Raw genomic sequence first — 144,179 nt, 5'->3', positions numbered from 1 at the left:
AGGAGGCGGTTAAGCCCTTGTCATGAATCTTGAGGGGAGCATTGAATTTTTTTCTAAAAGTCTCCCCCTCAGTGTTACTTGAGGGTTTGAGGATTCAAACCTATGACCAAGCTCTAATACCACCTATTAGAGTGGGGTTTCCATTGCACCAAAAGACCAATCTGTCAATACCCAATACAACCACTCAACTTATAGTACTTAGGAGCAGTTAAACCCTTGTCATGAATCCTGAGGGGAGTGTTGAATAAATTTCCAACAAAGCTAACATTAATTCATGGAGGAGACACAAATGTGATGAGAGCTAAGAAAAAAAGTATAAGAGGAAAGTTTGATAACATGAGAATAAATGAAGGTGAGAATATAGCACAATGTGTTGGTCAAATTAAAGAAGTGGTGTATGTTATTAGGAGTTTGGAGGTGAAATATCTGAGGAGACAGTGATCAACAAGATATTGAGAACTTTACTTCTTATTTATACTATTAGAGTGTCTACTATACAAGAATTGAGATGCACACTTGGTAATGATCTCACATTAGATACTCTAGTTGGTAGACTCATATCTTTTGAGTTGGCTAATTTTGATATTTTTTCCCTTACTAATGTTGAAGGTGACTTCAAAGCAAGATTGACTCTTGATGGTTCTAGAAAAGAGAAGAGAAAAAACATGTGAATATTGACAATGAATAAGATGAAGAACTTGCTAAAATTGAGGTGTTAATAGTCAAGAGGCTACCTATAGGAAGAGGTAAATACAAAGGTAAACTTCCTATTATCTATTTCACATGCAATAAAGTTGGTCACATTATTGCAAAATGTCTTGATAGATAAGATAAGGATGAGAGGAAGGACAATAAGTACTGAGATAGGAGAGATATTAGAGATGGAAGAGGTAATAGAGACTACAAAGGAAAAGGTGAGAAATCTTGTTACACTACTATAGAAAGTTTTGGTAGTGGTGTTGATGAAAATGATCAAGAAGTTCAACAAGGTTTACTTTAGTGGCAAATATTTGCTAAATGGCTAATCTCACTCATCGGGGACCCTAAATTTGGCAATTTTTTTGACACTTTTTGGGTGGTGACATCATCCACAATTTACAAAAATTGGGTCGCATGCTCAAACCAATCACCGATAATGATACATAATCATTTTTATTTTGATGATGACTTCACCAATGGAATCTAATCTTTCCACATGATAAATTAAATGTTTTTGCCCACAATTTCTAAGGCATGTCTTAATTGATGGTCACATTCACCAATCTATGGTAAAACTTTAAGTCAGGTTATAGGTAAAGTATATATATTTGACAAGTGTCTCTATTCTAGAGACTTTCTTAGGAAATTTTTATCCTTCTAATCTTTGGCCCAAAATAGATTATACTATGGACAAGTGTTGTTATTTTGGAAACTTTCTCTGAAACTTTTTGTATTTTAACTTTTTAGCTTGAAATGAGATTTAGACCATTGATTTAGGATCATCTAATGATCATTAAATAGGGTTATTGTATCTTGGATTATACAAATTTATGGTTTCTATATATTTTTACTTTTGGTCGCGATTTTCTAAAATAATTAAAGATCCACCATAATTTTACAAAATTATCATACAATAGGAAAAAAAAAATCACCAATAAAATTAAAAAAATTCCTATTTTGAAAAAATAAAATTACCAATTCAAATTTTTTTTTTGCCCCTAAAATAATGTCAGATTAGCCATGATTTTATACATTTTTCCAAAGGGGGGTTTCTTAAAGTTATCCTTGAGAAGTTGTGTATGTTGCTATGAAAGATGATTCTGACAAAGATGAAAAATATGTGAAAAGACTATAATTTTACATACGAGCAAAAATGATAGAAGGATAATTGATAGTGGATGTTTACATCATATGACTAGTGATTCAAGTTTGGAAGGTTGATTCAATACAATGGTAATAGTGTTAAGTTTGGAAATGATGTACCATGTTGTAGATAAAGGTAAAAATAGGTTTTGAAGAGACCTGAAACCCTTTAACAAAAGAAAAAGATCAACATTAAGAGCCAACTGGGTTTTGCAAGGACCTAAAACCTAGAGTAAAGCCAAAAACACAAAAAAATAGGTTTTACAAGGAGCTAAAATTGCAAGTTTAAACCAAACAAACCTAGGTTTTACAAGGAACTGGAACCTAAAGTTTTTTTTAAAAAAGGCTGGAAAAAATAAAAAGTATAACCAACAACACCACTCAGACCAACAACCCACACACCAACAACCACAACCAACACTTACACCAGTTCCTTGATGCTCTTCTCCACCTCCTCACCAGCTTTAGCAGTAGCTTGGATAATATCAATCATGGTAGAAATAAGAATCTCAAGAGCATCAACAATCATTTTTCTCATACTCTGCCTCATTCTCTTGCTAAGCCCTCCTGGACTCCTCACCACAATAGTGTTTGGAGACACAATCTCCTCGTTACTTTTCTTACCTAGACTAGTTGCTATAGTACACAAACTGGAAGTGACCCGCTCCATTCTCTACCCATTTTCCTTGATAAGTTGTTAGAGTTCCATCTTGTAATCCTTTAGTTTGTTAGGGATGTTGCTAAAAAGTTTCTCCAGGTGGGCTCTCATGACACATTCATGGTCCAGCTCTTTTTGAATGACTCCAACCTTTTTCTTGAGCACCATGATTTCATTGTAAAGTAATGAATCTTCTTGTAGAGAAGCCTCTGCTTTAAGTTTAGCAGTATGAAGAAAGGAGAGTTTTGCATGGTTAGTCTCATCCCTAGTATCTTCTTCAGCTCTAATCATAATGTCAATGGTAGTGTTATTGACTTGGATGTTAGTGTTAGCATCTTGCTTCTCTTTAAACTGTTCTTCCTTCTCCTTACTCAGGCTTTGCTCTTACATAACAAGGACATTACCCTCATTGTTATTTTTTGTGTCAATGTCCATTTTCTCCTTGCTAGATTTAGTATTAGGAGGAGAAGAAAGAACTTTATCTTTCCCCTCATCATCCTTTAAAGCTTTAGACCTAGCATTTGATTTAGTTTTTCTATTTTTACTTTCTTCCACCGGGTACTTACCAGTAGATATGCCCTTACTTCTAGAGTAGCCTTCCAGGTTTGAGCTAAGGTCTCCCATTTCAGTGTTATTGTCATCCTTGATAGAATTACTAGAATCTGTCACTTCCTCAACATTCTTCTTTATAATCTCCCACTAATGACCCTTTTTAGTGCTCTTACTATCACTACTACCTTCCTCACTTTTAACCTTTTTCTTTGAGGGTTCATTACCAAACACTTTCTTTTTTTTCTCCAAAGTCAAAGAGAGTTTAACAACTTTACTTTTACAATGCTTTTCAATAGGAAGGATTAAGCCGTCATGAAGCATAGGACGAGAATCCTTCTTCCTATGTGCTTGGAGGCTTTATTTCAAAGAGTACTTAAGGTAGAGTGACAAATAAATTCTATCTTTATACCTAAAATTATTAAGGAACACAAAATAGAACTTGTGGACTCTCTTAGCTCTACCATCAAGGATAAAATACTCACAAATACACGAAAGAACATCCCTCCATATTACCTTAATCTATCTTAGATCATAAAAATCACCATTCTTCTCTAGGCTTTTCTCCCCCTCATTGGTTTTAGGGAATTTTTTGAAGGTTGCATTCGAGATACTAGTTTCCTTGTTGAATTTGAGACCATCCATTAGAAGACCCATAATCTCAATGATGAACTCCTCCGACAACCTCACAGTAACCCATTGCAATGTTACCTTGTCCTCAATCTAGTTTTTGAAGGACTCTATAATGTGTGGCTTATACCCTTGAAGTTTCTCAATATAAGCCATGACTTTCCCTTTTTTTAGTATTTCCCAAACATTTGAATTTTCCCTCCATTCTTTGCAATTGTTTGGCTCTTTCTTTCTTGGTTCCCCTCCCATCTTGTCTTCAGCTCTGCCCCTGCAACTAAACTAAAAAATGATCACCAAAAAATAGAGTAAGTTGTTAATGATTTCCAAGGAACCTTTAACCTTTCATGTGTACCAAGTACAATCCATAATTATGCAAAAGTACCACCCATGGATACTTTAAAAATCCACCACAAACCCATCACTTCCCTTACTAAATTCCTCAATCTTGTGAGATCTTTCCTTCATTAGCATGTGTCATATCATAATTAACAGTTGTTGTTAGCTTGATTTCCTTACTTAGGTCATCTTGCCAACTCAACCTAGTTTCCTTATAGACCACTTGATTAGCAATCTAGTCAACAACTTTGTTACCCTCCTAATAAATATGAGAAATAAAGACATTATCAAAGTTATTCATAAGGTCTTTTATTTCCAATATACTTCCATCTATACTTTAGGTAATCAGACTCTTGTTGTTCAACATGTTAATGATGTTAAGAGAGTCTCCTTCTAACAAAAGATTTTGAAAACCAGATTCCACTGCCATCCTTATAGTGAAAAGAGCAGTTGTAGCCTCAACTTTATGACTAGTAGACTTCCCTATAGGGATAGCGACAACATCCATAATCATACTATAATGGTTTCTCAATACACCTCCACATCTAGCTTTTCCTGAGTTCCCTTTAGTACAGCCATCAAAATTACATTTAATCCAGCCCACAAGTGGAGATCTCCACTTGACATTCTATCTCTGATCCTTTTGTTTTATTCTAGTACCTTTTTCATTCATAGGATTACTTGTTGAATCTCGTCAGATATTTTCCTTTGAGCTTTGAAATTATCTTTTATAGCTTTGATTATATTATGGCCTAAAACCCAATTAGGAGTCTCCTTATTTCTAAAAATTCTATTATTCCTCTCCTTCTAGATTCCCCACTAGAGACAAGGTAGAGAAATATTCCAAAGAAAGCCACTATCATCATTCTTGGTAGGACAAGTCCAACCCTAAAAACATAGATCAATGTCATTATGTTGAACCCAATCTAAATTCCATTATTTGAGAAGGTAGCTCTGGACATTCTGGCTAAAACAACAATTTAAAAAAAAGGTGGTTCCTATCTTCAAAGTCCTTCTTACAGAGACAACATCTATTCACCAAGTAAACTCCTCTCTTTTGCAAGTTATCTAGAGTTCAGATTTTGTTTTGGAGCAAAGTCCAAAAAAAGACATTAATTTTTGGAGTAAGCCCTTTAATCCATACTTTAGTCCATAGAGGAGAATTTCCTCTATCCTCCAATTTGAACATGGAAGAGACCTTGAGCATCTTCTTGGTTTAATCCCCTAGACCAAAGTATCTTCTTTTTTAGGGTAGAGGCTAACAACATTTAGGGCCAACTAGATGATGGAAAAATATTGATTAATATCATCAATATTGACCCATTTACTCTGAGCCTAGTAATTCTCCATAAACCTATTTGCACCTATCCACAAAGGTTCTATCATCAAAATCCTCAATCAGAGGATGACAAAGAAACCATCCATCATCCCAAAACCTAATCTTGCTCCCATTACCTACTATCCATTTGTAGCCTTTATTTAAAATAGGTTTAGTTCCATGTACCACATTCTAGATTGCAGAAGAAGAAGGAACAATAGGATAGGAAAGAAAATTAGAAAAGGAAGGAGCTGCATAAAGGTACTTATGTTTCTAGATAGAGCTCCATTCCTTGTTATCATGGTAGACTCTCCAACCCTATTTAGCTAATAAATCTTATTCATACTTCTAGTAGATCTTATGCCCAAACTCCCTTCCAATTTAGGTTTACAAATCTTATCCCATGAAATCAAAGCCATTCTCTTCTTTTCCTCTGTACCAAACCAAAGGACTTTTGCTTTTAATTTTGTCAATCACATCAGCAAAATTTCTTGGGATCCTAAAAAGGCTGAATGTATATGTAGGAATACTCTAAAGATAGGATTTGAGGAGAGTCACTTTATCGGCTTGACTTAGTAAATTACCTTTCCACCTAGCTAGTTTCTTGTTGAATTCTTAATAAGATCCTCCTAAAAACCCTATGGAGGATTCAATCCCAAAGGTAATCCAAGATAGGTACACAAAAATTTATCCTATAGAGCATCCAAGAATGTTAGCAATCTTACCCTGTCTAGTAGCTGGAGTGTTAATAAAATTAAGGAACTCTTGTTCCAATTAATCAACTAACCAGTTGTAGAGGAGTAAAGGTTAAAAGTTTTTTAAAGATTTATTGCCTCTCTAACCTTAGATTTTCCAAGGAAAGTGGTGGCATCCACAAATTGTTTGTGAGAATAGATAAGAGGATGAGACGAGGGTCTGAAACCTTGAATTTCCCCTTTAGAAACCATCTTCCCAATATATCTCCCCAAACAGTCAGCCATCATAGTAAAAATAATTGAAGATAAGAGGTGACCCTTTCTTAGCCCCCTAGAGGGCTTAAGAAATTTAGTAGAGCTCCCATTGACTAGCACAACAACTAAAGTAGTAGAAACCATCTGCATAATAAGCTTAATCACATTAACACTAAAGCCAAAATACATAAGGATCTTTTGGAGAAAGTACCATTCAACTCTATCATATGCTTTGGCTATATCTACTTTCATAATAAAACCCTGATTGTTAGAGAGAGATAAGGAATGGATATTTTCATGCATAGAAATAATGGAATTAAGAATTTGTCTACCAAGAATTAAACCATTTTGTTTGGTTAGAAATAAAATCTAGAAGAATGTTCAACAATCTCAAAGTGAGGACTTTAGAGATGATTTTATAAATTGAGTTGCAAATATTGATAGGTCTAAATTGGTCTAGAGAATCAGCTCCAATCTTCTTTAGAATCAAACATAGGAAGGTATAGTTAATTTCCTTCAACAAACATCTGGCTCCAAAGAACTCTTTTATAGCATCACAACCATCTTCTTTCTAAAAGAAAAGGATAGGGAAACCATCCATTCCTAGGGATTCGTCTCCTTCAAGTGAACAAACAACTTTGTAGATTTCCTCTCCCTTAAGGATAGCACACAACATTTTATTCTGCTCCTCAGAGACCAAGGAAGGAATAACATCTAGTAACTCGAAGTATTCAGATTTGTCAATATCAAGGTCTAAGGACAACAAAGTCAACAAAAAGGAAACCAATTCATCAAAAATTTCTTGTTCATTAGTATTTTGAAGTCTTCCTTTAGTAAGACAGGTAATACAATTTTTGGCTTTGTGTTTCAGAGTGGACAGATAATTTTTTTCATAAATTCCTATCTCCTTCTTTGAGCCAAATAAATCTAGACCTCTATCTCCAATAGGTCTCTTCTTTAGATATTATGTCATGATACTCCACCAATTTGTCATTTTCATCCATCACCAATTCCATTAAGTATCCCTCCTATTGGATTCTATCTTGGACAATTTTAAGTTCATCCTTAATAGAAGATTTACTCTCAAAGATATTCCCAAAATTCCTTTTATTCCATTCTCTATCTTTATTTTTAACATGCCTACATTTTGAAGCCACATGGTATAGGGTCATACCTTCAATGTTTATATTCTGCCATTCCACAAGTCGATCCTCAAACTAAGAATGCTACATCCACACTTTATTAAATCTGAATAGAGAATTTTTCCTAGTTTGACTAGCCTCACCATCAATAAAAGAGGAAAATGGTTAGAAGCTATCTTCTGGATAGCCTTTAGCTTACACACAAAATCTTTAGTCTAATATGGAGATATTAAGACTCTATCCAACTAAGCTTGGATACTTTTATTTCCCACTCTTTTGTTACTCTAGGTAAACTCAATCCCATGAAGATCTAAGTTCATTAATCCCTCCTTGTTATGTGAAATGTAAATGATCAATTATTTTGAATGATAAAATTAGATGTAAAAATTCATTTTGGGTTGATGACCTAAAATATAACTTGTTAAGTGTGGCACAGTCAATTAGTTCTGGCTACAAGGGCTTAAACACCTTATGTGTTCTATAAGTTGAGTGGTTATATTGAGCATTGATAGATCAATGTTTTGGTGCAATGACAACCCCACTCTAACAAGTGGTATCAGAGCCAAGTTATAGGTTCAAATCCTTAGACCCTCGAGTAATGTTGAGGGGGAGATTGTTGGAAATTTTTTCAGCACTCCCCTCGAGATTCATGAAAAGGGCTCAACTGCCTTATGTGTACTATAAGTTGGGTGGTTGTATTGGGAATTGATAGATCAATCTTTTGGTGCAATGGAAACTCCACTCTAACAAACACTTGAGGTCAAATTACGATGACAATTTGTGATGGGAGTGTAATTTGTCATGTGATTATTTATTTTTTTACAAGTATCCCCAACATCATTTCAAAAATTAACATTGGTGTCATAATTGTGATTCTCACATGATTATTAAAAAAAGAAAAAGAAAACATGACATAAGTCATTCCCCATTTGATCAACTGGGATATTGGAGAGTTGTGAAGAGAGTTGAAAGAGTGCATGTGGAGATAAGCTAAGATGCCAATGGATCGATGTTGAGATTTCTATACCTGTGCCCTTGAAGGTCTTGTTATGCCTATGTTGTGCCCTTTCTCTACCATTACCTTGTCATGCTTGTGCCCTTGCCATGCTGCATTAGGTATTTTTGTGGTCCTTTTCATGCCCTGCCATTTATTTCATTTTATTCTTAATGTTTTCATTCCATGTAGTTGATTCATCCTTGTTCAACATGCAATAATAGGTTTTGAGTGGTGTCTGTAATTTAAGCTCTCAATTTTAGCAATGAGTTTCATATCTTCATTTGTACACAATGTCTTTCTATTTTCTTTCTACTCACATGCCCATTTAAACTCATATGATCATATGAATATATTGTATGATAAGGTTGATGGTAAGGTTTATAATGTAATAAGATTCTCCATATATTTATGTATAAAAATAATCTACATCATGGCTAAGATTGGAAAGATGTAGGGTTTTGGATATTGTTTGGCTCTTCAAATTGAGATGGCTTAATTAGCTTTATGGCTATAACTTGGGCAAATATGAGAGTAGGGCTAAAAGAAGTGGGTCTTCTAAAATCATGTCATGTGAAGATAGGAATGCATAGCGTTATCACATCATTTCAATATAAAATAAACATGATCTCAACAAAAATAGGAATACCAAGCTATAATAAGGCCAAGGGATCCTTCCTCTCTATATTTCATTTTTTTGTGTGCCATTAAAATAAATAAATCTACTTCTAGTATGAATAATCAATTTATATTCTTCATGCAAATTTAAACATTTGTTAGAAAACCATTATGTCTATATTTTCTAGTACCAATGTGTGGACTAATGATTTTTTAACTTAGAATGTATATAATAATAAAATATTAATTAAATGTAATCGTCTTAGTCAAGTTTGCACTATGGTAGGTAGTGACTTGGTCAATCTTGTGTAGGTGTATTCTAATTCTATATCAAAATGGGAAATTGATTATAATATTTTAATTTGATTTTCACTTGTTATCATTCAAATAGTTATATTATTTTAAAATTTGAGATGATGTAAAGTTTTTTTTTTACATTATTTATATACATATGCATGATATATGTATACATGTTAAAGAAAGGAAAACATAATTTTGTACATTTCAGAACTCCCATAGGGTGACAAAAGGACACATTTTTGAAATGTCTGGAGGGAGTGAGGAAGGGAGAGATATTTTTTAATCAACCATTGTAAAAGTAGTCTCAAACATTAAAAAACATGTTCTAACAATATCCATATGTATCAAACATATAACTATAACTTTAAGCTCTCAATTTTAGTGGTGAATTTCTTTCTACTCATATGCCCATTTCAATTCATACAATCACTTGAATATAGTTTATGATAAGGTTGATGATAAGGCTTGTAGTGTAATAAAATTCTTCATATATTTATGTATAAAAAGTAACACAGGCAACCTAAGTTATAACCAATGTAAGCTCTTGACTTCATTACAAATAATCATGGAAAAATCTCAAAGTATTCTCTCATTCTTTGCGTGTCCATTGCTATAACAATTTATACATGGCCATCTATATATAATTTCTCTTTACTATAAAATTTTGACATGTGGCCATAACATTTTAAATTCTGATTTTCTATTTCTAACCATCACTTGATGATCATAAACTCATTACTATCTACATGCCTAATTGACATCTTCTTACCTTGAGCAATCCAATAGCATGAACTACAATATGAAAGGGTGCAACTAAAGAATCATAAGGGTGTGACTAAAAGTGAAAGTATCTGACTCAAGTTACAATAAGTTGCAACCAAAGAAACAATTGGCTGGAGCCCAAGATGCAATGGGGCATAAAAAATGAAAGATGACAACATAAAAAAATGATTCAAATCATTAAAACAAAGAAAAATAATGAATCACACATCTGATTTTGCAACAAAGTAAGATGAAGAAATTTGGTGGAATATGCAACAAAAAAAATCAAATATTTTCAATGTGCTTTTCTTTTATTTTAAAAAAGAAAACAAGAAATGGTAGGAAAAAAATTGAGTCTAAATCCAAACTAGCAAGGAGCACTTTTGAGGTAGGAGGGTCTAACTGGAATTCTGCCATCTTCCTTCCAAGCTTACTTAAAAGACCTTCCTCATCCAAAGCCCCTATGCTATATAGTTGTTCCATTTCCAATATTCTTCCTTTGAAACCCAAAGAGAATTGCATGGATGATGGTAAGCAGAGTGTTGAAAAAATACAAGGGTAATTCAACACCATTTTCCTTGAGAGAAGCTTGGGATTTATCGACATTGAGGTTCTTTCACCCTAGATAAGTTATAAACTTAGCTAAAACCTTATTAACGCATCCCACATGTGCCTCCATCTTTGTGAAAACCTTGGAAGAATCACCAAGATTTGTTTAATGTAATTGAAATTTAATTCTTTACCCATTGAATAATTTCATTAAACATCAAGGAAACCATAGTGGTTGCTAGGAAGAGAAGATAAGTGCACTTCAATTATAGTCTATTTTTAAAGGTTAGTAGATTTATTTTTTTGAATTTTTTTTTTGTTGTTTCCATATGTAATTCAAAACATATCTTCCCTTAGCTGACATCTCATGATGTAGAAGGTAGTGTGTGGCATTCGGCCAAATTTTGGTTGCAGTCACGATAAGGGTTATGATTTTCTTACACAAATATACATAAGGCCTATCATATTGGGAATGACTAGTTGTCCACTTAATTATGGCTCCACCTACCTTCAAAAAGCACATAGCACACTATCTCATGAAAATTTGGTTTGCCTGTGATTTGTAATAAATCAACATGACATTTTCCAAGCCGCAAGAAGTTGTTTTAGACTATGAATATGAATTTTCTATATTCACTTTTGGTCTATGCCATTTCCATGTCTTCCATTATGATGAAGTCAACACAATACTTCACCACAACTTACAAATTAGTTTTCAATCACTAGAGGCCTAATTGTCAATTAGGCCTAGTCTATTTTCATTTTGAGTTTGCCAATAGAATATCCAATTGGAACTCTTCAAGTGGGTTCATATGATATGTTTGGGTTGGGAGAAACCCTAGGAGTTATTGACAATCTTTGGTGGTCTTTACATAGTTGTGGCTTTCAAGCCCTCAGTAGCCCTTAACAACACATACATTCTATAATTCAAGCATTTGACAAATCATTATCACAAAGAGTTGGAAGAAATACATTGGCCCACTGCCCCTTTCCATTAGAGTCCCAAAAGTTTGAAGTAACTTCCAAGTTTTTTTTTGAAATAGTTCTAAGAAATTTAGAAGGTTTACATGTTTTCATATAAAACTTAACAAAAAAAATTAAAATGAAAATAAATTGATGCATACAATCTTTCAAGCATTTTTTACTTTGAGAAATTATGTTTATAAATGGATTATGATGAAATTAAATATTAAAAATGTTGTATTGCATGAAAATCTCATAAAAGAGAGCAAACATACAAACTAAGTGTATTCAAACATGAACATGAAAACCATATAAATGGCATTAATATGCATGAAGATATGATGAAGTAAAATAAGTTACAAACTTAAACTACTCAACAAGTATATGCAAACCTCAAATGATAAATTTTGAAGATATTTGTGAGGGAGGAATGTGGTAGATCATTAGTCAAACAATATAACAATGTATATGAAGAGGCATCTAGGAATGAAAGAAAATGCCTAACTATAATAGACTTTTTATTACGAAAATCAAGGGCCAAGACTAAATGGTGAATGGAAAATAAGGGTTGATTCAAGGGTAAGACATGGATTGAAGGTTTCTCTTTGCAACATGTCGAAGGACTAAATGTTCTCACATAATTGTGAATAAACATCAGGTAGATGATGAAAATTATAAGAAAGGGACACAAGCATAAGAGATAAAGTAGCTATTTGTGATAAGTCTAGAAGAGGTGGGTTAATTTGAAATTTGAAAATGTCCTCACATGTGTGAGCCAAATTTTAATTAGAGAGAATGGTTGATGAAGGATTAATTAGTGGATATGATTTAGAAAATGGTAGAGCGTTTAGGCTCTAGGTTAATTAATCAATATTAATAAAACTCTAGGGAAATGTGATAAGATATGTTCAATTACCAATAATAGTTTTTAAAAAAAGATTATAGATGACTGCTAGGAAACTCATTGAAATTATTGAGCATCTATTTTGGTTCTTGAATCTCCATGGATAGTCACATAGGAAGTAGATTAAAGTTGAGTTTTCACTCTAATCCTATGAGTGTCTAGAACTAAAAGCAATGCTTGATGAAATAGATTCAGAAATATTAGAATAGCAATGATTATATCTACCACCATCCAAATGTGTATGGAAAAAGTAATGAATAATGTAATGAGATAGACATAGATAGAAATGGACAAATAAAATATCTAAAACTAAATATAGACATTGGATTCTAATATTGATTATCCAAGAAGGTGGAGAGCTAAATGTGAAACCTCATAGAAATTCAAATACAACTCAATAGAAGAGACTAAAATATGGAAATATAAAGAGGATATGTCACAATCACTAATATTACATGAAAACATAAAAAGAAAAAGTAGTAATGAAGCTTAAAATGAATAATAATAGCAGCTCACTATGAAACTATCTAATGAAAAGAGAATATCATAGAATATGTGAGAAGAAGTTGTCATTGCTCAAGAAAACATCTCCCAAAAACTCTAGCAAATGTAGATGTAGAAAAAGCTTTAAATAAAAATCTTCCCAATTTCAAAATTATTTGCAATAAATAGAATAAAATGTAATGAATTCTCATTAAAAAAGATCAAATTTATTATGATATATTCAAATTTCTATAAAAACTTTTTTGTAGTGGACAAATCTTATTAATAATGTAAAATACCAAAGTAAAAATAAGACTCTATTGCATGAGAGAGATTGTTAAAGAGATTGGTCAACTTCAAATAAAAACCCTTTATCACTCAATCTGATATTCTTAGTAAGGGGGTTTCTACAATATTGCTGTAAATGTGATAGAAGTTAGAGAAATAATGTTATAGAACAAAAGGAGATCATAATGAAATTATCTTGACTATATTGTTCCACTTTGTAATTGTCATTTATCTAAATATCTAAGTTATAAAACATCATAAAATATAATCGCAACAAACATTCGGTACTAGTGTTGGTTTTGGTGTTGATGATGATGATGATTATGACGAGGATGAAATTGAGGCCATCCATGTTTATACCTCTACTTGAGAATGAAAACATGGCTCTTTACTAAGGATCCTACTCAACTCTTCTCTCTATTGTGTTATTTTTGGTGAATTTGAAGGTTATGAATGGTTTATCCAAGATAACAATGTCACATATGCTAAGGTTTTATCATATATGTCATTATAGTCTATAAAAGGTAAAACATGTACCATTATGATTGTTTATACTAACAACTTATATCTTTTGTTGTACATTGATAGGTGACTTTTTGTTACCACCATCAAATTTTCTCCCTCACTCGTACCAAGAATTATGTGCCACTATGAAACATATTGGAAACGTCAAGAAGAAGTGTTTTCATAAAAAGTGTCTACCAAGCCTAGCTGAGAACATAGTGTAAGTCGAAAAAACTTAGTTTAAGCCAAGTAGAATTTAGTAAGTGTCAAGCAACGAGGAAATAATAGTGGTGACCAAGATGAGAAGATGTAGTTGATGCCAAGCAACCTAGTGTTGGCCAAGCATCAAAAGACAATTATTCCTGAGTGAATAGTATAGATGTCAAGTGAGAACACAAATTGTTAAATCAAAGATTTGATGAATCTAAGCCAACTAATTTGATTTTTGAATTGTGTGAAGCATGTGGACGATTTCTATGATGAGCTAGTGACATAGAATTCAAGATAAAATGTTTTGAGGTGAATTCAAAGAGGATTGTAGAATAATTTTATAGAGGGACTAAAATAGAAAAGTGAGTAGATTCATTAAATCTTATCTAATTCTATAAGGGATGATTGTGGTTAAATAGAAAAAGACCTAAATTCTCTATTTATAGAGATAGTAGGACAAAAGAAAAGGTTGTCATGTGAGAGAACCTAAGAAAGACAAGAAGTCTAGGGTGTTGCTTCATATGGTGACTGAATACAAAAGTCTACAATTGGCATACAAAGAAAGAAGGCTTAAGAGGTTTACTACTTGAAGGGTGAACAATTTTCAGAGATGAAGAGTATGAATGCCAAGAAGAATGGAGGATTGAACCAGTGATATTTAATCTAAAAGTGAGTTGTGTTTTATTATCAAATCAATTCTTGTTGCTACTTTCTAATCATTGTATTAGTTTGGATAAATCCATTGGATTAAGGTTGACCTAATAATCATTTGTAAATCCTTTAACAAGGTGACATTCTAATGCAATTTTCTAAAGTCTTCTAACAAGGCTCACTCCTAATAGGGTGATTGAAATCCTTTAACTAGGTCACACTTAATAGTGTGTATTGTAACCTTTAATAGGGTTAGCCTTTAATAGGGCATCACTTCAGAAGAGTGAAATTGGGTAGTATGTTACTTTTGGTTTTTCTAAATTGAATTTCCATGTAAACTTCTTGTGTCAAATTGTGTGAATGAGTTTGTTGTATTTCATGTTTACATTTTTGCAAAGTTATTTTGACCTATGACAGTGACTTACTAAGTTAAGGTATTGGATGTTCTTGTTGTCACTTAGGTTTGCACGCTTGTCCAAAGCCTATACATGAGGACAACCTAGTGAAACATGGAAACAACCTCCAAGTTGTGGGACTTGAACTATGAGGTTGAGTCTTCGGAGAAGGCCGACTTCCTCTTACTATAAAGATGCACCTAACTACTCTTGGAGAGGAATATGGAGAAGGAGAGCATGAAAGAAAATCTACCTAATCTAATCTAAAGAGGTGATGCACCAAAATAGAGTGTTAAGATCAATCTCTGCCCATATATGCACTTTTGAACCAGAATGAAACTAAGGATATACACATTCAAACTTGTTTTAATCTAATAATCACATGAAAATTAGAAAACTAGAATGAATGACACAAGGAAAGAGAAGATTCACTTATATATAATTCACAAGCCAGAAGAGATACAGTCATGCAAATTACAGACTTCCACAAAACAATGGCGAAGGCAAAGAGTTCTTGCACTTTCATACCAATGGCTGAAGGAGATAAGGTAGAAATCATACAGTTTAGAGGCATAAGGGATTTTACACTAAAATTGTAGAGCAACAACAGAGAAAAGTCAGAGAAGGATTGACCTTTTCAAAATTTACAAAAATTGCCTTTATAGTTCAAGCATAACTGAGATGTCCTCCAACTATAGTTACTTCGCAACTACTTGCCATTAAGTCCTACAGGGAACAATCATGGGAAAACCTAATCTGGATGTGGATCTAGACACAATGATTTCTAATCCTCGTTGGAATAGGGTCTTGAGAAGACAAAAATGGCACCATAATTATGCTTTGACCAAGTAGATGGATCAACTTGGGGGGCAGTGGAGTGTTCTTCCTTGTCTTGCATTCACTTCTGGTGATTGGAATTGATCATGAAGATTAGATTCATGCAAAAACCCTTGATTTTCCCTGTTTCTGCCTCATGAATCAGCAAGGTCAACAAATTAACCTATCTCAGCATTGGGATGAGCCACGTGGACCAACAGTCTTTTATCTTTTTGCCACCCCGCAAAGTCTCCCCAAGTTGACCATGTTTTTTATTACTAACCACGCCACCTTGCAAACCCTGACCGTGATGGTCACAATAATTGGTGGCCGCATCTAACCGTTACTGCCTCAACTGGACCCACAAAACTCTGAGGTTACGTGGCAAATCTTCGCTATGTTGCTATAGCTAAAGCTCGAGAATTTTTTCATAACGACATAGCGAGAAACATCGATCTTCCACTATTTGACGGCCCTAAAGATACACCCAATCTGTCAGTGTGTTGACCAATAGAAACCTGGCCCTTTTCCAACTTGTCCAATAAGTTCTTGCTTTTGCGGCTTGCCAAGGAAAATAGGACCCACAATCCATGTGTCTCTAGGTCCCTAACTCACTATACATATCCTTCAAGAAACTTCCCATAGTGAGATAGCGAAAGCCATTGATCTAAGGTCAATCCAAGGGTGGAGAAACTGCATCAGGAACTCTGAAGATTGGTGGGTCCCATGTTCGCTATGTTGCTATGAGTAATCAACTTGCAACTTTCCATAATGAGATAGCGAGGACTATTGATTTTGTATTGATCTGATGGTCAAAATCCCTCCTGTGCATTGTCACCCTTCCACATTGCATGAGGTCCCACCAACACTCATTTCATGGTGACTCGCCATGTCGCTAATGGTGAGATGCTTGAGTTTTTTGATAGCGAGATAGCGAGTGCTGGGGGCTTTATCAAAACTCGGCGCCAGAGAAATGAAAACACTATCACTGCCAAACTGGGCCCGTCAATCTACATGGCAAACACTCGCTATGTTGCTCTAGCTAAAGGTCGAGCATTTTCTCATAGTGACATGGCAAGGGTCATAGATCTTGAGAAGATCCAACAGCAAGAGAGTTGTGGGTCAACAGAAATGTTAAAGTGCAATCACTTAGGAAATAAAGAAATAACCTAAAGTTTTGATCGTTGATTTTTTGATATTTCCAGGGCATTAAATAATATTAAACTGGAAGTGGTCATTGCATAGGTTAGGCATACAAATTTGAATTTTTGGTAGGAGACAAAAAATGGCAACAGATACTTTTGAACATGTGCATTCTTGTCACATATGCTAAACCAGTGCTAACATAGAGAGGCACCTAGCAATGCCACTATAACCGGTACGCAAGGTGTGCCCTTTCACAAAGTGGGGACTAGATTTCATTGGTCTAGTAAACCCACCATCATCAATTGGACATGCATTCATTCTTACAGTTACAAATTATTGCACACGATGGACAGAGGCAGAGACTTTCAAAAATTGCACTGTTAAGGTGGTGACTAACTTTTTGGATTACTAGATTCGAAATGCCATTTGCTCTTATATGCGAAAATGGATCTACATTTGCATCTGCATTCTTGACCCAATGGGCATTTGGAAACAAAGTCATTATCAAATTTTCCTCAAATTACTACCCACAAGGAAATGGGGTAGCGGAGTCTACAAACAAGCACTTAATCATTGTGATAAAATGATTGTTGAAGGAGAACCCTAGGGATTGGCATACACAATTGAAATATGCCTTATGGACTGATTAGGTCAGAGTTAAAAAAGCCTTGGGGACTTCTCCATATCTACTTGTTTATGAGCAAGAACTAGTATTCTCGCTCAATCTTAAGATTCCAGTCTTAAAATTCATGAGTGGGTGTGCTGATGACACTGACAGAGTACAAATTCGATTGATGAATCTTTTGAAAATGGATGAGAAATGAACAACTACATTAGAGCACATGGCTAAACATCAAGCTGTTGTTAAGAGATGGTTCGACAAGAGGGCCATGATAAAATCCTTTAGGATTTTTGACCTTGTTCTACTGTGGGATAAGGTGAAAGAAAAGTTGGGCAGCCATACCAAGTTTCAATGCTTGTGGATAGGCCCGTATTAGATTGTAGAAATTCTTAGCAAAAACACTTTTAGGTTCCTTACAGGGGGAATTTCTACCTTTTCCCGTAAATGGGAAATTTTTGAAACATTATTTCGAAGCCTAAATGAAGAATTTAAAAAAAAAAAAAAAAAAAAAGTTAGATTTTATTTCTACATCTAGATTAGATTTTCATTTATGCAAGTGTGTTTATTTCTGCAAGAGTGTTTTCTTTCACTCATGTATTTCTTTTTAGTTATGTGTTTCATTTTCAAAGTTGTGTCAGTCCTTGGGGGTAAGGTGTACTTGGGATTTTTGTCAAGATTTTACTAACTACTCTTTGGTCCCAATTTCAAGAAGAGGTATTTCTTTGTCAAAACATTTGGATGATTGTGTGTCTTATACCAATCGAGCAATAGATGTTTCTTGTGGAAATTAGAGATTTTTAGTCAGGAAATCAAGACTCTAGATTAACAAGTTCTCAACACTTTGAAAATTTTAAGATTTGATCATTTTTGGTGTTGTTGAATTCAAGTCAAAGGTGACAAGAGATGATCCAAACATCAATTGGTTCAAACAAGAAGGGTCTCCTCGAAAGATTGCTAAGATCATTGATTGGCGTGAGAGTTTTTAAAAGAGTTCTAAAAGAGGAACGCAAGGGATGTTCATAAGAGATCGAATCCAAGAAATGACACCAATGTCCCAACTACATAGTCTAAGTGTAGTCAGGATATAGAAGATAAAAGAAAAAGTATGGTGTTAAGACTGAAGGATTCCAAAGATCTAAAAATGGCAAAAGATATGTTCTTAAAACATAATATCTTATATTCAAAGTATTTCTTCATCAAAGGTAGCATTCTGAATGACACGAAACATTTTTTATTAAAAAGCCAGAAGATTAAAAGAATGTGACATCCTGCCAAGAGCCCTTGGACTAATTCTCTCATCTGGTCAAGCAATTGATTGATAAAAGTCTTTGTGGAGATTCTGAATGAATGAGCCAAGAGGAGTGGAAGATCGTTTTCAAGTTATTAGAAAAATTTGATAAACTACATCCTAAGGCATCAAAGGGAATGAATACACATTGCACACACTGAGCTTAGAAATTTTGGGCCCTAATATTTTGACTATGAAGTCATTCAAAACAAGCTCGAGATGTTCAAAGCTTGCTTGTCTTTTAATGCATGTTGGAGGAATGTTTGCTGATGAAGAAATGTCTTACACATTTCTTCCTTTTTTGGGGGCTATTTGTTGTGGTGTCCACAACACACGCCCCATTCCTAGTTAGGAATGGGGACCCCCTACCCATTTTCAACTCTCAAACTCACAGTTCGAGAGCCGGTTGAAGAAATTTCATTATGGTTAGAGTGTTCGAGTTGAAAATTAAAGAAAAACAAAAAAAACTAGAAATTTAAAATTAGAAAAAAAAACATAATAATAATAATAATAAAAGAGGAGCGCATATTGCGTGCGCACGGATGAAGAGTGTGGCATGCACCAGCATGCACACTGAGGCACACTGCGCCCTTCACTCGGTGTGCAGGGCTTATAAAAGCCCCCACCTACCTCCTCTCATTTCATAACTTTTTTTTTTCCAACAGTCTGTCAACCAAAAGGTAAGCATGCCTGAGATTTTTTTTTGCGCTGTGCACATGGCCACGTGCCTGTAAAATTTGCACCATGCAGTTGTGACTATTGCGCCATGTGCCTATGGTGCCATGTTCCCAAACAAAAAAGTGCCCATGCACCTTAAACATGTGCCACAAACATGTGTGTTGCGCGCAAAATTTTGTTGCACGCCTCCACCCATCTTCGTGGCCCACCTTCCCTCTGCCGCATCACCGCTCCAAAGCCCCCCACACACCACCAAATGTTCACACCCCTTGTGTATCACACGCTACATGCCCAAGTCCCAAGACCACCATTTCAAACCCTTTTGTCCCCTGCCAATGACGTCGCACGCCCATCCATGCCCTACTCGCAACCTATCGCTCCAAAGCCACTTCCCCACAACGCCTGCACGCCACTTGCATCCACCCTAATCCATGACTGTGGTGCACTTTTTGCACCCTCCATATATATATATTTTTTTAAAATAAAAAATAAATAAAATTTAAAAATAAAAATAAAAAATATTGAAAAATACACAAAGGGCACATTTTTCTTTTCTTTTCTTTATGCTTATTTTAATTTAAGAGTTATATGTTTAAACTTTGGACTAATAAATGTTTATCTCGTTGTGTACATGTGATTAAATGGCATCCACATCTGGGGTTGCACCCAAACCAGTAGTGTTCAAATTCCAAGGTGTACCATCCAAATCAAGATTTCATGATGATTATGTAGAGATCTAAGATACTGATCTAGAACACACTAATTTAGAGGAATTCCTAAAAACTTGTAATAAGCCAATCAAGAGATCAGATCTGGTATCATCCTTGATACATTCTGGGTTGGTGAATGTAGAGTCACATCCCATATCAGTGCAGTCAACAAAACTAATCATGACTCTGGTGCAACATTTTGTTCTTGAAGAAAGATTGGTGAAAAGTGCGATAGGAGTAGTTCTTGATCTTTAACTTGACAATATTGAGAGGTTCTTCCATCTCCCGAGAGTGGATTAGTTCATTAGGATCTCCTATGAATCAACAGAGAGATGGTACAGAAAACATGCAAAGCAGGCGACGGTTATCATCCAATCATTCTATCTCATTGAGAGGCCTCCTCAAGGAAGGATAACAGGGAAAGTGGATATGACTCAGGGATATATGAAGGAAGATATTGGTTACTCCATCATCCTTTTGAGAAGAGTCATGGGTTTATCTGCAGCAAGCCACCTCAATACCTTCATGATCAACTTTATTGAGACCATCAAAACATCAAAGATACCATTGGACTAGGACACCACACTAAGTGAAAACTTGTGTGAGTAGTTGAGGATGGTAAAGGATAAGAAGAAGTTTTATATGATGTTTTACATAGTATACTTTCTTGCAAAAAAGGGTGATGGATTACTCCGGTTTGTATAGAAGAGGCAATATGCAGGATCCCAATGCCTGGCTTTACATAGTCTACCCTCAGCTAGTGAAGAAGAAACTATCTGCTCAAAGCAAGGAATATAGAATCATGAATGATGTATTCATTTTTGCAATCATTCGATTCATTGAAGGAGATTATGGAAAGAGGCTATCTGATGAAGAAAAAGCATAAATGACAACTCTCGAGGCCTATTTGATTCAATTTAAGACATTTACATATCTACGGGTAGGTGGTGCCACTATCAACCCCAAGAAGCTCCCCAGATATCTGAGTGACAAGTTAGTGTTACTAGAAATTTCCCAGCAAATTGAATCAGCATATGAAAGGGTGAAGAGACAAAGAAGACCTTATTGGACATGGTCTCTTGTCATTGGACCATACCATGTAAAATGGAATCAAGACATTCTAACTTTCAAATGGGAATGGGAGAATTATCCCCTTGAGGAGTATAATTCTGCTAGGATACATTTTGATAATGTTGGGAAGGTGGAGAGTATGGCAGGTAAGGAGTTTCATCATGAAGATGCTATTGAAGATCATTGGATGAATGCCACAAATGACTATGATATCCGCATATAGAATTATTGTAGGATGATATTGTATTTGGCAGAGAAGATCCTCAATCTAAAAATCCTAGAAGAAATAAGGCAACAAGATTATAACGAGCTATTAGACCCCCTATTCAACTTGGAAAAAATCAGAGAAAGACCCATTATGAATGCAAAAGTTGACAGGAAGGAGGGCGATGATATCAATCATCAGGCAAGACACATGGTTAGGATGACCAAGGAATGGATCAAGCAACCCTTTTCACTTGATCCCATACCTGACACTGTAGTCTTCCATGCTCAAGCCCATCGTGAGAAAGGTAGAGGAAGAAAAGTTACAGTTCCTACTTTTGCACTCCAATCTCCCATCAGGCTAGAGATAGTATACCAACTTGACCGCCTGATTGGATACTATCATCCTCTAGAGAGGACAGGAAAGAACAAAAGGAAGAGGACTTCCCTGCAAAGAATTCAAGTAGAACAAGGTGAAGTGCAAGCACCTCCCCATCAGCAACGAGAAGAAGTATAAGGATCTGGGGATATCAAACCTTCTCAAGTCCAGGATAATCCTCCACTACCTCCCTTTGTGTCTACCCAATTAGAAGAGGAAGAGTTTTACCAGGTTTCTATACCTCTGATGCAAGAAGAACATGCTTCCCCTTTTGCCTCTATAAAACAAAAAAAGATTAAGATCTGAATGAAGAAAAGGCAAAGGGTGACTAATAGAATCGTGCATTTTCCTTCTGTTCTTGAAACCATCCCAGAACAAGAAGAAAATGAAGAAGAGGAGATAGATGAAGAAGAAGAAGTGCCCATACAAAGAAGAACTCGGCTAGGTAGAGCCATGGAGGAAGAAAGGAGAAGGAGTACCTTGAGCATATCACCATCCACTTAGGCAATACCCTTGCAATTATCTTCTTCGAAAGATGAAGTGCAACAGTGGGTGGATGAGCAAAGTGAAGAAGGGGATGATGTATTTAAAATGTCCAATTTTGAATTTATGCCTGTGGGAACAATGTTAATTGATGGCAAGATTAGATGTACTCCTACTAGTCAATCTCATTAAGAAGGCTAGACATAGGTACCACCAGGCACACAAGGTCTTGATCCTGCTCACCCATCTTGACCACAAGCTATGGTGGTAGATAAAGGTTTGGTTACTCCCCCACTTCCAGGATTAGAGGAACAAGTTCAGAAGGAACCATCACAAGAGGAGCAACTAGAACAAAGGGCAATTGATGAAGTGTCAAAGGAGGGCCAAATAGCCAAATATTCTCAATCACTTCCCCAGGATACCGAGGCACAAGCTGCCAGATCCACAAAGATTGAGCAAACAGAAGGAGAGCCCTCATAGACAGAAACAACTCTGAGGATGAGTGATAAGGGGAAGAAAGTTGTAGAACATACTCCCTCATCTTTAATAAGAAGAGCTTTGGCTGAACACACTCCAAGATGGCAACAAAAAGAAGTCATAAGAAGCTCCAAACCCAGATTCCAAGCCTTGGAGGAAGACATTTATGAGATTATGGAAATTTTGAATAAACTTGAGTCCCCGACACATGAGGCAATACCATTGGCATTTGTTACAACTACATGGAATAGCTTGGAGTTGTTTGCATAGGTTGGTGTTCCTCCTAGAGATACATAGGTAGAAAGTGTTAGTCCCAATGATTATCAATTGAAAAAAATCATGTTGGGAAAACCCACACGGGATGCATCTTGATTAATGGTGACCATGGGAATTAAGGAAATCATGAAGAACATGGGGGAAGATGAGATGGAAATCCAAGCACTTTGAAGGTAGGTTGAGATCCTAAAGGGATATTTGGTCGAAGTCATTGGTCCTCCTTATCCTAAGTGCCCTGAGGAAACCTTGAATACTATTCTCAGAGAAGGGGGAGTAGTTCATATGGATCTATTTTTGAGAGCCTGTCAGCAATGGCAGGAGAGTTTTGAGGAAAAGAGGAGTCATGATCATCATAGAAAACCTAAAGATGTTGCATGCTACACAAGAAAATGTAAATAAAATGGTGGTGATTTTGAAGTAGGACTTTAGCATTATTGATGAAGTACAAGCTTGGAGCAAAGATTTAAGGACTCTACAAGCTATAAAGGGACAAAGGTACCCAGTTTTGATTGATGTATATACGGGTGATGAATTAGATATGATTGATGATTGGATAGAAAAGATAACAGATAGCAATAAAATAATGGAAACATTACATGATGAAATTCATTGGCTTAATGACCAAGCCTGAGAGCAAATTTTGGAAGCAGAGAGGCACTATAGTGATGCCTGCTTGGATATTTTTGAAGATGAGGAACGTGAGAGATTGCTACTTGTAGAGACAGTAGTGGAGAACTTCAAGAAGATTTTTGTGGAAGTTGATGATGAGGAGGAAATTTGATAGGCCTTCAAAACTGAGGAAGCATTGTTAGAGTTGGATACCAAACTTGGAGATTTTGTTGATACCCGAATTGAGGTAGACAATTATAGATGAAAATTTAAGGATAAATATGAGGCTTTGGATTTTTTGGATGCGGCCAAAATCATTGGGATTATAGAGAAATTAAAGGGCAAACATCCAAACATACCTTTGGGATGAAGTTGAACAAAACCCAGATGCCAGAATTTCAGTTTTGACACTTAGTGAAATTTTGAGATTTTGACCCAGTCGAGGTCCACAACTATGCAGATCCATAGCTCCATAGCTTTGTAGGTTTTTAGCTCTACAATTTAGAGGTGCGTCGATAGTTGACTACCAGTTCTAAAAATAGCATTTTCTATGCATCAAGAGTGCATCTTGATGGCAAGTTAACTCCGACACACGCCTAGTGAAGGGCCAATTTCCATTTTTTATGCTTCTAGGCACTTCCATTTTGGCTGATGGCTTCCTCCTACTTTCTCTTTCATGCTTTCTCTATTTTTGACATGTAAAGGACTCATGCATCCAATCAATGAATAAAATATGGATGGAGTTCCTCTAAGCACCAGTTAGATTATCAATTTGTATATATTTAGTTTGTTTAAATATTTTAAAAGCATTTTATTGCATCGAGATATCTCTCACTCTTAACACAAATTGAGGAGATGATTTCTTATAAATACCGCATTGTAAAATGTAAGAAGGGTCACCATTATTATGCAATAAAATTATGCTTTTGGTGCTAGCATTCAGAGTGTAGTTATTCTTGCCTGAATGTGTCATTGTTTTGTGGATTTTATTCATGAGATTGTGATTGAGCCAAAAGTTTATTGCATTGTTTCTGGTTGTACGATCTTTTAGTTTTGGTGTTTTCTATAGATATATGAATTTCGTTGATGTAAGGAGCTTGAGAAGAGATCACCTGATTGTGTCTACATAGCTTTTTGTCTTGCATGAGCGCACTTTTCGTGGCCTTGCGATTTGATGAAGAGTGAAAGATCATTCGATTTGTTAAAAATTCTCACCGACGACTGCATCATTGGATTCTAGGAAGCGCTGCTCCTATTTTTATTGGTTTCTTGTCAATTTCTTTGAAGGTTTAACTGGCAGTGTGTTGTGTCCTATAGCTTATGTTTATTTAGGAATTTCAATTTCAAAGTCATTTGATTTCATATTATTTGCTTTGCTAACCCCCTATTAGAGTTGGACCTCATACTAGCTACATTGTTAGAATTGCATACATTGAAAAAAAAAAAAAAAAAAAAATTGTTCTTTTGGTGTGATATTTTAAGACAACGAATAGATTTTACTTCAATTCCAAAATAAAAGAGTTTTTAGAACCAGCAAAGGCCTCCTCATGAACACTCACATTTATCTTCTACTGAGCAAATTTTGGTACATTGCAGGATAAATACTGAACCTTGGAGTGGATCCTTAAAAGATTTGCTTTTCAAGAGAGGAATTACACTATGGATTCCTGTCGTTGACCTTGTGCAAAATGAACACCCAACAATTACCAAGAGGATAATAAATAGGGTTATGGGTTTCCCAACCCTAGATCAGCCTAAGACCCTAAGAAGTGATTCAAAAGAGGCCATTGAAAGGAATACAGGGGCTAAGTGGAATAAGACGGGTATGACAATTGATACTGTAATAGATCCTCTTCTAGATTTTGTAGTGAGAGTCATCTCACACAAGTTCTACCAATCCGGCAGATTAAATAGTATACCATGTATTGTTGTGGATGTAGCCTACAAGCTTGTAAAGAAAGATCATACATATGATCTAGTAGAGTTGATGTTGCAGCAGATAAATGAGAACCTAGGAGCAATAAGAAGGTCAAAAGGTGCTCAATGCAAGTTTGGTTCAGTTCTTGTTTGCATATTTTTCTATGTCATGGAAGAGTTTCCTTCAATTGGAAAGGTGAACTAGAATCCAAACAAAACTACAATAACTCAAATCAATGAGTACATTGAACAGATGGGTGACAATTTTGAAGCCCAAATGACAAGTTATTTTGAGGATTTTAAGAAATCCATGAAACAAAGAGTGAGAATGCCAGTTTCCCTAGTGGAAAAACATATCAATGACATATGCTTCCTGGTAGACATTGACTACACTTACATTTAAGTAGTAGTTCCATGGGTGAGATGGCTAAGGCCATTAGGTTATGAACTTGATGTGGATGAAGCCTCAGCAACAATCACAACATTTCTTGCAAAATAGATTGATAAAAAGGCACCTCACTTTGGAACATATGATGTTGTGCATTCCAAGGTAGATATGGAACTAAAAAAAACCTCCACCTTAAAGAAGAAGGATAAACTAGTGAAGAAAATAAAGAAGAACTTTGGTGCAGATATTGAAGAGGCAACAAGTGCTAAAGAGGAAGAAGAAGAAGAACAAGGGCAAGGCCCAATGGAGTTAACCCAAGGCTTAGGTGAAGATAAGGAGGAAGGTTCCGAGGAAGAAGAAATTGAGAAAGCACCATCACAAGCCAAGTCTAAGAAAAGAAAGGCTAAAACTCAGCCTCCAACCCAACCAAAGAGAAAAAGAAGCCTATAGAAACAACTCAAGCCAAGCTAGCACTAGTAACAAGAGCTACCAGAAGGGCCTCTATTCAAAAGGCCAAGGAGCAAGCAAAAGAGAAGAAGGCCACTAAATAGATTGGTGAAGTACAAAAGAAAAGAAGAAAGTATGTTGTACAACCAGATTCTGATGACGAGGAGAGAATAGAATTAGAGGATATCAGCCAATTTAGAGTGGTAAGCCATCCTCCCAAATTTTCCATAGATTAAATTTGTGAAAATAGAATGTAGATTTGACTGATTTGAAAAGCCTTGAATTTAACAAGTTAAGTAGAGAAGAACAAAACAAAATAGAGGAATTTGTATATGCCATGATGGCTGAATTTAAGAACACACCTCTAGAGCTAGACAATACCATGCCTAGGGAGTTATATGAGATAGTTGAAAACAAATGGCATTATTGTCTCAAAATGGAGAAGGAGATTAGAGAATCTACCTTAGCACAAGTGATGCTTGACTTGACAAGAGGTCAAATAAGTAAGGCTAATAAGAAACATGGTGGAAAATTTGTACCTAAATATGGAGCCTTCAACATCCTACAAAATAAGATTGAGGATGTAGTAAATAAATCCACAAAATTGTGGAAGTCAATATATAAATTGACTAATGATAAAGATGAAGAAGAGGGATAGGATAAGGATGTAAATAAGGCTAAAGCTAGTGAGAAGGAAAAGGAAGCCAAAGCAGTGGAGGGGGAAAAGAAAACAAAAGAGAAGGCAAAAGAGGATACAACAACAAAAGGAGAAGAAGAGAAGAAAGAGGAAGAGGATAAGGAAAAAGGAGAGGAGGAAACACAAAAGGGATATGTAATGGCAATAGATAAGTAGTAATAGCAAGAGGAACAGAGTGTGCAAGACACAATTGCCACCTCCTAGCCCTCCTCATGTAACCATCACACCTGCAAACACTATAACAATCAAGGATGTTACTGACAAATCATGTTAGAACACCAATCCCCTAACTATAGAGGATCTCTCCAAGATCCAGGTTATGCACAAATCCTATATTGGTTAGTGTAGATGAGCTACAAAAGGTAGTAGCTGACCCCATCAAGAGACAAGGTGAATCCACAAGAACCACCTTCTATCTCTACAACTACTAGCACTAAAATCCTAATTCTCCCACCACCAATTGCAATAGTAATAGTTGAAACCATTTAGATGCCAAGTACAAAAGATGGAAAGGACACAACAACAGAGAAAACAAGATAGATTGCTACATCTGATCCTATAGTATAGTCAACAGGTACATCTTAGTTTGTTATTATTGATCAAGGGAAGTTTGATGAGGAAAAGGAGGACAAATCAAAAGATGAGGAGTAGGCCACCATTCAAACATTGATAGAATTAGCAAAAAAAAGCACTCCTACAAAAACTCTTCAGAAGCTGAGCATTAAGATGATACCTTTGCAAATCTTCACACTAGGCTCAAGTTCTACAAAGGTTACCAGGGTACTTCAGTATGGAGACCCTGAATTAGATGAATAGATAGTCATACCTTCCTATGACTCTAAGACTATTAGTATTGAATAGATTACAGAGATGTAGAATGCATTGGATAGAAGAAAGAAGCAAGAAATACTCAGAATGGAGTATATGCACAAGCAAGTACTACTTGAGATAAAGGACATCTTTATGGATGCCTTCATCTTGCAGTCACTAGATGAGTCAAAGCCTATACTGGAATAATTATCAGATATAGTTGACCAGGTGACAAGTGAAGACCAGGACACAAATTTCAAACTTATGAAGTGGTCTAAAAGGAAATTTTAGGGAAAGGTAAATGAGAAAATACCAAGTGAAATAGCACTTGCATAGGTAGAATTGGCCAAGAAAATTGAAAAGATCAAAACTGTACTTGAGAACATTTTCTTACTATACAAAAAGTTGTGTGATTTTTCCAATTTCACACAAGAGATAGGCCAGAGGATATTGAGCCTGGAGAGAAATCTTAAGATTTCTAGCATGTAATTACCAAGAGATCCAACTCAAAGTGAGAAGCATTTTGCTCAATCGCTTCACACTCAAAAGGAGTTAGCTACACTTACAAGTAAAGAGGTCAATATTAAGGCCAAATTAATGCAGATTCAATCCTCCATAATTCCACATTTGGAGGTCCTCCATAAAGAGCAAGCCTATGCAGAGAATGTTCTCAAGAAAGATCTCAATCTTTCTACACTTTGATGGGCTTGTGAATCTTGTTGCAGAGACTACCATTCAGCATAAATCACTTGAAATTGCTTTGGTAAATTAGGATGCAACTTTAAAAATGATAATGGAGGTAAAAAATACATTTTTGGCTAAATATGGTATTACTTCTTAGAACCCTTTGACATAAGTGTCAAAAAGGGGGAGAAATAACAATAAGGTATATATATATATAATGTTTTGGGGGAGAAATAATAAGGAAGATATAACTAAGGGGGAGAATACTAAGCATTTTGATTACATTCTTTCATTCATTCTTTTGAAGAATAAAGAGGGAAAGATTGTAGATAGCCAAAATTTAGAACAACTCAACACATAGGTATAGATTACAAAAACAAGGAAAAGGAAAAGAATATCAGGTACATTTAGTAGATAATTTTGGTTACAAGAGTAGACAAGGAACAATCAACTTAGGGGGAGTTATAAGGTATTTTTAACAAATGTTGAAATTTTGTACATATGCAAAGAAAAATGATTAATGTACTCATAAGGTCAGATCAATAATGTTTAGTTAAGTGTTTTTGACACTCATGTCAAAGGGGGAGATTGTTGGTCTTAGAATGGTTTTGACATTTGAGTGTCAACATACTTAACCACTTTCTACATAAAAGTTGAGTACACTACATATGCCAAGCTATAGTATGTGCTCAGCCAAAATTCCAATAGGTGCCGAGTGACTTCAAGTGCCAAACATTATATAGGTGTCGAGTGATATATAGGTACTGAGTCACAGTTGATGTCGAGCAAGTCATAATGCTTCATGTGCCGAGTGAGCCTGAACTATGCATGTGCTGAGCAAGATAGAATGTAATAGGTATTGAGCAAAATCAAGATCAAACATGTGCTGAGTAACACAAAATCAGAATACAAGTTTGTGCCTTTACAAACTTAGATGCAAAACCATTTTTGGATGATTCATGAAGAGATTAGAAGATAAGATCGAATCTTTTGTTTTACTACTTGAGGTAAAGGATATCTTTATGGATGCCTTCAGCTTGCAGTCACCAGATGAGTTAAAGCCTATACTGGAACAATTATCTAGTTGACTAGGTGACAAGTGAAGACCAAGACACAAATGTCAAACTTATGGAGTGGTTTGAATGGAAATTTTAGGGAAAGGTAAATGAGAAAATACCAAGTGAAATAACACTTGCATAGGTAGAATTGGCCAAGAAAATTGAAAAGGTCAAAACTATACTTGAGAACATTTTCTCACTGTACAAAAAGCTGTGTGATTTTTCTAATTTCACACAAGGGATAGGCCAGAGGATATTGAGCCTGGAGAGAAATCTTAAGATTTCTAGCATGCAATTACCAAGAAATCCAACTCAAAGTGAGAAGCATTTTTCTCAATTGCTTCACACTCAAAAGGAGTTAGCTACACTTACAAGTGAAGAGGCCAATATTAAGGCCAAATTAATGTAGACTCAATCCTCCTTAATTCCACATTTGGAAGTCCTCCATAAAGATCAAGCCTATGCAGAGAATGTTCTCAAGAAATATCCCAATCTTTCTACACTTGATGGGCTTGTACATCTTGCTGCAGAGATTGCCATTCAACATAAGTGACTTGAAATTGCTTTGGAAAATTGGGATGTAGCTTTGAAAATGATAATGGAGGTAAACAATACATTTTTGGCTAAATATGGTATTACTTCTTAGAACCCTTTGACATAAGTGTAAAAAAGGGGGAGAAATAACAATAAGGGAGATAAGATATATATATATATATATATATATATATATATATATATATATATATATATATATATATATATATATATATATATATATATATATATATATATATATATATATATATAATGTTTTGGGGGAGAAATATTAAGGAAGATATAACTAAGGGGGAGAATACTAAGCATTTTGATTACATTCTTTCATTCATTCTTTTGAAGAATAAAGGGGGAAAGATTGTAGATAGCCAAAAGACATAACAACTCAACACACAGGTATAGATTACAAAAATAGGGCAAAGGAAAAGAATATCAGGTACATTCAACGCAAAATTTTGATTACAAGAATAGATAAGGCACAATCAACTCAGGGGGAGTTATAAGGTATTTTGAAATTTTTTTAAAAATTTGTACATATGCAAAGTAGAATGATTAATGTACTCATAAGGTCAGATCAATAATGTTTAGTTAAGTATTTTTGACACTCTTGTCAAAGGGGGAGATTGTTGGTCTCAGAATGGTTTTGACATTTGAGTGTCAATACATTTAACCACTTCCTACATAGAAGTTGAGTACACTACACATGCCAAGCTACAGTAGGTGTCGAGCTAGAATTCCAACAGGTGTCAAGTGACTTTAGGTGCTAAACATTATATAGGTGCCGAGTGATATATAGGTGTCGAGTCATAGTTGATGTCGAGCAAATCAGAATGTTTCATGTGTCGAGTGAGCCAAAACTATGCATGTGTCGAGCAAGACAAAATGTAATAGGTGCCATGCAAACTAGGATCAAACATGTGCCCAGCACTAGTAATCTAGTATGTGCTAAGTAACACAAAATCAACATACAAGTTTGTGCCTTTACAAACTTAGATGAAAATCCATTTTTGGATGATTCACGAAGGGATTAGAAGATAAGATTGAATCTTTTTTTTTACCTATGTTATCAGCATGTAGCCAATCAGAAAATTGGAGACAACATGCAACCAATAGGTTAAATCTAAGGATTTGAGTGGGAAATTTGAGCTCATGATTTCATTGCAAACCCTAAGTCTACGAAGTATTTATAAGAAGGCTTGGACCCCATAATTTTAAGTTGCCAAGTAATAGCAAAAAAAAAGAGAAAAGGAAGTTGTTAAGCATATAGCAAAAATTGCAGAGCAGGGCAAGCAATAGGGGTATCAAAGACTTAGTGAATTGAATAGCAATTACTTATCTAGTTGATCAGAACAGAAGAAGAGTGACGATCAGATATCAGATCAAGTAAGGGTCACATTAGAATGAGCAGATCAAGTGCCTAAAATCAGCAATTGAAAGATTGTAAGCAATCAGGTCAAAAGATTTCTAATACTTTGTAGCAATTGTATTAGATAGTGGTAAATCCTATGTTGATAGGTTAGCTTAACAATTATTTTGTAGATCCTTTGAAGAGGTGACTAAATCCTTTAACAACACCGTGACACTTCATATAAAGTGTTTTAAATCCTTTAACTAGGTCACTATTGACACAATGTAAAGCCTTTAACATGGTAGACCATCAGAAGTGGTCAAATAATTATTGTTGTAGTAATTTTGTGGGTGTCATTCCCACCCTATTTTTACCTTCTTATTCCTAGAGGGTTTCTGGGTTACCAAATTCTAGTGTCATGTGTTGATGCATGTGTTTACTTTATGTTTATTTAATATGTTTACATGCATGCAGTTTACTTTTAGTTATTTGTTTTAAAGGATTTGAAAAGGTTAAAGTGTGGTACTTCACCCCCCCTCTCAAAAGTACTCTTCCCATTTGAATATTCCAACACTAATTCCTTATGATGGGTATTTTGAAAATTTTAAAATAACATAATAGAATAGTTAGAAGGAATAGAGTAAAAAAAACCACAATTTTTTTTGGATGATGTCCAACAAGTTTGTTCACCCTACAAATGTTTGGAACAAAAAATCCATGCACACTGTGATGTGTGCAATATACCTATCAACCCAAGAAATGTGACCTTCTATTGCCACAAAATGTATACTATAGACTAGCAAATATATAATTCAAATAAAATAGCTACTGTCATGAATCTAATATTTTAAGAATTAAAATCAGGGTGTTAAGAATTTCTTATCCTCCTACTAGGATTAGAAGTTATATTGTTTTATCAATGGAAACACCATTCCATGCCCACTATTGAGTACTCTTCTTTGTAAGTACATTTTGACTCAAATAAAAAATTGATTCCTTCTTCTTCAAGTATCTCAACCATTCTTTAGGGTGCCAGAAAGACTGTACAAACCCCCAAAACAAAAATGGTTTGGATAATATCTAACAAATAATTTTATACATGTACAAGTCTACTTATGTATGAACATACAAGGCTTAGTGTGTGATGTTTAAGCTGTCAGACTGACCAATGACATATTTAGGTCTTTCATTGTTCCTTATTTTGGTCTATTTGGATGATATGTTTATGTTTGGAATAATATGGGATGAACATTTATAACATTTTGAGGAAAGAGCCCTAAACATTGCAATAACAAAAACTCAAGTAATAGGGAAACATTCTTATTTAGTGTCGAAAACATTCAATATAGTTGTAATGAAGGGAATTCTAAGGGTCATATATTTTAATTGATTTTTCCTATTGAGTCAAAATTTGATGAGGAGATATATCATGATTTCCAAAACACAAAATATCAAGTATGACTCACCAATTTGAAAAAAGATCATATAAATATTCACCATAAAATGGAAGCATTGATTTTTTAAAACTTCTTTAACTTAGACTTTTGATTGCAAGAATTATCATAATGTTGTATTGCTAATTTCTTTATTTTTTTCTAGAAAACCAATAGATGGTGAGAAAGTTTGTATTGTTGGATTTTTTTACGAACTTAATCCTCTAGGATCACCTAAAAACTCAAAATGATAGTTTCTATAGGAGGGCATCAAGAATTTTTTTTGTTTGATTATTAGCCCAATGGATAAAATTCAAGACATCAAGGCTTCCTTCTTCACCAATTATTTTGTGCATGATATAGGTTGTAGGATTATTTGTAAATATCTTGCTCTTTTTTGGCTCTTGATCAATATCTCCCTCTTTGACAACAATGCCAAAGACATATCATCTTAACATCTTAAACATGAAAATATAGACTTTTTTAGTTTCTTCAATTTCTCCCTCTATCACCTTGCTTGTGACTGTTTGAAGTTTTAGCTCTACGATTACTTTAGGTAGCTCCTAAAGTAAGATCCTCTACATCAATGTGTAACATGAATATCAGCTTGTTTGATGTAGGACACTCCTCTTAATACTTAGATAGCCTTTGATAGGGATATCACCCCCAACTTACCTCTTAGATACTCATGAGAATCCTTAGGTAATGGTTTTGTGAAGATATCAACAATTTGCTCCTTTGTGTTGACATATTCCATCTTCACCTCTTTATCTTGAACTAACTCTCTCAAGTAATGATACTTGATTGTGATGTGCTTAGTCTTTGTGTGCATCACTGGATTCTTTGATATATTGATAGCACTTGTATTATCACAATAAAGGATCTTTGGCTCTATGATTTCTTCCTTCATTCCTTTGAGTAGTTGTTTGATCCATAAAATGTTATGCAATTTATAGTAGCAGCAACATATTCAGCTTCGATAGTAGATTGTGAAGTATAACTTTGTTTCTTACTAGTCTATGTAACTAGTCTGTTGCCTAAGAAAAATGATCCTCCACTGGTGCTCTTTCTATCATCAATGTTTTTAGCCCAATCTATATTAGCGTAGGCTCTCAATTCAAACTTTTCATTCTTCTTGTAGTACAGACCAAATTCTTCTATTCTTTTTAGATATCTCATTTTTCTCTTCACAACCATTAAATGATTTTCCTCGAAATTAGTAGAGAATCTTGCAACTATCCCTACAGATAATGCAATATTAGGTCTACTATGTACTATATATTGCAATTTTCCAATCATAGACCTATACATGGTTTGGTTCACCTCACCAGAATCATCATTCTTTGATAACTTGTGTCTAGTCACCGTAAATGTACTTACTAGTTTGGAATCCTCTAATCCAAAAGTTTTTAATATCTCCTTGACATACTTTGACTGAGTGATGTATATACCATGCTTCATCTGATATATTTGCAAACCCACAAAAAATCAGATTTCTCCAAACATAGGCAATTCAAATTCTTGATTCATCCAATTTGCAAAATCCTTACATAAAGCATCTTGACCTCTAAATATGATATCATCAACAAATATTTCAGATAACAAAATACATTTTCCTTTCTTTATCTTTATGTGTAGATTGGTGTTATCATCAGTCCTTTCAAATCCACTCTTCACAACATAATTATGAAGTCTCTCATACCATGCTCTAGGTGTTTGTTTCAAACCATATATAACTTTGTGAAGTCTACATACCATGTTCTTATTATTATCATCAACAAAACCTTCTAGCTATTCTATTTAAACCTCTTCCTCTAATATGCCATTCAAAAAATGTAGACTTAACATCCATCTAATAAACTTTGAAACCTTTGCATGCAACATAAGCAAGTAGAGTTCTTACTCCTTCCAATCTAGCAATAGGGGAAAATATCTCTCCATAGTCCATTCCTTCTTCTTGTGCATATCCCTTGCAAACTAATCTTGCTTTGTTTCTTGTAACTTCACTATTCTCATTTAGCTTGTTTCTGAATACCCACTTAGTAGCAATCACATTCTTGTCTTTTGGTCTACAAAATAGATTCCATGTTTTGTTCTTCTCTATTTGTTCAATTTCTTCTTCCAAAGCTTTGTACTAGCCAGCATCTTCTAGTGCATCTCTTACTGATTTGGGTTCCTTTATGCTTAGAAAACATGATTCACTTCTTAATATTTGTCTTGTTATTGGCCTAACATCTTTATCTCCAATGCTTTGAGTAGTAGGATGATGTCTTTTGACATATTTGGAAAATCTTGGCTTAGCTCTTCTTTCTTCATTTTGTCTTTCAACTTTAGAATCACTATGTATATCTTTGTCAGGTATCTCAACATCTCTATCATGTGCACTAATCTTAGGATAAAAATTTGCATCCACTTCATTCTATAACTCAACATCTAAATGTAGCTCAGTTCCTAAATGCAACTTGGCATTCACAGGATCTGACTCAGTAGTCACTAAAACTTGTTGGTTTAAAACTTGATTTGTAGCACCTTCTTCAGCAAGCATCCTTCATAAAAGTATACAAATGATTTGTATTGTTCTAGCTTTTTCATAGATTTAGCCTCATCTACTTCTATATATTCATCAAAATTCACATTTGCACTTTCCACAATTTTTTTATTGGTTAGCATTCAAACACTTATAAGCTTTATTTCTTATGGAGTATCCTAGCAATATATCTTCTTCACTTTTTTGCATCAAGTTTTCCATTCCTAACATCTTTAAGAATGTAACACTTACTTCCAAATATCTTAAAGTATTTTGCATTGGGTGGATATCCATACCATAGTTCAAAAGGTGTTAAATGAGTACCTTTCTTGATTTGCACATGGTTCAAAGTATAGAAAACTGTACTTACAACTTCTCTTAGTATTTCAGAGCAACATTCTTTTCCATCATGAGTGTTCTAGCATAGTCTATTATAGATATATTTCTCCTTTCAACTATTCCATTGTGTGGAGGGGTCCTAGGGTAGATGTTTGTCTTTTGGTTCCTCTATCATTACAAAACATCTCAAATTCACTTGATGTAGATTCTCCTCCTTTGTCAAATATCAAACATTTTAGACTTTACGTATTTCTTTCTCAACTCTTGCCAAGTACCGCATAAACATTTGAAAAGCATCAAATTTCTATTTCAAAAACATAACTACCATCATCCTAGAATAATCATCAATAAAGAGTATTATGTACTTATCTCCCTTGTAACTTTGTACTTCAATCAGTCCACACAAGTTAGTATGAACAATCTCCAATATTCCTTTAGAGGTATAAGTTTTACTCTTAAAACTTGTCTTTGTCTTTTTGCCTAGCTGACATTGTTTGTATACTACATTATTAGGCTTCTTTAACATAGGAAAACCTCTAACTTTCTTCATGTTATTGATACTAACTAAGTTATCAAAATTAACATGACATAACCTTTTGTGCCAAAGCCATACATCACCAAGTTTTATAACAAGACAAGTAACATCCTCTATATCAAGATAAAATAGATTGCTTTTAGTTTGATCATCTTTTCCAATTAGTTCCCCATTTATGTCATATATCTTACCAATATTGTTTTCAAATTCAACCTTGCATCCCAAATTGTTCAATTGTGACACACTCAACAAATTATACTTTAGTCCTTCAACATAATAAGCATTGTCACATGAAATCTTATCTATGAGTTTGATAGAACCTTTTCCTTTTATCAAACATGGTGCATCATTATTAAATCTTACACTACTTCTATCATAAAAATTTAAGGTTATGTACTTACTTTTATCTCTAGTCATATGATGTGAGCATCCACTATTAATGATCCATCTATCATTTTTATTCATACAAGTCACAAGTGCAGTTGCCTCATCTTCATCAAATTCATCCTTCATTGCAACATACACCACTTTGTCATCATAATTCATCAGAATCATCCCTTGTTTCCTCTTCAATAATTAGCATCATCTTTTTTCTTTATCTTTGTAATCTTTGTTTTTATCTTCTCTTTTGATCTTGTACTTATCACCACCTTTGTAGTTCTTCTTTTGTGTACATCTTGCAACAATATGACCAACCTCATTGCAATTGAAACAAATGATGGGTAACTTACCTTTGAAATTTCTTTTACCTTTGTGGAATCATTTTGCTAGTAGTGCTTCCAGTTGTTCAACATCTTCCTCATTTGTATCACTATCACTAGATACATATTTTATCTTTCTCTTCTTCTTCTACTTCACTTTATCAAAGTCTTTCAATAACAACTTAGCTTTGAAAGTAGATTCAAGACTCTTAGATTTGTAATTATCAAAGTTAGATAGCTCAAAAGCAGTGAGTCTACCTACCAAACCTTCAAGGCTTAGATTATTTCCTAGACTACATCTCAGTTCTTGAATTGTAGAAATTGTAATAGCATAAATAAGCAGTAATGTTCTTAAGACTTTGCTTAACACAATATCATCATATATCTAACTAGTAGCTCCTTTTATTACACTCACAACTTCTTTTATTCTAGCAAAATATTGAGCAATATTTTCACCTTCTTCCATTCTCATATCATCAAACTTACCTCTAAGACTCTTAGATTTGGCTCCTTGAACATTTTTGTCTCCTCCATAGATGGTGGTTAGAGCATCCCACATTTTCTTTACACTATCAAGACCTTTGATATCATCAAATTTTCCATAGTTTAGGGTAGAGGCAATCTTCAACATTGCTTGATTGTGTTCTTTCTTCTTTTTCATATATTAAGCAGTTAGAAATCCAACTAGATCAACATGTTCCACAAAAATAGTAGATTGTGCATAATCTCCAAGTCCTCCAAGGTGTAGCTTCATCAAACTTTTCCATGCAAGAAAGTTATCTCTATTGAGCTTGGGTACTTCTCTTTTAGACATCTCGATCTTTGTGCTTCTAGTACGTTAAAGCTAGACCTCTCAAGCACCTGGCTCTGATACCAATTGTTGGAATAATTTAGAATAACTAACGTGGGGGTGTGAATCAATTATGCAAGGTCCAGATGTATAAATAAAAATTTTCATAGCTTAGTGAACCCATTCATATCCATGCATGCATCCATAAGATTATACAATCGCTAAAACTTGTAGGGTACTATCAAATCAACTCAGAGAAATGTAGCACATGAAACATAATAGATTCATCAACACACTTAGCAAAATGATTTATGTGAAAACCCAATTTGGAGAAAACTACCAGTAACATGCTACTCCTTTTCACTCTTCTAAAGTGGTGCCTTGTGAAAGGCCAACCCTATTAAAGGTTATAATAGACATTGTTAAATGTGACCCAGTTAAGGGATTTCAATCACCCTATTAGAAGTGAGCCTTGTTAGAGGACTTTAGGCCATTCACTTGAAATTTCACCCTATTAAAGTATTTACAAATAATTGTTAAGTCAACTTTACTCCAAAGGATTTACCCTAGATTGATACAATTGTTAGAGTAACAATAGAGCTTTGAACTGATACAACTTACAACTTCTCTTATAGATTACAAATCTCTATTTAGTCCTCAATTTTTCTTTGCCTTCATACTTTGGAGCTCTGATAGCTTGTTCACCCTTCAAGCATTCACCTCCTTAAGCCTTCTTGCTTAACATATCAATGCAGACTCTTCTCATAGGTCACTTGATGAAGCAAAACCCTTATGTCCTCTTCCTTAGGTTCTCCTGCATGACCAACATTGCTTCATGACCAAACATTCCTATAAATAGAAAATTAGGATATTTTCTCACTCATTTTCCATCGTCCAAATTAGGGTTTGGATGGATTAGGTAAGATACAATATATCTACCCCATATCTTGTATCTCTTCTAGAAAATTCTCGTAGAATCCATTTGAATTTTCCTAAAAATAGTTTACCTCAAATTTTGTGCCACTAGTTCATCATCCTTATCTTCCACCCAGTTCACAAAATTCAAAAAAACAAACTTGTCAGATTAGATTCAGTGAATCTTTGATCTTTAAAATAATCCAACAACTCAACCTTATCAACCTTCTAATGCTCAGCACATACTGCATTGCTCGACATCCATTATGAATTCACTTGGTATCAACTAAAGTTTTTTGATGCTTGGCATCAACTAAACTTTTCTTGGCATCAATTGTGTTGCTCAACATCTACTAGAATTTTCTTTCACTTGTCTCCAACTAAATTTTTTCTTGGGTTGCACTATCTTTGCTCGACACCTACTATCCACTCAGTCAAGCTTGGTAGACAAACTTTATGTAACTTGTTCTTCTAAACTTTCTTAGTGTAGCCAACATTTGTACCCTTAAGTAGATTATTAATACATCATGTTATCACTGTCTTAATTGATCCTTGTACTTCATTACATAATTATAACTCAACCTTTCCTCTAGGTACTTTTGTTACATCTTATTGATCAAATCCTCTTCATCAATCAACTAAGTGATAGTACTTGAATCTTATAAGCAATTGTCTTACCAACAAATAGCAGGTTTGACATCAATGACAAAATAATGATTGAAACACATAGTCTTCTTCAAAAATCTCCCTCTTTCAATGATTTCTTTAAATTAGATCTCAACAATATCATCTTCCTTCTCTTTTCTTTTTTCCAAAAAAATTGTGCTCAGTTGAGACTTGGTCTCAACTGTCCTTGCACTTATTACTTGTATAGTAGGAATGGAAAAAATTGTAGATGTGGTAGGACTCACTACAAAAGTAGATACTACACTCATTAAAATATCAGTAGAAGAAATATCTTGATGTAGCTAAAACTAAAGTAGAGGGAAGAGCTTACTTCTTAGTAGATGAAGTTCTTGGCACTTGTATCAGTGCAGTACTGAGCTGGACCAGAGCAAGGATTGATTAAGTGCTTGTGTTTTTAGTGCTAGTCAATCTTGTTGAAGCATTCTCTGGGCTTGGTGTTTTCAATATTTTGCTTGGAGAATGAGGAAGTGAGGCTATGACCACTGGAGAAATCTTTACTAGGTTAGTCTCCTCAACATCTTGCACATCTTCCTTAGTAGCTTCCTACCCCTGTTCCTCTTCATCATCTATATTATCAAATTGAGTCACATCTTCATTATCAATTTATTAATCTTTCTCCTCCTTCTCCTCATCATCATCCTTATCACTTACACTAACTACAAAATCACTTAGTTTATAAAGAAGATAAATATTCTTCCATGTGTTTGTAGCATTCTTCACAACATGCATAATGTCCTTTAATAGTATAAGACAAGTATTGGATCTTAAAGTTAACTTTTCTTCATTTTTCATTAAAGATTCTTTCACCTCCTTGTCATCCAAATTTGGCATGAGCTGCCTCAGGGTATGCTCATATGTCTCTTGCAGTTTGCATGGCATGCTCCCATCTTAGTTTAATCTTTTCCATCAAAGCATTAGGAATCTGCTAAGCTAGCTACTCAGGTGAGTCCACTTACCCATCTTAGATATTAATATATTTTCTATTTTCTTTTGCTCCTCTATAGTCCTAGTCTCATATTTTAATGCCTTGAAATTTGTAATGCCTGATCCTGATTCTAATTCTTTTATTATTTCTTCAAATGTGGGTGGGGACCTCTTGAAGATTATATCTCCCCCTTTTTTATCTTCTTTTCTCTTGGATGCTCTCCTTGTGAACATGTAGATGATTTTGTAGGCTTGGTAATGATTACCTTACCTTTCTTCTTTAGTGGCTCTTCTTCTTGTGATGTGAATATCAGGATTTTAACTGTGTAATTTTGAGTCAAACTCTATGACCCATGTTTCATGAGTAGTGATTCAACATGAATCCATCTCTCATGAGAATAAATGGAACAGTTAGCACTCATTGGATCTAGGTGATGCTCACAGGGGTGAAGTACCGGGACTTCCCAAGAGGTCACCCATCCCAGTACTACTCCAGCCTGAGTGCGCTTAAGTACAGAGTTTCCTCCATAGTTAAACCCAAAGCTTGGCTCTTCTTCTTCTAACTTTTCTTCATCTTTTGCTTCTTCATCCTCTTTTTTTCTTTTAGTTAACAGAAGAGTGGAATTGGTTTTTACTTTAGCAATCCTCTTCTTGCCCTTGTTAACTATATGAGGAAGTTTTATTTCTAGTTCAATTCTAGCCTTTGCCTTAGTATAGGTGCCAAAATAAGTAGCCTTAGGATCAACCGGCTCATTTATTAATGCCTCAATAATGTCTTTTGTTTCATCAATGTTCACCTCATATCCTAGAGGTTTTACCCATGCAATTCTTGGCCTAACTACCTGAATGTACACTTTATCACTATCAATCATGAAACAAACATCATCTTTGTAATATTCAACTAACTTTCTTGAAATCTAGAATCTTTTATTCATCTCAAAGTAGTTTTTCATAATTCTTGCATAATTCTCTTCCATTTTAGCAATATATTCATTAATCTAATATAAAATTGGTACAACTTTTCTCTAAACTACTATACCTTTTGATGGGAATAATTTCTAAAGATAGAAAAATAAACAAGTCAATAGAAAACTAAACTTATATGGATTGTTCTTGGAAGTTCTGATGCTCTCCATGTTTTTATTGAATTGATTTAGAAGTAACCCAACAAGGTCAAGTGATAGGTTGTTCTTGACCACCTTATAAGCTAAATCAACTGCTTTGCAAGATACATTGTTCAACCTGCTCGAACTATAGATTTTGTGTGCTATGACATGAATGTAAAACTTCAATTCCATGTTAGTGACATAGCTTATCTCCATTCCCCTTCCATCCCACTCGACTAGGGTTTTCTTCTCTAGTTCAACCTGACCTAGGGTTCTAGTTGTTTGTGCCTTTACCAACATGGGAAGACCAGTGATCTTGTGGATCATCTTCTTGGTTCTCAAAACTAGTTGATCCAACCATAGCTAACCACTATGCACATGACTAAGGATAAATCTTATCCATTTCACTTGGAAATACCATAGCATATGAGGAATGTGAATTAAACCTTTTGCCTTGAGATGTTGATGCTCAGGTTTCAACAGACCATCAATGCATAACTCCTTCAAACATGCATCCATCTATAATGGTCTGATATCTTAAATAGCACATTGAAATGCAAATAGATATCATTAATCAACAATACCTTGGGAGGGATTTGAGACTATGCTCCACATGGATCTAGGGTTTTTATAATGGCAGGAGTCAACTTGAAATCTAATGCCTTCCATTCCACACATTGAACCAACATATCTAAACCCTTCTTTGACTTGTTGTTGGTGGATGCCATTTTTTCTTGGTAGGGTTTGAGAGAATTCAAAAACTTTTATTAATAATTTTCTCAAATTGCTTGAATGCTTGGAAGATTTCTCTACACAAATAGCTTTGGAAAATTTTTGGTGAGAAATGACTTTGATTTCACTCTTTTATCAAATTTCTCCTTTTGATCACCATAAATGCCTGGTATGATTGTTAGCTCAAATGAAAGACTATCATCCACTTCACTTGCATTGAATGCTTAGTAGTCTTCCATGACTCAATAACCATACAAAATAGTTACTCCCAACCTTGCCTGGTAGAATGTATAACCCAACCTCACTTGGTAGGATAGTAACTTGGTAGTGACTGCCATCTCTTACTCAGTGATCTTTTTGCATCTTGAATGTTGACATGGATCTTTCATTCTATCAACTGGAACTGATATTAAATGTCTTCTTTAGTATCCTAGTTCTAGTTCTCCTTTGAAAAATCAAGTGGAAATGGTGGAGTTGCCCAATTCTTGAGTGACTTGATCATCATTGCTCGGACTTGTTATTTTAAAAGATTTTGGAACCCATTTTTGTCTCATCTACTTCCTGATGTTATCAGATTTTTCCTTCTTTTTATCTTTGATTTTTCTAGTGTTCATACAGTTCTTGGAAAGATGACCAAGTTCTGTACAAATGAAACATCTTTTGGTATTATCTCTTTTCCTCAAGTGATGTTTCTCACAATTCATTCCAATGTGTCCAAATTATCCATGGTAATGACATCTATACCAAGTGTTATAATCCCAACCAAATATAGCTTTTACAATCTTTTCTATTGGATTCAATATCTTGGTTTTGCATTCTGATGACTTGTGTCCATGATTATTACATTTGTGATATTTGCCTTCAAATTTTGGTTTTTCTATGTATTCATTTGCTCTATGAAAATGCTGATTACAATTGTAGCATTTTCCATTGAATTATGCTTTCCCATTGCTCCAACATTTGGTTGATGTATTATCTTAACACAGTGACTGTAATTAAGTATTTTATTTTTTGAGCTCTTTTCTTGGATGATTCACCTTCTTTTGTCTATCTAATTCTTGCTTTTCCTTTCTATCTATAATGGATTGCCTCATTCAACTAACTCATTTCTACTTGAGATTTCATCATCCTTTCATTGGTTTGTCTTTCAATGTTTAGATCATTCTATGATCTTTCATTCTCTAACCTTAGATTCATGATTTCTTCATTTGCATTGATGAGTTGATCAATGAAGTCTACTTTCTAAAGGGATAGGTGTTGAATTTCATTGTTCTTCCTTTCTATCTCTTCTTCTATCTTGTTTTTCTCTTCTACGACTTCACACAATCTTACTAACTAAATTTCTTGCTCTCTCTTCTTAATTTTCTTACTTCTTCTTGAAGAGTATTATTCTTTTCTAATAGTTCTTTGATTGCTTCATCAGCTTCAACTGAATTTCTTGAATGGATGTCTTCAATTCTTTCTTCAATGTAGAGTTCATCATTCATCTAGACTGCAAGATCTTTTCTTCTTCTCAAGGATTGAGAGAGTTGCTCTTTTGCTTTCTTGAGTTGTCCAATAGCCAATTCCAAATCTAGCTTCTCATTGTCAATAGCCTTGTCAATTCTAAATACCTCCATTGCCTTTGATCTTTGCTCAAGTTGTTAAACTTTTCTCTAAGAACCAAAAAGCTCTAATAGCAATTATTGGAAATATTATGAAAGGCTGAGCTATTGAGAGGGGAGGGGTTAATTACTTATAAAATTTAATCCTTAATAAGAAATTAGTCCATCATGTGAATTCTAATCTAATTGCATGCACGAGAAACTAAAAAGAATAAAGCATTCATAACACCTTTGACACACAATTTGGTGACCTAGAAACCTTCCACATAGAAAGTAAAACTAGGGTGGGGATGATAGCCACAAGGTTTAGTACAACAGTATAAATTTATCCTGTTAAGACTTGCAATGATCACTTCTAATGATCTACCCTATTAGGATCAATACAGACTGCTAGGTCCACTTTGAAAAAAGATTTACAAACATACAATGAAGTATGCACTTGGTAAAGAGATTTACACAAGACTGGTAGGTCTACCTTATTAAATGATTTAACTGATCCACCTGTTAGGATGAAGTAGTGGCTAATCTCTGATCTACAACTTGGATTTTTGAATGAGATTCTTCTAAGTGTACAAATCACCTTGTTGTGATAGATAAATATTTGTTGCTCATTATACTATTGTAGCCTTTGTAATTTGCTCTTCTACTTTTCTCTTCTTATTTTATACTTGTATTCTTATTTCTTTGGATGTGATACAATACATTACATATATACCAATCTAATTACAATATACAAAGTTGACGACAATGCAAGTTTACACAAATATTATAAAGTCAGCCAAAGTGTAGAAACTCAAGTTCTGAAGACTGACTTGGTAAAGTTCTAATACTTGACATCCACTATCAATGCCTGGTATCATCATGCTCATGGTAGATGTAGAAGCTCAGTCCATATTGATCACTTCCAAGTAATCTTGAACTCAGTCTACACTGGTGACTCAGTAAACACTATGAAACTTGGCATATAAACTGAATCATTTGATTCTCACTACATAGCTCAGTCAATGCTATTGCTACAAGCTTGGTATAATTGAGTCACTTGGTTAATGTTGAGTAGCTTGGTTAACACTAGACTCACATCACCTCAAATATGAACTTGGTAAGCACTACACAACTTGATTTATATTGGTAAACTTGGCATACACTAAAATGCTCGATTTACACTACTAATCATCACCATAGTTGTAACTGCTCAGCACAAATTGGAATCTTTCAAAAGGACTCGGTAGCAACTGTAGAACTGGGTAGCAACTAAAATGCTTGGTTAGCACTATTAGCTATAAAATATGCTTGGAAAATACTTACAATCTGAATAAGTGTATGTCACTAATAACAAACATGACTAGAATGTCAACACTTTAAATGTCTTTGGTTCAATTTTCCTTGGCTATTCAAATATTACAAAGCTTGAACTATAGCATAAAATTCTTGATCACAAATAGAATATTTTCTTTTTGCATCATTCAACTTCTAACTAAAATAAGCAACAGGTATATCTTCTTGGCTTGTAACAACTCCTATTACAGTACCACTAACATCACAATCTACTTGAAACACCTTGTTAAAATTAGGAAGTGTTAAAATAGTTGCTCATTAACTTTTTATTCAACAAATTAAAACTCTAATCTGCTCCTACATCCACTTAAATTCTTTACTATCCCCTCTTATTGTTTCAGTGAAGAGTCCACAAATACTACTAAAACATTTTATGAACTTTCTGCAAAAACTAGCCAGTCCATGAAAATATCTTACCTTTGTTGCACTCCTTGGAGTAGGCCATTCAAGAATAGCCTTTAGTTTTTCTGGGTCCATTTTTAGACTTTTCGCTGAGATGAAAAATCCCAAGTACACCAACTCCTTTACAAAACTATACTTCTTTAGATTTATCAACAACTTTTCTTCCCTTAACTTATCAGAAACCTTGTGAATATGGATCAAATGCTCCTCTAACATCTTAATAAAGATCAAAATATCATCTAGGTAAACAATAAAAAAGTTACCCAAAAACTCCTTCAATACCTCAATCTTGGTGCATTGGTTAGCCCAAAAGACATGACTAACCAATTGCATAGTCCTCGTTTGGTCTTGAAAGTAGTCTTCCATTCATCACCTTCTCTAATATGAATATGGTGGTACCAACTCTTCAAATCTATCTTCATGAAATACTCAACCCCACTCAAATAGTCCATAATATCATCCATCCTTGGTAATGAAAATCTATACTTGATTGTGATCTTGTTGATAGCATGAGAATCTATGCACATCCTCCACTCTCCATTCTTCTTTGGTGCTAGTATGTTTGGTATAGCACATGGACTTAGACTCTCTCAAATCAACCCCTTCTGTAATAACTCATGAACTTGTATATTTAACTCTTCATTTTCTACTATTGTCATTTTATGCACTTCCTTGTTTGGCAAACTAGCTCGTAGAACCAAATCCATCTGGTGATTGATCTTCCAACATCAAGGGCAACCCATTAGGTACATTATCTGATATAATATCAAAAAACTCTCCCAACATATCTACAACTTTTGTAGGCACCTCCTCTACTTCTTCTTTAATATCTTTTGGAATTATAGAAAAACACATATGCTCATGCTTTATACCTTTTATTTCTCTTTTCCATCAAAAAAGCATATTTTGGCAACACTACATACCTTTTCTTCTTTCTCCTTCAATAGCTTCAACTTATGCTTCACTCCATCCTTAGTCAGAGTGTAGGTATTTAGTTTCCCATTGTGTATAGCATGCTTGTCAAACTTCCATAGCCTACCCAGTAACATATGACATATATCCATAGGTATGATATCACAAAGTACCTTATCCTCATAGCTTCTAATCTTTAACTTCACTGAGCACTACTCATTGACCATGACCTTGTGGTCATCTTGCACCCAAGAAATATGATATGGACATGGGTGTTTCTGTCTCTTAAGATTCAACTCTGTGACCATCATTTTAGACCCCAAATTTTTCATACTTCCACCATGAATGATCACATCATAACAATTATCTTCACATCTACAACTTGTGTGAAACAAGCTCCTTCTTTGATTAGGTTCATTCTCACCACTCAGCATGACTCTTCTATTAACTAGTACTTCTCCTCTTTTAGCATCTTCATCAATGTGTACAACTTTGGCCTAGCCTTTTGTTCTTCAATCTATCTTTCCTTGGCACTAGGTACATTCAAATTCTCTTCCACATCCTTGTCCTCTGCCTCTTCGTCTCTAATCTCTATTGTTATGATCATAGAGATGATTAAAATTGTTTCCCCTCTAGTTTTGATTGCTACTTCTAGCCTCATCCTTATTCTTCTAGTCATCATCACGGCTTCCATAAGATCATCTGCCAGATCTTCCATCACAATCTCTTCTGCTATTCTTGTTGTCAAACTTCTTGTTCAGTTTCTCGTCAACTCTTAGGGTAAACTAGTTCATTTAAACTAGACTTAGCTCATCCTAAATACTTGGCCTTAACCATCAAGATAATGGGCCACTTTCTTCTTATCAAATTCTACATGGTCAATTCTGATGAAAACTTGGTAGAACTCCTCAGTATATATTCTTGAATAAATTTTCCTACTTACTTCAACCCTTGCATTTTCTTCAACAAATCAAGCTCATAATCCATGAGAATGAATTATCACTTTAGTTTAGCTAATCATCTAATCCCATTTGGGGATTTTGTCCTTTCCCTTTCTATTTTTCTCCAAATGAACCTTCAGACACTAGATCTTTGCATGTCCCTTCAGTTTTGCCTTCGCAAACTTGACCCTATCAGGATCCTCAATATCTTCATACTCAAAATACTCCTCCAATTCATTGATCCAATCAATTAGCTCCTCTGGGTTAAGTTTTTCCAAAAATGTGAGAACTTCAAGCTTAGGTATTTTTTCAATCTTGGAGATGGCACTAAAAAGCCTCTCTTCCTGTGGGTTTAGTACTACCTTTGGTTTGACATTTTCTTCTACTTTGTCCTCATCCTCGCTTTCATCTCTTATGAGAAGATCTATTCCTCTACACATTTGTTCTTTGAATGCTTGCATTTGTCTTTGGAGGGCTCTAAAACCCTTAGGTGTAACACCTACAACTCTTCTGCCATGCTCTCTTCATGGAAGAACTTTCACGCTTTCGTTAAAACCAGAGTGCAAATTGCCTCACAACTGGTGATCTATCTACATGGTTAGCCCAAACCATGGTCCTAGTGTGAATTGTTTCACATCCAGTAATCTATCCACACACTCAAGAATTTTAGTGCCGATACCACTTGATGAAGGGTGCTCCCCTTAATACAATAAATACATAACAAAAATAAAGAAACAACAAAAAATGCAAGAACAAAATATGAACTTCTTATTTGTGCCACAAATGCAGAATTATAAAATTCATAGATACAATATGTGTCCACATGGGCACCTTTGTTACAGTAATTTGCAACTAAGCTGTGAACTACTAACTAGAGTTGTTCTAGACAATGTTTAGGCCTTTCTTAAATAGGTAATTCTATGTTGTCCGGGAAGGTTCTAGACATTGAAACTTAATACCTAGGGCCAATAGACCCTAACAATACATATAGAGTCAACCAAATATATCTTTAACAATTATTTTAGATTTTTCGGGTAGCCCAACTTTGAAAGGTCATAACTCACAAACCATTGCTCTGATTGGCTATTATAACCACTTTTCGGAAATGCTAGCTCATGATCTACAAGAATGAAATGGTGAAAGAACCCCTCCATCAAGTTTTTGGACCTCATTCAGGCACTCAAAGGCCTCCAATGGTGAGCTTAAAGATTTTTTTGTAAATTTTTCACTGATAATCTGCAATAACTTCTCTGATACTTAAGTTGGAGTAATGAGATTTTTATGATAAGCTTATAACTCTAAAATGATCCTCCTTGTAGAAAATTAAAACATTCCAAGCTCATATGACAAACTTACTAAAAATAACAATTTCTCATAAATAGTAACCACCTTGTCTACTAGTCCCTATTATAATAGAAAAGATTGAAAAGAAAATATTTTTAGGTGATGCAAGATTGCTCTTACATCCAGGATGCTCCTACATCTAAAGTGGAAGATGAAGTAGGTGATGATGATGGCAAAGATGAATAAGGAGATGATGATGATCGTGATGGTGATGGTGATGGTGATGGCAATGGTGATGGTGATGGTGAAGATTTTCATGATGATGGTGATGGTATTGATGATGGTTGTGGTGATGATGGTGATAATGATGATGATAATTATGATGATAATAAAAATGATGATGATGATGATGATGTTGGTGGTGGTGGTGGTAATGATGATGGTGGTGATGGTGATGGTGATGGTGATGGTGACGGTGACAATGATGGTGACAGTGATGGTGATGGTGATGGTGATGGTGATGGTGATGATGATGATGATGGTTATGACAATGATGTGATGGTCATAGTGAAAATCATTATGTTGACAATGGTAATTGTGACGATTTGGATGATGATGATGATAATGATTATGTTTATGATGATGAGATGGATGAAGAAGATGATCAATGACATGGTCAATAGAAATGTATTAGGTGCAAATATTTGTTACAATGCTAAATTCTTAGTGTTAATTACTTATAATATATTTTTTGTATAGGTTAAAAATTAAAAAGTATACAATGATTATGATGTATGCATATTGTTCATGTTATGTTCTATGCAATTTTTAGCATAAGTATCATGTAATTTTTAACTAACTTAAGACAAATGATTTACATGTGCATGAAACTATACCCATTTGACGAGGATTGTACTCAGTGACATGGATTGAGAGGTATAAGTTTATTACATGCTTTCTTTATCTTTACCTTCAACATTAACTTTAGGCCAACTTCATCAATATTAGCCTCATTTTATAGAAAAATATTTCTCTCCTTCAACTATATCTCTCATTTGATGGGCTACAGGTACCACCAAATAGGAATCTATTAGATTTTTCTTCCTCGAGTGAGGGAAATGCGATTATAGAAGAGGCTAATGAGATATGTATTAGGTCTACAAAAGAGTGACAAACTAGAGGTCAAAAGATTAGAATAAAATTCATTAAATGCATGCAATTTTTCCTTGCTCAAAGGGGGCCATGTTTTTATGATGATGAGATAAAGGGTTACATCAAGTTTCCCTTAACATACACACATCTTCAAAAAGAATGGGTAACCAAGGAATTACCTCCAGTTAACATTGATTTTGGTATTAACGAGAGGATATATCACATAGCTCCATCATTATTACATGGTTTTGGCCTATTTTCCATGGATGGCATAAAGGCCAGTTATAAAAAATTTGTTGAAATGATGGAGTATGTAGGACCTTGTTACAATTACAATAATCGGATGGAGATAGTTCAATAAAAAAAAAGTATGGGTAGGTATGCACTGCCAACAAATTATCTATAATGGAAAGAAAATGATCGAAGTAAAAGATATGTTATATACATTGATGGAAGGCCAAAAGAAACAGGGAACATTGTAGGTTTTATAAATAGTACACATCTTAGGTCAACTAATAAGTGACCCAATTACATTTTTGAGGTGAATGAGGGAAATCATGTTTTTTTATGTGCTATAAAATTAATTTTTGTAGGGGAAGAGCTACTAATAGATTACAATTTGAATCACATAGATACCAAGAAAGTTACTATCATGAGACTTGTAAGTATTATATATATATAATAGTTAAACTAATTACTTCCGATTAATAAATCCAATATACAATATAACATTATATTGATAAGTTTTTTTGCTAAGTTAGTTATTCCTTTTATTATGTTGATATTTATATATATATTCTTTGTCACAAGGCAACATGGTTGATCCATCAGATGATAGAGGCAGGGATGTTTCTCCCATCCTTCTTTAGCATAGGTAAATCTTTTGTATAAATATTTGCGTAATTGTAATTTTAAAAAATGTCATATTATTATGTTATTTTTGTTAAGGTTTTGGACTTTTTTTGATTGTTTTACTAATGTTTTTGCCACAATTTGATGCTTAGGAAAAGGGAAAAGAACCAATTACACAAGAGAAATTAGTTGTTGATATGGTGGCCATAGTATTAATCACTGATGACATTGCATATACCAGTGACCTTGTAAGCATGTGTAAAAAGAGCCTCAAAAACATCAATCTACAAATTATTGTGCTTTTGATGGATCCAAATCCAACCAAAGAGAAGGAGGTGACACGAAATGGATTATGTCAGAGAGAACTTTGTCTGGAAGGAAGCAACAATGAATCTTTAGCTAGGAGAATAGTTCAATAGAGCTTTATGTTTTATACTAATTTATGGATCATGAACCAAAATATATATGTGATGTTACAATATTTTTTGAGACCTCACTAAGTTGTTTCACCTAATGAGGGTACTAGTGTAGCTCCTACAAGTATGTGATTTCAGTTATTAACTATCAGAAGGGACATCATTGAAATCACCAATGCTTCTCTATTGTAGTCCATTAATAGTCAAAACTACGCCATTATTTTCTTCTTGATTATTATTGATAGTTTTATATTATTATTGTCATGTTTTTGCAATCTATATTTTAAAAATATAATACATTGTATATATGATTATTTTTTAGGTCCTGATAAAATGCATACACCTCCTTCAATGAGGTCAGTCAGCACATCGAGATTGATGATTGCAAGATTGGCAAAAGGAAGCATGCAAACATCCATACTCGCTACAACTAGAGTTGGTAAACCCTTATTTAGCTATTTTTTGTTATGTGTTAAATATGTTTTGATTTGTGATTTCTTGTTCATTTGATCATAGTATGGCATTGATTAACTTTGTGTAGTGATAGGTACACCTTTTAATGATGATAGTACTAGTGATAATTTACCAGCCTTTCTTGGAGCAGCCTATGTTACTTCTACTAGATTGTTGGAGGCATCATTGTTGATGACTAAGAAAGATATGATTCCCTTAAAATTTCCTAAGCTCTCGAGTACTTTAAAATTGTAATTATTAAGAGTTTGATTATAGTTTACTTATTCATAACTCATTTTTGACTAATGATGCCATGATGATTTTGCAAGAAATGATGTTTTTCATGAAACTTTTTATGATTTAATATTGAATATATTCATGCCCACATTACGTAAAAGGTACCTAATTGCATATAATTGGTTGCTACATTTTTTAGTTCATCCATTTTTTGTAATATATTTAAGGTACATAGCTTGAACTAATTTTTTATCTAGCAATTTTTTTATTATTAAAAGGTGGAATGAGCAAGGCCTTGAATTAAAAGATCAACTCATAAAATCTCTAGAGGATCTCTTTGGTCAAAATATTTTGAAAAGAGTTTGAATTCTTTAAAAAGCTTACAAACATCTATAGACTGTGAGAGATCAATATAGAAGGGCTTTAAAAGTCAACCCAAAGTACGAGCATCCTCCTATGGTTCCAAAGCTAGAGTAGGATGAAATCATTGAAGATGCAAAAGAGATAAGACTTATAAAGGAATTAAACCACCACTTGAGAAAAATAGGTATGTGGTAGTATTAATGTTATTATGCAAAAATTAGTGATCTTTATTTTTATATAATCTAACATATTTCTAAAATATTTCAGAGTTTACATATAGGCTACAAGACACATCAAAGGCTACACAATCTAGGAAAGATAAGGTTTGTCAACACCATCTTAGCTCGAGTGGATATATGAAAATTCACTCATGACTTGTACGTAGTAGTAAATGAAATTATGTATCAAATTTTTTATATAAAATTATAAATAAGAAATACATTCAATATTGATGATATTATACAAAAGAAATCAAGCATTAAATTTAATATAGCACCCACAAAAGAGGACAAAAAAATTGGCTTCAAGAAAGGCTATAAAGTAGTGGTTGTCGACAACCGTACAAATTCTAGTGTCTAAAAAGATGTAGAAGATTCTAGTGCATTGGTTCACATGAATGTATATAGGTATCATGTATTATAAGTTGACATGTATGCTTTTATTCCCTCAAGTCTTCAATTTTCTTGTCTTCTCCCTGATCTCCTTTCAATTTGACATCTGTGAATGTTGGCTATCTATGTCAAATGATATTAGGGTTGAGTTGGATTCCATCTCTAGATAGGGAACATGTTGGATTGATGTTGTTGATTTCTACTCTAGTTCTGAGTTTAATTATTGTTGTCTTATCTCATTCGATATATTTTCACTTACTACTGAGTCAGATGTGTGCACTCCATATCTACATGTCTACCTAGATTGAGCATAGCCTTAAATCAATTTAAAAATAGGGATGCTTACTTCCAATGCTTGTTGAATTGGATCATTTTTTCCCATTGATGTTTTTCTCCTCCATAATTAACTTGGAACTGAGAATAATTATAGAAGTCAATTGACGATCTTCTCCTTCTTATTCCAATTGGATAGAATGTTATTAAGGCTACTCTAATTATAGTAATCTATAAAGGATAATATTGTAATATAAAAATATGTGGTTGATCGCCCCTGAAAAGAGTTCAAATCCCATCTTATATCTTGCAAGGATGTGAAGAGATGCACCCCTCCCAAGCATAGATTGGTTGGTTATAAGTGGGTGTTACACACAATATTTAAATAAGGATAAGTTATCAAGTATTTTAAAGATAAAAATCCTCACATCATCTACCCTTACCAATGTCATTTTTCAAAAATCAACTCCTTAAACATCAAGCACTCAAACTTTGATTAGTTCATCAATTGTTGATCATATTGCAAGGTCCAACTTTTGGTCTCAATCATAGTTTTTTATCACTCTCTCATCGTAAGACATATTCTCCTTCCTTATGTCCACACCCATAGGTTGTTAAAACACATTATTTTCCATCGTTAATGCCCATTAATAACTACCATCACTATCAGCATGTAGACAATAAAATGTAACGTTTCCTCTCTCCCAAGCAACCTGCATTATATCTTTTCATTTATCTAGTCCTTGGATCAACCCTCGACCCTTCAATCCTTGACTCTCTTTAGGCCTAAGGATGCTACTTGTGACATACCCTTGAACTAATATATGATACTAAACCCCCAATAGCATCCTTAACTTTGTCAAACTTATAATAGTTAACTAAATATATGAAACACTCACCTATCAAACTAAAACATGTATTCCCCCACTCTTATATCAATAGGGACACTTACTCCCCCATATATTGACAATATCCTTACCTTGGATCACAAAAAAATAGGATTCTTATGAAAAAAATTTACAAACAAGTGCTATCATTGAAGTTTTGACAACTATTAATTGATATATTGATGACACTTGTCATCGATGACATAGCAACATTGTCAGAATCTCATAGGATTTTGATGATGTTTTGTCAATATTTTGATGGGCCTATCATAGATGGCATGAAAATCTTGTCGATAACCACTCCTAATCATTAAAGTTTTGACATTTGGCAGTTATGGTCTATCACCTCTTGATAGAAATTAGGTTCATTTTTTTCAGGGTTGTCTGTCAATTAACAAACAACCATGGATTACATTGAAAGTTTGATAAAATTATAGCAATAAAAAATTTTGACCATTGGTAGTCAAAGAATTGACCAGCCCTCATCAAAAAATTGATGCAATTTTACTAGAGCCTAGCCCTTGTTTTTATCTTTGCATTGACCCCATTCTAATCATAACATCATCCTTAGTCGACCCACTTTCTAGCATAAAGGTCTAAAATTAATTAAGATCTAATTCCCCAAGTTACCATCTCTCTTTACCAACTACACCCCTAAACTACCAATTGCACCCTTCTAGGCCACAACTTCACCATAGGCATAGTTGGCACTATTTAGGTGCACTTGGTGTTCTTTGAGTGTACTTGGTTGCCAAAACATTGCATTTTATCCTTAAGATTATTTGTCTAGACCCTAGACTTTCCCTTAGATGCTTGCATAGGTTCTCATTCTGATCATTTTCTTAACCTCATTTTTCACTAAGGATCCTTGCATTTTTCATACCCACCTCATATACCCCTCATTTTGATCCCCTTTTAGACTTCATTTTGGACCTAGAACCCTTTTGAAATTTGTCAAAAATTGGAACAAAGTATGAGTCTTAGAGTATCTTCGTATGTAGATGGATAAAGGATCTTGACCTTGGTCTTTTTGTCATCTTTTTAATCTATTTTTTGGTAAAAATCTATCTATGTCTTGATGGATTTGACCTAGTCCTTTTTATCAACTTGATCTTTTTTATTTTATTTGTGTCTCTTTTGGTCAAGATCCAATGTCCATCTTCATAAGGTTAAACTCTTAGATTTTTATTTTCCAAATATTTTCTCCTTAGTCCAAACCTTGCATATTATTATCATGACCTTGGCACATCTTTAGTCTCCCTAAACATCATTTTGATTAAACTCTAGTTTGAAATCCAAACCCTAGTATTTTTCCAAGTATCAAAATCCTCCTAAGTCCAACAAATATTTCCAATAATCAATGTAACACCTCGCCAAGGGATCCAAAAGAACTAACCTAAAATTTTACTAAGTTTGCCAAACAATTTTTTTTTTAAACATGAAAGATAAACCATTCATATCAAACACATAGTAGCGGAAGTAATAACATACAATCAACTATAAGCATACATAACAGGTTACATTCCTTAAGGATCCCTAGATGTTGAGTCACATTTAATCTAATTAATACTAAGTCTAACAACTACCACATCCAAATGAAAGAATAGATAGAAAGTCCAATGTCCATATTATACATTTGGTTTGAATGCCTCTTGGCAATTAATTTCAAAATGCTCAATCATCCACTATACATGTCACAGGGTATGAAAGGCTAAAAGAATATACATATGTAAAAATAAAGATACATCATCCTCATTGAATCCATGATGCAAGTGCAATAAAGTAAATAAAACCAAATTTCATACATGATACATCATCATAGAAGAGATAAACATCCATCATAAAAGATAGCCATAAATCATAAGCACAACACATAATTATCTAAATGTACGATTCCTCCCAACCATAAATAGCATCATTAGACCATCATGGGCCCTAGCCATCCCTTCATGCATAACATCCCAAGTCACCGAAGAGATCATCGATATTATCATAGCAAGAATGTCACTCCTAAAACATACTACAACATATGCATAAAGAAATCTAACATGGGAGAATAAAGCATAAGATGATCCTACAAAGTAGATAACATCATCTATCACATGCTAATAATCAATATAAAGAAACATGTCAGTAACTAACATCCAGCATCAGTACACCACCAGAGGTACACACAAACTCTATAGAGGAGACTCAAGCTACATTCTAGGGAGTGTCATCACATGGCTTCTTGAGTTACCTTGGAATAGTCTCTCATTAGACCCCGAACCCTCAAGAGTTGAGTTACCCTAGACTGGTTACTCTGAATCTCGGACCCTCAACGTGGCACATGTGGAACTAGAAAACATATCTCTAACTTATCTTTTTAACGTGTTTCCCCAAAATTATTAATTACTAGATTATCACTTATTTTATAACTTGCAATAGGTTACCCTGGTGCTGACCACTTTGGGCCCTAGACCCCTACTGCAAGCCACTCCCAAAGACATGTACTTAGACAACCTCTTTTAAGAACACAGTTGCGTCCCATACCACATCATTCACAATAATCAAATTTGGTTCCTTAATAGGCAACTTGAAAATAAGCTGGTACTTCCATCCAAGTACACATAAATGCTCCACAAAGTAAATCTCAGAAATATCATTTTCAATATCAATCACAGGACATATCATGACATCTAGCCACATAAACAGTATAAAAGATGTCTCACAACACCTCTGTTGTACGCTTATGAAACCATAAATCAAGAATCATGTAAATCACCTTAGTCATGAACAAACGATTGGAAAGCATCAAAAGATAATCCACACTATCCACAATAGTTCTTTACGAACAACTGAAAGGTATTACATGATAATTCTCAATACCTACCGATTCTCGACAAGTAATTAGTAAATATGTCAAAATAATACTAATGAAAAACTCCAACATGCAGTTAGCATAGAGAAGCAAGGTACAAACACATGTTTTGGTTTGCTGATGAAATCACATGATTCAGTTATACATAAGGTTTTTAGATTTTATTTCAAGTATATTTCAAGTGTATTTCTCCATTTAATCTCCAAGTCAACCCATTTATCTTTTCGAATAAAACATAGAATTATCCCTCCATTATTTTAAACAATTGTCTAAAATAGTCAAAAGATAATTATTTACTTATTTAAATCATTAAACTAATTCCCATTGACTTTTAATAAAATCATTGCATTATTTTACTAAAATCAATGTTACTAATAATTAAATGAAACTCCCTTAATTCCAAGAGCATCTCCAATTATTCAAATCTCTAGAATAATATTTATCTTCTTTTAAATAATTAATTTGAAAATTCCTTAAAACACTCCAAGGCAATCATTTATTTAAAATAATCTTCATTATTTTTTAAGTAAAATCAATCTCATTAATAATTCAATTATTTAATTCTACTAAACACTTATTAATATCTCTTTTCTTTTAATTTGCTCTCATTTAAAAATCCATTTACTAAAATTGACTAATAATTAATTAGACTCCTACTATTAACTAATCTTAATTAAATTAAATTAAATTAGATTAGTTAATTCAGTCATATAAAATTAATGCATAATAATAAGATTCTATTTTAATTCGAACCCATACCCGAATCAATTTCCAAATCTTTACTCTACTAAGCAAAGATTGCAATAATATTTTTAATTCTCATAATTGGATGAAACAATATGCATGCCTAAATTACAAAATTGAAGATTCATTCATAGAGAATTATTCAGACACACATAATAGACATGATGAAGATAGGAAGAGAAAGAGAAAGCGTAATAGAGTATGCGAAATAATCACAAGTGCCTACCTGGACAATGATGCTAAATCACCATTCCTCAAAAAATTGTAGAGAAGCTCCTCCTCTTAGAACCTTCCCCTTTTCGCAAATTCCTTTCTTCTCCAACATTCACAATTCCTCCAAGAACCGAAACTCCCTTGAAGTGATTAGGAGTGCTTGTAGAAGCATAAGAGGATGTAGAAGCATACTAGGAGAGCCTCTATATAAAGGCCTCTAAGATGCATCTAGAATATTTCTAGAAAGGACTAGGAGATAAGCATGACAACTAAGCACATAACTTCCATGATAAGAAGATAAACATGATGAGGTGTCTAGAATGTTGTAGATGCCATGTGCTCAAATAATGTGCTAACTCCTAGGTGTAGACAACATGTGCATAATTAGAGTGCAAACTCCTATGTTGTCAACATGACAACTCACGAGAGTTTGCATACTCCTATAAATATTAAAATAATGCACATTAATTTATTTAATTAAATTTCTTTATTTAATATTCACTTAACTCCTTTTAAAATTAATTTATTATTTTTAAATCTCATGCACTTATCATGCAATCATGACATTTTTAATAAATTAATTTATTTTTCCACTTTAAAATATATTTTTGAAACTTAATTAATAAAATATTTAACTTAAATAATAATATTATTCAACATTTATTTTAAAATGAACACTAAACATATTATTATTAACTTAAATAAATATAATCACGTTCCAACTTTAAACTTATAACTTTTATCTTCAAATTTAATTTTTTTTATTTAATTAATTTCCCAATTAATCAAATAAAAATAAATATTAAAATATCATATTAATTTTCCATTTAATTACATCATTAATTAAATCTTTTAATTAGACTTAATTAATAGAAAATACACCAAGAAAGAGTTCGACAACAATAGCAAAATGCAAACTAGGGCAAGCACTACAATCAACTTGTCCAAGTCCTTAATTATTTATCAAATCCAATACTTTATATAACCCTACTTCTATATCTTGTATGTCCTAAATGTCATTATCAACCCTAACTACCCCCCTTTGAACAATATAATCTTAGTTGTATACATCAACCCTTAATCTCATTTTCTCAATCCAAGGTCCAAGGTCCAAAATAATCTACATTTTGCATACCTTAGGATAATTATCGCCACTAGGTATGCCTTCTAATGAGGATATTGCTGAAACTCTCGATTTCATAAAAATGTTGAAGAAAAAAATTTTAAAAATTAATTTAGAAGAAATTAAAATTTTGGATGAGGCAAATATGGAATCTGAGGAGATGATGAAGAGGCTATCAAATTTCAAAGCGCAAGCTTGTTGTTATGAAGTAAGCTCCAATGAATATTTAGTTATAAGAAAAGTTTAATAAAGATTTGTATTTTATAATCTTTTATGTTGTGAAGTAAAATATGTAATATTGGCAAAAATACTTTATTGACGCAATTGTTTTAAAGAGTTGTAAGAAACTTTAACTACTAAATTCTTGTTATACAAGAATTTTTGGCAACTGATGCACAACTTGGTCAAGGACAATGCGGTGAGGCCGGTAGTAGCAGAGCTCTGGCTGCCACTGGTAAAATAATCTTTTAGTTGACAAGTTAGAAGGAATTTTTTATTTCAAACATTCAAAACTTCTTAACTCTTACTTTTATTATTTCATAATGTCTTTGCTAACAATGTATTGTTCAAGTCATCTAGTGCAGGAGACTCCTAAGAGGTTGACGGACACCCGTACAAAATTGCCGACTGTAATGTCAGCAATAAGGGGACGTCTAGCTGGTAAATCCTTGTTTTGCTACATTTGGTTTTGTGTTATTTATGAGTTGATAATATGTACTTTAATCTTGGGTGCATCACATAGTGTATTGTTTTTTTTGTGGTAGGAGATGCACCGTCTGGTACTCCGCCAAATGCGGATCATAGTATGCATGTATTGGTGATAATTCACCATCATTTCTTGGAGCTACCCATATTTCTAGCACAGGAGCTATGCAGACATCGTTGTTGATTGACGATGATGAATCATGCCTTTGAAATGTCCTAAGATTCTAGGTACTTTAAATAATATTGTTTTATATTGTAATAAGGATTTTCTTGCAAGACATAAACATGATAGCAAGTGGTTTGGTAGGATCATCTGAATTATCAATGACCTTTTATCTATACCAGTAATTCTCTAGTTTAGTAATTCAGTACATTACAATTTCATGCTTTCAGTAGAAGATACTAACCAATTTTTCTATAGAGAACCAAAAGTGGGAGTCTTCTTTCATATTCAATGTTCAATTTTCAATGATTTCCCACATCATTGCTATTGCCTATTAGAGTTTTAGAGTGCTCACTTTCAGCTTCACTATCTATTTTAGCAATATTTATTTTCCATAATATCCCAGGTATGATCAGTGACAACATCAATTAAGAATGACAAAAAATGAAGGTCATGGCAAGTTATATGTATTATGCACTATATAATTTTTCAAGGTATACTGATTAATATAGTCATAGTACATTTTTTAGTTTTAGAACATCAGCAACAGAACCTTGGTAGAGTTTGACTGGTTTTAGACATTTTAAAATTTTTTCCAAACTTCTTTTTTGGTCAATTTTGGTCAAGTTGATCCTCCAACCCTGAAATAGATCACTAAAAAGATGAAATGTATCTCATTTTATGTATTTTTTATTCACTATAAAAATAATTCTTCGCATGATTCATTTTAATGGTTCTTACTATTAATTATCCCATGACATTTTTTGCAGGAAATGATACATTTTATAGGAGGCTTTATGACCTCACGCTGCGAAGATTCGGGCGCACCATATGTAAAAGGTGGAACATCATAACTGAACTAATTTTATCCCACTGTTTTTTTCATATCATTAATTGGTGCAACATTTTTCCTTTCATTCGGGTCTTTTCTTATACTAGCTATATCTAACAATTTTGTGTTTTTTCTTAAAAGGTGGAACTACCAAGATCAAAAATTAAAAGATGAGCTCATCAAAGATATAGAGCATGAGTTTGGTAGTAATATTTTTTATCATGAGAAATTGTTACAAAAAGCTTCCAGACATCTTAAGGTTGTGAGGGACACATATAGAAAGAGCCTCATCCTAAACCCGAAGTACAAGCGTCCTCCCTTTGTTTCAGTGAGGGACTGGAATGAGTTCATTTTGGATGCAAAGGAGAAAGGGGAATTTCCAAAAGAAAGTACACTAGCAAATCCAGAAGAAAGTACACCAGCAAATCCAAAAAGGTATGCAATAGTATTATTAACTACTAGTACATTAATGAGAAAATTTAGGGTTCAACTTCAGTATCAACAAGTTCAACTAGCTCAATTTAATCTATCTATTGATGAAGGTATGTAATTCATATGCTGACACAATTGCTTATAAATCTCAATCTCAATCTGGGCATAAATCCTACACAAGATATAACTGACACAACTACTTATAAATCCTAAATTCATATGCTGACACAATTGCTTATAAATCTCAATCTCAATGTTGACACAACTGTATATATCTCAATCTGGGCATAAATCCTACATAACATATAAATAGTGTGCTTATAACTTCACATATAGCTATATTATGTCTTGAAAATATAGTAATGCTCAACTACATGTACCATAGTTGTATGTGTTAGCAGTATAGGTGATAAATGATATTCAGTAATTGTAATGACAAGTACAATTTTTTTGAAAAACTTTGCAAGAATTTTAGTAATGGTCAGTCTCCTAAAAGTAATAAGCATCACGTTCAATGCCAGAAACACAAGTTAATGACAACAATCACATTCCTATCTTTGAGGACTGACAACAACCCTTGTAGATTTAAATTTATTGGTGTTGTGGAGAGATGATCTAGCCTACACTAGGTAAGACAAACTATTTGAGACTTCATTTGGATGACATCATGTATGTTACCTATAGACCATGGCTAGGCATAGAGCCATAAGATGATGTCTTCTCCTAGCTAGGATTCATGTTGGCATCTTAGCCACTGAATGGTCATTCTTCATTGAAGATAGAGAGATTTCCGCTAACCCATGTCTAGAGACAGTTCAACTATCAATACAGTATATCACAGGAGTACTGTAGTTACACCTGCTTCACCAAGGAGGTAAAGAAAGGTTGTTCTCCTAGATTGGACCCAATTAGATGTACGAAAGATGTTAGTGGCCTTACCATTTATAGGTGGGACTACTTTCTAGATGTAGTGAATGATGGTGTCACTCCCTAGAACATAGAGCATTTGGCCACACATTCATTTCCTCATATAACTGATCCTATAGGGGTAGTTAGTCAGGCACCACACCTTGATGTTCAGCAACCACAAGAACATCCTTTGAGGGAGGAGAGACCATTATAATGGCCACTAGTAGTTCTTGTTACAATTCCTTCTCATACCATTAGATTGGATCTTAGATCGAGCAACAATGATTAGGCACATAGGCCTACTCATGTGAGAACTCACAGAGAGATGAGCACCATGGGTGTAGTAGGAGGTGATGCCAGGAGACATTGGGTAGAGGAGCCACCATAGTAGAATGTGGGTGGAGGAGGGGATGATGACATGCCAAATTAGCCTCCACAGGTTTCACCCATAGGAGATGTATTAGCACAGACTCAAGATTCTCTATGACATGTGAGGGAGAGATTGAGGACTTCTCAAAGGTAGGTGGGAAAGTTACAAGTATAAGTTATAGTTAGAGATGCATGACTAGCTAGAAGAGGGGAACTGTGAGATAGTAGATCTATGTTCTGAGATCATAGAGCTAAAGAGATAGATAGAGTTAGAACGATATGAGACTTGTCATCATACCTCTCGGGTTGCTCATGTCAATGATATATATATGACACTGGATGTAAATTGTCAATGATATATAACTTCACATATAGCTATATTATGTCTTTAAAATATAGTAATGCTCAACTATATGTACCATAGTTGTATGTGTTAGCAGTATAGGTGATAAATGATATTCAGTAATTGTAATATATAATGATATATAATAATTGTAATATAATATAGTAATCATACCTGAGACCTGTAGTTAGAGCAAGATGAGACCTATCATTATACCTCTTGGGCTGCTCATTATTATGTACTATATGAAAATGTAGTACCTTTAGCTCAACATGTCTCAAGGTTCTTTGATTATGCTTGAGCTTTTGATGGTGTAGTGCCTCCTGCACGAGTAGATGTTACTCTTCCTCCTCCTCCTGGTGATGAGGGGGAAGGTTGTAGTTAGGTCCATGCTATCTTTTGTTCCTTTTTGTATCTTTATATTGATCATGAGATTCATTGTATATTTGATGTATCATTTTGAGACTTGAGATATTGATAGTGCTCTGATTAGCATTTAGTTTTGATCTTTTGATTGTATCACCCCTCCGACATGTCAATGATATATATATATGACACTGGATGTGAATTGTCCACTCTTAGAAAGCATTAGAATTATTGATTGTAGTTTTCCCAGTAAGATAATGGTGAGCTTTTGTTTACCTAAATGTCTCTATTTGGAAACTGACACTCAACTTTTGGAACATTTTGCAAAAGTGAAATCGATCAGGAAAATTATGTGCTCTGATGATGAAGATTTTGCTAATGTCAAAGTTCTACAATGCTTTCCTTATTTGGAGGAGTTGTGCGTGCATTTTCCATTATTGGTTGTGTCCCCTACAAGTGTAAGCATTTATGTTATTTTAATCTGCATGAAAGCATTTGTTTGCAAGCATTTAAAGTTATGATTTTTTTTTTTGGAAAACTCTAACCCAAATTTCATTCTTATAAATAATGCTGATAATTTCTGCTATTTCTTTCCACTCTATGAAATTTACTGTTTCTTTAACTCTTATACCTTATTTATAAGATCAAAATTATGTGGCATTATTAAAGTGAATGGTTTAAACATGATCACATACTAATTTTCTTAATTTCTACAGTAAAAGTGTTAAAGTTGACTTTTTATTTTTTTCTATCCTTAATTCTTCTTTTACTGTGTGACTTTTAAGAATAGTTGAAGCTTATCTAAACAGTTTTCTATCCAAGTGTCAGCTTTGAAATCATTTGTTGTGGATGTAGACTATATGAAACATCCTCCAAACTATGATGTAACATTTTTGATCTTCTCAAACATTCTGAATGGTGCTCCACTGCTAGAAGCAATCAAAATAAATATAGATTAAGACAAGTCTTAAGTCATGAGTCTTCTGCTGGAACAATGCTAGATAGTTCTTGTTAGTTGCTAGTTATCTTAGCAAATTAGTGGGGATTTTGTTTCACTTACAACCACCATTTATAAAATCAGTTCCATGCAGTGTGGAGGCTAAAGAAGCACTTGATGCACAAAGGTGATGTCCTTTAAATTGAAAACAAAAAAATACTTACTTCTCAGCTACGGGTAAAAAGGAATGCTACTAAAACAATTTGAAATCTAACATTTGCCCTCAAGTTTATACCTGTTGTAGCCTTGGGGATAAAAACACTTTGAGTGTGGAACATAGGGATAAAAATTTAATCTATAAAATCTACTAGTTGTTTCAACTTTTAGCTTATTGTTTACTTTGTGTGACAATGGATAATATAGACTGTCAAAATTGATGTGTAATTTTATGGAGAGGCATGTCAGAATATGGATAAATACTTAGCATGAACTCCATGGATAAATAACATGATTACACATGTCAATTAAAGGTATGATGCTATAATTTCTTCCCTTTTTTCATATTTTTGGTGGAACATGCTACTTTATGCTAAAACCTTCATACTATATAATAATCCACTATTTAGTATTGATCTTTATATCTATATCATCTAACATATTTCAAACTTTTCATAGGTTGTAGGACACATCAAAGGCAACAAAGGTGAGGCTAGAAAAGGTTGGGCAACACAGACTTGGCTCTAGGGGATATTCAAAAATCAAAACACGTGTTGTAAGTAGCAATAAATGAATTGCAAAGAAAAATGATTTATAAAATGCAAATAATTTTGTTAATTAATAAAAAAATGCAAGGCGCTGATTTTAATCTGGAGGCCACAGAAGAACACAAAAAAATTACCTTCAAGCAAGGCTATGCAGCGGTGGCTGAATGCCTATGACAAACTTCCATTGCCCCAACTGAATAGTCTCCTACATCATGTGCACGAGTAAATATGCCAACATATATATTAGAAATTGAATACTTGAGCAACAATTTATTTGATAATAATGTACATGACATTGCAATGCAGCTTGTTAATCGTGACATAGATCATACGCAGCATCATGAAGCCCCTGATGTGCATTGTACTATCGATGGATGTGCTCATTTGTTATTTAAAACTAATTATGTAATTATTAATACAATTTAACATCTTTAATTGAACTTGGTGTAACCTTTTTGTGTTGAGGATATAGAATCGTGTCGTGTTGAATGAGTGCTGGAGGATGTTCAGACTGATTAGCAGGTAGATCATGTCGCACATTCAGGTAAAGAAAATCTATGTTTTGTTCTTTTAAATTAATTTTTTGATTTATAGTTCTTTTACTTAAATAAAAACTCGTAATTCACTAATATAAAATGGTGCAAATTTAACTCATGGAGTACTTGTTATTGCAGCAGACCCCCCTTTCGTGCAATGACCTCATGATGTTCCTAAACGGATGAGGAGGAGATATGTGTTAGAACCAGTAGAGGAGGGGGATGACGAGGACATTGATATTCCTCTTAGAAATTTTATGAAAAAAAGAAATGACAAGAGAACAAAAAAGAAATGATTATTCATGAATGACTTACTCTTGAATATTGTTAATAAATATTGTGTTAATGAATATTATTCATTAATGTTCGGTGTTAATGAATTATATAGGAATGACTTACTCTTGAATGTTGCATGTTAATGAATTATTTATGAATGTTGTGTGTTTATGAATTTTATATGTTAATGAATGTTATCATGTGATTATAATGATTGAATGTTATATTTCAAAAATGGATGAATTGAATGTTATTAAATGTTAATGGGGATGACGAGGAAATTGATATTCCTCTTAGAAATTTTATGAAAAAAAGAAACGGCAAGAAAGAAAAAAAGATATGATTATTCATGAATGACTTACTCTTGAATATTGTTAATGAATATTGTGTTAATGAATATTATTCATTAATATTGGGTGTTAATGAATATTGTGTTAATGAATTATTCATGAATGACTTACTTTTGAATTATTCATGAATGTTGTGTCTTTATGAATTTTACATGTTAATGAATGTTATCATGTGATTATAATGATTGAATGTTATATTTCAAAAATGGATGAATTGAATGTTATTAAATATTAATAGGGAATTTAGAGTGATGTTAGGGGGGGGAGGGGGGAGGGGCCAAATGAGCTTCCACCTTCACATGGTTGGCCCTATTAAGTAGAGAATATTTAACTATTCTCGAAACCAAGTGAAGCTCAAACTTTAAAGATAAGCTTATAGTTAATAGTGACAACCAATTAGCAAGTCGAAATGAAGTTCTTTGTTATAGGTATCTTTTTAATTTTTAAAGCACAATATCATGTTTTAATATTGTATAATTTTTTTTCTTAAGTTAAAGTATTCTTTTACTATAACAACATAATTTATGACCATTTTAGTAACTATTCTAAGATCGCTTTATGACAAATCCTATTTTGGCAAAGATGGCAATACGTGGTGTTGTCTATTCCTTGGGAGATTGGATTGCACAGGTCTGTATCTCAACATCAACATGGCAAATGGTGTGAAATTGCACTTTCCTTAGTCGTGGTTGCATACCTACTACACTCTTTCGTTTGAAAAATGAATAGAAATACTATATCTAGTAGCTTCTCTATGTTGTATTCATTTATTGGTAATGATTCAATGTCATGCCATTTGATGGTAGCTTCTAGAGTTTCATTTAGTTGTAAGGTGTGTCTTATCTTTTCAATTTAGTATACTCCATTTGGTAGTTTTGTATTAATTGATGATGTCTGGGATCTTCTACCTTCACTGTAGTCTTCATCATCATCTAACTTGTTGTTTCATATTTTCCATGTTATCCTCTATTTCCATGGTCTTCAACATGGTTGTGTATTTTATCTATCTAGTTCAAAGACTCTATGCACCTAAGGTGGAAGCCATTTAGAACTAACAGTTGGAGAGATCGTGTTTCCCCCTGTAAAACTAGCAAATGTCATGATTTTAAGGTCAAAAAGGAAGAAGTCGTAACATTTTGAGTAGCAAAATATGCTTAAAATTACATATTTAGTTGATTCTTTGGTGAAGTTTCTTATTTCAATTCAATTGATTTTGGTTGTCAACCAAATTCCTAACTCCAATGTATATTGTATTTCAGTGCTACATTTCCATAGGGATCTAAGTAAAATGATAGTTGACTATTATTTATATTTGAGAATGTGTGTTGTGCCTTACTATGATCCTCTTATAATAGAGGACAAATCAATCTGATTTTGTTTCTCATGTCCCATGTTCGATGCTTCTTCTTGTGTAACTAACCACTTTTGATGTGGGTTATGAACTCTGATGCTAGTATGCTATTACACTGCCATTTATTATAGAGTAGATATAATAAGTATCTCTAAATATACTGTAAGGGTCTCTAAACATGAGTAAAGTAGTATTACATAATGTAGATCTGAACTCAAAATTCATGATATTTTCCACTCTGGAGAAAGAGGGGAACTTAATATACTCATAACACACCCCATCAAAAGAGATCCATTGGATGGTTTTTGTTGGGGTTTGACTCTCCTAGTGTAGCGCTAAGCTAGGCTTCTAGGTGCTAGGATATTTTCTCTTGTTGGTGGTTCTACACCCGCTGAATGCTCTAGATAATTGTCTGTCAAATTTTGGTTCAAGGAGCTATGCTTGGGCTATCAAGTCTTATGCAAAGTTTGTCCTATTTTGTGGTGATAACATGGACTTTTATCAGTGCAGAAGTATGGTCTATAAATTCTTAGAGTCTCTAGTGCTTCTAAGATTTACACCGTTGGGTGACTAATTCTTTGAAGTCTCTAATGTTTGGTGACATTGAGGTATACCTATGTGAGTTATGTTTGGGTTTTCCTTCCTCATCTTCATTTCACTTTTGTGAGTTGTTTTGCTTGAGGCCATTGGAAATTCCCTTTGCTAGTTCCTAAAATTGGATGGATCTACTACAATTTTGGGCTATTCTATGTTTGTATTCTAGTTGAAATAGAGATCTCTCCACTTTAATCATGGTTTATGAGAGGCCATGGGTGAAGCATTGAATATGAGGTTTTTCCATTTTTTTGTAGAGATTGCATCTCTATAGGATACATGCCTAATGATTGCCATTTTGTGTTGGATAGGTGTTGTCACTTGATGGAGAGCCATGAAAAATGACCATTTGACAATTAGAGCTTCTAATTTTGTTTTAGATTTTCCTTTTGAGGACTTGTTTTCTAATGAAGAAGAAACTTTTTTTGATTATATTGATGCTTCTCATGCTATTGGTCAGAGCTAGACTTCTATCGCTTCCATTCTTGTCACAATTTTGGATGTTAGACCGTATTTCAGGTGCGATGCCTGCTAGCCTTGTGGCCTATGTTTTTTAAGTTATTGCTCCCACTTCTATTTTGAACAAAATTCTATTGATAATGTTGACTCTTAAATAATCACTCTTGGGCCTTTTTGACAGGTTGTAGTGGGGTTTCCTTTGTTGCAATCCTAACAATAGCATTGCTTAGACTTTTGTCCAAGTGCATAGGAAAAGGTTTATTTTGTTGTGTTGTTGATGCCCTATGTTTATGCTTTCATCCCTTGTTTGTGTAAAGGTTAACAACCCCTTGTTTTGGCTGTTATAGAAAAATAACATATCAATATCATCCTTTCAGATTGAACAATACTAGACGAGTAATGATACTATCTTGAAAAATACAAGAAGCCAAGACTACAATATACACTCATTTGATGAAGCAAATAAAATCCTTCCAACAATAATTAGTCAGAACTATCAAAGTGAATTTTTAGGATTGTATAAACACAATTAGAAAATGGATCAAGAAGATTTCATGTATTTCTCATGGCAACTTTGGTTATTATGTGTAAAATTGGCCTCATTCTTTTAACAATTATTTTCATGTTATTTGTAGAATTTTTTTTTATCATTTAAGTTTCTTGTTGTTGCAAGATGAACTATGAGATGCATTGTTACTGGTGTTTGCAAATAAGTAGGATATTCCCAATGCAATGAATGTTGCAGAGATCATGATAAACTTGGGTTGCATTCTCTTAGGCAGCAACACTTGTGAGTATTACATTCTTTATAATTTTCAGTATTAAAAGTTGTAGATACTAATCATCTATTATGTTGCTGCACTATTTCTACTTTGCATATAGTTTATCATCACTCTAGTAAACGAGAAAAAATTTGGAATGTTTAGTGTTGCTTGTGAAATAGCTTGTATCATGTCCTAAGGTATATACAAAGCATCTGTGATAGTTTGTTAGAAATAAATCCTTTTATTTTAGTTCTTATGGCTTTTGTTTTATTTTGCAGGTTTGAAAGATTATAGTCGAATAGGGTTCAAGAATTTTGTATTACAAAAATGTCTTATTTCTTTATTGATACAGATAGATTGAGGAGGTAAAAATTCAATTTTGATGCATACTCATATGTAGGATGCAAACTTATTTTGATGTGACATTATGTGTGTTCTCTTTCACATTTTACTATCAATTTTCTATCCAATTTAATGACCCAAAACTACTGAGAAAAATTGTGAAGGTCACAATTGCTATTAAAATCTTGTACTACATTTTTACGTTTATCACTTACCTATCTGCAACTCCACAATCAATATTGACAGTCTCTTGCCCTCAAAGTGCAACTGAACTACTTTAGTTTTATTGATGCAGCTGAACTATGAGTGCCTTTTGTGTTCTTGACAAATCGTAAGCTTTCAACTTTTGTGAAGCCATTATGGATGCAAATGAACAACTGGTGAGGTGTTAATTTTAAGGCAATTTTTTGTTTCTATAATGTGCAGTTCAATTGCTAGAAATATTTCATCTAGATTGTTAATTGATAGATTGTTAACTTTTCATGTCATTTTCTACTTTGGTTGGGTAGATCTCCTTGCATTTGTAAATCGTAAATCTTGCTGCAGTCTTTAATGTAATGACAATTTGGTAGTACATCCAAGGCGATAACATAGTTGACTTAAAACTTTGCATTAAAGAAAACATCAAAGGATAATATTTGAATTGTGGATATTTGTAAATTATGTTGGTTTTAGACATAGTTATAGTTATATATGCGCTCTTATGATGATGTGATTGGGACTGTAAGTTTTTTTGTCACGTTTATCTATTTGAAAAATAGATGAAATTATTGGCTTTCATTTGTGATAAATAATTCTTTCCTAATTTTATTCTTCCCTACAGGAACCAAAATTTAGACATGTTGTGCCAATTATTGCAAAGGCTTTGCTCTCATAGGAGCCTTTTAAACTGCACAAAATTTGAGTTGTAAAGCATAATTGCTCGGTGGAGACTCAAGATATCATGCACATTTCTTCCTCCTTCCCATTGTTTTGTATGAAATAAATCATGTAACAAACAAAACAATGATGTGGAGGTAGAAATGTGCACAATACCTTGACTCTCATGCACTGAGAAATTATGCTTTAGAAACAAGTTTTGTGCAGTTTAGAAGGCTCCTATGAGAGAAAAGCTTTTACAATAAATGGGATAGCTTGTCAAAATTTCTACATATCTTGGTTTCAATTTCGACACAAATGCAATATTTTGGTCAAAATTTTGATGCAAAATTGGTCCACTTTGGCATCTCTTGTATGGCACCGATGGAGAAATGTAAATTGCTTTCATCGTAATTTTGTAGGTTTACATCAAAATTTCAACCAACCCTGCTCGCAAATGAGGAAATACTAGTTCAGCTTGGACTAAGGAAATTGACAAAATTCACGTCAGTAAGTCCACCTTTATGTAGTTGAAATTTTGACACAGAATGTATGTGGCAAAAAATCAACCAAAAAAGACTGACAGGAAGCTTGGTCACCTTATCGACCTACTCTTGTCGAAATTTCAACCTTTTTGCATCAAAATTTAAGTCTAAATTTACTAGTGTGGGTTGAAACTAAGGTAATTTTAGGTGTTGTGGTTTCGAGATTGATGTGATGGTGAGCTAAATAGTAGAGGATAGTGCTAATACTAGGATGAAGATGTAGAATGAAAGTTAAGACACCCAAAATGATGGTTAAACTGTGCAAGGTGAAGGTTGGGTAATGCAAAACTGGAAATGGGAGATGCAAGATGCAGATTTTGAGGTTGTAATGCAAAGACTAAGGGATACAAACTAAACCCTAATGAATGCAATATGAAAGATGAGGGATACTAAATGAGGACTAAATTAAGCCTAGATGATGCAAGTATGAGGCTCTAACTATGGTGAATTTAAGTGGATGTTATGCAAAGATGAAACCTAAGTTATGCCAAGCACTTCTAGGGATGTAGTCTTCCATGTTTTCAAAGTTTTGAAGGTTTTGGACCAACATTTGCAAAGTTTGACAAAGGTTGTAATGTTTTGATAATGTTTGAAGTTTTGACAAGGTTTGAATAGTATCCAAGGTGTAAATTTGAAAGTTGGTTTTTATCTTGATTAATGTTTTACACACACAAAAGACATAATAAGACAAGAATATATGTTGTTAAAGTGAAAAGACACAACACAACCTAGGCTTTGGGATAGTCCATTGAATTCTTACTTGAACTAAAGTTTAGATGTGCTTATCCAAAGTAGAAAACTTAGAATCTTGGCACCATAGGCTCCCCATTATAGCTCACTCTCTTCTTTAGGCTACTAAGATTTGCTTCCCAAGGGATTGTTTTCTCTACTAAGGACTGCGAGAATGTAGGATGTCTTCATGAGCATCGGTGACCCCTTGAGCCAATGGACAAAAATGTTTTTGGCCACAAAAACAAGGTTTTTAGTAAGGACATTTCATTGAACAATTGAATGATAAACTTCCTCAAAAGGTCTCTCAACCCCAAGATTTGGGGTTTGATGCAGCACAATGGTATTGGAGGAGAGCTATCATGTAGTAATACTGCTAACACAACATAAAGCATATTGAGTTTTATATAGTGGCTAGAACATTGACTTGGCTTTGGCCTATTACCACTCTAAAATAATCCCCTAGCATACCCAATATCGGGTATCTTGGTCCAAGGTAGGCTTCTCTATAAAGGTCACATAGATTTCTCTTACACCTAAGATCCACGAATTATGACGGGAGAGGATACGTCCATGTAACTCCTAGGGTTTTAAACACCACAAACATGCCAAGAAGAATAGAAAAATTTGTATTTTAAAGCACCAAATGAAGTGTTATTTAATCTAGGAAATCTACACACATAGTTTAGACAAGCACATAGGGTCTTCAACAATGTCCTGCAAGTAAGCATTAGTAGTTTGTAATGATTATGTCTTCATCTAATTATCACCACATGCTATAAATAGACCATCAGTAACACAAAAATATCTAAAATAGGTCCTAGAAGTAAATGAAAACCCTAGATGTAGATTATGAGTGTAATATGTACTTTCTATGAACCAACTATGCTCTGACAGAGCAGACTATGCCCCAGAAGTCTAGAATGGCTCAAGATGCCCCAAGTGCACTCAGATAGTGCTAAGTACACCCATGGTGCACTTGGGGCCCAAAAGGGCATAGTTGGTAGTTTTTAGGTGTAGTTGGGAGGCCATTTGCAAGATGTGGGGAAAAGAACCCTAAACAATACCCATAAACTAAAATTTTAAAATCTACCCTCCCAAATGCACTTAAATAGTGTAGACTGCACCCATGGTGTAATTGATGGTTTTTAAGCACTATTGGTGAGCTAGGAATAGAAGATGGGGGGTTATGGTGACTCCTAGGCCCCTAAAACTATTTCCTAAAGGCCCCAAGTGTGCCCTAACAGAGTAGAGTGCACCCTAGGAAATCAAGCTAACAAAATGCATAAAATGATAGCATATAACCATGTTACTAGACCCCCTAATTAATCTAAATGTGATAAGGAAGTGTAGATAATTTTTATACCCTTCCAAGTGAGCTCCTTCCTTGCACCTACAAGCATAAAAAGACAAGAAACCAACGTTAGTTAAGCATGTTCATGTCAGGTTTACTAATTGTAGGACCAAAAAATGGGCTAATATCCAACATACTATGAGAAAATCACAAACTCAATAAGCATACATTAATACCATCTAGTCTACCATGAAAGCCAAATAAATAAAAGAAAGAATAAAAAATTAAGAACTCCCTCTTTCACTTGTAGCTCCTATGTCCTTCTTTCTTCCCCATGTGATGTAGCTCCAATTTCCTAATGCACACAATTAGGAAGCAAAAGCCTTTGATAGTGATAATGCTATGAGATTACTAGAAGATATGATTTAAGCCTAAGAGAGCAAAAGACAAAGACTTAGACTCTAGGGACTCAAGGACTTTAGGACTCAAGAACTCAAGGACCAAAAACAAGAGGAAGAATGCTCAATTTATAATCATCACACAAGATAAGAGCACTGGAATTGTCACCTTGGATATGTGACTTGGCAAGATATTCCTTTAAGAATCCATGAAAAATATGACACAAGATGCCAAATGTAGGATTGTATGACACTTGAAAGTCAAACATGGCTAAAAAAGGAAGAGGATCTATGATGCATCATGTGACACCTCAAACCCACTTAAAGCCAAGAATCTATGACAATGGAAGCCAAATATACTCATGTGTAAGGGAATATGAATACATGGATTATGACATATCTTAGCCAAGTGTAAATGGAGAATCCATGATGTGTCATGCCCATGTGTCATGATGATGTCAATATTATGTGGAATATCTGAATTAAAAATCCATATATCCACACAAATATAAATTAGTAAAAAATGGAATTACTAGTGGAAAATGGAACTTAGGAAATTGCAAATTCCTATAGTTTGTGAATGATGAATCAATTAATTAAAAAAATTAATTAATTAAGGATGTTAGTTAGGAAGAATAAATAGTGAAATGTCATAGGATTAAAGTATGGGTTGTTTAATCCTATAGAGGAAATTAGTAGATGATTGACCAATTTGATTAAATAAGTGCAATAGTATCCTTTGATGAAATACAAAAATAATGCAAACTAACTAGGATGATGATGGGTAGACTAAAGCCATGGTCAAAAATATTGATTGATTGAAATTTATAACATGCCAAGGAAGAATGACATGAATTAATGACATGGAACATTTAACTGACATTGTAAAATGCTACAGGATCAAGATCGGTTGATAAGGTTGATCATAATAACATCGACAAATAGTGTCAATGTTATGAAATGGTTGATAATGTCATTATCTAACATTGAGAAATTCAACAATGTCAAAGATCGGATGATGTGAATGATAGTTTGACCTAGCACTGAGATCCATGATAATACTAAGATCATATTGATAAGATTTGATAGATTGATAGGTTTCCAAGACACTAAAAGCCACAACAATGCCTAGGATTGGACAAATGATGATAGATTTAGGAATTTTGACACATCCTAGGTTGATTAAGATTGATTCCAAGTGATTCTATGTAGATTTGGAGTGATTCCAGGATGATTTGATATAATTTCAAATTGATTTACAATTGATGTGAAAGAGGATGCAAATGATGACAGACATTTTTGAGATATGATTAAGTTGGCCAAAAGATTAGAGTTAGTGGAATGAGAAAATGGGTAGCTTTGTATGAAAATGTGATGAAATCATAGATGCAAACCATTTTTGAGTGTCTACACCTCCAAGGAAATCTCAACTTGTGCTTGCAAGCCCACCAAGCAACCTCCTTGTTTCTAAACTGCAACCACTAGCTCTTCTCACAAACTAACAACTCTACCAAAATCCTATTGTAAACTTTCTCACATTCAATGCTCTATCCACAGACTTAGGAAAACTCACTCCTCTACTTCCTTCCTCTCTTTGAGCTTCTACTAAGAAGAGATCACACCTTGAAGCTTCATTAGAAATTCTCATATTCCTTTCTTAAATAGGCACTTACCACCCAAAATGTTGCAAACACAACCAATGTGGGATAAAAGGTAAATGCAACTACCTTACAAAAAATATTTAATTCCCACTGAAATCCAACTAAGCACCACCATGTGGCCCAACAAATATTAAATGCATGATTTAAGGAAATGTCCACAAACTTCTAGAATTCCACCTACATACCTCGATAAATGGAATGATAGTTATTCTTATTCATTTTTCTATTTACACCACCTATGGACCTCGAAAATAAAAAATCCTCTTTTTCTCCTTTTTTCCTTTCTTAATTTTTTTATTTTCCTCTAATTTGCGTCACTTTCTATCTCCTCCAACTTTTTTTCTGATGCAAGATGCTCCTACATCAGTATTTTGTTATCATAGACTGAGTATTTGAAAGACTTGTTGAAGAGATTTGGCTTGGTAAGTTGTAAGCCTATTGGTACACCTATGATAACTAGTCACAAATTATTGGAGGTTTGCAATATCCAACTTGCACAAAACCAAATATAGAAAATGCAATTGATATAGATTTTAAGAAATCCCTAAGGAATCGCACTATGTAGTAATAAAAAATATATTCACATATTTGAAGGGTAAACCTAATTTTAGGTTATGGTATGATAAATCAAATGAATTTACTCTATGTGTATATACTGATGTGGATTGGGCAAGTAGTATAGATGATAGAAAGAGTACAAGTGGTAGAGAGTTTTTCTTTGGAGGAACATTGGTTTCTTGGTTGAGCAAAAAACAAGATTGTATTTCACATAGTACAATAGAAGTGGAGTATGTAGTAGCAACAAACAATTATAATCAGATCATGTGGATGAAACAAATGCTAAAAGATATTGGGACAAAGTTTTTAGAACATGTTATCATACATTATGATAACACAAGTATAGTGTATAGGTCTAAGAATCATGTGTCACATTCTAAGAAAAATCATATATCTATTAAGTATCATTCTGTAAGAGAGAAAGTTGCAAAGAAAGCGATCAGATTAGAGTATGTTAATATAGATTGAAGATATTTTATGAAGCTTTTTCCTAAGGATATATTTGAGTACTTGTGAGGTATGCTTAGGGCTATGGCTCTTCCTACTTTAGAGTAGATGATGCATAGATTTCATCATTCCAATCATATAGAGCACTATTTTTTATCAGGACTGAATGTTGATGCTTCATGTATGGGAGAGGATCTATGGTTGAGAAGAGTCATCAAGGAATCTTGGTAACTAGTATGAAACAATGTCTTTTGATACTTGAGCTGTTTGAAAATTTTGAGCAATTGATTGACATAATGATACCTTTTTCATTGATGTCAATGGGGGAGAGAATGCATGAAAAAAATCTCCTATGAATAGGGGATAACAGGTGCATATGAAAACATCATCTGATATTATGGGGGAGATGTATAATCACATTGAGTTATATAAATGGGGGATAAGTGTCAATAATTAATTTCATACATGTAAGCATGAGGAAGCATTAATGAAGATTGTTCCTAAGAGATTCAGATTTGATTGATGAAAAGAAATTGAAAAGATGAGAGCAACCTTAGCAGCAGAGTTGGATTTGGTATTCTTGGAACTTAGATGTTTTTCATCTATGTTGTCATCAATACCAAAGGAGGAGTTTACTAGCATAAAATCTAATGGTATTCCTTTGGGGGAGTATCCTAAGCATTGTTGGAACATCTAGGAGATTGGCATGTTGTATTCATGACTATTTTTCATTGATGTAAACATAGTATTATTTCTATAAAGACTACCATAGTAGTAGACAAAGAACGAATTCATACAGACTATGTATTGACGATGAGGTCAAGCATGGTTGAGTATATGTTTTACAATATGTCTATATGACATGGAAAAGTGCACATATAGAAAGTAAAATAATTATGAAACTTATTTGTGATTTATAGAAGACAATGTGCAGACAAAGTACTTGAGAAGAGGTTTTTGGTATTTAGATTATATCTCCTAATAGAGATCAAAACATGATGAGAGAAGTTGGAAAGTGATAATAGACAATCTAATGATGATGTTGAAGTTGATAAATAATCAAACCCATAGCTCCCAAGAATCACTTGCATGCAAATACTTGTTACAGAAGAGAGAAACAAAAAGCTATGGAGGCAAGAATCACCAGATCCATAGACAAGACATTCTTGATGAGCAAAAAAATAGATTTCTAATATCAAAAGTGAATGAAATAAATTTACAAAGAGAGATCATCCTTATGAAGGGGATCAAAAATCCAAAAAGGTCTAACCTAGTTTTCATCATAATAATTAATAAAAAAAATTAATTATTAGATGCCTAAAGTTTAGCTTAAGTAACTAGAGTTAATTAGAAAATATCTATTTACTCTAACACGCCCCCTTAAGATAAGCTTAGGGAGTAGCTAAAAACCTAGAAACTACTACTAAAAGTAGAAATGGGTCCCAACATACAAGGCCTAATAAGGTACCCAAGCACAACCAAATCTCAAAAAAGAGGACAAATAGAGAAAATCACATGGGGAAAAACCCTACTCCAAAAAGAGATGGAAAACATGTTGAAAGAAACTAGTGAAGGACTAAAGAAGTCTCCAAACTAGGGAATGTCCTAGAAGATAGGAACAAGAGATGATCATGAAGAACATCATTGAGGCATGTAGAAGCTGTAAAGCTCTATCAAAAAGTAGCTGCAAATCTAAAGAACCTCCACTAAAATAGAACCTGACTAGGTAGAGAAGATTGTAATCTGCATCAAATCAGGATGCATACAAAGGCAAACAACTGAACTCAAAAATATAGATGGTGTGAAACACCAAAGCCTAAAGAGTTGATCAATTGAACCAAGGAAGCATGAGAAATAATAGAAAAACCAACCCCTAATGCAAACAAGGGTGAGGTGACAAGCAACTGGAAAAGTGGGCCAAAAGAACTGCATGTCAAGGAACCATGATCAAGATACACAAAAGAGTACATATGTGTGTACTAAGATGATCAATCTTAGACATGACATGAGGCTAATGTTATGGAAGGGACACTCACTGGACAAAGGAAGATGGAAAACAAAGGCAAAACATCAACCCCCCATGGCACTTTATCAGAGTAGTGCATGTACAATAAGGCACAAGATATAATGAATCTAAAGAATACAATAATCTGCATGAGTCTCCTCAGATGACATTGCTTGAATTAGAAGGAAAACAAAAGGGAAAATAGTTAAAATAAAAATATAGATGCAATATGTCACTTTATCTTAGTGTGTTTGCAAGAATGCATAAAAATGGTGTCTAAATAGACTAGAAGAGACATATGACTAATACAAAAGGTATTACAAGTCATGACAAATCATCAAAAGTAACAAATTCGATCCTTGGACCTAAAACAACCAACTTATCCACCAAAATTCAAAAATGTAGAAAACTAAATAGAATGTGCCTAGAGAAAAATTTGGAAAAATAACTAGCATCACTGAAAAGAGGTCGGAAACACCTTTCTAATGATATAAATAATTCCCAAATTGGAGAGCAGATGCTCAAGATATGTCTCCCAGAATGCAAAAACAAACTCAGGACTTTGACAAAAGGAAAAGCCATAAAATACATCAAAACTAAATACTAACTATACCATTGACATGGGCTCAGAACTAGCTTTTCAGAAATATCTTGTTTGCAAAAAATGGAGTCTGTATGCTTGAGATATTAGCAAAAAAGAAAAGGTAGGTCCAAACATAGGCTAAGGAGGTGACAAGAAGTGGTGACGCAACATTGATGTGGTATTGACATTAGCAAGCGACAAGCCCAAATTTGGCAATCAAATAGTCATTGAGGCAAAAACATGCCTGAAAATGACCCCTATCAAAAAAATTATCTAACTACCAGAAACATATAGCTGCTGGGCAAAGGGTCAGTGTTGGATTAAAAATTGATGGCCAAAAGATCACGTGTGTTGGAAATATGCCAAACTTTCTAGTGGAAAGAAATATGGATAGTATGCCAAAAAAAAACATGTCTCCAAAATCAATGTAAAACCCAAATGGCCAAACATGATGTGGTGACATTGCTTGGCCCAAGTCAATATCAAAAAATTACTCCAAAAAAAAATTTGAAGAGGGCCCATATGCAAAAGTGGCACACATGAGACCAATAAAAAACCATGCCAAGTAAGATAGACCACTACTATTGAAGTACAAGTTAGGCCCATGGCCAAGTGCACATTAACCACATATGATTCAATGCCAAGACAACTAAAGTTGCAGCATCACCACCAATCCTACCTAATCTATGACATAAAGAATCTAAAATCTGCCACCAAGACAAGTGAGGATAGAAAGGTGGCATGCAAGTGCATTAGGTATTTAATTGGGGAACTTCCATCAACTACACTAGATCTGCCAAGTTATCCAAATGTTGTGGTGTAGACATTGGTATTCCCATCTATCCTTCCATTAATTACAAAAATTTCCCAACAAACCTGATGACTATCATTGATGAGGGCCCAATAAATCTAACATAACCATTCAAAGTGCACTAAAGGAGTTATTATGGATAGAGAAGATGAATTTGGTGCAACTTATTATTCTTGTCAAGTTTTCCCACACCACCATTTCCTATCTTAGCAAACTTGGCCTCGGGTCAAAATGTAGATATCAGAGCCATTTTTGCATAATACCTATTTAAAATTAAAACTAGCTAATAATAGGTGGGGGCCTCAAAAATGTTGATTCCAATCACCAAAAAATATAGCTGACATGGCTACAGGTTCATAGTCCAAAGTGTGAAAAGGCACCATGTGGCTTCACAAAAAAGGAGCCATAGTCATTCATTTAAACCACAAAGAAACAAGCCTTTGCTCATAATTTGTGCCCTATTGTACATGCAATAACTTGATAAAGTTCCATGGGGGGATTGATGTTTTCCTCCATGACATTAGCCTCGTGACATGTCTGAGATTGATCACCTCAGTATACACTTATGTACTCTTCTGTGCATCTTGATTGTGGTTCCTTGACTTGTAGTTCTTTTGGCTTACTTTTCTAGTTACCTATTACCTCACCCTTATTTGCATTGGGGGGGTTTTTCTATTATTTATCATCCTTCCTTGGTTTGATTGATCAACTCTTCAAGCTTTGGTGTTTCATACCATCTATATTTTTGAGTTTAGTTGTTTGCCTTTGTTTGCCTCCTAATTTGATGTAGATTACAACCTTCTCTACTTGGTTAGGTTCTATTTTAGAGGAATTTTTATGGTTCTTCTATTATTTCTCATGATTTCTTGGATTGATTGATCAACTCTTCAGGCTTTGGTGTTTCATGCCATCTATATTTTCAAGTTCAGTTGTTTCCCTATGTTTGCCTCTTGATTCGATGAAAATTACAGTCTTCTCTACCTGGTCAAGTTCTATTTCAAAAAAAGTTCTACATATCAGCAATTTCTTTTTGACAAAATTTGGAGCTTCTACATGCTTCAATGGTTTTCTTCATGATTCATCTTGTTCCTATCTTCTGGAATGATTCCTCTAGTTAGGGGCTTCTATAATCGTTCACTAGGTTTTTAACTATCTCTTTTTGGAGTAGATTTTTTCCCATGGGTAGAAAAATCTATTTCTCCATTTCATAGAGATTTTGTTGTGATTGGGTACCTCATCAGGCATTGTTGTTGAGACCCAAGTTTATTTTCAACATTGCATTGTAGTTTCCTTGCTCTTTCTGCATTGTTTCTCACCTTAAGGGGGGTTGTTAGAGAAAAAGGTTAATTTCATTTCATTAATTAAATTATCTTTTCTCCCTTCTTAAGCTTTTTCTTTATGCACTTTTTGCATTCTTTATTTAATAATTAATTAGTAATTATTAAATAGCTTTTACCTTTTAGGTTGCCCTTTGTAACTTATTAGGTTACCCTTTTCAGGTTTTGATCTCTTTGTAATTCTATATCTTTTCTTTATCTGAGAATATAATTTGCATATTTTTAGAGAAAAACCTTGCCTTTTCTTGTCTTTTGTGACCGGTTTTCTACATGCAGGTATTTGAGGGATTCATGGATTTGATTTGCATATTTGTTCAAATCCTTTAGATGATGTTGGTGAGTGTGCAAGATTTGAGGTTGTACATGTGAAAATTTGTAATTACTGTGAGTCAATAGCGTTTTGTAATTGTGAAAAGATGTAGTCAATTATATTATCTTAATGAGGTCCTATTATAATTAATTGGAAAGCCTCAAGGTTGACTTAGTGAATTTTTTTGAGGACATGGCATAAGGGAAAGTTATTTTCCTTGTGATGAAGTGTTTAATGAATGAAAGTGTATGAGTTGTAAGAAAACTTCTATTCTATATCTAAAATTGATAAATGTTAGTAACTAATCAAAGGGATTAGTGCGATGTAGATTTGAAGATCTAGTATTGAGATCTGGAAGGTATTTGGAGTGGTATTGGCTAAGTAAGTAGACAAAGAAAGCATTTGAATTATATAGATCAATTGAATTTTTATTTTTTTGAGAGAAATAATGCAAAGGCTATTGGATAGTGAGTTCAGTGGTCTTGCCCCTGAAGCTACTTGGATAGTAGGTTCTGCTAGATTTTTTTAGAATAACTAAGAGGGTTGGTGAATCAGTTACTTAAGGTCCATATGTACCACTTGAACAATTAAACATTAAACATATCAATGTTCTATTGATCTTGCTTATCCTGTTCTTACTTGGTCTCTACTATAAAATTGTTATAAACTTAACTTGTCTTGTATAATTAAAAAATCATCACATGTAAAACATTCATTAGACACTCATCATAGTTTGACACTAGGGTTTTATGTGGAAATCCAATTTGAGAAAAACCACTAGCAACGTGTCACTATTTTTTACTCTTTCAAAGTGAGCTCTGTTAGGGGCCAACCCTATTAAAGGTTACAATACACGTTAAATGTGACCTGATTAGAGGATTTAATCACCCTGTTAGGAGTGGCCTTGCAAGAGGACTTTTTTTATTAAGTAAAAATAGGTTTTGATAGGACCTTTTACAAAGAGAAAAGCATATTAGCAATAAAAGTTGAAATGAAACTATGCATCAGCACCTAGAGTAGTAGCATCCAAAACCAAAACCCTCAACAAAAGGGCAAACGAAAAAGACATCTAAAAACACAAAAAAGGACACCAAAAGAATAGCTAGAAAGTCCTTAATGGGTCCACAGCCTAATCATCTAGAATGTTCATTTTAACTGTAGAAGCCCTGAGCTCATCAAGCTCTTTATCATCCATAGCCTCAAGTTTCTTTGAACTTGCCCTAGTGCATTTAATAGGTCCTTGATCATCCCTCAGCTCCTTATTATCATGGTCATTTCTCCCTTGTTCTAGCTTCTCCAAAAGAATCTTAATATTTTCAACAGTGGCCTTTAAAATTAAGAATCTTTGTTCAATAATCTTTTTCATTGTGTTTTTAGTACCCATGACTCTACTTCCTAACTTATCAACCCTATTTAGTAGATCTTTCACCATTTTTTCCATATTTTTGACTGTCTCCTCTATGAGTGGAACTATTTTCATCATATTTGTTATATCTTCAGTAGTACCAATAATATCAGTGAGTCTATCTAGGTGATGGCCCAAAGTTATCTCCCCTCTACTAATTTTACTGAGATGCTCAAACTCCCTCTAGAAATCATGAATGTTTTTTTTAATCAAATCAATATCCCTCCTCATTAGACCTAGGTTTCTAAACATACTAGTCATAATCCCATGATCTTTAGTATCAAAGCTCTATCTCTAACTTTCCTCCCCTAGATTCACATTAACATTCTTAGTTTTATCTGCTAGGTTCAAATTGACATCCCCTTTGGGCATCTTCTTCTTACCCTTAATGTCCATAGCCCCCTTATAGGAGAGAGGTTCCACATTTGATTTCCCCCCTTACCCTTCTTACCTTTTTTCTCCACAATCTCCTCATCGGTACCTAAACTAGTATCATAATCCACCTTATTATTATTCCTTTTCCTTCTCTTAGAAGATGACCCATGGTGGGTAGAAATCTTCCTCTTATTCTCTATTAGATGAAACTCCTCCTCATCCATCTCATCCTCATAGAAATCTTCAAATTCACTCCCTTTTGTATCATAATCCTTAAGATTCTTCCTAATCATACGAGGCTTTTCCACTTTCTTCATTTTCAACAAATTCATGATTAAAGCCATAAGCCCTTCATGATAGGCATGGTTCCCATTTGGGTTATTTTCTAAGCTTGGAATAGAGCTATCCAGAGATTGCATGAGATAAAAAGGGAAATTAACTCTAACCCCATGTCTAAAATGGTTCACCAACATGAAATGACGACCATAAATTTAAAATAGTGCTCATTCATGGTAATGTACTCAATCAAAACAAACAAAACAAATCTCCAAGGTCTAGAAATACTTTTAAGGCTAAAGTAAGAGTTACTAATTTTAACCAACCTTTTCATTTCCTAGTCCAACTCTATAAAAAAATCAACAACTCTATTTGAAACTTTTCTATCCTTGAAGAAATTGATCCCCTTCATTTACAAACCTGTAGCTTCAATGATAACATCCTTAGTGACCTCCATGCATTGATTCCCTACAAGAACACTTCCATTCTTCTAGGTTTTGAGAAATTATCTAGTGATGGAAGGATTACTACCCTTAAATCTTTTCTAGGTAGCCTGTAATCTTTGCCCTTTCCAAAATTCTCCAAACTTCAGGTTTTTGTTTCCACTCGAAGTAATTATTGGGCTCACATCTCTTCTTCCTGCCACTCATATCTTTTTTCCTAGTGAAATTATGTGTCTCCTCCAAAAAAGCAAGGAAATTCATAGTATTGGCCTCAAAGAAACAATTATCTCTTCTATTTGCCAAAATCACCCACAACCCATGTGACAAAAAGTAAATGTTCACATCATAATTGTACCCCAGCTAGAAATGCCTTTTCCAACTCACCTCATAATTATACCTCATTGTAAAATTAATCATTTAAAAAAAAAAAATTGTTTTCTATTTTATCATACTCTATCAGAGATGAGCCTTCAATGGGGAGGTCATTGCCATTATACCAAACAATCTTCATGTGATTGTTACAAGCCATGTTAGTAGCCCAATCAACTACCATATAAGCTTCTCCATAGTTATGCATAACAATAAATTCATTAAAGGAATTAATCATATTTATGGATTTGTAAATAATATTATGAATAGTCCATGAAAGGGCAGTGACCTTATTCAGATAATTCATGATGTTTAAAGAGTGACTTCAATCCATATTTTCTTAAGATTCTTACTCTTAGAAAACAAGAGACCATGTAATGCAGCACTAGCCTCCACTATATGATTAGTTTGATTACCTTTTTAGGGATTATCATAGCCTAATTACTATAACCATTTTAATCTCTAATAATGACCATGCATCCTGATTTTATATCACCCCTTAGGAGGACAATCCTATCTAGCATTTCTTCTAAGGTTTTTCTCCATGTGAAAATGATGAATTCCATCCACCTTCCCATTCTTAATGATGGTAGTCTCTCAGTCGCCTTTAGGTTATTGATTTTTAACATTCATCCTAACATTCTCAGCCACCGCCTGCTTGATCTTGAAAAATATCTAGTTGAAATTTGACTCCTTACCTCTAAAGAACCTATGATTCCTTTCTTTTTGAACCCCATAAAAAAAGTGAGGTAGTAAAAAGTTCCAACTATTGATAATTAGAATATTGTGAGATGGAGTCTTCCAAGCTATAAAACAATCTTAGATATTGTTAGGAAAGACCCACTCAATACACAAGAGTCTAAGAAACTAACCCCCATAACTTTTTGACATACAAACAATGTAAAGCCATATTATCAACATATTCCTCTTCCTCCTTGCAAAGGTAGCATCTGTTGACAAGGCATAAACCTTTATTATTTAAATTGTCCATGGTGAGAATTTTATCCTACAACAAAATCCAAAAAAAGATGTTAACTTTAGGGGTCATGCCCTTGAACTAGGATTTCCCCTAGCAAGATTCATGGAAATCTTCAAAATTTTGAACATATAGAGAGGAAATTGAGAACAATCCATTGGGGTTAAGCTTCTAAATGAGAGAATCCTCCTCTTCAATAAAAAATATAGCATTCAAAATTATGTTTGGATCCTTGGATTCCACCTATTTACCATCTTCCCAATAATTAGAAACATAAGTACCAAAATTCATCTTAAACTGCATCATATAGCCATTCCAATGTTGATTAGTACTAAGAGGGTGATCCAACACCCATATATCATCCCAGAATTTGACAATCTCACCATTGTCCACTTTCCATCTCATACCTTGGGCCCTTATTAACCATCTTTTTTTTTTAAAGCATTTTTCAAAATTATAGATCCACCTTGAACATTATCATTGTTAAGAAAATGGTGACGACTCCCATTATCCATATTATATTTATTATTCCAAATATTCTTCCATTCTCCATCATCTTTAAAAAATCTCCAAATAAGTTTAATCAGCAAATAATCATTCATCTTACTAATTCTTCTCATCCCTAAACCCCCTTTTTTAATAGGCTTGCAAACCTTCTCCCAGACTATGAGAGCTAATCTTTTCTTTTTTCCATGGCTGTCCATAGGAATTTTTTTTGGATTCTCTCAATAATATCAATATATTTCCTAGGAATTTTAAACACAATAAGAGCACACAAAGGGATGTTCTAAATAGTAGTTTTTAACACAATAATCTTAATAGCCTGGCTAAGGAGAGATCCTTTCCTAACCACAATCTTGTTATAAATTTTATCTATCAAGGATATTTAACTTTTGGATTTGATCCTTTCCAAATCATACTACATGATCCATCATCAAGATGCAAGAGAACAAGAAGAATAAAAAACCTACACAATCCTAATGATGGATCATGTAGCATGATTTGAAACATTGATGGTCAAAAAGCTCTACACAATCAAATCTAAAAATTAAAAATCTCATTTGCATGGATCGTGGAAATCTAATAGATCTACTATCAAGGATTTCCAAAAGGAATCAAGAGGATCAAGGCAAAGGGGCAAACCAAGATAAGACCCTAGGAGACTACCAACTTCATAGCCCATAATTATCTTCATCTTTTCTTTCAAATGACTATTAGGTCAACCTCTATTAAAAGGATTTCAATAAAAACTATTTACAATGATAAGAAAGAAAATAGTAGGTTTTGATCTATGTGATTACAAGTCATTTTTGTTGGTTTAGATCTCTATTTGATCTTTATGTTGGTTCACTGATAAGCCTTTCATTGTCATCTATGATCTTTATCTTCTTGGACACCCTTCGAGAAATCAATCTACTCTTCTCAACAACACTTAAGCCTTATGCTCAAATTCACTTATCAACAACACTATATGCAAGCTTTCTATTTTAGCTTCACATTTACTCACTTGTGTGTTTCTAATCAACCTTTCTCTATATGAATTCCTTCACATACACTTTCTTACACATTGGATGAGGCTTGACTGGGTGCCAAATGCTCAATTTTTTATCACCTTAAATAGGCAATTTGTGCTTTACCATTTTCTACATCCATTGTAGATCTTAGGGTTTACGATTAGATTCAACTCTATTCAATGAATCTATACATCTTCTTGATCATCCTCTAGAAACTTCTCTAGTATCCTTTGTTAGGTCTTTACCTAATCACCACCTTGAATTTAATGATCCAATTCATCAATCTAATCTTTGACATGTCTTACAACTCCCAAGAAATCAATTGAGTTAGCTTCACCTTATGATTTCTTTGAATTTGATCTTTTACCATCACTCAACAATCACTAAATTCAGACACTTGATCAAATATTGATATACTCGGTCATTGTTTAAGCTTTCTAGCTTAGCATCATTTAACTTTCTTGGTTGATGCTAATGCTCAATCAACACTAGATTTTCTTGGCACTAACTATGACTCGGTTGATACTAGCTAAAATTAGTCAGCAATCCTTAGTAATTTACTCTTTTGCTTAGCTTGTCTTAACTTCTTGACATAAACAATTACTTTTCTTTATCAAAGTTTATCTAATCAAATACTCAAATCCTCTTCATCAATCAAATAGATATGACATTTAGATTAGGTAGCAATATGTCTCATCCATTGATTTAACATGAATGAAAAAGTAAAAATTGTTCCAATTTTAAGTTTCTAGTAGGTCTGTCTACCTTCTTCAACTCCTAATAGGGTTAGAATCCCCTCAAAGGGATTCAAAGTCTTCTAACATGGACTTATATGTGTTGAATGTATTTCATTAACTCTTAACAAAGTCCATCCTCTTACAAGGAACTTACATATTAGTATTTATTTATTTATTTTAAATTCTTCAAATAAATTTAGGGAAATAGGTGGTTTTTTTTTCAATAAGGAGTGGTTGTTTATTTTCATCCTCTCACATTTTCTACAGCTTATTTCATTTGCTAGCTAATTTAAGATTCTATATTATTCTTATAAGTTTTCTGAATATTTGAAAACAATTGAACAACAGCTTGGAAACACAAGATTACAACATGTGTCTGGAGTAGTTCTCATATCACAAACTACTTTCATAGTACATCATTTTGTGGGTACCATCCCTACTAGGGTTTTCCCTAGTTAACATATCTAGTGTTATTATGTATGTGTATCTTCTTATGATTATTGATTATATTGTTCACATTTTTAACGTCTAATAATGTTGATAAAAGTTATATTAATTTAATAATTGATTCACCACCCCCCCCCCCCCACCCCCCCCACCTCGACTCTCAATTATCTTGGTGGACTTTACTTTGTAATAGATCTCATAACAAGCCATTCTTAAGTTATAGATCACCCAATTAGTCAACCCTACACTCACAATTAGTAATAATCTAAAAGCAAACCATTATAAGGTTACAGATTGCTCAATCGGTCAAACCTTCACTCAAAATCAGCTACAACATCATAAAAATCCATTATGAGGAAACAAATCACTGAGTTAGTCAACCCTTCACTTAGAATTAGCTACAATCTCATAATAAGTTATTCTGAGGTCATGGATTGTTGATTTGAACAACCCTTCGCTCATAATCAACTATAACCTCATAATAAGCTATTCTAGGATTACAAATCATCGAATTCAGAAACCCTTTACTCATAATTATCAATAATCTCATTATAAATCATTTTGAGGTCACAATTTATTGAATCGATTAACCCTTCACTCAAAATTAACTACAATCTTATAATAATCCATATTATGGTTATAGATTTCCAAATTAGTTAACCCTTCACTCGGAATCAACTACAATCTCATAACAAGCTATTCTAAGCTTATAGATTTCCAAATTGGTCAACCTTTCACTCATTATCAGCTACAATCTCATAATATGTCATTCTTAGGTTACAAATGGTTGAATCAATCAACCTTCATTCACAATAAGCTATAATCTCCTAACAAGTCATTATGTGGTTGCAGATTTCCAAATCAATCAACCCTTCACTCAAAATATGTTATAATCTCATAACAAGCTATCGTAAGGTTATAGATCATTGAATCGATTAGTCCTTTACCTAGAATTAGCTACCATCTCATAACAAGTCATTCTGAGGTCCCAAATTGTTGAATTGGTTGACCTTTACTTAGACTCGGCTATAATTTCATGATAAGCCATTCTAATGTTGCATATCACTAAATCAATCAACCCTTTATAGAGAATCAACTACAATCTCATAACTATTGATTCGAGGGATAAAAATAAGTGAAAAATAAAATGTCCCCAATACTCCAAGAATCAGCATCATTACAAAGCATTCACAATTTTGACTTCAACGCAACTTGAATGGGCAAAATCAGAGTTTGGATGCCAAAGTTATGGCTAGTCAAAGTTTGGTCAAACCAACAAAAAAGGTCATAAAAGGGTGAAAAATTAACCATCTAAAAAGTAGTTAACCCCGGATCTCAAATTAAATAGCACATCAAAATCTTTCCAACGATGTTTGTTTCATCGAAAATGGAGTTCGTGTGTGTAAGTTATGACAATTTGAATTTTAGGTTTTAGAAAATGTAATTCTAATGGCATCAACATGATGTCATCATGCTGATGTGACACATTGGAAATAAGGGGAAAAAAATGTTTGGAAGAGATTTGAACTCCTAGCCACCACCAAATTTAACATCCCACCATAACTGCTAAACCACACGTGTTCTACTAAATTTTGGAGGGAAGTTGGTTTTGAATTAAAGGTAGGCACCAAATGGAGAATGGATGCTGGTAGGGGTAGAACCTTTGACCACCGGCCTCCCAAAATATCATAAAACCACTATGCTATTTAAAGTATTTAATAACCATGTGGATTGTAATTTATTTAAGCTATCACTGATTCTGCCTATCTTTAAAGTTAATAAGGATATGGGTTAAAACAAAACCCCAAAATTGCATGGTAGAAAATGAGTTGTAATTTGTAAAAGGGATATGGATGGGATTGGGTGTTTTAAATAGTGATTTTATAGTTTTGGGGGTTTTAGTCTAATTATATTTAATTTCATTTATAAAAAGAGGCATTAGTCCTTTAAAAAATCATCTAGGTGATGAGAAGGAGATTAAGATTTTTGAGACATGGTGATTATTCCTGCACATTGGAGAATAATGTTGCAATTGCGCTTGAAGGGAATTATTTAAAACACTTGTAATTAATTTTGGAGCTTATTAGATTGGTCCCTCTATTGGAGCAGGACCCGCGGATGAACTCTGTTATCAATTATGTTTTGTCTTCTATCTCTCTTCTCTCTCTCTCTTTCATTCATTCCTTATTATTCTTTGTTTATTTAAGCATTTAATTTATGTTAATTTGCTAAATAATGCTTTAAATTAACTTTATCTAATTATGTTAAGCATTCCTCTATAATCATCCTAGATTCTAATCAGATCAACTTTGGTACCATAGCTCTTGTGTAACTAGTATTACATATTTGAATGCTAACAAGATCTAGGATCGAGAAAGGCAAAAGAAAGCTCGAGGAATAAAATCATGAGATTGGAAAATGAAAGACTAAACCATCATCACAAATGACAGATGAAGGCGGTGGATGAGTTTTTCAAGATAAGAAGAGTATCTAGAAGACTCTTCAAAATTTGCAAACAATGGTAGAAGTTCTAGTATAGGAAAGAGAAGAAAGATGCGAAGACATGCAGCTCAAAAGGACAAAGGGAAAAAAATAAAGGAAGTGATCGTGATCCTCCAAACACACCTCCCTCTTCTCCATTTTCTCCTTCTTCTCCTTCTTCCCGCTCTTCTCCTTCTTGTACCCATTCTGAGTCTTCTAACATTTTTAAGGGTGGGCATAAGCCTCAAATCAAGTGGGATGTAAAGTTTGACTTGCCCAAGTATTGTGGGGAATTAAATGCTGAGAACTTAGATGATTGGATTTAGCAAGTAGAAGTCTATTGTAGAGTTCAAAACCTTGTAGATGATGCTGATAGAATTTAGTTAGCCACTCTTTGATTAGGTGGTATAGCTCTAACCTAGTGGGAGAGTAGGACTCAAGATAAAACTTCACAACATGGTAAGTTAAAATTATCTTGGTCAAAATTTATTAGTGCTTTAAAGAAGCAATTCTACCCCCTAGGCCATATACAGTAGTTAATGATGAACTGACAACATTTTAGGCAAGGGAAAGGTCAAACTATCTAGGAGTATACCCATGAATTTCGTAAAAGAGCTTCATTAAATGTTTCATTGTACACCTAGCATACTTTACTCAAGTACATAGGTGGTTTTCATTCTTACATTAGACATTCTATTTTGGTTTTGAATCCATGTAATTTGGATGAAGCATGTGTACAGGCTACACATTTAGAGTCAAGGGGTAAGGGTACATTCATTGATAAGGTTGATAAGAAGCCATCTTAGTTTGACAAAAAATACAAAGACAAAGGGAAGGGAATTATGATAGCTACAGTAAAGAAAGATGGTGAAAAAGCCACATGCTCACATTGCAAGAAAGAAGGGGATGATGATTCTAAGTGCTAGAAGCTGCACCCAAAGAAGAGGCCAAAGAGATATGATGGAAACAAAGGAAAACAAAAGACAACTACTATAATTCAATAGGATCTTGGATCTAACTCCGAAGGTGAGACAAAGATTGTTGCTACCAAAATCCAAGGTAAAGGAAAAGGTACATCTCTTTCTCCAGCTACAAGTTCTTCAAATATAAGTGCAAGTACAAGTAAAGAATCTTCTCCTAAGAATGATAAGAAAAGGAATGAATTATTTCATATTCGGGTTATTAATAAACATACTAAGGTTGATACTTTGTTTAATACGGGTTCTCAAGTTAATTTGATATCTAAAGAAGTTGTTAAAAAGTTTAACATGACTACAACACCTCATTCAAAACCATATCCTCTTTGGATGTGTTTGCAATGATGCACATTTACAAGTAGATAAGAAATGTAAATTGAGATTTTCTATCACTACAAACTTTATAGATGAGGTAGAAGTTGATGTAGTCCCTCTAGATATTTGTGGTCTTGTGCTTGGGAGTTCATACTTGTATGATCAGCAAGCTATCTTTTATAGGGGGGAGAAAAAATATCATATTTTCAAAGATAACATTGAATACATTGTACGATCACATAAGATAAAGGCTAATCTTGCATTAGTTAATGTTGGTCAGATGAAAAGGTTAGTCAATTCTAGTAAGAACTTTGTAATGATGCTTGTAAAAGCCAAAGAAGATGAAACATTTGAGGCATTCAAGGGGTGTGATCCTAATTATAAATCTAATATGGTCAAGATTATTTTTGCTTATGATGACTTGTTTTAGGAACCAAAGGGTTACCTCCTAAGAGGAAATTTAGTTGCAGGAGGATGTGCCACTTCGTAATATTGGCATGTATTGTTTATCAGTTCTGCAAAATCAAGTTTAGGAGCTAGTTGAGAAAGGAATTATTCATCCAAGTACTTATCCTTTTGGTTCTCCTATTGTGTTGGTTCCAAAGAAATATGGGACTTGGAGAAAGTGCATCAACTACAAAGCTTCGAACAAGATAACAATAAAGAACAGGTATCATCTTCCTAGAATAGATGATTTACTTGATCAATTGAAACATCCAATTTATTTCACTAAGTTAGACTTACATAGTGGATATCATCAAATTCAAATTGCAAATAATGACATCTAAAAAATTGCTTTCAAGACAAAATAGGTGCTATTTGAGTGGTTGGTCATGCCTTTTGGGCTTTGTAATGCACTAGCTACATTTATGAGAGTCATGAATGATGTCTTTTGTCCCTTTTATTGATGATTTTCTCATAGTCTATTTAGATGATATCCTTGTATTTAGTAAGTCTTGAGATGATCATGTAATTCATGTAAAAAGAGTCTTGGATGTATTGAGAAAGAAAAACTTTATGTAAAGATGTCTAAATGAGAATTTTCTAAGACATCATTAGTGTACCCATCCTTGGATCTAAAATTCAGATATGTTGTTGGGTGAAAAAATGTGTCCAGAATCAAAGGTCAAATTTAAGAATCAAGTTTTAATTCAAAAGTTATGAGTCTCTCTCTACAAGTCTATACAAATATTGCAAAGTTTAAAACCGCGTTTTCTTTGTAACCTTAGAATGGCATATTATGTAATTTTAGTTGCTTATGAGTGTAGAGTTGATTGATTTGATTATTTGTAACTTTGAATGACTTGTTATGATATTTGAGTAAATTATGAGTGAAGGTTTGACTGATTTAGATACCTCTAATCTCATAATGGCTTGTAATAAATTTTAGTTGATTCTGAATGGCTTGTCATGAGATTGTAGCTCATTCTAAGTAATGAATTGATCGATTTGGTGATCTGTCACCTCATTATGACTTTCTATGAAATTTTTCATTGTCACTTATTGAGCGATTGCTCTTTTTAGTGATCTATAATGGAGTCATAGAAAAATGGGTCTTAGTGTAGAGAACATAACTTTTGATTACAATATTGGATTTTCTTAAGTTTCGGATATGTTGTTGGGGGGTGAAATGTGCCCAAAATTGACTATCAGATTTATGAACCAAGTTCTTATTCAAAAGTTATGATTTTCCTTGTACAAGTCTATACAAAATTGGTATATTTTAAGTTAGTTTTTTCTTTCTAACCTTAGAATGGCCTATTATGAGTCTAGAGTTGACTAATTTAGTGATTTATAACTCTAGAATGACTTGTTGTGAGATTAGAGTGAATTATGAGAAAAGGGTTAAATTATTTAGTGATTTGTAACCTCATAATGGTTTGTTATGAGATCATACCTAATTCTGAATGAACACTTGACTGGCTCGGTGATGTGTAACTTAAAAATGATTTTTGATGAGATTATAACCAATTCATAGTCAAAGTTTGATTGATTTGGATACTTCTAACCTCAGAATGGCTTGTTATAACATTTTAGTTGATTATGAATTAAGGGTTGACTAATTCGATAATATGTAACCCCATAATGGATTGTAATGAGATGTAGCTCATTCTAAGTGAAGAATCAATCAATTTAGTGATCTATAACCTCAAAATGACTTGTTATGAAATTTTGGCTGGCTCTAATTGAGTGGTTGATTAGTTCAGCGATTTATAATGGAGAAAACAAAAAATGGGTCTCTGTGTAGATACCATAACTTTTGATTCAATCGTTGGATTTTTCTAAGTTTCAAATATGTTGTTGGGGGGAAAAATGTGCCCAAAATTGATGATCAAATTTAAGAATCAAGTTCTGATTGAAAAATTATGAGTTTTTGTGTACAAGTCTATACAAAATTGATAGACTTTAAGATCATGTTTTCTTTCTAACCTTAGAATGGTCTGTTATGAGATTCTAGTTGGTTATGAATGTATAGTTGACTAATTTCATGATTTGTAACTATAGAATGACTTTTTATGAAATTTGAGCAAATTGTGAGTAATCAGTTTAGTTTTTTAGTGATCTGTAACCTCATAATGGTTTGTTATGAGATCATACCTAATTTTGATATAACACTTGATAGGTTCAGTTATCTATAGCTTAAAAAGTACTTGTGATGAGATTGTAGTTGATTCATAGTCAAAGTTTGACTTATTTGGTTACTTCTAACCTAAGAATGCCTTGTAATAACATTTTAGTAGATTATGAGTGAAGGGTTGACCCATTCAATGATATGTAACCTCAGGATGGCTTGTTATGAGATTGTTGCTCATTCTGAGCAAAGGGTTGACCAATTCAATGATCTATAACTTCAAAATGACTAGATATGGAATCTTGGCTATCTTTTATTGAGTGGTTGATTAGTTCAGTGATATATAATGGAGTCATAGAAAATGGGTCTCGATGTAGACATCGTAACTTTTGATTCTACTATTGGATTTTCTTAAGTTTTGGATATGTTGTTGGGGGGAAAAATGTACCCAAAATTTAGGGCTACATTTAAGAACCAAGTTATGATTCAAAAGATACAATTTTTCATGTACAACTCTATACAAAATGTGAAGAGTTTAAGATCGTGTTTTCTTTCTAATCTTAGAATGGCTTGTTGTGAGATTCTAGTTGGTTATGAGTCTAGATTTGATTGATTCAGTAATTTGTAACTCTAGAATGATTTTTTATGAGTTTTGGATGAATTGTGAGTTGTTTGGTGATCTATATCCTCATAATGGTTTGTTAGGAGATGGTACATAATTTTGATTAAATGTTTAGCCAGTTTGGTGATCTGTAGCTCAAAAATAATCTGTGATGAGATTGTAGCTGATTCATAGTCAATGTTTGAATGATTTGAATACTTCTAGCCTCAAAATGATTTGTAATAACATTTTAGCTGATTCCAAGTGAAGGGTTGATTGATTTGGTAAAATGTAACCTCAGAATGGCTTGTTATGAGATTGTAGCTCATTGTGACTAAGTGGTTGATGATTTGATGATCTATAAACTCAGAATGACTTGATATGAAATATTAGCTAGCTATAATTAAGTAGTTTATCAATTTAGTGATATATAATAGAGTAAAAATAAAATGGGTTTCAGTGTAGTGATCATAACTTTTGATTCCACTATTAGATTTTCCTAAGTTTTAAATATTTTGTTGGGGGGCAAAATGTGTCCGCAGTTGACTATAAAATTTAAGAGACAAGTTCTTATTCATAAATAAGTCTTTGTGTAAAATTCTATACAAAAAGGCAGAGTTTAAGATGGTGTTTTCTTTCATGTTATGAGGTTTTAGTCAATTATCAGTATAGAGTTGACTAATTTGGTGATTTGTAACCTTAGAATGGGTTGATTTGTAACGGTAGAATGGGTTGAGTTGTTCGATGATCTATAACCTTAGAATGGTTTGTTATGAGATCCTACCTAATTTTGATTGAACGCTTGACATTTTCATTGATCTGTAGCTTAAAAATGACTTGGGATAAGATTGTAGCCAATTCATAGTCAAAGTTTAACCAATTTGGATAAATCTAAACTCAAAATAGCTTGTAGTAACATTTTAATTGATTTTGAGTGAAGGATTGATCAATTCGATGATCTGTATCCTTAGAATGTCTCGTTATGAGGTTGTAACTCATTTTGAGTGAAGGATTGACCAATTCAGTGATCTGCAACCTTAGAATGAGTTGTTCTAAAATTTTGGTTGCTTCTTGTTGAGCAATTGATCAATTCAATAATCTACAATAGCATCACAAAAAAATGGGTCTCAGTGTAGAGACCATAGCTTTTGATTCCACTATTCAATTTTCTTATTTTTTGAATATGTTGTTGGGCCACACATGATGTGCCCAAAACCAATTGCCAATTTTTAAGAAATAATTTTTTATTCAAAAGTTATGAGTCTCTTCCTACAAGTCTATACAAAAATTACGAGTTTGATATCGTGTTTTCTTTCTAACCTTAGAAAGGCCTATTATGAGATTATATTTGGTTATTAGTGTGGGGTTGACTGATTTGGTGATTTGTAACTCTAGAATGACTTGTTATGACATTTGGAGGAATTGTAAGTGAAGGATTGAGTTGTTCAGTGATATGTAACTTTAGAATGGTTTTTTATGAGATTGTATCTAATTTTGATTGAATGCTTGACTGGTTCAATGATCTATAGATTTAAAATGACTTATGATGAGATTGTAGCCAATTCGTAGTCAAAGTTTAACTGATTTGAATACTTTTAACCTCATAATGGCTCGTAATATTATTTTAGTTGATTCCAAGTGATGGGTTAATTGATTTGATGATATGTAAGCTCATAATGATGGCTTGTTATAATATTGTAACTCATTTTGAGTGAATGTTGACAAATTCAATGATTTCTAACCGTAAAATGACTTGCTATGAAATCTTTATTGGCTCTAATTAAGTAGTTGATCAGTTCAATGATCTATAATGGAGTCACAAAAAAATGGGTCTCGATGTAGAGAACATTACTTTTGATTTCACCATTGGATTTTTCTACATTTTGAAAAATGTTGTTGGGGGGCGTAATGTGACCCAAAATTGATGGTCAAATTTAAGAATGAAGTTCTGATTTAAAAGTTATGAGCCATGGTGTACAAGTCTATACAAAAATGGCAGAGTTGAAGATTGTGTTTCCTTTCCAACCTTATAATGGTCTGTTATAAGATTGTAGTTGGTTATGAATGTAGACTTGACTTATTAGGTGATTTATATTCTAGAATGACTTGTTTTGAGTTTTAGCAAATTGTGAGTGAAGGGTTGAGTTTTTTGGTGATCTATATCCTCAGAATAGTTTGTTTTGGGATTGTACCTAATTTTAATTGAATGCTTTATTAGATTTAGTGATCTCCATCTTTAAAATGACTTGTAATTAAATATTAGGTTATCCATAGTCAAAGTTTGAGTAATTTGGTTACTTTTAACTTCAGAATGGCTTGTAAGAACATTTTAGTTGATTTTAAATGAAGGGTTGACCGATTTGATGATATGTAACCTTAGAATGACTTGTTATGAGATTGTAGCTCATTCTGATCGAAGAGTTGATCAATTCGATGATCTGTAACCACAAAATGACTTGCTATGAAATTTTGGCTAGCTTTGATTAAGTGTTTGATCACTTTAGTGATCTATAATGGAATCACACAAAAAAAGTGTCTAGGTATAGAGACCATAACTTTTGATTCCACTATTTCATTTTTCTAAGTTTTGCATATGTTGTTCGGGGGGAAAATGTGCCAAATATCAACGATCAAATTTAATAACCAAGTTTGATTCAAAAGATATGTTTCTTTATGTACAAGTTTATAAAAAAATGGTAAATTTTAAGTTGTGTTTTTTTTCTAACCTTAGAATGACTTGTTATGAGATTGTAGTTGATTATGAGTGTAGAGTTGACTGATTTGGTGATTTGTAACTATAGAATAATGACTTGTTATGAGATTTGATGGAATTGTGAGTGAAGGGTTGAGTTGTTTGGTAATATGTAACCTTGGAATGGTTTGTTATGAGATTGTACCTAATTTTGATTAAATAATTGACCTATTTTGTGATCTGTAGCTCAAAAATAACTGGTGAAGAGATTCTAGTTGATTCATAGAAAAAGTATGACCAATTTGGATAATTCTAATCTCAAAATTACCTGTAATAGTAGTTTAATTGATTGCAACTGAAGGGTTATATGTAACCTAAGAATTGCTTGTTATAAGATTGGAGCTCATTTTGAGTGAAGGGTTGAATGATTTGGTGTTCTGCTACCTCAAGATGACTTGCTACAAAATTTTGGCTAGCTCTAATTGAGTGATTGATCAATTTAGTGATTTATAATGAAAGCAAAGAAAAATGGATTTCAGTCTAGAGACCATAACTTTTGATTCCACCATTGGATTTTCCTAAGTTTTGGATATGTTGTGTGGGGGAAAAATGTACTCAAAATTGGTAGTTAGATTTAAGAACCAAGCTCTGCTTCAAATGTTATGAGACTCCATATATAAATTTATAGAAAAATGGTAGAGTTTAAGACAATGTTTCCTTTCTAACCTTAAAATGGCATGTTATTAGATTCTAGTTGGTTATAAGTGTATGGTTGATTGATTTAGTGATTTGTAACTTCAGAATGACTTGTTATTAGATTTGAATGAATTGTGAGTGAGGGCTAGAGTTGTTCAGTGATCTATAACCTCATAATGGTTTTTTAATGAGATAGTATCTAATTCTTATTGAACGCTTGACTGATTTGATTATCAGCTAAAACATGATTTATGATGAGATTGTAGCCAATTCATACTCAAAGTTTGACTAATTTGGATACTTATAACATCAGAGTTGCTTGTAACAACATTTTAGTTGATTATAAGTGAAAGGTTCACTAATTCGATGATATGTAACCTCATAATGGTTTGTTATTAGATTGTAGCTCATTCTTAACGAAAGGTTTACCAACTTGGTGATTAACCTATAATGACTTGCTTTCAAATATTGGTTGATTTTGATTGAGCAGTTGATCAGTTCAGTGATCTATAATGGAGTCACAAAAAAAGGGTCTCGATGTAGAGACCATAATTTTTTTTAGAGTGTTGGATTTTCCTAAGTTTCATATATGATTTTTAGAGGAAAAATATGCTAAAAATAGACGATTAGATTTAAGAGCCAAGTTTTGAGTCTCCATACACATGACTATACAAAAAATGGAAGAGTTTATCATATTTTCTTTCTGACTTGCTATCAAATTTGAGAAAATTGTTAGTGAAGGGTTTAGTTGTTTGGTGATTTATAACTTCATAATAGTTTGTTATGAGATTGTACCTAATTTTGATTAAATGCTTGACTAGTTTAGTCATATGTAGCTCAAAAATGATTTGTGATAACATTGTAGTCAATTCATAGTGAAAGATTGACCAATTTGGATACTTGTTACTTCAGAATGGCTTGTAATAACATTTTAGTTGATTGTAAGTGAAGGGTTGACTAATTCTATGAAATGTAACTTTAGAATGGCTTGTTATGAGATTGTAGTTTATTATGAGTGACAAGTTGACCAATTTGATGATTTGTAACCTTAGAATGACTTGCTATAAAATTTTGACCAACTTTGATTGAGCGATTGATTACTTTAATGATTTATAATGGAGTCACAGAAAAATAGGAATCAGTGTAAAGACCATATGCTTTTGATTCCACTATTGGATTTTCTTAAGTTTTGCATATGGCAAAATGTGCCAAAAATTGATTTTCAAATTTAAGAACCAAGTTCTGATTCAATAGCTATGAGTCTTCATGTACAAGTCCATACAAAAATGGTAGAGTTTAAGATTGTGCTTTTTTCTAACCTTAGAATGACTTGTTATGAGTTTGTAGTCGGTTATGAGTGTAGAGTTGATTGATTCAAGGATTACTTATTATGAGATTTGAGAAAATTATGAGTGAAGGGTTGAGTTATTTAATGATCTATAACCTTAGAATGGTTTTTTATGAGATCTTACCTAATTTTGATTGATCACTTGATCAGTTTGGTGATCTATAGCTCAAAAATGACTTGCGATGAGATTTTAATTGATACATAGTAAAATTTTACTCATTTGGATACTTCTAAACTTAGAATGGCTTGTAATAACATTTTAGTTGATTTTGAATGAATGGTTGACTAATTCAATGTTATGTATCCTAAGAATGGTTTATTATGATATCGTAGCTCATTCTGAATGAAAGGTTGACTGATTTGGTGATTTGTAACTTCAAAATGAGTTGTATGAAATTTTTACCTAGCTCTGATTGAGTAGTTGATCAATTTATTGATCTATAATAGAGTCACAGAAAAATGGGTCTCGATATAGAGACAATAACTTTTTATTCCACCATTCCATTTTACTATGTTTTAGATATGTTGTTGGGAGGAAAAATATGCCGAAAATAGACTATCAAATTTAAGAATCAAGTTATGATTCAATAGTTTTGAGTCTCCAAGTTATACAAAAAATGGAAAAGTTGAAAATCATGTTTTCTTCTAACCTTAGAATGGCATTATATGAAATTATAATTGGTTATGAGTGTAGAGTTGAGTGATTTAGTGATTTGTAATTCTAGAATGGCTTTTTATCAGATTTGAGAAAATTATGAGTGAAGATTTTAGTTGTTTGGTGATCTATGACCTCATAATAGTTTGTTATAAGATTGTACTTAATTGTGATTGAATGCTTGACTAGTCCAATGATCTATAGCTCAAAAAATGATTGGTGACTAGATTGTAGCTGATTCATAGTCAAAGTTTGACTAATTTGGATACTTTTAACCTCATAATTGCTTGTAATAACATTTTAGAAGAGTCTAAATCAAGGGTTAGCTGATTTGATGATATTTAACCTTAGAGTAGCTTTTTATCATATTGTAGCTCATTTTGAGCGAAGGGTTGAACGATTCGGTGATCTATAACCTCAGAATGACTTGCTATGAAATTTTTGCCAGCTCTTATTAAGAGGCTGATTAGTTCAGTGATTAGTTTCAAATATGTTGTTGGGGGGAAAAATGTGTCCAAAATTGATAGTTAGATATAAGAACCAAGTTTTGATTCAAAAGTTATATGAGTCTCCCCATGTACAAGTCTATAAGAAAATAGCAAAGTTTAAGATTGTGTTTTCTTTCTAATCTTAGAATGGCCTGTTATGAGAGATTCTAGTTAATTATGAGTGTAGAGTTGATTGATTCGGTGATTTGTAACTCTAGAATGACTTATTATGAGATTTGAGTGAATTATGAGCAAAGGGTTGAGTTGTTTGGTGATTAGCTAATTCATAGTCAAAGTTTGATTGATTTGGATACTTTTAACCTTAGAATGGCTTGTAATAACATTTTACTTGATTTTGAGTGATGTGATTGTAGCTGATTCATAGTGATTCTAACTTCAAAATGACTTGTAATATTTTAGTTGATTTTGAGTGAAGGTTTGACTGATTTGATGATTTGATGATACCTCAGAATGGCTTGTTATGAATTGTAACTCATTCTAAAGGAAGGGTTGACTAATTCAGTGATTAACCTTAGAATGACTTGTTGGATCAGTCATAGCAAAATGGGTCTTGGTGTAGAGACCATAATTTTTAATTCCATTGTTGGATTTTCTTAAGTTTTATATATGTTATTTGGGGAAAAATGTGCCCAAACTCAATGACTAGATTTAAGAACCAAGTTCTAACTGAAAACTTATGAGTCTTTGTGTACAGTCTATAAAAAAATGGCAAAGTTTAAGATCGTATTTTCTTCCTAACCCTTGAATAGCCTGTTATGAGATTCTAGTTGCTTATGATTGTAGAGTTGACTTATTTAGTGATATGTAACTTTAGGATGACTTGTTATGAAATTTGAGTAAATTGTGAGTGAAGGGTTGAGATTTTCGGCCATATGTAATCTCATAATGGTTTTATGAGATCATACCTAATTCTGATTAAATGTTTGACTGGTTCAATGATTTGTAGCTCAAAAATGACTTGTGGTGAGATTGTAGTTGATTTATTGTCAAATTTTTACTGATGTGGAAACTTCTAAACTTAGAATGGCTTGTAATAATATTTTAGTTGATTCTGAGTGAATGGTTGACTAATTCGATGAGATGTAACCTTAGAATGGCTTGTTATGAGATTGTAACTCATTTTGAGTAAAGGGTTGACCTATTTGGTGATCTATAACCTTTGATTAACTTTCTATGAAATTTTTGCTAGCTCTACTTGAGTGGTTGATCAATTTAATGATGTACAATGGAGTTGCATTAAAATGGGTCTTAGTGTATAGACCATAACTTTTGATTCCACTATCGCATTTTCTTAAGTTTCAAATATATTGTTGGGGGGTAAAATGTGCCCAAAATTGATAGTCATATTTAAGAACCAAGTTATGATACAAAACTTATGAGTCTCCATGTACTAGTCTACACAAAAATAATAGAGTTTAAGATCTTATTTTCCTACTAACCTTAGAATGGCCTGTAATGAGATTCTAGTTGATTATAAGTGTAGACTTGACTAATTTGGTGATTTATAATTCTAGAATGACTTGTTATGATATTTAAGTGAATTGGGAGTGATGGGTTGAGTTGTCTAGTGATCACCCTAGAATGGTTTGTTATGAGAGCGTACCTAATATTGATTGAATTCTTGACCTGTTCAATGATTTGAAGCTTTAAAATGACTTGTGATGAGATTATAGCTGATTCATAGTCAAATTTTGACTAATTCGGATATGTCTAATAGCATAATGGCTTGAAATAATATTTTCAGTAATTTTAAGTGAAGACTTGACCGATTCAATGATATGTAATCTCAGAATGGCTTGTTATGAGATAAAAGCTTAGTCTAAGTGAAAGGTTAACCTTTTCAATGATCTGTAACCTCAAAATGACTTTCTATGAATTTTTAGTTTGTTCCGACTGAGCAGTTGATCAGTTCAGTGACCTATAATGGAGTCACAAAAAATGGGTCTCTGTGTAGAGATCATAACTATTGATTCCACCATTGGATTTTTTTAAGTTTTAGGTATGTTGTTGGTGGGAAAAATATGACCTAAATAAACTTACAAATTTAAGAGCCAAGTTTTGATTCAAAATTTATGAGTCTCCATGTACAAGTCTATACAAAATGAAAAAGTTTAAAATCGTGTTTTCTTTCTAACCTCATAATGGCCTTTTATGAGATTCTAGTTGGTTATGAGTGTAGAGTTAACTAATTCAGTGATCTGTAACTCTAGAAAGACTTGTTATGAGAATTCTCAGAAAAATGTGAATAAAGAGTTGAGTTGTGTGGTGATCTGTAAACTAAGAATGGTTTGTTGTGAGATCATACCTAAATTTGATTTGATGTTTGTCAAGTTCGGTGATTATAGTTTAAAAATGACTTGTGATGAGATTGTAGCTGACCCATAGTCAAAGTTTTCTCAATTTGGATACTTATAACCTTTAAATGGCTTGTATTAACATTTTAGTTGATTTCGATTAAAGGATTGACCGATTCAATGATATGTAACCTCAAAATGGCTTGTTATGTTATTGTAGCTCATTCTGAAAGAAGGGTTGGCTAATTCATTGATTTGTAATCTCATAATGATTTTTTTATGAAATTTTGGCTGGATGCAATTGAGCGGTTGATGAATTTAGCAATCTATAATAGTGTCATAGAAGAACATGTCTTGATATAGAGATGATAACTTTTGAATCCATAGTTAGATTTTTCTTAGTTTTGGATATGTTTTTTCGGGGTGAAATGTGCCCAAAAACAACAGTCATATCCAAGAAATAAGTTCTAATTTAAAAGTTATGAGTCTTCATGTACAAGTCTATACTAAAATGGCAGAGTTTATGATTGTGATTTCTTTCTAACCTTAGAATGGCTTGTTATGAGATTCTAGTTGGTTATGAGTGTAGAGTTGACTGATTTAAAGATTTTTAACTCTTGAATGATGACTTGTTATGATATTTGAGAAAATTGTGAGTGAAAGATTAAGTTGTTCGATAATCCCTAACATCATAATGGTTTGTTATGAGATCATACATAATTTAGACTAAACACTTGATTCGTTCAGTGATCTATAGCTTAAAAATGACTTGTGATTAGATTTTAGCCAATTCATACTCAAATTTATCTGATTTGGATACCTCTAACCTCAGAATGGCTTGTAATAGCATTTTAGTTGATTCCAAGTGAAGGTTTGACTGATTTGATGATATGTAACCTAATAATGGCTTGTTATATGATTGTACCTCATTCTAAGCAAAAGGTTGACTAATTTGGCTACTACAACCTCAAGATGACTTGCTATGAAATTTTGGCCAGCTCTAATTAAGCTATTTATTAGTGTAGCAATTTATAATGGAGTCACAGAAAAAGGGTAACATTGTAGAGATCATATCTTATGATATCACCATTGGATTTTCCTAAGTTTTTAGATATGTTGTGTGGTGGAGAAATGTACCTGCAATTGAGAGTCAAATTTAAGAACCATGTTCTGATTCAAATGTTATGAGTCTTGGTGTACAAGTCAATATAAAAATGGTAGAGTTTAAAACCTTGTTTTCTTTGCAACCTTAGAATGGCCTCTTATGAGAATCAAAATGATGTCTTATGAAATTTTGGTTGGCTCTGATTGAGTAGATGATCATTTCAATGATCAATAATGGAGTCATAAAAAAATGTGTTTTAGTGTAGAAAGCACAACTTGTGATTCCACTATTGGATTTTTCTAAGTTTTGAATATGTTGGGGGGCACAAATGTGCCCAAAATTAATGGTAAAATTTAAGAACCAAGTTATGAGTCTCCATGTACAAGTCTATACAAAAAAGGTAGAGTTTAAGATTATATTTTCCTTTTAATAGTAGAATATTCCATTATGAGATTCCAGTTGGTTATGAGTGTAGAGTTGACTGATTTGGTGATTTGTAACTCTAGAATGACTAGTTATGAGATTTGAAAAAATTTTGAATGAAAGTTTGAGTTATTCAGTGATCTATAATCTTAGAATGGTTTGTTATATGAGGTTATACATAATTTTGATTGAACATTTGATTGGTTTGGTGATTTGTAGCTCAAAAATAAATTTTGATGAGATTGTAGCCGATTCATAGTCACATTTTGACTAATTTGACTTCTAACCTTAGAATATCTTGTAATACAATTTTAGTTGATTATGAGTGAAGTGTTGACCAATTCAGTGATCTATTAAGCTTAGAATGACTTGCTTAAAATTTTTGCCAGCTCTTATTGAGAAACTATTCAATGATCTATAATGGAGTCATAGAAAATAGGTCTCGATGTAGAGACCATAAGTTTTGATTCCATTGTTGGATTATTCTAAGTTTTAGATATGTTGTTGGGGGGAAAAATGTGCCCAAAATCAATAGTTATATTTAAAAACCAAATTTTGATTCAAAAGTTACAAATCTCCATATACAAGTCTATATAAAAACTACAGAGTTTAAGATCGTGTTTTCTTTCTAAACTTAGAATAGTCTGTTATGAGATCCTAATTGGTAATGAGTGCAAAATTGACTGATTTAGTTATTTTTAACTTGAGAATTACTTGTTGTCAGATTTGAGCTTGTGAGTGAAGGGTCTTTGGCAATCTATAACTTAAGAATTGTTTTTTATGAGATTGTACCTAATTCTAATTGAACTATTGATCAATTTGGTAATTTGTAGTTGAAAAATGACTTGTGATGAGACTGTAGTCAATTCATAGAAAAAGTTTGACTAATTTGGATACTTCTAATCTCAAATGGCTTGTAATAACATTTTAGTTAGTTCTAAGTGAAAGGTTGACCAATTAGATGAAATGTAACCTCAGAATGGCTTATTATGAAATTATAGCTCATTCTAAGTGAAGTGTTGACTAATTTGATGATCTATAACTTCAAAATGACTTGCAATGAAATTTTGGCCGACTCTGATTGAGTGGTTGATTAGTTCAGTGGTCTATAATAGAGTCACACAAAAATGGGACTTGATGTAGAATCCATATAACTTTTGATTTCTTTATTGGATTATTGCAAGTTTCAAATATGTTGTTTAGGGGTGAAATGTGTCCAAAATTGATAGCCAGAGTTAGAAAAAAAGGTAGAGTTAACAATTGTGTTTTCTTTCTAACCATCCAATGGCCTATTATGAGATTTTAGTTTTTTATGAGAGTAGAGTTGACTGATTTGATGACTTGTAACTCTAAAATGACTTGTTATGAGATTTGAGTGAATTATGAGTGGAGAGTTGAATTGTTCGATGATTTATAACCTCACAATAGTTTGTTATGATGTTACACCTAATTCTGATTGAATGTTTGACTAGTTTGGTGATCTATAGCTCAAAAATGACTTGTGATAAGATTGTAGCTGATTCATAGTCAAAGATTGACCAATTTTGATACTTCTAACCTCATAATTACTTGTAATAATATTTTAGTTGATTCTAAGTGAAGGATTGACCAATTCGATGATATGTAACCTTAGAATGGATTTTTATGAGATTGTAGCTCATTTTGAGTGTAGGGTTGACTGATTCAAGAATTTGTAACCTAAGAATGACTTGCAATAAAAACATTTTTGGTTTTGATTGAGCAGTTGAACAGTTCAACAATCTTAATGGAGTCACAAAAAAAATGGGTCTTGATGTAAAGACCGTAACTTTTGATTTCATCATTGGATTTTTCTAAGTTTCAGTTATGTAGTTGGGGAATGAAATGTGCCCAAAATTGATAGTTAGATATAAGAACCAAGTTCTAATTCAAAATTTATGAGCCTCTCTATACAAGTCTATGAAAATTGTTAAAGTTAAAGATTGTGTTTTCTTTCTAACCTTAGAATGGCCTTTTATGAGATTTTAGTTTGTTATGAGTGTAGAGTTTACTGATTTGGTGATTCGTAACTCTAGAATGACTTGTAATGAGATTTGAGAGTATTGTGATTGAAAGGTAGTTTGGTGATCACAACCTTAGAATGGTTTCTTATGAGATTATTTCTAATTCTGATTGACAGCTTCACAAGTTCAGTGATTTGTATCTTAAAAATAAGTTGTGATGAGATTGTAGTGGATTCATAGTCAAAGTTTAACTAATTTGGACTCTTCTAACTATAGAATGGTTTATAATAACATTTTAGTTGATTTAGAGAGAAGGGTTGACTGATTTTATGATATGTAACCTAAGAATGGCTTGTTATAAGATTATAGCTCTTTCTGAGTGAAGAATTGATTGATTCATGATCTGTAACCTCAAAATGACTTGCTATAAAATTTTGGTCGGTACTCATTGAGTGGTTGATTAGTTTAGCAATCTATAATGGAGTTACAAAAAAATGGGTCTCGATGTAGAGACCATAACTTTTGATTCTTCCTTTGGATTTCCCTATGTATTGAATATGTTGTTGGGGAGTTTAGATTCCAAAAATTGATGATAATATTTAAGAACTAAATTTTGATTCAAAAGTTATGATTCTCTATGTACAAGTCTATGCAAAATTGGTAGAGTTTGAGACCGTGTTTTCTTTCTAACCTTAGAATGGTCTATTATTAGTGTAGAGTTGATGGATTCAATTATTTGTAACTCTAGAATGATTGGTTATTATATTTGAGTTAATTGTGAGTGAAGGGTTGATTTATTCAGTCATCTGTAACCTTAGAATGGTTTTTTGTGAGAATGCTTGATAGGTTCAATGATCTGTACCTCAAAAATGACTTGTGATAAGATTGTAGTAGATTTATAGTCAAAGTTTAACCAATTTGAATACCTCTAACTTCACAATGAATTTTAAATATATTTTAGTTGATTTGGAGTGAAGGGTTGACTAATTTGATGATAGCCTTAGAATGCCTTGTTATGAGATTGTAGCTCACTCGTAGGGAAGGGTTGACTGATTCAGTGATCTGTAATCTCAAAATGACTTGCTATAAAATTTTAAATGGCTTTGATTAAGTGATTGATTAGTTCAGAGATCTACAATTGAGTTACAGAAAGATGGGTCCCTATGTAGAGACCACAACTTTTGTTCCACTGTTAGATTTTCATAAGTTTCAAATATGTTGTCTAGCAAAATGTGCCCAAAATATTATTCCTAACATGTTATGAGATTCTAGTTGGTTATGAGTGTAGAAATGATGGATTTCATGATTTGTAACTCTAGAATGACTTATTATAAAATTTGAGTGAAGAAGGGTTGACTTGTTTGGTGATCTATAACCTCAGAATGGATTATGAGATTATAACTAATTTCAATTGAATGCTTGACCTGTTTGGAGATCTGTAGCTTTAAAATGACTTAAGATGAGATTATAGCTGATTCATAGTTAAATTTTTTCCAATTTGGATACTTCTAACCTCATAATGGCTTGTAATATCATTTTAGTTGATTCTGAGTGAAGGGTTGATTGATTCGGTGATCTATAAACTTAGAATGACTTGTTATGAGATTTGAACAAATTGTGAGTGAAGGGTTGAGTTGTTTGGTGATATGTAACCTTAGAAAGGTTTGTTATGAGATTGTACCTAATTTTGATTGAATGTTTCACCAGTTTGGTGATTTGTAGCTAAAGAATAACATGTGATGAGATTTTAGTTGATTCATAATTAAAGTTTCATTGATTTGGATACTTCAAACCTTAGATTGAGCAGTTGATGAATTGAGCGATGTATAATGAAGTCACAAATAAATGGGTCTTGGTGTAGAGACCATAACATTTAATTTCACTATAGAATTTTCCTAAGTTTCAAATATGTTGTTGGGGGGGAAAAATGTGCCAAAAATCAAAGGTCATATTTAAGAACAAAATTTTGATTCAAAAGTTATGAGTTTCCATGTACAAGTTTATACAAAAATGGCTAAGTTTAAGATTGTGTCTTTTTTTCTAACCTTAGAAAGGCTTGTTATGAGATTTTAATTGGCTATGAGTGTAGAGTTAACTTATTTAGTGATTTGTAACTTAAGAATGACTTGTTATGAGATTTGACCAAATTTTGAGTAGAGGATTGATTTGTATAGTGATATGTAATCTCCATAATGGTTTGTGATGAGATCATACCTAAATTTGATTGAACACTTGAATGGTTGATGATCTATAGTTTTAAAATGACTTGTGATGAGATTTTAGCCAATTTATAGTCAAAGTTTGACCAATTTGAATAATTCTAACCTCAAAATGGCTTGTAATATCATTTTAGTTGATTCTGAGTAAAGGGTTGACTGATTTGATAATATGTTATCTTAGAATGGCTTGTTATGAGATTATAGCTCATTCTGAGTGAAGGGTTGATTGATTCGATAATCTGTAACCTCAGAATGACTTGCTATGAAATTTTGGCTAGCTTTGATTGAGAGCTTGATCAATTTAGTGATCTATAATGGGGTCATGAAAAAGGGTATCAGTGTAGAGACCATAAATTTTGATTCCACTCTTGGATTTTCTTAAGTTTTGGAAATATTGTTGGGGGGCAAAATATATCCAAAATCAAAAGGCAGATTTAAAACCCAAATTTTGATTCAAAATTTATGAGTCTCTATGTACAAGTCTATAGAAAAAGGCAGAGTTTAAGATCATGTTTTCTTTCTAAACTTAGAATTGCCTATTATTAGATTCTAGTGGGTTATGAGTGTTGAGTTGACTAATTCAGTGATTTGTAACTCTAGAGTGATGACTTATTATGAGATTTGAAAAAATTGTAAGTGAAGGGTTGAGTTGTTTGGTGATTAGTAACCGCACAATGGTTTGTTATGAGATCATACATTTAGTTCAAGGAAACACATGAAAGCAAACTATCTCAAAGGTATCAAGACACAAGTATCATCTAAACCGAGAGGCAACACAAACATGTAGGGAATCAACAATGGAGTCATAGAAAAATGGTTCTTGGTGTAGAGACCATAATGTTTTATTCCACTATTGGATTTTTCTAAGTTTTAGATATGTTGTTGGGAGGTCAAATATGCCCCCAAAAAAACTATCAAATTTAAGAACCAAGTTCTAACTTAAAAGTTTTGAGTCTCTGTGTACAAATCTATACAAAAATGATAGAGTTTAAGATCATATTTTCTTTCTAACCTTATAATGGTTGTTATGAGTGTTGAGTTGATTGATTCAATGATTTGCAACTTGAGAATGAATTGCTATAAGATTTACAAGAATAGTGAGTGACAGGTTTAATTGTTCGGTGATCTATAACCTCAGAATAGTTTCCTATGAGTTCATACCTAATTTTGATTGAATGCTTGACCAGTTTAGTGGTCTGTAGCTCAAAAATGATTTGTAATGAGATTGTAGCTGATTCATAGTCAAAGTTTGACTAATTTAGATACTTCTAACCTCAGAATGGCTTGTAATAACATTTTAGAAGTTTTAGCCAATTAATAGTTTAAGTTTGACCAATTTAGATACTTCTAACTTCAGAATGGCTTGTCATAAAAAATGAGTTTTGATGTAAATAACATAACTTTTGATTCCACCATTGGATTTTCATAAATTTTCAAGGTGTTGTGTGGGAGAGAAATGTACCCAAAATTGATAATCGATTTTAAGAACCAAATTTTGATTCAAACATTATGAATCTCTATGTAGAAATCTATACAAAAATGATAGAGTTTAAAACCGTATTTTCTTTCTAACCTTAGAATGCCCTATTATGAGATTCTAGTTGGTTATGAGCATAGAGTTGATTGATTTGGTGATTTGTAAATCTAGAATGACTTGCAATGAGATTTGAGTGAAGAGTTGAGTTGTTTGGCAATCAGCTAATTCAGAGTCAAAGTTTGACTAAGTTAGATACTTCTAACCTTAGAATGACTTGTACTAATATTTTAATTGATTCTAAGTGAAAAGTTGACCGATTTGATGATATTTACATAACCTCATAATGGCTTTGTGATGAGATTGTAGCTCATGCTGGGAAAAGGGTTGACTAATTTGGTGATCTATAACCCCAAAATGACTTGTTACAAAATTTTGTTTGCCTCTAATTAAGCGGTTGATCAATTCAATGATCCATAATGGAGTCATAGAAAAATGTCTATTAGTGAAGAGACCATAACATTTGATTCTGCCATTGGATTTTTCTAAGTTTTGGATATATTTTTGTGGGGCAAAATGTGCCAAAAATTGACAGACAGATTTAAAAATCAATTTTTGATTCAAAAGTTATAAATCTTCATGTACAAGACTATATAAAAAGTGTAGAGTTTAAGATTGCATTTTCTTTTTAACCTTAAAAAGAATGGCCAGTTATGAGATTCTAGTTGGTTATAAGTGTAGAGTTAGAATGGCTTGTAATAACATTTTAGTTGATTCTGAGTAAAAGGTTGATAGATTTGATAATACAGAATCTCAGAATGGCTTGTTATGAGATTGTAGCTCATTCTATGTGAAGGGTTGACTGATTTAGAGATCTTTAATCTAAGAATGAATTGACATGAAATTTTGGCATGCTCCAATTGAGCAGTTGATCAATTCAATGATCTATAATGGAGTCATAGAAAAATGGGTCTCAATGTAGAGACTATTACATTTCATTCCACCATTATATTTTCCTAAGTTTCACATATATGTTGTTGGGGCAAAAATGGCTTGTTATGAAAACTCATTCTGAGTGAAGGGTTATTTGATTGTAACCTCAGAAAGGTATGTTATGAGATCATACCTAATTCTAATTGAATGTTTGACTAGCTTGGTGCTCTATAGCTCAAAAATAATATTTTAGCCAATTCATAATTAAACTTTTTACAAATTTGGATACTTCTAAAATTAGATTGAGCGATTGATGAATTTAGTGATCTCTAATAGAGTCACAAATAAATGGGTCTCGATGTACAGAACATAACTTTTAATTCCACTGTAGGATTTTCTTAAGTTTCAAGTATGTTTTGGGGGGGGCGGGGGGGGGGCGGGGAATGTGCCTAAAATTGAAGGTCAGATTTAATAACCAAGTTTTGATTCAAAAGTTATAAGTCTCTATGTACAAGTCTATACAAAATGGCTGAATTTAAGATTGTGTTTTCCTCCTAACCTTAGAATGGCTTGGTATGAGATTTTAAATGGTTATGAGTGTAGAGTTAACTTATTTGGTGATTTTTAATTTAAGAATGAATTGTTATGAGATTTGAGAAAATTATGAGTAAACAATTGAGTTGTTCAATGATTTGTAACCTCAAAATAGTTTTTGATGAGATTGCACCTAATTCCAATTGAACGATTGACTAGTTTGGTGATCTATATCTCAAAAATGGAGATTGTAGCTTATTCATAGTGAAAGTTTTACCAATTTGGATACTTCTAACTTGATAATCGCTTGTAATGATATTTTAGTTGATTCCAAGTGAAGGGTTGACCAATTCGATGATATGTAACCTTAGAATGGCTTGTTATGAGATTGTAGCACATTCTTTTTAAAGGGTTTTGACCTATTAGGTGATCTATAACTAGAAAATAACTTGCTATAAAATTTTGACCGAATCTTATTGAGTGGTTGATTAGTTGAATGATCTATAATGGAGTCACAGAAAACTGTGTTGTGCTATAGAGACTATTACTTTTCATAACACAATTGGAATTTTGTAAGCTTTAGATATGTTTGTTATTGAGGGGCATAATGTGCCCAAAATTGATGATGGTTAGATTTAAGAACCAAGTTTTGATTCAAATGTTATGAGTCTCAGTGTACAAGCCTATACAAAAATGGCATAGTTTAAGATCATATTTTCTTTCTAACCTTAGAATGGCCTATTATGAGATTCTATTTGGTTATGATTGTAGTGTTGACTAATTCAATAATTTGTAACTATAGAATGACTTGTTATGACATTTATGTGTATTATGAGTGAAGGGTTGAGTTGTTCAGTGATCTATAACCTCAAAATATTTTGTTATGAGATCCTACCTAAATATAATTGAATGCTTGATTAGTTTGGTGATTTGTAGCTTAAAATTGACTTGTGACAAGATTGTAGCTGATTCATAGTCAAAATTTGACCAATTTGGATGCTTCTAAGCTCAAAATGGCTTGTAATAACATTTTAGTTTATTTTGAATGAAGGGTTAAGAGATTCAATGCTATGTGACCTTAGAATGGCTTGCTATGATATTTTAACTAATTCTAAGAAAAGGGTTGGTTGATTCAGTGATCTATAACTTTAGAATGACTTTTTATGAAACTTTGGCTAGCTCTAATTGAGTGGTTGATCAGTTCAACAATTTATAATAGAGTTACAGAAAAATGGGTCTCTATGTAGAGAAAATAACTTTTGATTCCATTGTTATGATTCAAAAGTGAAGATAGGGGGAAACTGAGAAATATCCAAAAAATGCAATAAATGCATTAGGGATGGATAGATATCTTCCTAATGAAAGGAGTGAATCCCCCTACAATTCTTTGGGGCCTTGCTTGCTAGGAAAATGAACCATTGAGTGTGGGATGTGAGGGACCTTTAGGTATAAAATAAGAAGTGTAAGATCATTTCCAGATTGAGCAAGGTGGGAAGCTTGCACTTTAGTTGGATATAAAAAAATTTCAAGCAGGATGTGGGAGACCAAGTTATGATTCAAAAGTTACAAGTCTCCATGTACAAGTCTATATAAAAATGGAAGAGTTTAAGATTGTGTTATCTTTCTAACTTTAGAATGGCCTAATATAAGATTCTATTTGGTTATGAGTGTAGAGTTGATAGATTCAGTAATTTATAACTTTAGGATGACTTGTTATGTGATTTGAGCAAATTGTGAGTGAAGGGTTAGGTTGCTCGATGATATGTAACCTTAGAATGGTTTGTTATGAGGTCATACTTGATTCTTGTTGAATGCTTGACTGGTTTGGTGATGTATAGCTTAAAATGAATTGTAAGATTCATAGTTAATGTTTGACATAATGGCTTATAATAATATTTTTGTTGATTTTGAGTTAAGGGTTGACTGATTTGATGATATGTAACTTTAAAATGGCTTTTTATGAAATTATAGCTCATTCTAAGCAAAGGGTTGATTGGTTCAATGATTTGTGACCTCAGAATGACTTGCTATGAAATTTTGGCTGCTCTAATTGAGCAGTTAATCATTATGGGTCTCAGTGTAGAGATCATAACTTTTGATTCCACCTTTGTATTTTCCTAAGTTTTAGATATGTTAGATTTAAGAACCAACTTTTGATTCAAAAGTTATGAGACTTCATATACAAGTCTATGCAAAAATGATAGAGTTTAAGATCATGTTTTATTTCTAACCTTACAATGGCTTGTTATGAGATTCTAGTTATAGTATAGACTTGAGTGATTTGGTGATTTGTAACTCTAGAATGAATTTTTATGAGATTTAAACAAATCATGAATGAAGGATTGAGTTATTCAATAATCAGTAACCTTAGAATGGTCTTTTATGAGATTGTACCTAATTCTGATTGAACACTTGTTCAATTCAATGATCTATATGTTAAAAGTGACTTTTGAGGAGATTGTAGCCAATTCATAGTTAATGTTCTACTAATTTGGATACTTTTAACCTCAAAATGGCTTGTAATAAAATTTTAGTTGATTTTGAGTCAAGGGGTGATTGAGTCACTAGGAATGACTTGTTATGAGATTGTAGCTCATTCTAAGTGAAGGGTTGTCCAATTCGATGAGATGTAACCTTAGAATAACTTGCTATGAAATTTTGATTGGCTCTAATTGAGTAGTTGATCAATTCAGTGATCTATAATTGAGTCACAAAAAAATGGTTCTTGGTGTAGAGACCATATTCATTCCACTATTATATTTTCTTAAGTTTTGGATATGTTATTGGGGGGCAAAATGCCCAAAATTGATAGTTAGATTTAAGAACCAAGTTCTTCTCAAAAAGTTAGGAGTCTCCATGTACAAGTCTATACAAAAATGGTAGAATTTAAAATCATGTTTTCTTTCTAGCATTAGAATGGCATATTATGAGATTCTAGTTGGTTACGAGTGTAGAGTTGATTGATTTAGTGATCTGTAACTCTAAAATGACTTTTTATGAAATTTGAGTGAAGGGTTGAGTTGTTTGATGATCTTTTAACCTCTAAATGATTTGTAATGAAATCATATCCAATTCTGGATGAATGCTTGACCAATTTGGTGATTTGTAGATCAAAAATAATTTGTGAGGAGATTTTAGCCAATTCATAGTTAAAGTTTGACTAATTTGGATACTTCTATCCTCACAACAACTTTTAATAACATTTTAGTTGATTCCTTGTGAAGGGTTTACCGATTCCATGGTATGTAACCTCAGAATCGTTTGTTGTGAGATTGTAGCTCATTTTGAGCAAAGGGTTGACCAATTTTGGTATCTGTAACCTCAATATGACTTGCTATGAAATTTTTGTCAGCTCTGATTGAGCGATTGATCAGTTTAGAGATCTATAATGGAGTCACAAAAAAAAGGTTTGTCTCTGTGTAGACACCATAAGTTTTGATTCTACTATTGGATATTCCTCAGTTTTAGATATGTTATTGGGGGGGGGGGGGGAATGTGCCCAAACTCGATGGTCAGATTTAAAAACTAAGTTCTAATTCATACGTTACGAGTCTCCATGTACAAATTGATACAAAAATGGTAGAGTTTAAGATCATGTTTTATTTCTAATTGTAGAATGGCTTGTTATGAGATTCTATTTGTTTTTGAATGTATAGTTGATTGGTTGATTTGTGATGAGATTTTAGTCAATTCATAGTCAAAGTTTGATTGATTTGGATACTTCTAACTTCAAAATGGCTTATAGCAACATTTTAGTTGATTCTGAGTGAAGGGTTGACAAATTTGATGATATGTAACCTTAGAATGATATTTAGTTTGGTCATCTCTATAATTGAGCAGTTGATTAGTTCAACAATCTATAATGGAGTCACAAAAAAATGGTTCTTTGTGTAGAGACTATAACTTTTGATTCAACTTTTGGATTTTCCTAATTTTGAGATATGTTGTGTTAGGTGGCAAAATTGACAAATAGATTTAAGAACCAAGTTCTTATTCAAAAGTTATGAGTCTCCATGTACAATTCTATACAAAAATGGCAGAGTTTAAGATTGTGGTTTCTTTCTAACCTTAGAATGTCGTGTTATGGGATTCTAGTTAGTTTTAAATGTAGAGTTGACTAATTTGATTATTTGTAGTTCTAGAATGACTTGTCATAAGATTTGAGCAAATTGTGAGTGAAAAGTAGAGCTGTTCGGTGATCCATAACCTCATAATAATTTGTTATAAGATTGTACCTGAATGCAATTGAATACTTGACCAATTCGATGATCTTTAGCTCAAAAATGATTTGTGAAGAGATTGTAGTTAATTTATAGTCAAAGTTTGACCAATTTGGATACTTCTAACCTCAAAATGGCTTATAATAATATTTTAGTTGATTTTGAGTGAAGGGTTGACTAATTCAATGATATGTTACCTCAGAATGGCTTGTTATGAGATTATAGCTCATTTTGAGCAAATAGTTTGCCAATTTGGTGATCTCCACCCTCAAAATGACTTGCTATGAAATTTTGGTTGACTTTGATTGAGCGGTTGATCAATTTAGTGATCTATAATGGAGTCAAAGACAAACGGGTCTCAGTGTAGAGACCATAATTTTTTATTCCACTATTAAATTTTTCTAATTTTTAGATATGTTGTTGGGATTCAAAATATGCCCAAATAGACGGTCAGATTTAAGAGCCATATTCTAATTCAAAATTTTTGAGTTTTCATGTACAAGTCTATACAAAAATGGTAGAGTTTAAAATTGTGCTTTCTTTCTAAACTTAGAATGACTTGTTATGAGTTGGTTAAGAGTGTAGAGTTGACTAATTCAGTGATTTATAACTCTAAAATGACTTGTTATGAGATTTGAGTAAATTGTGAGTAAAGGTTGAATTTTTTTGGTGATCTATAACACCTCAAAATGGTTTGTTATGAGATTATATCTAATTTGGAGTGAATACTTGATCAGTTCAGTCATCTATAGCTTAAAATTGACTCGTGATGAGATTGTATGCAATTCATAGTCAAAGTTTGACCAATTTGGATACTTCTAACCTCACAATGGCTTCTAATTACATTTCAATTAATTTCAAATGAAGGGTTGACCAATTTGATGATATGTAACCTCAAAATGGATTGTTATGGGATTGTAGCTCATTCTGAGCAAAGAGTTAACCAATTTAGTTATCTATACCTTAGAATGACTTGCTATGAAACTTTGGCTTGCTCTAATTGAGTGGTTGATTAGTGAAGCAATTTATGATGGAGTCATAGAGAAATGGGTTTTGGTGTAGAGACCAATTCTTTTGATTGCACTTTTGGATTTTTTTAAGTTTTAGATATGTTGTTGGGGGTAAAATGTGTCCAAAATTGACCATTAGATTTAAGAACCAAGTTCTAATTCAAGAGTTATGAGTCTCCATGTACAAGTCTATAAAAAAATGGAAGAGTTTAAGATCGTGTTTTCTTTCTTATGTTAGAATGGCTTATTATGAGATTCTAGTTGGCTATGAGTGTAGAGTTGCCTGAATAAGTAATTTGTAACTCTAGAATGACTTGTTATGAGATTTGAGTGAATTGTGAGTAAAAAGGTTGAGTTATTCAATGATATGTAACCTCAGAATGTTTTTTTATGAGATCGTACCTAATTCTAATTTAATACTTGATCAGTTTGGCTATGAGATTCTAGTTGGTTATGAGTGTAGAAATGACTGATTCTATGATTTATAACTCTAGAATGACGTGTTATGAAATTTGAGTGAATTGTAAATGAAGGGTTAAGTTGTTTGGATCATAATCTATAACCTTAGAATGGATTGTTATGAGATTGTAACTAATTCCAATTGAACGCTTGACCTATTTGGAGATCTGTAGCTTAAAAATGACTTGGGGTGAGATTGTAGCTGATTTATAGTCAAAGTTTGATAAATTTGGATACTTCTAACCTCATAATGGCTTGTGATAACATTTTGGTTGATTTAGAGTGACAGGTTGATCAATTCAATGATATGTAACCTAAGAATGACTTGTTAAGAGATTGTAAGCTCATTTTGAGTGAAGGGTTGACCAATTTGGTGATATATAAGATCAGAATGACTTGCTATGAAATTTTGGTCAGTTTTGATTGAGTGGTTGATCAGTTTAGCAATCTATAATGGACTCATAGAAAAATTATGATTTAGATTTTAATAATCAAGAATTCAAAAGTTATGAGTCTCCATGTAGAAGTTTGTAACTTTAGAATGACTAGTTATATGATTTGAGAGAATTATGAGTGAAGGATTGAGTTGTTCACTGATCTATAACCTGAGAATGGTTTTTTATGAGATTGTACCTAATTTTGATTGAATGTTGGATTCATTTAGTAATCTGTAGCTTAAAATTAACTTGTGATGAGATTGTAGCTAATTCATAGTCAAAGTTTGACAATTTGAATAATTCTAATCTCAGAATGGTTTGTAATAATATGTTACTTAATTCTAAGTGAAAGGTTTACTGAGTAATTGTTTAAAAGTTATGGGTCTCTGTGTACAAGTGTATATAAAAATGGAAGAGTTTAAGATTGTGTTTTCTTTCTAACCTTAGAATGACCTTTTATTAAATTCTAGTTGGTTATGAGTGTAGAGTTGACTGATTCAATGATCTGTAACTATAGAATTACTTATTATGAGATGTGAGCAAATTATGAGATTGTCACCTTTGAATGGTTTGTTATGAGATTGTACCTAATTCTAATTGAATGCTTGATCGGTTTGGTGATCTATATCATAAAAGTGACTTTTCATGAGATTGTATCTAATTCATAGTCAAAGCTTGACTGATTTGGATACTTCTAACCTCAAAATGGCTTGTACTAACATTTTATCAACAGTTAGATTCAAGAATGGCTTGTACTCAAAATGGCTTGTATCAATGGTTAGATTCAAGAACCAATTTTTGATTCAAAAGTTATGATATTGTATTTAATTCATAGTCAAAGCTTGACTGATTTGGATACTTCTAACCTCAAAATGGCTTGTACTAACATTTTAGTTCATTTTGAGTGAAGGGTTGACTGACTCAATGATATATAACTTCAAAATGGCTTGTTATGAGATTGTAGCTCATTTTGAGTGAAGGTCTGATCAATTCAATGATCTATAACCTCAAAATAACTATAGAATTACTTTTCATGAGATTGTATCTAATTCATAAAAGTGACTTTTCATGAGACTGTATCTAATTCATAGTCAAAGCTTGACTGATTTGGATACTTCTAACCTCAAAATGGCTTGTACTAACATTTTATCAATGGTTAGATTCAAGAATGGCTTGTACTCAAAATGGCTTGTATCAATGGTTAGATTCAAGAACCAAATTTTGATTCAAAAGTTATGAGATTGTATCTAATTCATAGTCAAAGCTTGACTGATTTGGATACTTCTAACCTCAAAATGTTAGTACAAGCCATTTTGAGGTTAGAAGTATCCAAATCAGTAGAGCTTTGACTATGAATTAGATACAATCTCATAACTTTTGAATCAAAATTTGGTTCTTGAATCTAACCATTGATACAAGCCATTTTGAGTACAAGCCATTCTTGAATCTAACCATTGATAAAATGTTAGGTTATAGATCATTGAATTGATCAAACCTTCACTCAAAATGAGCTACAATCTCATAACAAGCCATTTTGAAGTTATATATCATTAAGTCAGTCAACCCTTCACTTGAAATGAACTAAAATGTTAGTACAAGCCATTTTGAGGTTAGAAGTATCCAAATCAGTCAAGCTTTGACTATGAATTAGATACAATCTCATAACTTTTGAATCAAAATTTGGTTCTTGAATCTAACCATTGATACAAGCCATTTTGAGTACAAGCCATTCTTGAATCTAACCATTGATAAAATGTTAGTACAAGCCATTTTGAGGTTAGAAGTATCCAAATTAGTCAAGCTTTGACTATGAACTAGATACAATCTCATGAAAAGTCACTTTTATGATATAGATCACCAAACCGATCAAGCATTCAATTCGAATTAGGTACAATCTAATGACAAACCATTCAAAGGTGACAATCTCATAATTTGCTCACATCTCATAATAAGTAATTCTATAGTTACAGATCATTGAATCAGTCAACTCTACACTCATAACCAACTAGATCATTGAAGAATGGCTTGGATACTTCAAGAATGGCTTGTACTCAAAATGGCTTGTATCAATGGTTAGATTCAAGAACCAAATTTTGATTCAAAAGTTATGAGATTGTATCTAATTCATAGTCAAAGCTTGACTGATTTGGATACTTCTAACCTCAAAATGGCTTGTACTAACATTTTAGTTCATTTCAAGTGAAGGGTTGACTGACTCAATGATATATAACTTCAAAATGGCTTGTTATGAGATTATAGCTCATTTTGAGTGAAGGTTTGATCAATTCAATGATATATAAGGTTGATTAGTTTAGTGATTTGTAATGGAGTCACAGAAAAATGTGTCTTAGTGTACAGACCATAACTTTTGATTCCATTGATGTATTTTCTTATGTAAATGTTATGTTGTTGGGGGGGGGGGGGGGGGGGGGGGGGGGGTGGGGAATGTGTCCAAAATCAATGGTTAGATTCAAGAACCAAATTTTGATTCAAAAGTTATGAGTCTCCATGTACACTCTATACAAAAATGACATAGTTTAAGATCATTTTTTCTTTCTAACCTTAGAATGGCCTATTATGAGATTCTAGTTGGTTGTGAGTGTGGAGTTGACTGATTCAATGATTGAATGACTTGTAATGAGATTTGAGAAAATTATTAGTGAAAGGTTAAGTTGCTAGGTGATCTGTAACCTCAGAATGGTTTGTTATAAGATCGTACTTGATTCTGATTGAATGCTTGACCAATTTAGTAATCTATAGCTCAAAAATGACTTATAATGAGATTGTAGTTGATTCATAGCCAAATTTTGACCAAATTGGATACTTCTAACCTTAGAATTGCTTTTAATAACATTTTAGTTGATTTTGAGTGAAGGGTTGACCGATTCGATGATATGTAACCTTAGAATAGCTTGCTATGAGATTGAATCTCATTATGAGCAAAGGGTTTACCAATTTGGTAATGTGTAACCTAAGACTCACTTGCTATGAAATTTTGGCTACCTCTGATTGAGTGGTTGATAAGTTCAATGATGCATAATGGAGTCACAGAAAAATGTGTCTCGGTGTAGAAACCATAACTTTTTATTCCACCATTGGATTTTCTTAATTTTTGGATATGCTGTTGGGGAGAAAAATGTGCCCAAAATTGATAGTTAGATTTAAGAACCAAGTTCTAAATCCAAAGTTATGAATCTCCATGTATACAAAAATGACTAAGTTTAAGATCGTGTTTTATTTATAACCTTAGAATGGTCTGTTATGATATTCTAGTTGGTTATAATAAGTGTAGAATTGATTGGTTTAGTGAGTTGTAACTCTAGAATGACTTGTTTTGAGATTTGAGTGAATAGTGAGTGAAGAGTTGAGTTGTTTGGTGATTTTTTAGCTCAAAATGGTTTTTCATGATATCTTACCTAGTTTCAATTAAATAATTGATTTATTTGGTGATTTGTAGCTTAAAAGTGACTTGAGATGAGCTTATAGATGATTCATAGTCAAAAATTGACTAATTTAAATACTTGTAACCTAATAATGGCTTGTAAAAACATTTTAGTTAATTATGATGGAAGGGTTGACCAATTAGACAATATGTAACCTCTTATTGGCTTGTTATGAGATTGTAGCTCATTATGAGCAAAGGGTTAACCGATTTGGTGATCTCAGGATGATTTGCCATAAAATTTTGGCCAGCTCTAATTGAGCGGTTGATCATTTCAACAATCTATAATGGAGTCACAAAAAAAATGGGTCTTGATGTAGAGACCATAACTTTTGATTCCACCATTGAATTTAAGAATCAAGTTCTAGTTCAAAAGTTGTGAGTCTTCGTGTACAAGTCTATACAAAAATAACAAAGTTTAAGATTGTGTTTTCTTTCTAACCTTAGAATGGACTATTATGAGATTCTAGTTAGGTATGAGTGTATAATTGAATGATTCAGTGATTTGTAACTCTAGAATGACTTGTTGTAAGATTTAAGTGAATTGTGAGTGAAGGGATGAGTTGTTTGGTGATTTGTAACCTCGCTGTGGTTTTTATGAGATCGTACTAAATTTCAATTGAATGCTTGATTAGTTTGGTGATCTATAGCTTAAAAATGACTTGGGATGAGATTGTAGCCAATTTATAGTCAAATTTTGACTGATTTGGATAATTCTAACTTCAAAATGGCTTTTTATAACATTTTGGTTGATTTTGAGTGAAGAGTTGACCGATTTGATAATATAAAATCTCAGAATGGCTTGCTTTGAAATTGTAGCTCATTCTTAGCAAAGTATTGACCAATTTGTTGATTTGTAACCTTAGAATGAATTGCTATGAAATTTTTGCTGACTTTGATTGAGCAGGTGATCAGTTCAACAATCTATAATGGAGTCATAGAAAAATGAGTATTGTTGTAAAGACCATAACTTTTGATTCCACTATTGGATTTTCCTAAGTTTTGGATATGTTTTTGGGGGAAATTTTTCCAAAAATTGGCAATTAGATTTAAGAACCAAGTTTTGATTCAGAAGTTAGGAATCTTTGTGTACAAATCTATTCAAAAAATGGTAGAGTTTAAGATCGTGTTTTCTTTCTAACCTTAGAATGACTTGTTATGAGATTCTAGTTGGTTATAAATGTAGTCTAGTTGACTAATTCAATGATTTCTAACTCTAGAATGATGACTTGTTATGAGATTTGAGAAAATTATGAGAGAAGGGTTGAGTTGTTTGGTGATCTATAACCTCAAAATTATTTTTTATGAGATCATACCTAATTTTGATTGAATGCTTGATCAGTTTGGTGATTTGTAGCTTAAAAGTAACTTGGGATAAGCTTGTAACTAATTCATAGTCAAAGTTTGACCAATTTGGATACTTCTAACTTCATAATGGCTTGTAACGATATTTTAGTTGATTCTTATGGAAGGGTTGACCAATTCAACAATATGTAAACTAAGAATGAATTGTTATTAGATTGTAGCTTACTTTGAGTGAAGGGTTGACTGAGTCAATGATCTGTAACCTCAAAATGACATGTTATGAAATTTTGGCCAGCTTTGATTGAGCAATTGATCAGTTCAATGATCTATAATGTAGTCACAAAAAAATGAGTATCAGTGTAGAGACTATAACTTTTAATTCCACTTTGGACTTTCGTAAGTTTTGGATATGTTTTTTTTTTTGGGGGGGGGGGGATCTACCAAATATCAATGGTTAAATTTAAGAACCAAGTTCTAATTCAAAAGTTAGAAATCTTCATGTACAAATCTATACAAAAATGGTAGAGTTCAAGATCATGTTTTATTTCTAACCTTAGAATGGACTTTTATGAGATTCTAGTTGGTTCTAAGTGTAGAATTGATCGATTTGGTAATTTGTAACTCCATAATGACTTGGTATGAGATTTGAGCAAATTGTGAGTGAAGGGTTGATTTGTTTGGTGATCTATAAATTCAAAAATGGTTTATTATGAGGTCATACCTAATTTTGATTATACACTTGAACAATTTAGTGATGTTTAGTTCAAGAATGATTTGAGATGAGATTGTAGCTGATTCATAGTCAAAGCTTGACCTATTTGGATACTTCTAACCTTAGAATGACTTGTAATAACATTTAAGTAGATTTTGAGTGAAGGGTTGACCAATTCAATGATATATAACCTCAGAATGGCTTGTTATGAGATTGTAGCTCATTATGAGCAAAGTGCTGATTGATCTAGTAATCTATAACCTAAGATTGACTTGCTATGAAATTTTGGCTAGCTCTAATTGAACTATTGATTAGTTCATTGATTTATAATGGAGTCAAGAAAAATAGATCTTGATGTAGAAACCATAATTTTTTATTCCACCATTAGATTTTCCTAAGTTTTGGATATATTGTTGTGGGGGAGGGAAAATTCTCAAAATTGATGGTAAGATTTAAGAACCAAATTTTAATTCAAAAGTTATGATTCTCTGTGTACAAGTCTATACAAAAATGGTAGAGTTTAAGATCCTATTTTTTGCTAACCCTAGAATGGCCTGCTATGAGATTCTAGTTGGTTATGAGTGTAGAGTTGATTGATTCAGTGATTTGTTACTCTAAAATGACGTGTTATGAGATTTGAGTGAATTTTGAGTGAATAGCTGAGAGTTGTCCAGTGATTTGTAACTTCAAAATAGTTCTTTATGAGATTGTTACCTAATTTCGATAGAAAGTTTGATTAGTTCAGTAATTTGCAACTTCAAAATGACTTGTGATGAGATTGTACCCAATTCATAGTCAAAGTTTGACTAATTTTTATACTCTAACATTAGAATGGCTTGTAATAACATTTAAGTTGATTCCAAGCGAGGGTTGACCAATTTGGTGATATGCAACCTCAAAATGGTTTTTTATGAGATTATAGCTCATTTTGAGCAAAGGGTTGACCAATTCAGTGATCTATATAACCCAAGAATGACTTGCTATGAAATTTTTTTCAGATCTGATTGAATGGTTGATCAATTCAATGATCTATAATGTGACTATAGAAAAATGATGGACACCATAACATTTGATTCCACCATTGAATTTCCAGAAGTTTTGAATATTTTGTTAGTGGGCAAAATGTGCCCAAAATTGATGATCTAATTTAAGAACCAAGTTTTGATTCACAAATTTGTGTTCAAATCTATACAAACATGGCATAGTTTAAGATCATGTTTTCTTTCTAACCTTAGAAAGGCCTTTTATGAGATTCTAGTTCATTATAAGTGTAAAGTTGACTGATTAGGTGATTTATAACTCTAAATGACTAGTCATGAGATTTGAGTGACTTGCGAGTGAAGGGTTTAGTTGTTTGGTTATCTGTAACCTAATAATCATTTGTTATGAGATTGTACCAAATTTTGATTGAAAAATTGGGGGGATCCCCATCCTTACGCCCCCACCCTAAACTACATTTTCTATACAGTCGAACCAGCCCCCCGGAGGGGAGGACGGGGAGAAACACATCGGTTTCAAACAGGGGGATATTGAGGGAAAAATGCCCCCGGTATACCTCTATCAAAAAGGGAGGCGGGGGATAATACTATAACTAGGTAGTTAGGGCTGGGAGGAACCCCATCGGTTACGCCCCCACCCTAAACTACATTAGGAGGTGGATATCCTAGGGGGAATGTTCAACCAGAAAGTGCATATAGAACCTAGGGGGGAACCCCTATTAAGGGTGGATAGAGATGTCGCGGATAGATTCTCATGAAGGCCCTGGCCCCCTCGATAGATTATAAGGGGGCGGATTTAAAAGCAAGGGATTGATATATGCCGAGTGGAATCTCAAGCCAGGATGGATAGAAATGTCGTGGGTCGATTCTACCCTCACGAGGTGGATATATCACCTAGGGGGGAATAGTCCAGGATAGGGTGGAATCTCTTTTACGGAGATAGGTATATATGGGTGGACATTCAAGGGCTGGATATATAAGCTGGGGTGGATTCTCATTAATCTACTGCTATTCCCCTATCCACCCCCTGATGAGAATCGACCCGACACAACTAATCTACCTCCGTTTCCTAATCTACCTCCTGGGGGAGCCCCCCCACCCCGCGACCCCCTCCCTTGAATGATATTCCACCCTAGGATCTCTATCCACCCCAACATATTCTCCCCTTTATATACCAACCCCCAGCTTTCATATTCTACCCTGGTTATAGATCACCTTTTTCAATGAGATTCCCCCCGCGACATATTTGGGAAAAAACTATGATATTCCACCTGGCACTGTATCTCCCCCTTGGAATGACCGGTTTGGTGATCTATAGCTTAAAAATGACTTATGGTGAGATTGTAGCCAATTCATACTCAAAGTTTGACCAATTTGAATACTTCTAACCTTAGAATAGCTTGTAATAACAATTTAGTTGAATTCAAGTAAAAAGTTGACCAATTTGATGATATGTAATCTTAGAATGGATTTTTATGAGATTTTAGCTCATTCTAAATGAAGGGTTGACCAATTTGGGGATCTATAATCTCAGATTGAGTTGCTCTAGAATTTTGTCCAGCTTTGGTTGAAAGGTTGATTAGTTCAACACTTTATAATGGAATCACAGAAAAATGGGCCTCGGTGTCGAGACTATAACTTTTGATTCCAACGTTGGATTTTCCTAAGTTTTGGATATGTTGTTGGTGAGCGAAATGATCCCAAAAATTGACAGCCCAATTTAAGAACAAAGTTTTGATTCAAAAGTTATGACTCTTCGTGTATAAGTCTATACAAAAATGGCATAGTTTAAGATTGTGTTTTCTTTCTAACCTTAGAATGGCTTGTTATGAGATTCTAGTTAGTTATGTGTGTAGAGTTGACTTATTCAATGATTTGTAACTTTAAATGACTAGTTATGAGATTTTAGTCAATTGTAAGTGAAGGGTTTTGTGTTGCATAAAAATGTAACTAAGGAATAAACATCAAGCAACTAATGCACATTCCTACATTATCATGCAAAACTTCAAAATATGAAAGATAAACATGTAAAAAGCATAACATGAGCATCAAAGTAGCAATATGCAAACCTCATGAAATCATCAAGTCTATATGATTTCATTGTTGTGGGATGTGGTTGCTCACAAGTCCAGCAGCATAACAATAAGGTAGATAGTGCTTCATAAGAATGAGGAGAGGGCTCTCCTTTTATAGGAAAATGGATGGCTAAAATTGAATGCAAGATGGAGGGCTAGGATCTCTCAGGATAGATGAGGCGTCCATGAGGTGGAGGCCAAGTAGACTCCATGTGGATTAAGGTTTTGACCATTCAAAGGGGGCAATATGCTCACACATGTGTGAGCAACCTTTGATGGTGACATGATCAATGAGGTGTGAGAAGTGTGTAAGATCATGTTTCCTCACACATGTGTGAGAAACCTTTAAAAGTGATGGGTCAGTGACATGTGTAAGAGGTGTGGGCTCAAGGTTTCTCACACATGTGTGAGACACTTTGGTTCACATGTGAAGGGGGACAAGGTTGTAGGAGGCATGCAAGATATGAGGGATAAGGAAAGTGTGAACATCTCTCACACATGTGTGAGAACACACTTAGGATCAAGAGGTGATTAGCTAGGATGATTAGGAAAATAAAGCATGATTAGGAAGTGGGTAGGTTTAGCAAAATGGGTTAGGTAGGATAGTGAGGTTAGGTGAGGGTTAAATGTAGGAGCCATGTGCTCAAATAGGATTAAATGTAATATTTAATTCCTAGTGAGATTAGGAAAGGGAATTAATTAAGTAAATGACATACTTAATTAAAGTGAAAGGGTTAGGATGCAAGTGGGAATTGGTTAGGATTTAAATAAACCTTAGTTTATTTAAATTGGTAAGGAAAACATAATTAAATAAATGTAAAATTTATTTAATTAAGGTAGGAGAATTAAATAAATAATAAATATTTATTTAATTGGTCACGAAATGGGTTTTGGACAAATTTAGGTGTCTACATTTTTCCCCTCTTTGATATAGCATTAGTAATGTTATATCAAAAAAGAATAAAATATAGTGGCTGAAAGGATATGACTAGTAGCATGATGCCCCACTCATGAAAGGATGAGGAAGGATGACAAGGATGGAAGCGTATGCCCCCTCGAGAGGACATGCGAGTTAGGAGAACACGGATGTTCTCTCGAAATGCAAGGAAGATGGAAGGGAGTTATGCTGCAATGGTATGAAAAACCTAAGTTTGATATTGTATTTAACACTATGCACCAAGGTATGAGGAACCAAGATGACAATGTGTCACGTATGTGAAAAAGGTGTCTAATACAACCATATGCCTTATGAAACCATGATATAGAAGACCATGATTCCTGGGACAATAGGATGAAAAGACCATGATAAATGTAAAAAGTACTAATGCAAACAAGTAACAAGCAATCGTGCATGAAAAACCAAAAGAAAACCACCATTTTGCCCCTAGTCAAGCTAAAAACCCAGGAATATATTGATTGATGATGATTGATTAAGGATGGCAAAGCTAATGCTAAGCATAATGCACATCCAAGGATTGGGAAGGATTCATCCCATGATAATGATGTTTGAATATAATAAATGGATTATCAGCTGATTGGGTCAAAGTGATGAATTGATTAAAGATTGATGTACAAGATTGCAAGATTAGATGATTGGATTAGTATTGATTGCAGAGGTGATTTTGATTTTTTTGATTTTTTGCTTCTATGGTGGATAGAAGAATGAACATGGATGAGATTGGAAGAATGATGTTGATAGGATGAATAATGATGAGAGTAGAATAGAAATTGATTTGAAAGAATTAGAAGAATTGAAAGTTGATTGAATTAGATGATGAATGAATTTGATTGAAGTGATTGGAAGAATTAGATTGAATGTGATATGAACAAATAGAATGGATAGAAATGAATTGATCGAATGAATGTGAGAGAGAATGGATAAAATGAATGGATTGAATGAATGTGAGATAGAATTAATAGAATGGAACCAATGACAAGGGAGGGTCAAGGTATGGTAAATGGAGGAAAAAGCAACATGATGTTGGTGGATGCGAGGAATAGTGAAAGGATATGAGGGGCCAAATGATATGGTATCAGAAAGTGCAGAACCAAGGACCATGTTTCAAAGGATTCCAAATGCCCCATACCAAGGATAGGAATATGGTAGAAAATATGGTGGGAAAGGATGCATGAAAATGGGAAGATGGAACAAAGGCTAGTGTATGGAGGAAAAGAAGGCATGAAAATGGGAAAATGGCGCAAAGGCTTAGCGTATGGAGGAAGAGAAGGTATGTCTTCTTCCAAAGCATGTATGAACATTTTAGTATTGTGCCTCTAGTATGGATCATGAGCATGGGGATGAAAGCGACTGAATAAGGGATATGGGAGGGAGGGTATGAAAAAGGGATAATGATATGAAGGATATGGATGGAATGTGAGATATGAAGTGGATGAAAGGTAGGGATAACCAAGATCAAGGACATATGAAAGGGGGATGGAAGTATATAGGAGTATGGATGGAAAATGGATGAAATGAACATGACAAGGAGTATGGAATGCAAGAGATGGATAATATGTCAAGATCAAAGGGATGGAAGAAGTATGGACGTATGTAGGAAAATGTATGGATAATGAGAAAGGGACATGGAAAGTGCATATGGATGGAAGGAAAGTGAAAGTCAAGATCAAAGATGGAAATAGATGAATGGTAGATGGAATTATGGAAGAATTGTATGGATGGAGCTTGCCCCCAGTGTAGAGTGCAAGTGGAAGAGGAAAAGTGAATAGATGGAAGGATAAGTGGAAGTGGAAGGCAATGGATACATGATAGGAAAATGAAGGGAGGACTCAAGCATCTATATACATGGATAGTATCCCTTGATTTTATTTTTCCTTTCTTTTTTATTTTCAAGGAATTTTTACTATTTGCTCATAGATGTTGATAGGATAGGGAAAAGAAGGAAAATGGCTTATGAAAAAGGTTGGATTAAGGGGGTGGAGTGGGTGGGAGGAAGATATGGTTGATGGACGCTAGGTTGTAAGACTTGTGAAGGAAGCGAAAAGATCTTCATTGGCACACACCTTGAGGGGTGATGGAAAGGAGAAAATTGTGGAGGATAGGTAGGAGAAAGTTTGAATTTTGGGATATAGGGACCCAAAATAGATGAAGGAGATGATGGGTTTGGGATGATGGACTTGGGTATATAAGGACCCAAAATGGATGTGGAAGCCTTTGGATTAGCCAAATTGGATGTCATTTGGAATCTTTCTTTGAGATTCATTGCTACATTAAGTAGCTTTGGTATCCACAAAATTTTTGCATTTTTGATTTTCAGCCTTTGCGGCCTTTTGATGTTGCTTTGGATCAGATTTTTCTTTTCTTGAACATGTCGTTTAGAGGGGACATGTTGATCCTTGTGCTTTTGTGGATTTTTGGCTTTATTTTCTTTTTCTTTAGCATCCAATTTGCTTCCATTGGTCATGGTAGGGGTGCATGAAGGTAAGTGGGATGGAGAGCATACGGATGGTGAATATGGTAAGGAATTCAAGGATGTGTGCCTTTGTTGATCTTTACTAGGACCATGAGGGAATGAAATGGAAGACATGGATATGGTGGATGGATGTATGTAAGGACCTAAAATGGAAGGAAGGGATGAAGGATTTGGCAGTGGAATATAAGGACCTAGAATGGATGGAAGATAAGGACCTAGAATGGACTTAGAAGATGAATGATGGGAGGCTTTAGGTTTGGAAGGAGGAATTGTGGGAGGTGTACCAACATCTTGAGATAATATTTCTTTAAGGGCATGCTTATCATTTTTAACGCAAGATGCGAGTCCATGTGTATGGGGTTCATGAATGGATTGGATAGGTATGATTGGATCATGTGGAGGGTTATGAGGGATAATAGGATCTTGGGATGGGGTGGGATCATGAAAGGGAAATGAAGGGGTAGGTCGATCTTGACTTAGAAGGGGATCATGAAGCAGAATGAGTGGATCATGAGATGGAATAGGATCACATAATGGAGGGGAGGGAATGGAACCACCAGATGGGTTGATTTGATCTTGACATGGAAGAATATCAGTGGATGGAGTGGAAGGAACTTCAGTATGAAGTGGAGGATCTATGGAGGCTAACTCTTGAGATGGCATGGAATCAGTAATGTGTGCAGTATGTGAAATGCCTTGATCTTGATTAGGAAGGGGATTATGAGATGGACTAGGGGGGATAAATGGATCTTGAGGGATAGAGAAAGGATGGGATGGAGAAATGTTCGGATCTAGAGGAGAAGAGGCATCTATAATGTCATGCTTTGGAGGAAGATCATGAGATGGAACTGGGGGTATCACTTTGGGTGATTGGATCGCTTTATCTTGTATGTTACACTTAGCCAAGAGTGATGTGAAAAGCCCCTTACAAGGTCGGGATGATGTGGATTTTGGAGGAATAGGATGAGGATTGTGGGAAGGTGTAACTATGGGTGGGGGATTGCATGGAGGGTTGGGGTTGGATGGGACATGAGGACTATGATCTTCGAAACATGGGGGAAGAGGACACATGGCATGGAAGGTGGCCTCTTGTTGTTGGCTTGCCAAGAGATAATTCTTTAATTGTTCCATTTCCATGGCAAGGGCATTTGTGTTGGAGGAAGTGTGTGGGCTAGGAATGGAATTGTATGGAGTTGAAGGATAATGAGGTGGATTTCCCTTGTACTAGGTAGAAGAATAATGAACATGAGATGGATGAGAGTTGGATATGAAGTGTTGAGGATGGATTTGATATGCAGGTTGAACAGGAGGTATAACTCCATATTGTCTTTGAAGATTGTCAACCATTTGATTAAGCAAATTCAAATCCATAGATGTTAGAAGAAGAGTGATGAAAGATTTGATGATGAAGGAAATATGAACTTAGGACTAGGAGCAAGTTGGACTTTGCGTTGATTTGATTTGAATTGGATTGCACTTGATATTGACTTGATTTGATTTGATATTGATATTGATATTGATTTGATGTTGATTGGAGATGATATGGATAAGAGTTTGATTTGATTTGATAAAAAACCCTATGATATTGCAAACAAGTGAATGTTGGATTTGAATTAAAGTCCAATCAATGTTCGTGAAAATGCTCCTATGACCAAAGTAGAAGACGTGATGTAGACTTGAATGAAATGAGATTAGAAAGATTGATTATGGAGGAATATGTAGATGGATCGAATTAAGAATTGATTAGAAAAGAATGAATTTGACAAGGGATTGGATTAGAAGGATGATGATGTGGAGGAATATGTAAATGGATTAAATTAGAAATTGATTAGAAATGACTGAATTTGACAAGGGATTGGATTAGAAGAATGATGATGTGGAGGAATGCATTATAAGATTGGTGGGGGAAATTGGATTTGGATGATGATGAAGCATGACTAGGATGAAGATGAGGAATGAAATTGAATGATAAGGAATGATGTGGACGAATAGAGATGATGAAGATGTGGAGGAATGTTGTGAATGATGAAGACAAGAGATGTATGAGGGTGATGAATGTGATGGAAAGAAGAAGTGATGTGGAAGTGATGTGGACAACTTGACTAAGAGGACCTAAACCAAGACTTTTTTTTGTTGTTTTTGAAATTTGTTTTGAGTTTTTTGGAATTTTTTGAAGTTTTATGATTTTTTTGGATTTTTATGTTTTAAGATGTTTTTGGGTTTTTGCATTTTAAGATGCAAAATATATACAATGAAATATGTAAAAGGCAAGTGTGTTTCAAACACTCAAGAACGTCAAACACACCAACAATCCTATAAGTTTTGACTAGGATGTACAAGGATCAATTGGAGGGCATCCTCAATATATGCAAGGTACTTGAGGCCCAAATCTGTAGATGAATGAAAATACTGCCACACAGCCAGGGGGAGACGGTAACCCAAATCTCCTCCTTCACTTCCCAAAGGTATAAATTTCTTTGGGGCTTAGCCAAGAGTGACAATATTTTGCTTCCAAGAGAGGTGTCTTTCGATTCACCTCCCAATTTTTATACTCTGCTAGAACGCTGGAGTTGAGGTCGTCCCAAGGGGTGATGAAATCCCCAAGTAGGCCTCCTAAAAAAAGAAAAACAAGACCACTTATTTCTTGTGCACCCAAGATCACTTGAAGGCACGAGGGGAGAGAATACGTAAGTGGCCTTGGGGTTCAAAAAGACATGCGTTCGTTCCCAATGAAACTTTAGGTTTTGTAATCTACTTGAAGACACACGTGTTTATAACATACAATGTTCTTTCCAATTTGAAATGTCGCCAACGTAAATGAAATGCGGATTAGTCAACAAGAAAGTAAATTGAACGTGTACATAAGCAAAATTGTTGAAAATGAAATTAATTTCCCTTAAGGCATGCAAGATTGTGTGAGTTCATTTTAAGCACCAATTCAAAATGTGTGCTAACCTAAGCATACATGTCCATTCCTTTAAGGCATTCAAGATTGAATTTGATTGTTTGATCGTTTAACCATGCATTCAAAGATGAGTGTTTAGGCATACAAGTTCATTCCCAAAATAAAATTAAGGCAAAATCTGCAAGAAATATGATTAGTAATAAGATATCCCTGCAAAAACATAAGTTAGTGCATCAAAAATGTAGAGCAAACGTGAAACAACCCTGCAATGAGAAGGTTAGCACAAAGTTTGGAATTTGAAAGAAAAAATAGAGATATAAACAGCATCAAAATCTCATAAAACCAACACCATGATGACGGGCTCAGAATTAGCTTTTCGGTGATATTTTGTTTTTTGAAAATAGAGTTCATATGCTCAAGTTATGAGTAAAAACGTGAAGGCTGCTCCTTATGGTCTAAAAGGGCATGTGGACTGCTGATGCAGTGCTAAAGTCAGCGACCTGTGAGGTTAAATTTGACGGTTAGGTGCACGTCAAGAAAAAAAAAATTTGTTTTTGAACGTTTTTTGCCTAAAAAAAAAAGAAATCCCCTTGTTTTATTAAAAAGATAACTTCTAATTTATTTTATTTTGCTTTTAGAAAAATAAAATTGAAAAATAGTTAAAGTTTTATGAGCTTATAAATGGTATGAGTTGAATATCAAAGAAAAATAACCAAAATAAAATAAACTCAAAAAAAAGTGGGTGGAGGGTTTTTTTGTTGAGATCGGGTGGAGGATGAGCGGGAAGCGAAGTGGCACGAAGCTTGCGCGGGGAGGAGAAGGGTAAGGCTGAGCGGAGGCGAGTTTGCAAGGTAGCCGCGGTGGCGGCAGCAGGAGTGCCTTCGACCGACAGAGGAAGTCACAGGGAGTGTTGAGAAGGGTGGCGAGGAGGCGCTGAGGAGACTTTGGCGTACGTCGGGCCGAGCGACATGGGGACTCGGTCGTGGCAGGTGGCGTTTCGACTGGGATGGGCAGCAGCTGTGCAGGAAGGGGGAGCCGCCGAAGGAGAGGGAGAGTCGAGGGAGCGGGGGGCTCGCTGAAGGTGGCCCTGAGTTTGCAGTTGTGGAGTGGCGGAAGGTTTTGAACAGGCTGCGAGACAGGCGGGAAAGCGCAGAGGGGCCACAGCGGCGGCGGCAGAGAGATAGGCGTCGGGTTGTAGCCGCAGCCAACAAGAACAGTGTAGGCCGTCAAGGAGAAGAGGGAGCGGAGGCACAACAGGAATTGCCGCAGCGGATCACAGGGTTAGCAGCACGAAGAAGGAGGGGTGGCAGCGTCGGGGAAGCTGCCGAGGAGCGGCCACGGGTGCGGCGCTCGCAGGCGCCACTAGCCTGCCAAAAAGAAACAAAAATGATTTTTATTATAAAAAAAAATTTTGAATTTTTTTTTTTTAGTTTTTAATATTTATCCCTCCCACCTTATTATTTTTTTTTTTTTTATAAAAGTCTTCCCTCCTATCAATATGTAAATACAAATGATTTTTTTTTTTTTTTTTAGATTTTTGACTTTTGATTTAAACTAAACCCCTATATATTTTTTTTAAATTTTTTTGAAAAAAAATCTATATAAAAGCAACGTATTAATAGAATAAAGCAAACCCTCCCTTTTTTTTTTTTTTTTTTGATTTAAACTAACCCCACTTTTTAATTTAAACTAATCATATATGAAACAAAATAAGACCCCCCACCACCCTTTTTTTTTTTTCCAAACAATTTATATATTAACAAAAGGGGAGTATTTTTTTTTTTGCTTTTCAAATTTTCCTAATAACGAAGAGGATATTCAATGCATATGTACCCTAAAACTTGAAAACAAAGCAATAAGCAAGATATAAAGTGTTTTATGTCAAAAAACTTCCCTTAAGTCCTCCAAATGCAATGATGAGCTTTATGGCTTGATTAGATGCTCCTCATGAAACTTGACCTCCAAATGCAAGTCTTCAACCTACAAGTTTGAACACTCACAAAACACTCAAAAATGTATTAGATGGTTAGTTAGAACCCGTGAAGTGGGTCCCACCAGGCGTACCAAAATGTGTTGCATAAAAATGTAACTAAGGAATAAACATCAAGCAACTAATGCACATTCCTACATTATCATGCAAAACCTCAAAATATGAAAGATAAACATGTAAAAAGCATAACATGAACATCAAAGTAGCACTATGCAAACCTCATGAAATCATCAAGTCTATATGATTTCATTGTTGTGGGATGTGGTTGCTCACAAGTCCAGCAACATAACAATAAGGTAGATAGTGCTTCATAAGAATGAGGAGAGGGCTCTCCTTTTATAGGAAAATGGATGGCTAAGATTGAATGCAAGATGGAGGGCTAGGATCTCTTAGGATAGATGAGGTGTCCATGAGGTGGAGGCCAAGTAGACTCCATTTGGATTAGGGTTTTGACCATTTAAAGGGGGCAATATGCTCACACATGTGTGAGCAACCTTTGATGGTGATATGATCAATGAGGTGTGAGAAGTGTGTAAGATCATGTTTCCTCACACATGTGTGAGACACATTTAAAAGTGATGGGTCAGTGACATGTGTAAGAGGTGTGGAGGCTCAAGGTTTCTCACACATGTGTGAGACACCTTGGTTCACATGTGAAGGGGGACAAGGTTGTAGGAGGCATGCAAGATATGAGGGATAAAAAAAGTGTGAACATCTCTCACACATGTGTGAGGATTCCTCACACATGTGTGAGAACACACTTAGGATCAAGAGGTGATTAGCTAGGATGATTAGGAAAATAAAGCATGATTAGGAAGTGGGTAGGTTTAGCAAGATGGGTTAGGTAGCATAGTGAGGTTAGGTGAGGGTTAAATGTAGGAGCCATGTGCTTAAATAGGATTAAATGTAATATTTAATTTCTAGTGAGATTAGGAAAGGGAATTAATTAAGTAAATGACATACTTAATTAAAGTGAAAGGGTTAGGATGCAAGTGGGAATTGGTTAGGATTTAAATAAACTTTAGTTTATTTAAATCGGTAAGAAAAACATAATTAAATAAATGTAAAATTTATTTAATTAAGGTAGGGGAATTAAATAAATAATAAATATTTATTTAATTGGTCACGAAATGGGTTTTGGACAAATTTAGGTGTCTACAAGTTTAGTTATTCAGTAATCCATAACCTCATAATGTTTTATTATTAGATATTACATAATGTTGATTGAACACTTGACTAGTTTGGTGATTTGTAGGTTAAAAAAAATTTGTGATGAGATTGTAGCTGATTCATAATCAAAGTTTGATCAATTTGGATATATCTAACTTCAGAATAGCTTGTAATAATAGTTTAGTTGAATCTGAGTGAAGGATTGACCGATTCAATGATATGTAACCTCAAAATGGCTTGATATGAAATTTCAGCTCATTCTAATCAAAGAGTTGACTAATTTAAAGATCTGTAATCTCAAAATGAGTTGCTCTAAAATTTTGTCCAGATCTACTTGAAGGGTTGATTAGTTCAACTATCTATAATGAAAGTCACATAAAAATGGGCCTTAGTTGAGAGACCATAACTTTTGATTCTATTGTTAGATTTTCCTATGTTTTGGATATGTTTTTTTTTTTTTGGCGGGGGGGGAGAATGAGCCTAAAATTGATGGTTGGATTTAACAACCAAATTATAATTCAAAAGTTTTGAGTTTTCATGTACAAGTCTATACAAAAATGATAGAGTTTAAGATCATGTTTTTTTTCTAACCTTAGAATGGCTTGTTGTGAGATTCTAGTTAGTTATAAGTGTATCTATTTCAATGATTTGTAACTCTAGAATGACTTGTTATGAGATTTGAGTAAATTGTGAGATAAGGGTCGAGTTGTTAGGTGATTTGTAACTTCATAATGGTTTGTTATGAGATCGTACCTGATTTAGACTGAACACTTGACTGATTTGGTTTGGTTAGGAGGTTGTCAAAGTTTAATAATCAATTTGGATACTTCTAACCTTAGAATGGCTTATAATTACATTTAATTGATTATGAGTGAAGGGTTGATTGATTCAATGAATATCACCTTAGAATGGCTTGGTAATGAGATTGTAGCTGATTCTTATTACAAGGATGACCGATTCGGTGGTTTTTATCTTGATAATGACTTGGTATGAAATTTTTGTTTGCTCTGATTAAATAGTTGATTAGTTTAGAGATCTATAGTGGAGTCACAAAAAAATGAGTCTCAATTTGGAGACCTTAACTTTCAATTCCACCCCTAGATTTTCCTAAGTTTTGAATATGTTGTTGGGGGTCAAAATGTGCCCAAAATTGACCATCAAATTTAAGAACCAAGTTTTGATACAAAAGTCATGAGTCATCGTGTACAAGTCTAAACAAAAATGAAAAAAATTTAAGATTGTGTTTTATTTCTAACCTTAGTATGGCTTGTTATGAGATTCTAACTGGTTATGAGTTTAGAGTTGATTGATTTAGTGATTTGTAACTCTAGAATGACTTATTATGAGATTTGAGCAAATTCTGAGTGAAGGGTTGAGTTGTTCAGTGATATGTAACCTTAGAATGGTTTGTAATGAGATCATACCTAATTTTGATTGAACTCTGGACTAGTTTGGTGATCTACAGCTTCAAGATGACTTGTGATGAGAGATTGTAGCTGATTCATAGTCAAAGTTTTACTGAGTTGGATACTTCTAACCTCAAAATCGCTTGTATTAATATTTTAATTGATTCTAAGTGAACGTTTGACCAATTTGATGATATATAACCTTAGAATGTCTTGTTATCAGATTGTATCTCATTTTTAATGAAGTGTTGACTAATTCAGTTATCTATAACCTCAAAATGACTTGCTATGAAATTTTGGCTAGCTTTGATTGAACAGTTGATCATTTCAACAATCTATAATGGAGTTATAGAAATATGGATGTCAGTGTAGAGACCATAACTTTTGATTACACTGTTGGATTTTCCTAAGTTTTAGATATGTTGTTGGGGGGTAAAATGTGTCTAGAATTGAGAGTCAATTTTCCATTTCTACATGGCTCCTTTTCATCTATCTACTCAGTGTCGAAGATCTTCATGCCTCATACTTTTTGGGCTTGTCACCATGTTAGTAGAGGACCTCCTATCATGATCATTTTTTGACAACTATTCTTAGAGTTTAAGAAGCAATTTTGAGGTCGTTCAGTGGTATCAATTGGTGATTTTTATGGGAAAGTGCAATTTAATTTGAATGCACCAAAGTTTCTTAGTGTCGAGGTTATGTTTTGGCCATAAGATTTATGAGATTGAATGGTGGAGCAATTACTTGACGTCTCTCGAGTTCCTTCCTCATTCATGATGCCTTTTTTAGAGGAAGTGTTTTGTGTGGAGCTCATATCTCTGTTGGTTTACCTTCAAACAGTGGTTTTTTGGAGCTTGGTGGATTTTATTTTTCTGAGTGTGTTCCATCAGGCATATTAGCAACCACATTCATTGGTGGTTTTCCACTCCCAACTGTGGTTCATGATCTTCTCATACATAATAGTTTCTTTGACTGTGGTTTGTGCCTTATTGGTGGTATTCTCTACTCTATAAGTGTATTTTTCTACCTTGTGCATATATGTTTGGGGAGCCCTTTTTACATTGGTGGAGGTGCACTTATTTGTTTTGGTGGTTGCTATGGATTTTTTGGCATGCGATATTTTCAAAGCATTGGGTACCCTTTGTTAGGCCCCGCACTACCCAAGTGGCCTTCTTAAAGACATAAGTGCTTGGGTAGTTTGGTGGTTTGTCCATCCCATCCCAATGGTGTTTCCTTATTTCATAATTATTTTCCATAGCATACTTTTTTGGCCACTAATTTTTTAATCTTACACCGACCCTTGGCTTCTGACTTATTTTTTATGGCTGGATAGTTTTTTCCAATAAGGGTCATTTTATGGCATTTCTTTTGCCTCGACAACAATTTGACTATCAAATTTGGGCTTGTCACTTACTAACATCAATGCCATGTCAATATTACATCAGCATAACCTATCGCCTCTTCAAACTCTATTTGGACCTACCTTCGTATTTTTTCTCATATCTTGGGCATATAGACTCTTTTTTTCAAATAAAAGATATCACCAGCAAGCTGATTCCAAGGCCATCATAGTGGTAGAGTTGATTTTTAGTTTTGATTTTTTTTAATAGTTTTTTCTTCTACTAAAAGTTAGGAGTTCCTTTTTGCACTCCTAAAGACATACTTGAGCACTCGATCTTTGATTTGGCAATTCCTTATATCATTTAAAAGGTCTTTTAGAGCTCTTTCCAATGATGCTAGTTGTTTTTCTAGATTCTACTCCAGACACATTCTATTTAATCTTTTGCATTTTTGCATTCTGATGGATATCTTGATTGTTTCATGTCCAGGGATCAATTCATTACTTCAGATGATTTGTCATGACTTATTCTATCTATTGTATTAGTCATATGTCTCTTTTGGTCTATTTAGACATCATTTGTATGCATTCTTGCAAACACATTGAGATAAAGTGTTATATTGCATCTATATTTTTATTTCAATTATTTTGCCTATTGATTCAAGCAGTATCATCTAAGGACACTCATGTAGATTGTTGTATTGTTTGAATTCATTATGTCTTCTGCCTTATTTGTACATGCACTACTCATGATTAAAGTTCCATGGGGGCTTGATGTTTTTGTCTTTGTTTTCCATCTTCCTTTGTCTAGTGAGCTTCCTTACTGTGATATTAGCCTCATGAGGTGTCTGAGATTGATCACCTCAGTACACATATATGTACTCTTTTGTGTATCTTGATCATGGTTGCTTAACATGTCGTTCTTTGGTCCACTTTTTCAGTTCTCTCTCACCTCACCCTTGTCTATATTAGTGGGGTTCTTCTATTGTTTCTAATGTTTTCTTCATTTGATTGATCAACTCTTTATGATTTGGTGTTTCATGCCATTCGTATCTTCAAGAATTGTTGCTTTTGTGTGCACCCTAATTCAATATAGATCATAGTTTTATCTGCATGGTCAAGTTCTATTTTAGTGGAAGTTCTTTAGATCAAAAGTTACTTTTGAGAAAGCTTTGTAGCTTCTACATGCTTAAGTGGTGTTCTTCATGATCATCTTTTATTCCTATCTTCTGGGACATTCCCTAGTTTGGAGGCTTCTTCATTCCTTCACTAGTTACTTTCAACATGTTTTTCCATCTTTTCTTGGAGTAGGCTTTTTCCCATGTCATTTTCTCTATTTCTCCTCTATTCAAAGATTTTGTTATGCTTGGGTTTTCTCTAATTTGGACAGCTCTAATTGAATGGTTGATTAGTTCAATAATCTATAATGGATTCATAGAAAAATGGGTCTTGATGTAGACACCATAAGTTTTGATTCCATCATTAGATTTTCTTAAGTTTTAGATATGCTATTAAGGTGCAAAATTTTCTTGAAATTGAAAGTTAGATTTAAGAACCAAGTTCTAATTCAAAATTTAGGAGTCTCCATATACAATTCTATAAAAAAATGGTAGAATTTAAGATTGTGTTTTCTTTCTAATCTTAGAATGCCCTTTTATGAGATTCTAGCTGGTTATGAGTGTAGAGTTGTCTGATTCAGTAATTTCTAACTCTAGAATGACTTGTTATGATATTTGAGCATTTTCAAGTGAAGCATTGAGTTGTTTGATGATCTTTTAACCTCATAATTGTTTGTTATGAGATCAGAGCTAATTTTGATTGAACGCTCGACTGGTTCGGTGGTCTATAGCTTCAAAATGACTTGTGATGAGATTCTAGCTGATTCATATTAAAAGTTTGATTGATTTAAATACTTCTAACATCATAATGGCTTGTTATGAGATTATAGATCATTTTGAGCAAAGCGTTGATTGATTCAATGATCTGTAACATCAAAATGACTTGATATGAAATTTTGGTTGACTTTGATTGAATGGTTGATTAGTTCAATAATGTGTAGTGGAGTCACAAAAAAATGGGTCTCAGAGTAGAGACCATAACTTTCGATTGCACGATTGGATTTTCCTAAGTTTTGGATATGTTATTGGAGGTCAAACAAAATATGCCCAAAGTTAATAGTTAGATTTAAGATCCAGGTTCTAATTTCAAAAGTTATGAGTCTCCTTGTACAAGTCTATACAAAAATGACATGTAACATACTGCCAGGGAACCCAAAAGTAATTAACCTAAAATTTTACTAAGTTTGTCAAACATTTTTTTTGAAATATAATAACTTAACAACAACAGATATAATAGAGGAAAAGCATTAAAATTCACATAAACACATACCATAAAACAAATTACAATTCTTAAGGGTCCTATGATGTTGAATCACATTTAAGTTTTAATTAATACTAAATCCAATATATAACACATCCATATTAAAGAATAATGTTACATCTCAAATTTTGACCTAATTTGAAATATAGCCATTGAGGTTCACATGAAGTCAGTTGGCAGTTTAATTTGTTATAATCTTATGAAATGGTAAGACAGTTAGTTGTTATGATTTCAAGTGAAGATAACATGCTAGTTGATCGTTAATCACAAATTTAAGGATTTGAGAAGATGGTTAACCATTGTGATTATTTAAATAATTTAATTTAATGGTTGAGAATTTTCTTGTAGGTAGCATGCCAGTGGGGTGGAAGCATTGTTAGAAAAGAATTAGGCAGGAGCATCACCATCACTGAGTAAATGGGTAGAGGATCTAGCGACTTGAAATAGGATACATTTGTGGAACCACATGAGTTATTTAAATAATTAATTTAATTAAAATAATTGAGTTAAAATATAAAACATATCTCAAAGGATTTTAATTTATCTTTCATCATATTATTATAGTAAATATTTAAATACATGCATATAATATAAAAATGATTTGGCACCATTATAATTTAATAATTTAATAACATGATGATATAAGATTATAATAATGTTCAAATTATTATAATTTTCAAATTATAATCTTCCAATTCCATTCTTTCTTTTTAATATTTTTGCTTTTAGTCGATTAACACTTGGCATGATTAATTTTATATTTGGCGATTTGAATTGTCTTAATCTTTCCAACTTCTCTTCCAAACTTTTTTCTTTTCTTTTCCCTCTTTATTTCTCTCCTTTTTCAATTTGAATTTATGATGTATTTGAATGAGCATAAGTCTTTTGGATAACTATTGGTAGCCAAAGGGTCACGACTGACTATTAAAAAAAAGTATCATGAATCAATTTGGGGAGGACTTCTTTCTTTTCCTTCTGCATTTTTCTTTATCTTTCTTTGCATCTGCTATGTCTTCTTATCAAGCCAAGTGGGAATGTTCTCAGATATAACCATTCAAAAGTTCTAAAATTTGATTCATTCCTTTCTCCTTTAATTCTGTCAATGATAGCAATTTAGAGAAAAGAGATATACAGTGGGTGATCAAGAATTTTGGTCGCGAAAGAAAGAAATCTGAATCTATTTGTAGGTCATGTGTCTTCCTTGCTAAGTCAAAACCAATTTTAGTCAGCCTCCATTACTTTCTTTTCCTAAATAGTATACCAAGAAATCAATGCTTTTTTTGGTACGTTTACCATTAATATATTTTGTTGATGTTGTATAAAATAAACAGTGGACTGAATAGGAAGTGTATTTTGAATGCATAACCTCCATCCATAGTTGGAATTACATATAGTTTAGGTCATGATTAAATGCAATCATATTTTATAGGATTCCTTCTTTTGTTGAGCATATGCCCGACTGTAGTCGGCTACAAGAAATTTAATATTTGCATTTGTGTTTCACAGTTTCTTCTTTCTTGTTTTCTCTCGGTTACATATTGATAGAGATAAGAATAAATTAAATATGTTTTTCAAATCCTTTTCCTTCTGATTAATTATCCATCCATGGTTGGCTAGGCATGTTGAATAGAGATCAATTTATAATACTAGCTGTTTGTATTATGAAATGTATATGAAATCATTTGCTGAGTATCCCTGAGTATATATCATTATGAATTCATTTGGCAATTGTATCAAACTTGATTGATTACATAAGTCCACATCAATGCACATGTTTTTATGAATTTTCCAAACATATTCAGAGTATTTGTAACACCAAGGAATTCACCAAAAAAAAAACTATGAAATGGCAAAGAGGTGGAGTTGATCTGCAAGAACGCAAAAGAGGAATTAGTTATAATTATATTAATTAATTAAATATTCAAATTTGAAATCTTTAAAGAACATAATTATGTAATCACAGAGTATGAAATATTGGTTGTTTGTAATCTTCTTGAATAATTGACAAAGTCATCTGCTCTGAGAAATTCTGAACACTTGAGACTAACCTGACTATGTAGCCAAAGGAATAGGTGATGAGGTGAAAGAAAATAATATACAATAATATGAATCTATATTAATTGTGGCATAACAAGGTTTAACATTTTTAAAAGGAAATATTTAATAGCTCATGCAAAAATCTTGTTTAATGTATCTCCTATTGTCAAGTCGAGAGATGTGTCTAGATGCCAGGATGCTCAATTGATGATAAGATGACCCATTCCCATTCTAGGTAGGGAAGGCCTTTCTCATTAAAGATTGTGTGGATATTAAGTTAAGGTCTTAGGTTAGGTGGTTAAGCCCCTGGCAATGTTTCACCTCTTCTCAAGATGTTAGGCATGTGTTAGGTAGAGATAAGTCATACATTCAATTAGTTCTTGGAAACATGTATTATCACTTTAGGATTAATATGTAAGAAGGTAAGGTTAATTGAGTTATTTCATCATTACACCTAGATGCAAGAGATAGATTTATGGATTATTTTTCATTTATATGACTATCAAATATAAGTATATTTTCTAATCTTGAGTTATTGTCACAATTAAGTAATAGGAAGGAAAAGAATATGAAATTGATTGAGTGATGATTGGAACCCTAAATGATACAATGGTATTGAGAGCCCTAATTGAATCTATGGTATTAGAAGCCCTATTGAATTAGTGGTATCAAAAGCTCTAGTTGAATCCATGGTATCGAGAGTCCTATCAGAAATAGTGGTATCAAAAGCCCTAAAAGATTCCAATGGTAATCGATGCCCTAATTTTATATAGTGGTATTTAACAATAAATGTCATTTTATTTTGATTTAACAATGTTGGATAGAAGTCATTTTGTGATATTTTTATAGAGGTATTTGGGGACTAACTCGAGTGGTTGCAGAAGCATCCCTAGTTTTGAATTCGATCTCAAATTTCCATGGTATGTGGATTTCAATTTCTGTAGTAATTTAATTTGATGATGTTTCAAGTTTTTTGTTAATAAATTTTGTTTAATTGATTTTAACTGTCAATCCCTTTCATATGAATGAAACTGATTTAACTGACTCCCTATGAAGATGAGGTAATATGTAGTGCCTGCCCTAGTTTGCATTTTGCTATTGTTGCCGAACTCTTTCTTGGTGTATTTTCTATTAATTAAGTCTAATTAAAAGATTTAATTAATGATGTAATTAAATGAAAAATTAATATGATATTTTAATATTTATTTTTATTTAATTAATTGGGGAATTAATTAAATAAAAATAATTAAATTCGAAGATAAAAGTTATAAGTTTAAATTTGGAATGTGATAATATTTATTTAATTTAATAATAATATATTTGGAGTTCATTTTTAAATAAATGCTAAATAATATTATTATTTAAGTTAGTAAATATTTTATCAATTAAGTTTCAAAAATAAATTTAAAAGTGGAAAAGATATT

Source organism: Cupressus sempervirens, chromosome 5 (genome assembly GCF_028749045.1).
Source record: "Cupressus sempervirens isolate cs-2001-9-10 chromosome 5, ASM2874904v1, whole genome shotgun sequence".
Lineage (NCBI taxonomy): Eukaryota > Viridiplantae > Streptophyta > Pinopsida > Cupressales > Cupressaceae > Cupressus > Cupressus sempervirens.
The sequence above is the reverse complement of the archived record's forward strand: the minus strand, read 5'-3'. Positions refer to the sequence as shown.